Genomic DNA, 144,179 nt, shown 5'->3' on the forward strand with positions numbered 1-144,179 from the left:
ATAGGTGCCTGCAGTATAGATTAGATAAGTGCCAGCCTGCAGTATAGATTAGATAAGTGCCAGCCTGCAGTATAGGTTAGAAAGGTGCCTGCAGTATAGATTAGATAGGTGCCAGCCTGCAGTATAGATTAGATAAGTGCCAGCCTGCAGTATAGGTTAGAAAGGTGCCTGCAGTATAGGTTAGATAGGTGCCAGCCTGCAGTATAGATTAGATAGGTGCCAGCCTGCAGTATAGGTTAGATAGGTGCCAGCCTGCAGTATAGATTAGATAGGTGCCAGCCTGCAGTATAGATTAGATAGGTGCCAGCCTGCAGTATAGATTAGATAGGTGCCTGTAGTATAGATTAGATAGGCGCCAGCCTGCAGTATAGGTTAGATAGGTGCCAGCCTGCAGTATAGGTTAGATAGGTGCCTGTAGTATAGATTAGATAGGTGCCAGCCTGCAGTATAGGATAGATAGGTGTCAGCCCGCAGTATAGGTTAGATAGGTGCCAGCCTGCAGTATAGATTAGATAGGTGCCAGCCTGCAGTATAGGATAGATAGGTGCCAGCCTGCAGTATAGGTTAGATAGGTGCCTGTAGTATAGATTAGATAGGTGCCAGCCTGCAGTATAGGATAGATAGGTGTCAGCCCGCAGTATAGGTTAGATAGGTGCCAGCCTGCAGTATAGATTAGATAGGTGCCAGCCTGCAGTATAGGATAGATAGGTGTCAGCCCGCAGTATAGGTTAGATAGGTGCCAGCCTGCAGTATAGATTAGATAGGTGCCAGCCTGCAGTATAGGTTAGATAGGTGCCAGCCTGCAGTATAGGTTAGATAGGTGCCTGTAGTATAGATTAGATAGGTGCCAGCCTGCAGTATAGGATAGATAGGTGTCAGCCCGCAGTATAGGTTAGATAGGTGCCAGCCTGCAGTATAGATTAGATAGGTGCCAGCCTGCAGTATAGATTAGATAGGTGCCAGCCTGCAGTATAGGATAGATAGGTGCCAGCCTGCAGTATAGGTTAGATAGGTAGGTGCCCCGCAGTATAGATTATATAGGTAGATGCCCTGCAGTATAGGATAGATAGGTGTCAGCCCGCAGTATAGGTTAGATAGGTGCCAGCCTGCAGTATAGATTAGATAGGTGCCAGCCTGCAGTATAGATTAGATAGGTGCCTGCAGTATAGGATAGATAGGTGCCAGCCTGCAGTATAGGTTAGATAGGTGCCTGCAGTATAGATTAGATGGGTAGGTGCCTGCAGTATAGGTTAGATAGGTGCCAGCCTGCAGTATAGATTAGATAGGTGCCAGCCTGCAGTATAGGATAGATAGGTGCCAGCCTGCAGTATAGGTTAGATAGGTGCCAGCCTGCAGTATAGATTAGATAGGTGCCTGCAGTATATGTTAGATAGGTGCCAGCCTGCAGTATAGGATAGATAGGTGCCTGCAGTATAGGATAGATAGGTGCCTGCAGTATAGATTAGATAGGTGCCAGCCTGCAGTATAGGTTAGATAGGTAGGTGCCCTGCAGTATAGATTATATAGGTAGATGCCCTGCAGTATAGATTAGATAGGTAGGTGCCCTGCAGTACAGGTTAGATAATGTGGCTGCAGTGCTGGGGAGAGCGGGCATAGTTGTTAAAACTCACATGTCTTCACCGATGCTCCAGCTACCATCTAGTTCCTCTCCCAGCATCTGTGTATTGGTAACAGCGCCCCCCTGTGGTGACATGCGGTCACGTCATCATAGGGGGCGCTGTTACCAATACACAGATGCTGAGAGAGGAAATAGATGGTAGCTGGAGCATCGGTGAAGACACATGAGTTTTAACTATGCCCGCTCTCCCCAGCACTGCAGAGGGTGCGGGGCCTCCTCAGGCGCGGGGCCTGGGGCGATTGCCCCACTTGCCACCCCCAAAGGCCGGCTCTGACTACCATAACATGCTTTGTTTCAAGGACTCTGATATTAATGCCTGCATTTGAACTGGACTTTATTTCTTTCAATATCCCCACAAGGACTGCTAAGATAAGTAAACCTCACCATTATTTTCCTTTTATTTCAAGCTTTGTGTGTATATGTTAATTAGTGTATGTAAATATGTGTACTGCATTTTTGTTATTAAAACATTTAACAATCGTTTTACGGTTATGACCTGTTCCTGAACATACACAATCATACTTACTCCTCCGAAAACATTACCTTGTGTTCTATAGTATCTTGTATTTACAACCTGTATGCTTCAATCGGGCACAGATAGACAGATCTGGTGCCAATCCCTGCATACAGCTAAGGGTTAAGCTACAGTGTTCTCAGTGTGTTAATATAGTTACAGTTGTGCGCTGACTCGCACGTGGTGGCAAGCATTTGAATTGTATGTGTGTGGTGAATCCTTTGGAGTCAGAACACTCCTCTCGGCTAGTCGGTTCATAGATTGCGAATCCACCTATGGGCATCTATGCACAAAGCGACAGCGAGACCAGGTTTCTGACTCTGAGCGCTTGACCCAATAAAGGATTGGCCCTTGCGGTTTTTGACAATTGGTCTCCAAAATTCACTCAAAGACTACCGTGTTTCCCATAAAGTAAGACATCCCCTGAGAATAAGCCTTAGCATAAATTCCTAGAATGCTTGAAATATAAGAGCAGCAGTATAATGTGAGTTCTACAGTATTGTATATGTGTCAGGCAATTTGTGTTTTTGTTGGAGCCAGCCCTCCTGATCTACCGTGATAAGCATCAGCAGCACTTCCCCTCTTCACCTGTTCCCAGGACACACAGCTTATCCTTTCATAGCTCTGGGGAGCCTGAAAGAGTTCTCTGTCTGCAAGAAATAGACTCTTACCCACATGATCAGCAGAATCAATGTCTTGTAAGTGAGAGCCAATACCTGCAAACCACAGGCTCAGTGTATGCTGCCTGTGTTTCAGCATGGCATGCAGTATATACATTTTGTATAGGAAAACTACCAGTGTTTCCCCCCAAAATAAGACATCCTTTGAAAATAAGCCCTAGCACATCTTTTGGAGCAAAAATTAATATAAGACAGTGCCTTATTTTTGGGGAAACACTGTAGTACTGAAAGACTGTGTACATTTAGTATAGCAGCTCAGAAGTTTGGGGCAGGATATTGGTGATAATTAAGGCAGGCTGTAGACCAGAGGAAAGGCTGGCACTCCACACTGCACTGACAAGCCCCGATAGGAAAATGGTAGGTTTGTGTACAGGTATTGATCAGTATATGCTCAGTACCATAGATAAGAGAATCATTATACCAAAGTGAATAGCGTCGATACGGAACTGCTCTAATTCACCTCTTTAATGGCTTAATGCATTACATTCACAGCATAAAAAGTACACATACCATTACCCTGCATGCGCTAGCGTGGTATGTGTACTTTTTATGCTATGAATGTAATGCATTAAGTCATTAAAGAGGTAAATTGGAGCAGTGCTATATCGACTCTACTTACTTTGGTTATTACTGATAGTTAGAATATCAGGTATATCGCTTAAAACTTCCATCTGGTATTCTAACGCTAACCTCCCCCTTTTTGACTCTTAACCAGATAATTTCCCCTCTCCTATCCAAACACTAACTTTTCCCTTCTCCACTATTAACACGAACCACCCCCTCTCCATTACTAACACTAATCTTCCCCCTCTTCATTCCTAACACTAACCTCCCCCTCTACACGCCTAACACTAAGGGTCGGTTCACACATGCTTTAAAAAAGTATCCGTGATATACGTTTTTAAAGCTTCTTGAAAACACAGGAAGCAGACCTATGTTAAAAATAGGACTCGCTTCCACTTGTTAAAAACACAGATCCATGTTTGATTCATGTGCCACAGAACGCAAGACAGAACGTAGAGTCCGGACTTTGCACTTTTTACCAGACTGGATGAGAAAACGTGCTTAATGAAAGCCTATGAGAACGGACACTGTTCGTTCCCACTGGCTAGTCACCGCATCCGTGTCACCCATTTTGCTTCCATCCACCCGCCGCTATGACATCATACTCACGTGTCCCGCTGTCCATTGCCGCACCTCGGCTCGGTGGCCGTGGATTCTCTATTGAGCTCCTCAGCAACTGGGAATTCTCATTGGTTCATGTTGAACCAATGAAAACTCTCCCTGTTGCTAGAAAGAATTTGCAGTCTATGAAGAGCCATGCTTCGGCTGGCCTCCGGACTGCTGCTGAGAGGACCGAGCGGCGGGAAGAGAGAGATGAGCGGCGATGCGTACTGGCCGATATGAGCGATGCTGCGGACACGGAACAGTGGATGCAGAATAGAAGGAACGCATCGGCCTCGCGGATGCATGTTCCATTTCCGTTCTGCATCCGGACCAATGTGATCCGAGCCTAACCTCCCCCTCTCTATTCCTAACACTGAACTCCCTCGGCTCCACTCCTAATACTAACCTTCCCCCTTTCCACTCCAAACACTAACCAACCTCTCTCTATTCCTAACACTAACCTTCCCCCTTTCCACTCCTAACACTAACCTTCCCCCTTCCCACTCCTAACACTAACCTTCCCCCTTTCCCCTCCTAACACTAACCTTCTCCCTCTCTATTTCTAACACAAAACTCTATTGTCACCACTTCTAACACCCAACATCCCCCCCCCCCCAACTCCTAACACTAACCTTCCTAGAAGGACCGGATTTACCTCACAGGAGCCTATAGGCACAGGTGTCCTGACACCTTAGATTCCGCCCTCCAGGGACCTAAAAACCCTTTCCAAACTGCACCGCAAGTGTATTGACTGTCCCAGCTGTCACTTCTCCCTTACTTCCCTTCCCCGTCATAGGTAGCTACAGGAGCCCCTCAGTATTAGGTAGCCAGAAGAACCCTCAATATTAAATAGCTAGAGGTGCCCCTGATTGAGTAGAGATCTGGTCATGGGAATGCAGAGAGCAAGGTGAGTAATCTCTCATTTACACTCTCAGCAGAACTCTGCATAGGGAAGGAGGGAGGGAGGCACTCAAAGAGGGGAGTGAGCCGCCTTTCCATCATCAGGCCCCTGTAGGAATGTGCCTACAGTGCCTTATTGCAAACCTGCTTCTCAGAGCTGGGACAAGGTCCTCCAGCACCCAAGGCTGAGACACCAAAGAGCGCCCCTCCATCCCTCCCACCCCAGCTGTCACACACTGACTGCTAGTAGACTAAAAGGTGCCCCAGAGCCCCTCAACACCTTAATCCCACCCTCCTCCACGCCGCCTCTCACCTTGAGCACTTTCTGCTCCTCTGCCCACAGCAGCAGCCATGTGTCCATGAAGGAAATCTTTGAGCGGAAGAAGCCAATGTCTGTCAGTCACCCCCTTGCCCAGTGTCTGACAGCTGGCTTGGCAACTGTTAGCTCGCCAGCTGTTACCATACAAGCTGGTGGACTCTGAGGCCTTCCGAAAATGTGTGGCGATTGGGACACCACAGTGGAAGATACCAGGCCGCAATTACTTTTCTCAAAAGGAGATACCCAAACTGTACCGGGATGTAGAAGGGCAAGTGGTGTCATCTCTGGCACACAGCGTTGAGTCAAGGGTTCAACTGACCACGAATGCCTGGTCTGCCAAGCACGGTCAGGGCAGGTACATTACTTATTCGGCACATTGGGTCAATCAGGTGACCGCTGGCAAGCAGGGAGTACGTGGCTGTGTAGCGAACCTAGTTGTAACACCTCCACAGCTTGCAGGCAGTCCTGCTGCCACCTCCTCTCCTTCTCCTCCTGCTACATCCACTCCAACTACACACCCCCAGCTCCCCAGGGCCTATGCTGCATGCCAGGTACGACGGTGTAACGCCATCTTGGGCATGTCTTGCCTCAAAGCCCAGAGTCGCACTGGAGCAGCTCTCCTGGCTGCTCTGAACAAACAGGTCGATCAGTGGCTGACCACACACCAACTGGAGATCGGCATCGTGGTGTGCGACAACGGCAGCAATCTTATTTCGGCTTTGAGTTTGGGAAAGTTGACACATGTACCCTACATGGCACATGTGCTCAATCTCATAATACAAAGATTTGTGTGCAAGTACCCAGGCTTACAGGAGGTCCTGAAGCAGTCCAGGAAGGTGTGTGGGCATTTCAGGCGATCCTACACGGTCATGGCACGCTTGGCCGATATTCAGCGGAGAAACTACTTGCCGGTGAGGCGCTTGATTCGCGATAGCCCGACTTGCTGGAATTCAACACTCCTGATGTTTGACCGCCTGCTACAACAGGAGAAAGCCGTCAAAGAGTATCTGTACAACTACAGTGAAAGAACACGCTCTGGGGAGCTGGGGATGTTATGGCCGAAGTACTGGACACTCATGCGTAATGCCTGCAAGCTCATGCGTCCGTTTGAGGAGGGGACAAACCTGGTGAGTCACAGTGAAGGCGTCATCAGCGACTTGATCCCATATGCTTTCTTCCTGGAGCGTGCCGTGCGTAGAGTGGTGGATCAAGCTGTAGAGGAGCATAACAGGAACAGGAGGAGGAAGAGTTTTTGGAAACATCATCAACACCTGCGGCATCACAGAGGAGGGGGAAGGAGGAGTCGTCTGGGAAAGAGGAGTCAGATGAGGAAGGTTTTTTTTTGAGGAGGAGGCGGAAGAACAACTGCAGCAGGCGTCGCAGGGGGCTTGCGCTTCTCACCTTTCCCATGGTATTGTTCGTGGCTGGGGGGAGGAGGAGAACTTACTTGAGATCACTGAGGAAGAGCAAGACGAGATGGCTAGTACGGCGGCAACAGACTTTGTGCAGATGGGGTCTTTCATGCTGTCCAGCCTGTTGAGGGACCCCCGTATAAAAAATCTTAAGTGGAATGACTGGGTGGCAACACATTACTGGGTGGCAACACTACTAGAATCGGTATAAGCACAAAGTGGCGCAGATGTTTCCAAATCACCAGAAGGCAGAAAGGATGCAGCACTTGCAGAATAAGCTGGCAACTATACTTTACAGTGCGTTTAAGGGTGATGTCACAGCACAAAGGAATAAAGGTGCCATTGCCAGTAATCTTTCTCCTCCTCCCATATCCACGCAAGGCAAGAACAGGATGCTCTAGCGCCTCATGGTAATGTCGGACATGCAGACATTCTTTAGTCCAACGCCTCGCCTTAGCCCTTTCAGATCCACCCTCCACCAATGCCTCGACCGGCAGGTAGCCGACTACCTGTCCTTAAGTGTGGATGTAGAGACACTGAGCAGCGATGAACCCCTGGACTACTGGGGGCGCAGTCTTGACCTGTGGCCAGAGCTGTCACAATTTGCCATCCAACTTCTGTCTTGCCCTGCCTCAAGCGTCCTGTCAGAAAGGACCTTCAGCGCAGCTGAAGGCATTGTCAGTGAGAATTCGCCTAGGTCACAAAAGTGTTCAGTACCTCACCTTTATCAAAATGAATGAGGCATGGATCCCGGAGGGCTACTGCCTGCCCGAAGACTAAGTCAGTCCCCACACACATCATCTCTGCCTGCACGCCGTGTGACTGCCTGCCCCAAGACTAAGTCGGTCCCCACACAGCATCTCTGCCTGCAGGCAGCTTGACTGCCTTCTCCGCCCCCACCAACAGGGTCCAGGACTCCAGGTGGATTCCTGAATTTTTAAGGCCGCTGCTACCAGTGGCCGCTATAATAATTATTCTGGTGCGTGTACATGCCTGCCTAATTTTTCTGGCTGCACTGCAGCTGCAACAGCAAAACAAAAAGCATGTACATGTGTCAATTCCCCTTCGTGATTGTTACCTTGCCGCGGTGAAGCGGCTTGCGTATCACAATGAAGCAATCACCGGCTAAATGAGTGTGTTGGGGGGCACACCTGACCCAAGAAGATAGATAATAAGTTCGTGGCTTCATTGTGGACAGAGCAAATTCGATCAGCTGGACACTCAGTCACTGTTGTTCTGTCCTTGAGCTACCCTAGCCCCACCATATGGTCTTAAAAAACCGCCATCGCCTGCATTCTCGCCATGGTGCCCGCCTTCACTACACAAACAGCTGTTTGCGGTGCGTTACACAGTGAGTTTAATCTGTCAGTGTGAAGCAGTACACTAATTACACTACCTGATTAATGTATACACATGCAAGATGTTTTAAAGCACTTTAGGCCTCCAATTTAGCAATAAAATGTGATTTCTGCTTTTAAACCCTGCTGTGCGTAAAATCCGGATTGCCCCCCTACAGGTGTTAGACCCCTTGAAACATCTTTTCCATCACTTTAGTGGCCACAAATAGTGTTTGTAGTTTTGAAGGTTCGCCTGCCCATTGAAGTCTGAAGTTTTAATCAGGATGATACCATTTATTGGCTAACTACAAATGAATAAGAATAAACAAGCTTTCGGTAAACCTGATGAAGGCTGCAAGGCCGAAAGCTTGTTTATTCTTATTCATTTGTAGTTAGCCAATAAATGGTATCATCCGGATTTAAAACTTCTTGCTTTTACTGATGGCTAACACGGTACAATACCCTACTGCTACCATTGAAGTCTATGGCGGTTCGAAAAGTTTGCATGTTCGCAAACTTTTTTCGCGTGTTCAAGTTCGAGGTTCGCGAACCAAAATCTGCGGTACGCAACAACTCTACTTAGGGATAAATTGGTCCGTAGTGAACAATTCGCCAACAATAGTACCTGGCTTCAGAAAAAAGTACCTAATGGTGCGTTTAAATGTAGTAGATGTAGCCTACACTAAGGTGACCCTAATGTACTTATATAGATCTGACTGTGATCAGTACTGATCACTTACAGATACTATATAGTACCAATGCTGATTAGCGACAGTGATGACGCTACTCATCGACTAATTAGTGACTGCGGTGTGGTGGGCTGGGCGCTAACTGACGCTAAATACCTAACAAAGGGGCCTAGCTAACTAACTGGCCTAACTGTTAATACAGGAAGGGGGGATCAGGAGCCTGAGGGGGATCTAAGGGCAGGAGGTGGGTGATCAGGAGCCCACAGGGGGCTTATTAGGGCCTGATTGGATGGGTGAGATTGACAGGTGGTGACAGTGGGTGATTAGGTGTAAACAATGCACGGAAAAGGGGGGGGGGGTGATCAGAGGGAGATTGGAGGGGGGTCTGAGGGCGATAAGGGGCTCAGATATGCCTAAATATGTGTGAAATGTGTGTTGTGGTTACTTACCTGTCCTCTCTGGTGGTCTATCGACGCAGAAGAGACCACTAGAGGAGGCAGCCAGTATAATACATGTTTACTAAACAACATGTATTATACTTCTTATTGGGCAAATCGTAACCTAACAGCCTGCCGGCGCTGCTAATTGGCCGGCGGGCTGATGATGGAGGGGGGGATGCACTGCATGCTGGGTGATGCACCTGCATGCATGCACGGTTGCCCACAAAACATCACTTAAGGACCTTACGCCGATCAGCGTTAGGCAGTCCTAATACTGTACGTCAGGCCAGACTAACACTGAACTATGCACCATACAATACCCATGCCATACTTTGAAATATCATTTTCTTCTAGTAAGTTTTACAGTAGGAGTGGAGAGTCTAGGGCAGGCATGGGCAAACTTGGCCCTCCAGCTGTTAAGGAACTACAAGTCCCACAATGCATTGCAGGAGTCTGACAGCCACAGTCATGACTCATAAAGGCAAATGCATTGTGAGTTCCGTAACAGCTGGAGGGACGAGTTTGCCCATGCCTGGTCTAGGGGCAGACAGTGGATCAGGACAGATGAAGATCTGATAATGTAGCCTGGACAGGATCAGAAGTGGATGCCAGTTGCTCGAGAGTTCATATTTGTTAAAGTGGTACTGGGATGGCTTCCAGCATTATCATATTGTTTTGGAAGTGTAATATACTGTGTAAACAAGGTAGAAGAGTTCCCGCTGTATCCAGGGGGAAGCAGATAACTTTCTCTCCTTTATTTGCTCACTAATTACTTAATTAGGTGTTGATCTGATAATTTATCCTGCAGCTCACAATTATATCAGTCAACTTCTATGAGGTGTAAATATGCATTGAATTGACATCATAACAGCCTTATAGTGTTTCATATTAATTTATTTTCTGTGTCCCCCATAAGGCAACCGCTTACTCCTCTATGGTCCTCAAATGGTGGTGCCCAGAAATATCATATAAGCATTAGAGGGCAATATGAAAGCTTGGCAGATGATCTTTTTGTACAGACTACAATAGGCTTGTACAAAGGACAAGGGTATGTGGTCTACGTATGGAGGAAAATTGTTTTAGCCATCGATTTAGAAAGGAGTACTTTACAGTAAAAGTTGTTAAAATTTTGAATGTTTGACCACAGGAAGTAGTTACAGCAAATTCTATATCTGCATTTAATGAGAGCTCAGATGCTTTCCTTGCATTGAAGGACATCTATTTGATAATTACTACGTAACTCCTAGCAGAGTTGATTAAGGGGTTTTATCTGACTACTATCTGGAGTTGGGAAGGATTTTTTTCCCCTTAAAGAGTATTTGGCCCAAATCTTATAAGGTTTTTTTTTTTGCATTCCTCTGGATCAACTAGGATATGTGCAGGTGCAGGACATTTATTGTGTCTTCGGGATGAACTTAATGACGGGTGTCTGTTATTGCCACCATTTTTACATTATACTTTTAGGGTTAACGGCAACCTCTGAGCAGCACCTTCAGATTTTACAAAAGTAAAGCTTTGGTGTACTTGACAGGTACAGGGCCTATTTCCACCGCAAGCGTTTCAACCTGGTTTTCAGAATACATTTGGCAGAATGCAAGGACACTTTTTTTTCCAATGTAAATTTTGGTACTCTCTGCATGATGCATTTTAGTTTATTTTGCATTTCCAATCAATATAATAAAATGGGATCTGACATTGCATTGCAAAATTGCATAAAAAATGCACAGAAAATAGACGTGCTTGCGTTCTGTGGAAAGGGAAATTGACCCAACAGGCCTCTTTTGCTACAAACACAAACACCTTTTGTGTTTTTTTGCAAAATTAAACCTGCATTTTTTCTGTAATTTTTGTGTGTTTTGCAAGCGATTTTTTATTTTTTAAATGCTTTTGTTTGCATGTTGCAGTTTTGATTGGTTCGCCTAGGGAAAAATTAAAAATTGCAAGAAAAGCACATAAGACAGCTTGTGCTTTTGGGAAACAAATCAAATCACATTAGTGGAAAATATAAAGAAATGAGAGATAGTGAGGCTCTGCTGCTGTAAAAGCCCAGTTCACATGTACATATTTTGCATTTAATGAAGCAAAGTTCAACCTTGCAAAACAGCTGTCAGGCCTTGCACCCCCACTGCTTGTAAGCACTGTGTCTGCCCAACTGCATTAAAGAGTTATCGCTATCTCTCACTTCCTTATGTTTGCTGCTGAATGAGAGCACGGTGCAGGTGGCTCACACCAGTGGATCCATCCCTGCTGCATACTGGTGTCGGAACACAATGTACTCCTCACACAGATCTCAAAGGACATGAGTGAAATTGCATAAGTTCCGCAAATCAGATGGGCATGCAGTGGGAAAAGACCCTAAGCCATCACTTTAGCTGCTTCAGGTACAGGTATAAACAAACACCATGATACTCATCCACACAAATCCTTTGGGGTACTGTCAGCTGATCATCACTGTGAAAGCAAAATAAGAAAAACACCATTGTAAAGCCACAGAGCTAAACACAGTTTATTATTAACATCAATATACAAACAAGGCATGTGATTCCTTTTTTACTATTTTTTTCAGGCTTTGAAGAAACATGGTACATTCACACAAATGTTTTAACATCACAAATGCTTTCAGCTGAAAAAAAAAAGAAAAAAGTTCTATTTTTAATTAAAATTAAACATTCATATACATAAATATATTTTTTATCTTTCTCGTATAAAGTGCAATAACCTTCCAACCTAAAAAATCTAACACAGCAAAATGGTTTAAAAACTCTTCCTTGTCACAGTAAATGTTAACAGATACACATGTACACAAATACCAGCACAGCTAATGGCTCGAGGCTAGTTAGCGTCCGTCACTGCTTGCCACCACAACATTGTAATTCAGTTTATTGAGAAGGAAAATATGCATGGGGTAAAGGCATGAAGCGTCCGCTTTTCATTTTGCTCATACACTGATGATATTACATTTCAAAGCCTTTAGTTCTAAAATATACCGTAGTTAGCAAACACAAAAGCCAATAATAATGGTGCATAGCTGTGAAAATACTGCAGAAACCAACAAAGCATAGAAGAGAAGACAGGCCCTTTAAACTGGAAATACACTTACAACATCTTGCCCTGAATTGCAACACATTGCCGGAAATTGCATAAAGAAAGATCACCCTAGTTTTATGTGGTATTACTGTGCTGGCTGCTCCGCCTATAATTGTCTAGTACCAATCATGTGCTATCCACGTGGTGGCAAAAGTGCTGCCATAGCGACCTACATCCTTTCTGAGTCTGGGATGGTGTGGTCTTAAAGGTTATGTATACTTAATGAAGTGTATTAAATCAGCCCCAATAAGCTCTTTTAATAAAAGTGCATTTAAAATGATAAAACCATTCCCCACATAGGCCTCAGTTCACCAAACTTATCTCCTGTCTTTAATAACGTTTCTAGAGTTATCACCGCGGTGATAAGCCATGTAGTATTCAGGAAACATTTTACCTCAGGCAAACTAAAAGTTAACTCTTCTGTCTTTAAGTTTAGGTGAAATCTCTAAAGTTAACTCTTCAATCCTTAAAATAACTCCAGAATTCTAAAGTTAAAGACAGGCTGTTAATTAGCTGCATGTGAAAATAACTACAGAGGAGGTAACTTAAAATGAACCTCTGGACTAAAAATCTACTCAGCAGCACTGAAAAGGCTCGGTGTTTCTTTAATAGTTTCACAGCGTCAGAACTTTGTTTTTCTTACCAAAGCATCATTTTTAGCTGCATTTTTAGCTAAGCTCCACCCGTCAAAGAAAACTGCCTGGGCTTTTTTTCCCTGATGCTGTGCAAAGCATGATGGGATTTCCTATGTTATTCACGTTGCCTAGCAAGTGGGAGGGGTGATCGGCACACAGGACAGTTGGAACTGTGTCTCATGCTCCCTGTCACCTCCTTTCAACCAAAAAGATGGCTGCCCTCATGAAATCAAACATTTGCCTGTTTTTTTAAAACAGGGTGGGTAATATAATCCTATCTATTTTAAATAACATAACTAATGTAACTTAATGACAGTATGTTTGTTTAGGCTGAAGTTCCTCTTTAAGGACTGAAGTGATAAGATAACTATCTCACTGTGAAAACTTATCTCTACACGTTAATAAGGCAAGATTGATGTGTGGTGGTAAGTTTTCGCTTGCCTTATTATCTCCAGCATAATCTTAGTGTATTCTGGCCAAAGATCAACGGACGTCTTTGTTCCCTGTTCTGTACAAACACTTCTCTAGAGCAGCTTGTAAACCGTGTGGGTAGAGTGGTGCTCTTGCCAGTTTGGAGTGCTCCCGTATAGACTGGCCTCTACTGTTGTGTTATTACGCTGCTTTCTGGATTGGGGCTGCATACACATGGCACCAGTGCGAGCGCGAATGCAGGTGTTTGGTGCTACGTGGTTTGGCATGCGCTGAATTAATGTTGGTATCTTAAAGGGAACCAGAGGCCCCAGAAAAAAGATTCTATACATACCTGGGGCTTCCTCCAGCCCCATACGCACGGATCGCTCCCACGCCGCCGTCCTCCGCTTCCCGGATCCGCCGGTACCGGGTCCCGTCACTTCCGGCGGACGCGGCCAATTGTCCGCATGAGCAGGGGCTCCCTCCATACCCTTACTCGTGCGGCTGCGCAGTAGGCAGCTGCACGCGTAAGGGTATGCTGGGAGCCCCTGTGATGTGGACAATTGGCCGCATGCTTTCGCCGACTGGCCGAAACTACGGGACCCGGTACCGCTGGATACAGGAAGCGGAGGACGGCGGCGTGGGAGCGATCAGTGCGTATGGGGCTGGAGGAAGCCCCAGGTATGTATAGAATCTTTTTTCTGGGGCCTCTGGTTCCCTTTAAGAAGAAACTATAGAGGAGACCAACTGTAATGATATCCATGCTCAGGCCAATCAGTCATACAGAGTGTATCCTGGCATTCTATTGGTGATTCTAAATAATTGGCTGGTCACATCTATCTGAAATAGCCATATAGCATTCATTAACACACACACAACATTCTTAGGCCAGCTATAAGTGATGATGAGCTGCGGAAGAGATGGTGTGAAACAGCGCTCTCAGGTAGTGTTAGTTGATTTTAGCTGCTATATATTTATATGTTTCGACTCTATGTAGTGCAATAGCATTTATATACTTATATATCTCTGGGTGGGTGAGATCTTCCACTTTATTCACAGTTGTTAAGCGGATACCCGTTGATCCCCTTTATATATGAGTGTAGATATCTATGCGCTGAGGAGTGCCATATTGTTAAACCACCCTGGCGTTATGTATTATTTTCAGATTTATTTATTTCCATATTTTTTTCACAAGATTTGAGACCCTAAAAACAAGAAAAAAAAAAAAACATACCACAGAGAGATCTGCAGCAGCTCTTGCATAGAACTCACTCAGGCACGGGATTACCGCTCTGATTTCCATCTTGAGCCTGACTCGGGATTACCATTAAGTAGGTTCATTTGTATATTGGGCAGACTGTACAACAGCTGTAATATGTTTGTGTGCCCATGTGAAAGTTTCATCCACAAAAAGACAATCCTTTGTTTACAAGTCTTTTTGCGTCTGCTGGTGAAAAAAGGCTACTTGTAAGTGTAGGCACACCTTTGCGCACGACTTATGTCATTGATTTATTATTATGGTATTAATGTGGATTCTAAGCAGTTGTCTAACGTGGTCCCTGGGCACTACATTTGTGTACTGCTGCCATGTGCCTCTTGTTTGCAGCACGATAAAAGGTCTCCATCCATAACTGACAGCAGTAAGAGTTCCAACATTCTTTACATCCATTACATCCATGCACACCTAAAGCCAAACTGAACAATAGGTTTTAATGAAACAGAAAATATAGCCAAAGCTGTAAAAGATCACGCCGTCCAGGTGCAAGCATCCAGTGAGTATGTCTTGTTATGGTAGGTTTTTGTTATGTTCCTAATGGATATACACTGCCCCCTTCTCTGTAGGTAACAGCTAAAATATGCAAAGTTAGGACAACACTGAAGCCGTGGGCTATATGATGAATATTGTTTTTAAAATAACCGTAATGAATTAATCAGTATTTGTTTCTTTCATTCGTAAATTGTAGCACATTGTACTATATTTTTCTGCATTAGGCGTAGATTTTTTTTTGACAATTATAATTTTGCCAATATAAATCTAGCTATAGATTGGTTACATTGAGGTTAACGCAAATCACTTCCTGATGCCTAACGCTAACTTTACGTATGGTCTTTCCTAGTGCTCAACCCTAAATTCACACAAAGGATCGCAAAGCAATGGAGCGGAAAAGTTGCATTGTGTGCGACAGGTGCAATGTGACGCATACAGTTCATGAAAAGTATGCTTTATGACAACTGTACATGTGCATGTTGTCCAGTACCGCACAACATGCCTCGCATTATGCCAAAAGATTACACTGCACCACACTGCTAATGCGGCAATGTGAATTATATAATTACATTGTGTTAGCTATGGGATTAGATTATCTGATGCAATGCCCCAGCGCGACTCTAGCCTACGTGTTAAATCTAACCGACTTTATCTCCTTAAAGTGAAGCTGAACTCTTGCACAGGACAGAGAAATGCACCTTGAATGTAGAGAGTTTAGCTTGTCTAATTCCCCCTCATCTGTGTCTAATGGCAAGTTGTAACTTGAACCTCCTCTGTGTCACATGACAATAAGCAGATAAGCCAATTTTAAAGCACAGGCTGTAAACAATAGGTCTGCCTCCATGAATCAGGAAGTAGAAACTGTGCACATTTATTTTAGGATTTGTATCAGCTGAAACAAATACATGTTTTTTGTTTAAAGGTTATTATGCTGTCGTGTATCTTTTAGAGCAGTTCTGAGTTCTGTCCACTTTAAATTAACTCTCCTAAAATAGTAGCTAACCCTACCCAATATACATCTTCCCTCAACTCTTATAAAATGCCAGATTTAGGTGCCAGCAATCAGTTACAGTGGGTGCTTGGCTATACAATAGCTGAGAACTGGCACCCAAGCACCTGATAAAGAAAACAATGAAAGACAAGATAGGGCCAGGCATTATGTTAGAAGGGTCAATGAAAGAGGACAGGGTAGGGCCAGGTTAGCATTAACACTTAGGGTTGGGAGGTTAGGCATTAGGAAAGATCATACCTTGTAGGCGAGGTTAGGATTGGGGCAGGGAAGTTGGGGTAGGTATTAAAGTTGGCCTTATTAAGGAATATTGATTGGTGGGGGAACCTAATGGTTAGCAATAGAAGAAAAAGACTGGGTCTCCACCTGGATAAATGCAATTGTAGCACTATTTTATTGCACCATAGTGACAAAACAACACGACGTTTCGGCCAGCAGGCCTTTATCAAGTGTTACATAGCCGAGCTAGTGCTCACAAATAAATAATTCTTGGTAGATGGTCTTCTTGAACATGGGGATCACCATGGTGGAAGGAATATTGAGGGGGGGGGGGGGGGGGGTATCCCATAGGTTGTAGTTACTCCTCTAAAAACATACACCTAAATTGGGTGATACATTACATTTTTAGGCTTCATGCTACATTTTACTTCATGTTATATTTTAGAAATGTAACATTCAAGGTTCCTGTTAAGGTTTTTATTTTTCAATTTTATGATACACTAAAGACACTTTAAGTACAGTGTAAAGTTAAGGTTTATGCTACCCTCTTGTGGAAAAGGTGAAATGGCAGGCATCATTTATCTCCCTAAAGATCATGGGTGTTAAACCTTCTGCTGAGTAGCGCAGTGGAGCAGTTTAATATTCACCTGCTCCAGCACTGCGTCAGGTCTCCTCTGGTCTTCCTGACAGCCACCTGCTCTATGCTGCATACCTATGGCTCCTGAGGCATGTCACGTGATCTGGAATTGGAGGTATGCAGCAAAAGACTGTGTGACTTCTAGGAAGAACAAAAGCGACACAATGCACCGCTGGAGCAGGTAACTATTACACTGCTCCACTACCCTATTCTGTGATGTGCAGGAGGTAGTGCTGGGTGGAAGATGTGTATGGCTTTTACAAGCCCCATGGGGGTTGAAAGGTTTGGATCTCAGTAGGGGGCTCCATGAAGGAGAGTGGTGTCTTGTGGGTAATTGCTGCGCCCCAGCTCAAACTAACAATGTTTCAATCAGAAACACTGCCACTGTTGTGCCCCTCTGAATGGGAAGGCAGTGTGCTGATGCTCTTTTACTGCTTACAATGATGCACATCTGAAACTATTGAGGGCGGCATAAAATGGCATGGAGGTCTGCTTTCGGCCCACGGGCCTTGTATTTCACACCTGTGCTATAGATATTATTTCATCATTTCATGTGATGAAACTCTAGTGAGTATATGAAGCTTAAGGGCCCGTTTCCACTAGAAGCGGCTACATAGCTGCATCGCACCGCAGGTGTCCTGATTCTAATCCACAGCAATGTAACAGTTTCCATTGCGTGTGGAGTGGTGCGGAGCGATCCGAGTATCTGCAGCATGCTGCAGATTCTTGCACAGCCGCATCCATCTGCCCGCCATCCCCTCCATACAGTTCTTATCGGGAGATGCGGAAGTGACGCGTACACCAGCGGAAGTGCTGCAATGTGGCTAGGTAACCGCACTCGCATCCCTTGTCAGTGGAAACGGGCCATAACCCAGAAGTGGAGCACCACAGATCTCGTTTTTGCAGGTACCAGGCAGGTTTATATTGATCTTATTACCTCAATGCTGATCTGAAGGTGTTCTTTAGGTCTGCTTTAAGTGATGATATATTTTGTTTTTTGGCTGATGTGTCTGGAGTCAGATACCTCAGTGAGGCTCTGACAACAGAACCTGTTCTGGCAGTGTTCTGAACTCTCAGTTACATTAATGACAACTGAACAACAGGAAAGAGACTCCATAATAAACATAAGATTGTCATGCATAGATTCCACAAACTACTCAGGGGAACACGGGTTCCAATAAGTCAGTGGTCGGTAATGGTTAGAAATCCACGTCATCCCCTTCCCACCTCTTCTTCCTGGCACCATTGATTAATCTAGAGACTGAAGCTCCAGCCTATTTCACCTTACCATGGAGTTATAGTCTGGAGTGTCAACTTTATAATCTTGGAACTAAATAAAATCTTTAGGCAGTTACTGATTGTAACTGGTTTATAATTTTAATGTATCCAAATCATTGGGCTGGGCTTGCACCGTATTGTTCCAGAATCCATTATTTTACTTACTTTTATTAATGAAGTATGTATCTGGCTTAGCTGGACAGTAGAGAGTGTTCATCCACTCAGGCTAAACTCACTAAAATAATTGTCAATTGCCAGCCTATTTCAGTGCCTCCAAACATCAGCTAGCACTATGGACACATGGGTAAAGGCTACCTTGCAGATAGATGTGAGCAGCCATGAAGAGGTGAGGATCTCTGATCCCCACACAGCATCCTGCAAAATCTGTCTCTGCCAACCTGCAGTTCTGCCTCAGTTCTCATACTCCCAGGTGGGCAGACCACAGAGCACCAACCGCATGACAAAATACAGAAACCAATGGCCGAACAGGCTGGCTGAAAAGCATGCTCACTTTACCCACACAAGCTCTCAAGATGGCAGCAGGAGCACTTTAAGGCGGACAGAGCATGTATAGAGCGACAACAGAGCGCTCCAGTTGCTTCTAAGGACGTGGGCCCCAACACTGGTAAGGGACAGGCAGCCACTTCCCCACCACCAACAGCTAAGCAGAAGAAAAGCAAGGGAACAAAGGCAGGTATAAAAAACCTTGTGGATGCATTACCAACCATTCTTGCCTTATGAGTCATGAACGTGAACCTAATTATCCCAGGCAAGGCTGGTGCTACCATATGGGCAAAGGGCGCAATTTCCCCAGGGCCCCCCAAGTGTGCCCATTAGCCAGAGGCCCTCCTAGGTGCCCCACCCTTCCCCCCATCGCAGTGTTATTCAGGCAGTAGGGACAGGCACGCAATCACTTCCTCTGAGTTCCAGGTGAAGCAGGTCAGTCTGTCTCCTCTGTAGTGTCGTTGCTCAGCACTACCTGGGTCTCCGTGGGCGTTTTTTTTTCTTCTAGCCTCTATGAGGCTCTCTCTCCCTCCCCTTCCCTCCTCCCCTCCGTGTTCTGAATAGAACGGTGATCTGTCCTGTTCCGCCTCTCAAAGAGGATGCCGATCCCCAGCCAATCAGAGGCCGGGGATCGCCGATCTTGTACAGCGCTGCCGGGGACCGCAGCACTGTACGGATGTAAACAAAGGGAATTTCTTTCCCCTTTAATTTACAAACAGCCTGCTAGCCGCGATCAGCAGCTAGCAGGCTAATCACTGAACTCTGTTCCGTGAAGTGGCTGGGAACGATCGCACATGCGCGCGCCCGTTCCCTGGGAAACTGCAGCCCCAGGACTTGACGCCAATTGGCGTTAGGCGGTCCTGGGGCTGCCGCCGCGGCCACGCCCACTGGCGTTAGACGGTCCTCAAGTAGTTACGGGAGGCTCCCAGGTTACTTTTGCCTCAGGGCCCCATTGTAGTCCTGGCCCCCGGACATGAAGGCACAAATGATCTTCTCAGAAAATATGGACATGTGAAGCCTTTAAAGAGTATATTCTGAAGGCAAATGGATAAACAATCTTCAGTTAAAGGCCATCTTGCTGGTTTTCATCGTGTATAGTCATTTTTTTTTCTTTTGGCAAAAATAGAAGCATTTCTATTTATATCAAACATTTAATGAACTGCCATAGACATATAAAAGCTTTAAGTCTGTTTTTCTAAGGATGCATAGAAAAACGAATATTTCTTTCTAGTTATTCAGTAGCCAACTCCATCACACATCAGATGGAGCTGTGTTTGTTAAACATGGACTCAAGTTGTCAAAATTACCTGCAGGTGTGACAGCTGGTGCTTAAGAGAACTAAAAAAAAGCAATTTCTCCCCGAGAGAGTTCTATTTCACCAGCCTCATATTCATAAAATATTATCTATATGGGCAGAGAAGAAAATATTTCTACAGCGGGTTACACTAAAAATAGTGATGTGTACACACAACATGCTCATCACCCAAAGGGATCAGGACTCCTGCAGATGCACTGCTCTGCTACAGACAAGCACCGTGTCTGTTGCTATGGCGGGGGGAGGAATGAAAACATACAACAGAGAGCTTTCGAGCGGGATCGGTAAGGAGGAGAACCAGCTGCCTTGACCATGAACAGTACAGCATAAGTAAGGGGCTTAAATGACAAACTAGGCATCAAAATAAACCTATCTTTACTTACCTGGGGCTTCTTCCATCCCCTACAAGTCACGTGTCTCTTGCCGCAGCTCCGGTCTTCTAGCGCGTTCCGCTGCCAGCCTCTGAAGTATCGCTGATCTTAGATGGGTCGGTATCTTCTGCGTATGCCACGCCTGCACGTTCCATCGGGAGCATGCTGCGTCTGCACAGTAGTACTATGCTACAAGGTAAACTACACAGGCAAACTACGCTGCCGGTGATGTGAGCGTGAGATGACTTGTAAGTGAAAGAAGAAGGGAGGGGCTCAGCAGGGAACCTGAAAAGATGCAGGAATGTCAATTATAACTTAACTTAAAAGCATATATCATCTTGTACCCAAAACTATAACTCTATATATAATTTGGATTACATTTTCATATATTGGTAACTATATGCACAGTCTGTCACAGTAGGTATAAAACAGTGATAATAAGGGTATATTATTTTTAAACCAGATCATAAATCCCCTAAAATATAATTCTGTATACATACAAAAAATTATACATTTAAAAGACAAATCCGTTACTGTTTTGAAAAAAAAAAAAAAATAGCCAGCTGAAGCTGACTGCTCTAGTAAAGATTGGCTCTTGCCATACACATAGAAAAGTACATGTATGGACTAATGTGGCAATTCTACCCCGATTTAGCACGTATAGACTTTGGTTAAATTGCTATGTTTAATATTTATTTACACTATAAAGAATAATTTAAAATGATTAAGGCTTTAAAACATTTTCACAATTTTGGCACATGATTTTGAATTTCACAAGTATTCTATTAAATACCAGTACGTGTTAAGGTGGCCACACACAATACAACAAAACGATCCGATTTTACGGCAGTTCGATAAATATGATCCGATCTCCCCCAAAAAATCAAAAGCTTTTTTTTCTCATTCAACTGAAAAATCCGATCGGATTTCCCGTTTTTTTCGATTTTTATCGATCCGGAATGCTGGAAATTATTCTTCAATTTTTCTAAAGATTGTATGGTGTGTGTTAGATTGTCAGTTTATTAATATACACACCATAGCAATTTTCTCAGAGTTTCCAATCATTTTTTTTATCATAATTGGGGAAGAATTGAACATGTGTTACATTGGTCATACTTTTTAAATCAGTCAGAAAAATTAATTGCAATTCTTGAATTGAACAGATATTTAAAAAAAAATGGTATGGTGTGTGGCGACCTTTATACAAATAGAAATGGCCAACGAGATAAAGTTTATGAGATTGGACAGTAGGTGTTTAGAAGGCACAAGGCTACGGCAAAGCATCTTTATCTGGAATATTCCATCCATGGCATGGCAAAGGAGGCCAACCTCTTTGGCTAGCAGGATTACAGAAAGCTTTTGCAAATGGGTCTTTTAAATATGCACTATATACAACGGCAATCACCTTCTGATTAGAAATACACCCAGTCATTTCCCTTAGCGCACAGAAAAACAAAATCAGACCAGACTTAGCTTGGACACTTTAAATTACTCATACTTTTCAACGAGAGTCTTTGAAGTAAACTCAAGAGATTTCATTTCCAAAGACCTCCAGCACCAATGGAGTGAGTAGTGTAGTGTGTTCTGGCTGAAAGGAGAGGAAGCGGTACTGCTTGGAATGCTCCTCATTTAAGCTGCGAAGGTCAGCCAGTTTCTGGATCATCTTTGGGTACAAGAGGCGGTGCCCTGGAGGGGGATGTTTGCACAGAATGTAGGTCTGAAGAACAGAGGAGAGGCGATCTTGAATGGCTTCAACTAGTGCTTTGTCCTGCACACCCGGACGGTCTATGAAAACATTGATCACAATTACAACTACTTACTTAAGGAACCTCAGCACAATTTAAAGCAATGGTTTTAGAACTGAGTCCTGACAGAGGATCTTCTGCAAAATGCAATGCTTATTTCAAGCAAACAGGACACTTCCATCAGCAAAACAAACACATACTTGCTCTACACATAAAGGATCATGGATAAAACGGCAATGTGGGATGTGACTGCATCCTACCAGGATAGTGACTGATTGCAATATGCAGGAACCACAAGGTACCATGGTCTCCTGCACCACAGGAGCTATGCCCAGGTAAATCAGCTGCAATGACTGGTTCCGCTGAAATCAGTATGGAAGCAGTGCACATGAAAATGATTTAAGGTGACACATTGCAAATATTGTTGAGATTTAAAGCAAAGCTGTGGTGAAAAAGGAAGTTGGGTTCTTACCAAAGAAGAGGGAAGTCTCTGGACGATCCAGAGGCTTCCTATACATTCCTCATCCCCACCGCTTCTAGCTGTATGCACCTGCACAGCAGCACAAAGCCATTCATGCACAAAAGAAAAAGCCATGCACGAGTGGCTCCATGCTACTGCATAGGCATAGACCGTACTCATGCAGGCACACTGTGGGTACAAATCTAACAAGCTCTTGTTGGGATTTGCTTAGAAGGTCCCAGAGCTGGATTGGTGGAGTCAGGGACGGTGCAGGAAGCCTCAATAGTCAGACTATCCTCTTCTAAGGTAAGCAGCTAACTTTTGATCACATTTTCATTTTAGGTTCACTTTAATCTCAGAATATAGACTCCTTGCAAACAGAGGTTACAGGCTACTATCAATGGCTTTTAATTTAAGGTTACCAACAGGTATACAATTAAAATGCTGACAGTTATACGGTAATTTTTATGTCTAACCTGGTGAAAGAATACAGATAGCCATCAACAGTACGTGTTCTTCTTCATGCAAGTTTAGTTTCTTCAGCCCCACTTGGAATTTCACTAGAGGTTCCAGAAGCTCCATATTATGACCAGCTGCAAGTGACAAAACTTTGAATAAGTTAAAAGTTTACATAACTGGTGCAATATCAATGTGAAAAAAAAAAAATCACACAAAAACAAATATATACAAGGCTACTTGGGTAACATACAGTAGTGCCACTGGCGTACCAATAGGCCCTGCAGCCTCTGCGGGAAGGCCCGCCCCCCCCTGGGGCCCGCACGGGGCCATTTTGTGGAAGCTGGAGGGGTGGCAGCATGAGGGGAAAGTCTTGGCCACAGTCGGCGGGGAGAGGGGAAGTTCACCCCCTCTCCCTCACCTCGGGGCTCTCCCCTCTGCGCTCCCCTCCAGCTAAAGTTATAGTGTGGGCAGCGGCGGGCAGATACATACCTTCCTTGCGTTCCACCGCATAATCTTCGCTCTGGCGTCTGACGTCACTTCCGGAAGTGACTACACTATCTGCATGGAGTTTTTGTAAATTCAATAAGCACGGTGGCTTAGTGGATAGCATTCTTGCTTTGCAGTGCTGGGTCCCTGGTTTGAATCCCAGTCAAGTCAACATCTTCCTTTTCACTAAACCTGGTCTTGACACTTAACCTACTAACCCAAGCTAATAATACTGACCTCCCCCTACCCACTTATTGATCCCAAAACATTACTCAAATTTTATAATTTATGTTTTGGCTTTAATGACCAACACCAAATACAATAGTGCCTCAACGGACACCGCATTGCCAACAAGTGCAGTTCAGCTGAGTGCCACCACTCAAATGATGTGCACCAGATATAGAAACATAAGCATAATCTTTGAAACCAAAACCAATAATGTTTCTTACATATAGTGAAAAACACCTAAGCTGTTAACACAGGTCATACAGCATTACTAACTGTAGTCCTGAATGTGTGGTTCTCGATATCTGACAGAAAATAAAGCAGACTAGACAATGTCAGCGTGCAAATCACCGATTTGCCTCATTAGTACTTACTTATTACATCATAGATTGTATTGCACTGGAAATGTGTGTTTGGGTAATTACTGAGAACTTTGCACACATCAATAAAATAATCCAGGCAAGCCATTAGTGATAGGTAGTAGGTCACTAAGCTCCATTTATTAAGTCACCAAACAAATAGCGTCTGCAAATCTAATCAGGAACATGAAGTACCAGCTGAGTGGCAAGCATATGTTTGCACTCCTTATCACTAATGTATGTATGCTCTATATCATTTTGAAAACAATTACTGAAGTAGACTAAATTTCCCATTTAAGTTTGTAGTCATTACCACTAAGATGTTATGGTAGAAAGTTAGACTGCTTAATACCTTAGTGTTCTACCAGTAGTTCTAAGTACATCTAGGGGCTTCTTAATGAGTATTTATTATCTCGAAGCAGTTCGTGCTTTTACCTTGTAGCGCTAGAGGGCTAGGATCTAGTTAGGACACTATCTGCATGGAGTTTTTGTAAATTCAATAAGCACAATGGCTTAGTGGATAGCATTCTTGCTTTGCAGTGCTGGGTCCCTGGTTTGAATCCCAGTTAAAGAGAAACTCCAACCTAGAATTGAACTTTATCCCAATCAGTAGCTGATACCCCCTTTTACATGAGAAATATAATGATTTTCACAAACAGACCATCAGGGAGCGCTGTATGACTGATTTTGTGCTGAAACCCCACCCACAAGAAGCAAAATTCGCAAGCACGTGCAATGCGAAAATTCGCGAGAAAACGGCCGTGCTAACAGTTAGCACTCTTTTGTGAATCAAGCCCATAATCTGTAAAGCACTGCGGAGGATGTCAGTGCTATATTAATACTAAATAATAATCATCATTTTTGTAGGATTTCCTTGAGTGCTACACCCACAACACAAAAGCATACTTTTGTCTTGGGTAACAGCATTCCCCTAAATTAGTGGTCCTAAACTATATAGGGACGATAGGTTGTGAATTTCACTGAGGAGACAGTGATATGACTAAGTAAACGCACAGTAAAGGAACAATGCTGAGTTTCAGTCCTTATAGTGGCAATAACAATACCTGTTTTCAACCAAATCAAGTGGAAACACAGATACATTAATTAGTGACCTGTACAGGAAAACAGCTTTACTGATGTACCTCCATGTCTGTGACAAGAACCAATTAAAAAAAAAAAAAAAAAAAGGAATAAGGACAGATTTCTGAGGTGTGTTTGCACCAGAATCAACAAATCAAGTTTATAGTTTTGTGTCCACTGATTTGGAACGGAATCCCACAATCCATAGAGATGGACAGCAGTACTGTGGGATCAAGTCTCTACTCATCTTTGTATTGCAAAGGGAATACAAAAAAGTAAAATTGTAGCAATGAGACTGATATTCAACTAGATTTCTGTTTAAATCTAAAGCCGCATCTACACGAGTAGATGCGGCCGCGATGCTCCTTATCAATCGAGCCGCTGATGCGGCTCGATTGATAAGATCCGACAGGATGGATCTCCGCACCGCCGATTCCCTGCTCGCTCCCCGCGAGGGGACAATGGCAGGGAATCGAGCGGAAGATAAGCGGCGCCGGCGGGGACGAGCGTGGAATCGAATGCGGCGTGGCGGACGCGGCGCGGCGAGTGGCGGACGCGGCGCACGCGCGGCGAGTGGCGGACGCGCCGGGCACGCGGAAGAGGCGATCCGGCGGCTAATCGAGCCGCCGGATCGCTGCAATGTCCCATAGTGTAGATGGGGCTTTATATCTATTGTGCAGGGAAGTACAGTGATGCATAGTGATAGAACATGTAACGTGTGACAAATAAATAGTAAAATACTATTCCCCCTCTGAGTAGTCACAATTCGGAGGGAGATGTAGTTCGGGGTCTGGCGATCAGCAGAACAGCGTATTACCCTTACGCGCCCCGCACGGCATAACACAACTGCTATAGTAGCACCTAGTTTCGGTGCTCGGAAATGAGCGTCGTGTGCAGAAACAACATGCTCATTTCCGAGCACCATTACCTGAACTAGATGGAATCACATGACAATCAGCTCGTGTCTCCAGGTACCTTATGTAACCTACATACTGTAGATTGTTTTACACAAAGCTATAATTCTCAAAAACAAATCCTACCCTGAGTCACATCATCAACTTTGTACTTGAAGTCTTCACTGCCGCATGTCCATGACATATCCTCCAGGGTAAAAGACTGATTAGATCGGAGCATTATAACTTCAATAACAGATGATTTCAGCAGGGCAATCTGGTCCTCCGCACTCAGGTCACTACATTTACAAACAAAAATATCAGTGCTATCCATCTCTACATTTTTTTAATCTATCGACCAATCAAATAAAGCCTGTTATTTATTTTTTATTTGTGACACTTATTTGAATAAGGACAATGCTACATTTTCCAAATTTGTATTGGAGTATTGTTATTACAACCAGTCTTGCTGGTTTGGTTGAGCAAGCTCCATACCCAGCTTGGTAAATCTTTTTACTTTAGGCCTCTTTTACATTTTACGCTGAAAAACTGATGCCTTTTAACTTTCCCTAGCAGTGCATTGTGAAAAAGCTTTCAGTTCAAATGCATATAATGTGAACTGAGCCATAGGGAAACTTGGGCATTGCCTTGCAAATCAGTTGTCCATTCAGTTATAACTGACAGCAACTGTAAGCAAACCCCACAAAAAAATATTTAAAAGCTATATGTAAATACAAATCTACGGCATGTATGAATTTAGCCATAAGGCTACTGTTAGATTTTTAATACATTGTTTAATTTTTAATAGAGGTTTAATTTGATAAAAACCTTGAATTGAGAAATGTAATAAAACTAGGCCTCTTCCAAACAAACTGTAGATCAAATCCTTAAACAAAACTTGAATAAGAAAGTTCATTCTTTACTTTAAGAAGAGGACAAGAGAGTGCCTGGGGTAAATGGCTGGTCATTAATGACTAGATAGCTTTGGACTACATTAAGTGGTACATAGTAGTTTTGGCAGTCCAAATGATATGCAATAAGAATTCTAGAGAAAGGCTTTATCACCCTAGATTTGTGCCTCAAGACAATCCTGTCTTGGAGGTTTACAGACAATTCCTTTGACTTTACGCTTGGTTTGCTCTGACATGAACTGTCAACTGTGGGACCATATACAGACAGGTGTGTGCTTTTCCAAATCATGTCCAATCAACTGATTTTACCACAGGTAGATTTCAATTAAGCTGCAGAATAATCTCAAGAATGACCACGGGAAACAGGATGGTTAATTTTTGAGCTTCATGGCAAAGGCTGTAAATACTTATGTACAAGTTCTCAGGTTTAAAATGTTTAATAAATTTGCCAAATCCTCAAGTAAACTTTTTTTTCCCCATTGTCATTGGGGGGTGTTGTAAAAATTGAAGAAAAAAATTAATTTAACTGCACAAGAGAAACAAAGAAGGTGTGTGCTACCAAACCAGGTATTACCTGACTTATAATCTGGCTGCACAAATGTCTACCGACAAATTTAAAGGCGCAGCACATGCAAATTGCATCTGCAAGCCAGAATATGCAGGATCTAAACTGACTATTCTGCTTTCTATTTGCCCCTGCAGGAGTCAGCGCACGCAAAATATTTGCATCTCAATAGGGGTGCCTCCTGTAGGCCTCCTTACTGCCCCCATCCTAACCTCTCTTGAGCGCACCCCAAGAAAGGGGACCAGCACCAGTGCACCAAACACGCCTTCGCTGCCTGGAAGTGATTACACTTGGGGGGGCACTACACCCCACCCACCCCTAGTGTGGTCATTACTCTGTTGAGATGGAAATATTTTGCGTGCGTTGACTCCTGCAACGGCAAACAGAAAGCAGAATATTTGGATTAGACCGTGCATATTCGGACTTGCAGATGCAATTTGCATGTGCTGTGCCTTTACATTTGTCAATTGACATTTATGAAGCCAGATTATAAGTCAGGTGATAGCTGGTTTGGTAGCACACACCTTCTTTGTTTCTCTTGTGCAAAAAAATAATTTAATGAATTTGCAATAAGGCTGCAACATAAAATGTGGGAAAAGGTGATGCGCTTTGAATACTTTCTGGATGCATTGTGCATTAGATAGTGATATGAATCTTGGGTCTTTGGATCCTTCTGTATAGATTTTTGTGTTTATGAGACTCTTTTTAATTAATCCACTTACCAAAAAGTTTTTGTGACAAGGTTTAATATAAAAATGAATTTTGCATGAACGTGACATGTCAGACATTTTCCACAAAATTCACTATCTAAATGCAGAATCTTCTCCATATGTGAATAAAGAGGACCGGAGGACAGTGTGGAAAGCCTTTGAAGGATCCAGAGCCTTAACTGTGAGGGACATGGAGGTTTCCTTTTAAACAATACCAGTTGCTTGGCAGTCCTGCTGATCTCTTTGACTTCAGTAGTGGCTGAATCACACACCTAAAACAAGCATGCAGCTAATCCAGCCTGACTTCAGTCACAGCACCTGATCTGCATGCTTGTTGAGGGGCTGTGGCGAAAAGGATTAGAGACACAGGATCAGCAGGAGAGTCAGGCAACTGGCATTATTTTAAAAAGAAAAATCCATATCCTTCTCAGTTTAGGTTCCCTTTAAAGGGAACCAGAGACGCCAGAAAAGATTTTATACATACCTGGGGCTTCCTCCAGCCCCGTACGCACGGATCGCTCCCACGCCGCCGTCCTCCGCTTCCTGTATCAGCCAGTTCCGGGTCCCGTAGTTTCGGCCAGTCGGCGTCAGCACGCGGCCAATTGGCCGCATCACAGAGGCTCCCAGCATACCATTACGCGTGTGGCTGCCTACTGCTGGGAGCCCCTGTGATGAGGCCAATTGGCCGCGTCCGCCGGAAGTGACGGGACCCGGTACCGGCTGATCCAGGAAGCGGAGGATGGCGGCGTGGGAGCGATTCAGGCTTATGGGGCTGGAAGAAGCCCCAGGTATGTATGAAATCATTTTTTCATTTTGTATTTCCGGCATCTCTCGTTCCCTTTAAGTATTTAAGTTTGGACCAGAGTTTCACCTCCGGTACTCTTTAATGGCATAGTGTGAACTTATAAATAAGGAATAATAATGTGATTACGGATTGAATGTCCAACACTCGCCTACTTATAATATACTATTTTAAAATAAGTAAACTCTTACCGGAAGCCAGGAATCATCTTTGCAAACCCAATGACTTTCTGTATACTGTAGCTAACCAGGTCTGCAAGGTGAGGGAGCATGGACAGCTCACCATTATCACCAGATGGACTTCCATTGCTGAAGTCACTGAAGAATAAGCTTGGGGAGAAGCCATGTTCCGAGGGTTCTGTAAGGAAAAAGATGTACAGATTAATGTCAACATGAACAGACATAAATAAAATTGATTTGACACCTCAGAAATTGCCCATTGAACAGTCTCCCCAGTCTCAAAGGCTCCGTTCACATCTAAAAATGCAAAACCCTAGCGATTAGTGCTAGCGTTTTGCGGGAGTGATTTTTCCTTGATTAATGCGGGAAGAAAAAAATCACTGGACACTGTAGCGTTTTGGGAGCAATCACGATTAGCGGTTCTATACATGCTAATTGCGATCGCTCAGGAATCGCCGCCAAAACGCTGCATGTAACGCGTTTGCGATCAACGCTAACCGCAAAATGCCTGCGATCGTGGCAGTGAGAACACTGCCATAGGCTAACATGGGCTAGCGGCTTTTAAAAACCACTCACGGTTTGCGGTGAGCGGGAATCGCGCAATTCCCGCTCAAGTGTGAATGAGTCCTAAGGGATTTGAGCTCTATTTAGATCTAAGGCCCTTATTCAACTGACTTTTTCCTCCTAAGTGATATTTTCACACCTTATCAATAAAATGCCTTTTTAAGCCACCAGCATGAAAATAATTTTGATAGTAGTTTTTTTATCTACTTTTTGGTATTTTATTATTTTAAACAGAAGATGAAAAACAAGTGGCTCGGGTTTACTGCAATGACTCCCGGAGGCCAGTATGGCCGGGCTTGTGCATGAGAAGGAGCATGGCCCATATCTGAAATCCAACAAGGATTGTTGGAGGACCGTGTGGGACACCTGTACAGGGTTTGCCTCCAGTAGAATTTAACATGGGGAGCCCCTACCTGCTAATATTTACTGCATGTGAGCAGAAGCCGAATTACTGGGGAAGCGGACCCTGCAGTCACATAGGGCCCTGGGCTGTTTGGTGCCCCAACTTCTCATACTCCCTCTCTTTGATATGGTGATCCCTTCATGCCAGGTATTGTTGTAGACATACTTATTGTGTAGGGAGTCAAACTCTGTTAGGGGAGGCGATGACGGTACCCATGTTTGTTTTATGAGCCCCAGCAGATGGGTCTCAGGCTTTGAGAGTTACCATGGCATCAAAGTTTTGTTGGCTTTGTAGTTATGCCTCTGAACATGAGTCAAGACAAGCTTCTGTACATGTAAAGTAAAGGAGCTAATTTATCGGGACAGCTGTAAAGAAAACTGGAAAGAAAGAAGGGCAGTGTACAGTTATTAAATAAAACAATGATTCCTACTGGTTGGGCAACTGCACTGATAAATCAGCTCAAGTGAACAGAGGATGTCAAGTGTTGTGTTCTTAGGGAAAAGAAAAGAGGCTTTGCTTATTTAACCAAAAGCATATATGAGAACCTACCCCCCCCCCCCTGTCCCCCCAGAGAGTTAGTAAGGAGCCAGTGGTGTTACTGCCAAGTTGCTGGGGGGTGGCAACAGTTTCTTACCCCTTCCTTCAATACAAGGGACCCCTCTCTGACATTACCCTGGTAATCACTACCCCTCCCATTCAGAGTAAAACAGCAGTAGTTGAGTAAGGATTATACTTCCACTAGTAGGTCTGGCTCATCTTTCTCTATTGGGCACATAGCTGCCATTGCTCACCTCCATCCAGGCCTTGCTGCATGACATCACTTGACATGCAAGACCACTCAGAGGAGAATATATAGAGGTGAGTGGCGGGTGGCTGCATATAAGAGAAAAAAAGATCAGACCCTATGCTGGAGGAGGCAATACACATTTAATTCACAACTGCTGCACTACTCAGCGTTGGAGCAGGGGAGAGGCCCATGGTGGCTACACTTGTTATAGGTAGAAATGGTGGGAGGAAAGGGTCTTCAGGTGATAACGCACCATCAAGCAAGGGTGTCATGGTGGCCACACTTGTTACCGGTGAGGATTTTTATTGTAAAAAATATATACAAATTTACAATGCAATAAATAATAATAATAAGGTATAGTGACCAAAAATGATCACACAAGTCAAAGAAATTGCATACATCTGCATAAACAAAACATTTTGTACAGAAAATATGTACAAATCATAAAGTCAATTTTTGACTATAATGCGTTTCGCATATTCCTTGCAAATTACATACAAAGGGACTTTTACGCCCAACGCAAAAAGCAACAATCTGCATCCTCATACAATTGTTTCCAAAGACATTCATGAGGAAACATAAATCCTGAACAGGAGAACCATACATACTACATCCATACGACGCTAGACTGGACAACATTGTTACCGGTGAGGGTGAAAAAGCTGTGTCTGACTTCAACAGTGTCTGAATTACACACACTTGAAACAAGCATGATACTTGTCTGGTCAAACTTTGGTCAGAGCACCTGAACGATTTGTTCTGGGCAGTGCAGTTTCTAGGCTAAAATGCACCCAGGGCGAGTGTGTAAAAATTGCGCCCCCCCCCCAAGCAAGGTATGGGTGCCCGCAGTATAGGTTAGCCAGGTCTAGTTGCACTTAGTATAGGTCCCCCCAGTATAGGTAGCCTGAATAGGTATCCCAGTATAGGTAGCCAGGCATAGGTGAGCCAGTATAGTTGCCCCCGCTATAGGTTAGCCAGGTAGGTGCCTCCAGTATAGGTAGCCAGTATAGTTGCCCCCAGTATAGGTTAGATAGGCAGGCGCCCCCGGTATAAGTTAGTTAGGTAGGTGCCCCAGTACAGGTTAGCTAGGTGGGTGCCTCTAATATAGGTAGCCAGAATAGTTGCCCCCAGCATAGGTTAGATAGGTAGGTTCCCCCCAGTATAGGTTAGATGGGTAGCTGCCCCCCAGTATAGGTTAGATGGGGTAGGTGCCCCCCAGTATAGGTTAGATTAGGTAGCTGCTCCCCAGTATAGGTTAGATTAGGTAGCTGCCCCCCAGCGTAGGTTAGATTAAGTAGGTGCCCCCCAGTGTAGGTTAGATTAGGTAGGTTCCCCCCAGTATAGGTTAGATAGGTAGGTGCCCCCCAGCGTAGGTGAGATTAGGTAGCTGCCCCCCAGTATAGGTTAGATTAGGTAGCTGCCCCCCAGCATACGTTAGATTAGGTAGCTGCCCCCCAGTATAGGTTAGATTAGGTAGCTGCCCCCCAGCGTAGGTTAGATTAAGTAGGTGCCCCCCAGTGTAGGTTAGATTAGGTAGGTGCCCCCCAGTGTAGGTTAGATTAGGTAGCTGCCCCCCAGTATAGGTTAGATTAAGTAGCTGCCCCCCAGCGTAGGTTAGATTAAGTAGGTGCCCCCCAGTGTAGGTTAGATTAGGTAGGTGCCCCCCAGTGTAGGTTAGATTAGGTAGGTGCCCCCCAGTGTAGGTTAGATAGGTAGGTGCCCCCCAGCGTAGGTTAGATTAGGTAGCTGCCCCCCAGTATAGGTTAGCTTAGGTTGGTGCCCCCCAGGGTAGGTTACATTAGGTAGGTGCCCCCCAGGGTAGGTTAGATTAGGTAGGTGCCCCCCAGTATAGGATAGATAGGTAGGTGCCCCCCAGTGTAGGTTAGATTAGGTAGCTGCCCCCCCCCCTTCCAGTATAGGCTAGATTAGACAGGTGCCCCCCAGTATAGGATAGATAGGTAGGTGCCCCCCAGCGTAGGTTAGATAGGTAGCTGTCCCCCATAATGGAGGGGGGAGCCGGAGCCGCGGGGAGGGCAACCCGACCTCTCCCTCCCTCTCCCCGGGCCGCCCTCCGTGCTCCCCCCTCAGATGCAGAGCGCAGCAGCAGCAGCCAGGGAGGAAGCGCTGTAAACAACATACCTCCCTGCGTTCCAAGCGCTGCTCTCTCGCTGCCGGTCTCTTCCTCTCTGCCTATACGATGATGCACACGCTGGTTCCTGTTAGCCGGAACTAGTGTGTGCATCATCGTATAGGCGGCAGAGAGGAAGAGACCGGCGGCGAGAGAGCAGCGCTTGGAACGCAGGGAGGTATGTTGTTTACAGCGCTTCCTCCCTGGCTGCTGCTGCTGCGCTCTGCATCTGAGGGGGGAGCACGGAGGGCGGCCCAGGAGAGGGAGGGAGAGGTCGGGCTGCCCTCCCAGCGGCTCCGGCTCCCCCCTCCATTTCAGCGCCCACCTCCCAACAGCGCCCCGGGCGGCGGCACGGGCCGCACGGCGCTAAAAACGGGCCTGGTTCTGGGTCTGTATCGTAAAGGATCAGAAGCAGAGAATCAGCAGAACAGGCAGGCAGTATCCCTTTGTTTAAATGGAAATAAATATGGCAAATACGAGCATATCCCTCTCACCGATGGGTCACTTTAAGTATCAGTTGCCAGGAGATACAAAGAATGTATACGGAGGAACCTTTTATTACATTAGTGTGTTTTCCGCATCTTCTTTTCCATCAATAATTGGATAGTAATCAGTATCTGCAGGGTTTTATCAGCTCATCCAACAAACTAAATAACTAGAACAAGTAACTTGTCTATATAGCTTATCTAAAGTTTAGATAGTTTACACAGCATATCTAGCTGCAAACAGCTTTAAAAGTTTATGATTATTTATTCCTGTGATACAATGAGGGCAGCCATGTTGTTTATCACATTGTCACAGGTTGAGGGCTGGAGATGCCATCAGCTTGCCTGTGTGTAAATTCAGTCCCCTCTCCTCCTCCCCTCTGCCTCTGAAATCAATGGCTAGTAACCTCCTCCTCCTGCCCAGACTGAGCTCCCATAAGCCCTTGCTACGGTGCCAAGGCACTGGGAAAAGCTGTGGGCGAAGCTTGTTTAATTTATAGGGAATTAGAGTATTAAAACAAAACAAAAAAGTATTTGGCTTGAGGAATGCCCTATAAACTAGATGAAAGGAACCCAATTATGCAATGAGTAAACGTTTATCTTGAAGCCACTTTAAGGATTCGTTTTAGGCTTAGCGCTAGGAGTAAAGGGTTACCTTTAGGCACAACAGGGGTTAAGGTTAGGCATTGGGGGAGGGGGGGGGTTAAGGTTAGGCACGGGGTGCTTACGTTTCAGGCACTATGGGGGTGGGGAAGGTTAGGCAAGGGGGGTGGTTAAGGATAGGCACCGGTGGGTCATAGGGTTAGGCATAGGTAGGGGTAGAGTTCTGTGTGAGAATAGAGATAGGTTATAGTAAAATATCAGTAAAGATTACTGATATTTTACTATAGGAATTAACTAGTAAAATATCAGTAATTTACCCATATTCTACTAGCAGCAGTTGCAGGCGCTATTTTTACTGGACGTCATTTTTATGGGCATGCTACAAAATATGATAAAATAGCAGATATGGTAAATCATGTGTGTGTCCCAATAGGTTTCACAACAACTAGGAAATAATTCTTTCTTCTAAGGCTATATTTTTAACCATTTGTGTAGCTTTAGACCAGGGGTCCCCAAACTTTTTCAGTCAAGGGCCGGGTTAACATATTTCAGACTGCTGGGGAGGCCGAAATATACATAAAATGATGTAGAAAACATTACATTGCACCTAGGCAGGGTAAACAATTGCCTGTTAACACGTGCAGCCTTTATGTCTCCCATTTAACCAAAGCCGATAGTATGCCGCCAACACAGCATGTGCAGATAGTATGCTTCCAACACAGCATGTGCAGACAGTATGCCCCCCAACACAGCATCTGCAGATATTATACCCACTAATACAGCAAGTACAGATAGTATGCCCCCCAACACAGCATGTGCAAATATTATGTCCCCCAACACAGCATGTGCAGTTACTATGCCACTAAAAAGTTATCCCCTCCACCTGTTAACCACTTTTCTCAGCAGCCTGACAAACAGTCCCCCCCACACAAGGCAATTAATGTTCAAAATACATATTTTCAAAGGCCCCCTCCTCCAAAACTACCTCCTTTCCCCAATATTCACATGAACTGCAAATTTTCCACCTCTACACACATTCACACACACACACACACACACACACACACACACACACACACACACACACACACACACACACACACACACACACACACACACACACACACACACACACACACACACACAGGAGAACTCCCAGCAGCAGCCGTTCATTCACAGGGCACCTGGAAAAATCTCTTTGCGCCAGACATTGAAGCATACTCAGGTGACAACCTGCCATCCATTTGAACAGCAGTGTCAGCTGATGCGGAATTGGATTGGAAGCCAACGAAAGACTGCTCGCTGGCTTCCCTGTGGATTGGTGGAACCAGCACTACTAGTCTATATACGGGCCACCGATATTTAGAGATGTAGTGGGCCGTATCTATAAGTAATACATTCTGTGAGTGGGGGCCGGTAAAAAAGCCTCAGGGGGCCGCATTCGGCCTGCGGGCCCTAGTTTGAGGACCATTGCTTTAGACAATTGAAGCTATTCTTTCTTGCCATGGTACCAATTAGTCCTTCTCGCTCTCAGAAATATCAACTCTTGCTGGATCTAACCATTAAGAGTTCTTCTTTTAGATTGAATAACTTATTCACAACTATACCTGGAGAAGATTTAAAAGTATCAGAGTCCGAGGAGTAACTGTTTGTTTGAACAGATGAAGATCTTGTAATTCTTCTATCCAGATTTTCTCTTACCGGAGGCTAAGAAATAATTAAAAAAAAATCAGTATGCACTTAAATTACACACTAACATAATATCAAAATACAACTACAGAGGAGTTAAAGGACACCTGAATCGAGAGTTATATGGGGGCTGACATATTTTTTTTTCATTTTAAGCAATACCAGTTATCTGGCTGTCCTGCTGATCCTCTGCCTCTAATACTTTTAGCCACAGACCCTTAAAACAAGCATGCAGCAGATCAGGTGTTTCTGGCATTATTGTCAGATCTGACAAGATTAGCTGCATACTTGTTTCTGGTGTTATTCAGACACTACTGCAGACACATAGATCAGCAGGCCTACCAAGCAACTGGTATTAGAAGAAAATAAATATGGCAAACTCCATATTCTTCTCACTTCAGTTGTCCTTTAAATACAATGAAAGTACAAAACTAGTCAAACTAGAGCACACACATATACTGGTAAATAGAGAAGAGGAGGGAAGAGAAGGGCACCAAGAACTGAGCCTTGGGTTACTCTAACCGGGTGGAGTGAGGGAGAAGAGGGTGTGATGCTGGAAATCCTAAATGTCCTATCAGGTAGGAAGGAGGAGAGCCAAGAAAGTGCCAGGCCCTGGATAACTAAAGAGGACAGCATTTCAAGTAATAAACAAGGATAAGAAGGAATTTAGTGTTAAATCATAGGCAAAAAAAAAAATCAGGCTTAAACTATACTTGAAAGATTTCCCTGTTGGATGAACCAGGAGATGTTATTTTTTAAAACGTTACCTGTATAAGTTTTGTAAGCTGCTGTGACATTGAGGCGCTCTTACAAGATTAGTTTTCTAACAGACTGGCCCTTGCCCCATTTTCTCTTTATAACAGGCAGTTTTGTTTTTGTACACTACCACTCTTCGTTCTATCAGTAAAGCAACCATTTGCGGCCTCAGTAAAATTTCATTCCAAAAGCTGCATTTTTTTAAATTGCCAGAGGTCATACACCAGTCTCTCTGTCTTTTGTTTAATTTTTCCATGCTTTACTCTAAAGCTGCACTATAGAACTGGAATTTTAAAAGCAGTGACCTTAGAGGCAGAAGAAAGCCATTTTCCCTAACAAAAAGATTATAAAAGCATTGTTTCACTCGGCGCATACTGCTATATTATTTAGCCAACTTTATTTTTAATTTAAACCATACATAAGCAGAAAGGAAATTTTTCTTGCACTTTAATAATTTAGCTTAAAAATTCAGTCGTGATAGGGTAAATGGCTTCATGAGTCAGCCTTACAAAAGCCTAACTTGGAGCAGAGACATGAAAATGCATGTTGGAAGAAAGCCATGGGCTGGGCTAGACTAACACGGGCAATGAGTAGTTCAGTTTTCCAGTTCATCTTTCTCGAGATCTGTTGCTATACAGGGAACATGTGTGTCCATGCTCAAGAGAAGAGGACATGAAGATATGTATCAGATAGATTCTAAGGGCAACAGAAGGACAGCAAAAGACAGAAATATTTTAGTAAAACATGGGAGAAGTTTCCAAAGTAGATGAAAAATGGGCATCAGACCTCAAAATGGACCTCTTTAACCACTTCAGTCAATCTGGACAACTTTAGTCGTCCAGATAGAAGCTACTAAAATCTAACTGGACGTGTATCCACGTCTACATTGTGTATTCTGTCGTGTAGGCATGCTTTCGCGCATGCCTGCTGCTCGTTCCCGGCAGCATTTACATGGCGGCGATTGTCACGGTTTCACGAACGCATTGCGGCAAGCGCATGAAAATGCGCACAAAATATGATCTGCAGTACTCCTTTAAATTCATTAGCCTGCTTTTAGAAAATCAGTGCTCTTCCATCTCACCACCCCTGCACTGGGGGATGTGAGTGTGTGTTTGTTTGTGCTTTTTGAGAGCCCCAATAAACCCTAAATCCAGAGCCATCCACATAGCACAGATCTACTTCAAAAAGGTCTTCTGATAAGAAGCAGGATACAGGGACACATCGTAAAATCATTAGGTGACCACATTCCTGCGCGTAGCCTGACCAGAGTAGAGAAATTAATTTTTAATTCACCTTGGAATGAAAGAATAGTCAGACAAGTTACTAAATTAATCAACGTTCCATAGATGCCAAAATCATATGCCTTAAACCTGAGCTGGAGGTATCTGGTCCACAAAGCGTTAGCTGTCACCCCAAGCGAGTTTGATATGGATTGGTCCAGCGCATGATGACGGAATGGAAAATGCTGTTTTTCATATGATATGTCCGATATCTGCTGAGTTATGGCATAATTGGAGAAAATGGCAATTCGGTCCCTCAGACAATAGGGGCCGGACTTCAGCCTGAGGTCAGATTGCTAAGGGTGGGAGAACATCTTTTGTTACCATCCACACCCTCTTGCAGAAAAAGGGTTAAAAAAACCTGTTGGACACAGGCTGAGAGAGAGAGAGACTCCCAGCCATCCTTAGACCATCACGGCTTTGGCTGGTCTATCAAAGGACTTCTATCCATTCCAGAGAACTTTTCCATTATTGGACTTCATATCTTCTGTTGGACTTAATACCGCAAAAGGACATACGGTAACTTGACACATTGCTCAGACTATCAATAGCCATTTTCACAGTTAATCATTATTTCTGTATCGATTTGTTTCATTTACTATATTTAGTTCTGCATTCTTTATTTATATAAACAATTAGAAATCGTTCGTTTAAGTGCTGTTCTGGAAAATCTCTGCAAAAGGATTCACCTCTCCTTAGAGAGAGACACGTTACCATAACATTGTTGATATTAATATTGTTATTTTTCTATCTCTAGAAAGGTTGTGTATTAACCCTTTTTCCTACAGGATTTAGCTAGAGTTAGACTTCGCGCATCCGTACGCTTTATTGCGGATTGGTGGCAGCGACCTGGCCACTACATGAGATCCTAGATTGTATAGATTGTATATACAATCAAAGTTGGATTGTGTGTGGACTCACCAACCAATTCAAAAGGTTACTTTGCCTGCAGTGCTGACTGCCTTCAGGATTCCCTCAGGGTCTGAGGCTAAATGGTAAATTGCAGCAAGGGAACAGGAATTGGAGGGTAGAGTGACTTTGATGAACAGAGGCGCCAGCAGAATAAAAACAACAATTAAAAGTTTTAAAATATGCTGGGGAGGCAGTGGTGGACTTACCTCCGAAAGCAGACTAGACTACTTGTCTGACATAAATAAACACTTTATTAGTACCCCAATAGATGCAACGCGTTTCGCAGGACCAAGCCCGCTTCATCAGGCAATAAAACAGGGGACAAAACAGTAGCTCTCAGGTAGCACATATAGCGCCTCTGTGAATTGGAGGGTGACTGCGTATATGTCACATTGATTGGTGAAGGGGAACAAGTCAATGGCAGTGCCTAGACACAACCATTCATAATAACAAAATCAAAATAAAGTGTAAAACAAAATTGAACACTTCCTGGTAAGTGACGAAAAAGTCAAATTACCGCCAGCATACATTTTTAATAAAAAAATTATAAACTGATTCCCAGTTACTAAACAAACACTTAAATGACAACTATCAAAGTTAATTTTAAATGCCGCATATATTTCCAGTAATTACCGTATTTTTCGGACTATAAGACGCTCCGGACTATAAGACGCACCTAGGTTTAAAGGGCAAAAACTACGGAAAAAAAATATATACTAAACCTGGGTGCATCCATGGTCCAGGAGTGTGTTATAGACTTTTCCTTCCCCCAAGATGTCTTTGTCCCACTGCCAAGCTACATTAACCCCTGATGCCATCACAATTTATACTAAGCTACATTTCCCTAACCTCTGCTGTCCCCTCCCCCCAGCTACACTGCACTACACAACTCCCCCCCCCCCCCCCTCCCCAGCTACACTAACTAACCCATTCAATTACAGGAGATATCACCAGCCTGGGTGGCAGCTGGGTCCGGTCTGGGTGTCCATGTGGTCCATCAGCAGCACAAACGTGATCCACGGTGTTCCAAAGCAGCATAGGAGCAGCTGCTTTTATCATCCACAATGCTGTCCCAATGTGACTTTAATCTCCTGAGTCCCCAGCAGGCCGATCCACAATGTCTTTAAGCAGCATAGGAGAAGCCGCTGTTATAATCCACTTGTCCTTTGATCTCCCCAGGGTGCCCCCGCAGCGCGATCCACATTGACAAGCGGCATAGGGAAAGCCGCTGTAATCATCCGCATGTAATCCGCTGTATTCATTCTTTTTAATCTTTTAATCCAGCCCAGCGTCAGCCCAGTCTTCATCAGCAATGCTTTGTTCTTTAATCCCCTGATCCAGTCCAGCGTCAGCCCAGTAAACCCCGCAGCAGCGCGATCTCAGCTGATAAAGTATCGGAACATCTTCAGCCGCTATGGCGGCAATCCTCGGGGGCTTCCGTACTTGAATTGTTTACTTCCGCTCTTATGACCCCGGCGCACGTGCGCCGGGGTCATGTGATGACGCAACTAAACAATTCAAGTACGGAAGCCCCCGAGGATTGCCGCTATAGCGGCTGAAGATGTTCCGATACTTTATCAGCTGAGATCGCGCTGCTGCGGGGTTTACTGGGCTGACGCTGGACTGGATCAGGGGATTAAAGAACAAAGCATTGCTGATGAAGACTGGGCTGACGCTGGGCTGGATTAAAAGATTAAAAAGAATGAATACATGCGGATGATTACAGCGGCTTTCCCTATGCCGCTTCTCATTGTGGATCCTGCTGCGGGGGCACCCTGGGGAGATCAAAGGACAAGTGGATTATAACAGCGGCTTCTCCTATGCTGCTTATACATTGTGGATCGCTCTGCTGCAGCTGCCACCCACTGCGGACTACCACTGCTACTGCTGCCATGCCACCCACTAGGAAAAAAGCACCAAGGTGGGTTACATTCGGACTATAAGACGCAGTAACTTTTTTCCCCCACTTTTGGGGGAGAAAAAGTGCGTCTTATAGTCCGAAAAATACGGTACTAACAAATAGCATGTTTTATGTGAGCAGCAGCAACCACAGCTCTGGCCTACACTCCCAGACAGAGCACAGAAGGATCCACCGCTCCTACCGCTAGAGCGGATGCGATCCAGACAGACAGAACGATTTCCTGCCGACCGCCGCTGGCGACAAGACAATTGCAACAGAAAGATAGTACAAGGCAATACAGATAATACAACCTGACTACGCTAGAAGGGATGCCTAGTGCAGTCCCAAGGAATTACTCTAAGATAATAAAAGCAAACAATAGCAAAGGCTGATACTCCAGGAGAGTTAGGAGGAACAAACCATCATGACTAGCAAGGAATTCTGGGAAGAAATGGTTTTTATACTGCAAGCCATCAGAGGAAGCAGCTAAACAATTTGCATAACAAGTGGATGCAAATTCCTCCTCAGAACAGCAACTCTGCAGCTTGCAGAGTGGAGACAGGTCCCTTTTCCAAGAACCTGCAGCATTCAGACTTACAAAATGGTCAAACAGCTGTCTGCCTTACAAAATGGTCAAACAGCTGTCTGCCTGTGCAAACAGCAGAGCAGATCATTACAATGAGGGTATATTACTTTTGTTTAGTAGATAAGGGCTTGTAATTACTGGCCAGATGATAAAAAAAATAAAAATAAAAAATAATACATCTTTATTTCCAAATAATATATTGTCGTCATATATTGTACTAGGAACATAATTTAAATGTTGTGATAGCTGGGACTAACAATTGCTTATTTTAAAACTATAGGGGATGGAATGAGAGAAATAGTGTATTTTTCCTTGTTTTTCCCTATAAAATGTATAGATAATAAAGAAAAAAACAAGATTATTCAGGTCTGAGAAGTAGTGATAAAGTTATGGTCAAATTAATGGGAGGAGTGTTGGCGGTAAGGGTAAAATGGCTTGTGGGCTAAAGTGGTTAAAGGGAACTTTAACTGAACGGGGGGGTAAAGAGTTTCACTTACCTGGGGCTATTACCAGCCCCCTGCAGCAGTCCTGTGCCCTCGGAGCCGCTCTGGAATCCTCCGGTCGCCCGCTGTCACTTAGTTTCATTTTTGACGACTCACCAGTCGGCCGGCCGCCATGCGTATTATTGGACGCTTGGATTCTCTACTGCAATTAGCGCTGTGGCAATGCATACAAAAATACGCGCATTCCGCACGCGTAGATATGCAGCAATGCGTATTTTTGTATGCATTGCGGTCCGCAACAGCGCTAATTGCAGTAGTGAATGCGTCCAATAATACGCATGGCGGCCGGCCGACTGGTGAGTCGTCAAAAGCGAAACTAAGTGACAGCGGGGGACCGGAGGATTCCTGAGCGGCTCCGAGGGCACAGGACTGCTGCAGGGGGCTGGTAATAGCCCCAGGCAATTGAAACTCTTTACCCCCCGTTCAGTTAAGGTTCCCTTTAAGCAGCAGCTAAACCAGAAAAATGTGTTTCTTTGTCATTCATAGTTATTGTTGATGACTGAGATAGACAACTAGGTATATAGACATTATTTTTAAAAATATAATTACTCTAAACTGTGAGAAGTCCGAATATGTTGTGTCAAAGGTCTTTTTATGGGCTTCCAAAAGAATGTCGATAATATGTTGTTGTTCTTCTGTTATTTTAGGTCTAAGTGACTCTCTCATCGCTTCTTCTTCTTTACGTTTCATTATCATGTCCCTCTTCCTCTGAACCTCTTCATCTGTTAAGATAACTACAAAGAAGAAATATATTAAATGGCATTTCAAGTATACAAATTTTTGAGTCTTTAATGTTTTAAAACTATGTAATAAGTATATACAAGTTCTAGTAGTCATAAGTGTTTAGAATACCCTGCTCCATGACAGTTATAGAGGTTACACAAAGCACTCCATCCACGAAACCATACTGCATGATGTTTACACCTCTTTCCCCTACTGTTGGCTTACCAATCTTGTGGATGTACCCACTTTCTCCAACCTGTCCATCAACTCTTGCACAGTTCCACTGACATCGCCACCTCTAGACCATGGAGAGCTGGATAGGTGGGCTGGAGGGGTAGTCCCATCCAGCTCACCCATTTAGTTGTCTATGGTCCCTCAGTAGTGATCACCCAGTTCATCAAGAGTTGGATGGGTGGGCTAGATGGGACTGCCCGTCTGGCTACCCCATACAGCTTTCTATGGTCCCTCGCTGATGACATCAGTGCAAGTCTGGAAGAGGTGATGGATGTATGGGTTGAGGGAGTGGGGACATCCAGACTCCAGGATGGTAAAACAAGGGAATTGTAGAATGGGGGGACGAGGGGACCCAAGCCAGCAGCACAGATGTGCAATTTGTCAGGCAAACCCACGTTCTAGTTGGATTTTGTGTGTTTGTCGGCCGGTGGGAGAACCACACATACTGTAAGCAGTTCACCTCATAAGGTTTGCTATGCAAACTGAGCCACATCAAAATTGCACAAAACTAGTCCTAAAGCTCATAAATAGAGAAAAGGAAGGAAGAGAAGAGCATCAATTTATTTACATACGCCAGTAAAATACAACGTGTTTCACGGGAGAGACCCACTTCCTCAGGCAATAAAATGGACCATATACAAAACAGGTCTGGTACTATGTCAAGCGCCTCTGGATAACTAAGGAGGACAGCATCTGAAGTAATAAACAAGGATAAGCAAGGATAAGAAGAAATCCATATTAAATCATAAGCCAAAAAAAAATCAGGCTTAAATTATGCTGAAAACTTTTCCCTATTGGATGAACTAGGCAATGTTTAAAATCAAATTCCACGCCACTGTTAACATGTGCAGCATGATCTGGTTTGCAACTATTCCTGTACAGGATCTTCTCAAAAAATTAGCATATTGTGATACAGTTCATTATTTTCTGTAATGTACTGATAAACATTAGACTTTCATATATTTTAGATTCAAATACACAAAACTGAAGTAGTTCAAGCCTTTTATTGTTTTAATATTGATGATTTGGGCATACAGCTCATGAAAACTCAAATTTCCTATCTCAAAAAATTAACATATTTCATCCTACCAATAAAAGAAAAGTGTTTTTAAAACAAAAAAAAGTCAACCTTCAAATAATTATGTTCAGTTATGCACTCAATACTTGGTCGGAATCCTTTTGCAGAAATGACTGCTTCAATGCGGCGTGGCATGAAGGCAATCAGCCTGTGGCACTGCTCAGGTGTTATGAAGGCCCAGGATGCTTCGATAGCGGCCTTAAGCTCATCTAGAGTGTTGGGTCTTGCGTCTCTCAACTTTCTCTTCACAATATCCCACAGATTCTCTATGGGGTTCAGGTCAGGGGAGTTGGCAGGCCAATTGAGCGCAGTAATGCCATGGTCAGTAAACCATTTACCAGGGGTTTTGGCACTGTGAGCAGGTGCCAGGTCGTGCTGAAAAATGAAATCTTCATCTCCATAAAGCTTTTCTTTTTTTTTAAACACATTTTATTGGTTTTATCCCACATAACAATAATTCAGGATTAAAAGTCACATAGTGAACAAACAGTTACACTGCTAAGACCCGAAGCGCATTAAGCCTCATCATAATAAACATACATTTGCTCGTAATGTGTTATAACAACTTTTGTGTACATTCCTGCTTCCTCCCTCTCCCACCCCAGCCTCCCTCCCCTTCTGTCATCTCTAGGGCAATTTCTTATGTACTGTAGGCTAGTTGGATACTGATATGTTTAGACGACCCAGAGTTCCCTGGATATGATTTGTCAGATACCACTTGGTATAGGTGAAAGGCTCCATGATATCTTTGATTTCCAAGTCTGAGTATGATGCCAATATGAAAGTTTTCCATTTTTTAAAGAAGCTCGCTGTCTTTCGGTCCTTGTGTACAGTAGCTTTTAGTCTATCTTGGTTGAAAATATGGAATAGTTCTTCTTTCACATCCCATAGTGTTGGATTACTGGGATAGATCCATTTGTTAAATATGGCTTTGCATGCTGCAATCAGTATCAGATGTGTGAATTTACTTGGGATTTGATGGTTACGTGTATCAGTTTCTGGGTTTGGTGGCATGATATAATTGAAAAGGCACGCTATTGGGCAGTAGTCTAGCCGAATTTTACAAACAGATTCTATATATGTCAACACATCTTGCCAAAAGTTAATAATTGCCGGACATAACCAAAGACAATGAAATAGATCTGCATTTTGTAGTGAGCACTAATTGTAATGAGAAACGCAGCGGTAGGCCCAGAAAAAGCGCCTGGGCGCGGCGTTAAGTGTGAATGTTAAAATGAAAGTCTATGGACTTTCATTTTACCTAGGAAAACGCCAACTTCGGCCGTGGCGTTAAAACGCCGAAAAAGCCCTCTGGTGTGAAAGGGCCCTCAGGGCATCTCGGAGAATAGTGCGCAGGGGGGCGCGGTACTTTATGTTAAATGCGTACTTCGCTCAGTGTATTAATTTGAGTTGTGACTCTCTCCATATTTCCCCTGGGATAATTTTATGTACCAATCTGTAACCCTCTATTATTTTTTCCTCAAGGTTTTCAGCTGAGATGTCTTTTTGCCACTTAATTAAATTATTTCTAGCTTTCGTTTCTAGGTTTATCCCCTGGAGCCTTGAGTGTATTTCCGATAATGATAATTGATGGGTATGTGGCGAGATACATTTGTCGAAACAATTTAGGTTTACAACTGATGATATATCCCTTATTTTGCTCCGTATATATGATCTTATTTGACTATAATAGAGAAAATGGCTTCTGGGAATCCCGAATTTGGCTCTAACCTCCTAAAAGGTCATGAATCTCCCCCTGCGCAGGTCGCAAATCTGCCCCAAGTGCTCGAGCCCTTTATCATTCCAACTTAGAAATCCTCTATGTATAATGCTGGCAGGGAAGCCAGGGAGCCCCCAAAATGGCATGTATTTTGAGATCTGTTGGGGTACCCGATATATTTTTGTTAACTCTCTCCAAGCAATCACCGTATCCTTGATAACTCTGCTATTTTTAAGCTTCGGAGGCATTTTGCTTTGTGGGGTGTGTAAGAGTCCTGCTAGTGACCATGGCTCTGAGTATGCTGCCTCAAGGTCATAGGTTGAGTAAACATTGGTTTTGTTTATCCAATCTCTCACACGTCTTGCTAAACAAGCAAGGTTATACCTTCGTAAATCAGGAATCGCCAGTCCCCCCCCCCCCCCCCCCCATTCCCTTGGTAACTTTAACTTAACGAGAGCAATTCTTGCCTTTTTGTTTTTCCATAAAAATCTCGTTATTGCTCTATTTATATCTAGTATATCTGAGTGTTTCATCAGCAGAGGGATGGTTTGTAAGGGATACAGTAGTCTCCCAAATGTAACTGATTTAATCAGAGCGGCTCTACCTGCTAGGTTTATTGGTAAGTTCTCCCACCGCAGTAGCTGGTTCTTAAGATCTTTTATCAGATGGGAATAGTTCAAATTATATAGCATATTGGGGTCTTTATGAATTTTTATGCCTAAATAAGTGACTACCGTGCTCACTTTTACCGGGAGATGGGCTAGTTGATGTTTAGGTGTCAGGGGGGAGAGATATAACAATTCGCATTTGGAGACATTTACCTTAAAGCCACTATAGCTGCCAACTTGCTGAATTATGTTTAGTGCTTCTTCCAGCTGAGTTTCTGGGTTTTTTAGGAATAAAAGAATGTCATCGGCGAACATGGCTTGCGACACCATAGCGTTTCCAATGTCCATGCCTGGCAATTTTTCCTCTAACATATGGGTCAGAGGCTCTAGCGCTAGATTAAAAAGCAAAGGAGACAAGGGGCAGCCCTGTCTGGTTCCTTTCTCTAGTGCAATCTCTTCCGAAAAGGAAGCCAGGAGTATATATACGTGCTTTTGGATTTGTATGCATTGCTTTGATCAGATTCCTGATTTCTCCTTGTATGTTCATCTTATCTAAGACCCTATTCATCCATCACCAATCGACATTATCGAACGCCTTTTCAGCATCGATTAAGAGTAAGGCATAATTCTTACACGATTTTGGATATGCTCTAACGTGATCTTGGGTAATCAGGACTTTACGTATATTTGCTATGGCCGACCTTTGTCTCACAAAGCCTACCTGGTGTGGGCTGACTAATTTTGGAAGTAATTCCGCCAGCCTATCAGCTGTTATTTTAGATAAAAGTTTAAGGTCTTGATTAATCAATGAAATGGGTCTATATGACCCTGGGTCAAGGGGGTCCTTGCCCTGTTTGGGGATTAATTTGATGTAAGCCATGTTTGCCGATGAGGGGTACTTACCCTCCTTTAATATTTTATTAAATAGGGTAGCTAGATATGGAGCTAATTCTTGTTTTAACATTTTATAAAATTCTGAAGTGAGGCCGTCGGGACCCGGGGCTTTTTTGTTAGATAGTGACTTTATTGTCCCTAGAACCTCTTCTTGCGTGATAGGTGAATTAAGAAATGCAAGATCCTCATCAGATAGAGAAGGTAGATTCAAACGCTCAAACCATGATGGGAGTGCAACGTCTCCCTCCTGGTTAGTTGGGTGTTTGTACAATTTCCCATAGAATTTACTAAAGATAGTACTGATAGATTTAGGGTCATTACATATTTGGTTCGTACTAGAACGTAAGCTAGTAATAACCGTTGCAGTTTGCGGTGGTCTAGACATTCTGGACAAAAGGCTTCCCATTTTATTTCCGAACTTGTAGTAATATAAGTCTCTATATGACTTTAGGTACCTCTCCCTGATCCTCATATCAGTGTCTGCTTGTTTTTTTGTCGCTAGCCAACTTAGTCTTGTTTCGGGTGAGGGATTACCTAGGAACTCTGTATGTGCTACTCTAACTTTTCTCATAGAGGCCATATAAGTTTCGTGGGATTTCTTTCTTTTCCCTGATATATAACTAATGATTTTGCCCCGTAATGTGGGTTTGGCCGCTTCCCAGAACAGAAATATATCTTTAGTGTGTAGAGCATTGTCTTCTTTATATTCCCACCACCATTGAAGTAGCAGTTGGGCAAATCCTTCATCTTCGTACAGGTGTGAGGGGAAGCGCCAAATAATATCTGTCCCTCTGGGGACCTGAGGAGAGAAAGTCAGCTGTATTGGGGCATGGTCTGAGATGACTAGATCCAAGATTTCAGTCTGGACCACTTGTGCCATCACTGAAGGAGTGACTAACAGATAATCCAGATGTGACCATATATCATGGGGGATAGAATGGAATGTGTATTCCTCGCCATCTGGATGCAGAAGCCTCCAACTATCACATAGCATTGTAGTTTGTATAGAATCATTAAAAATGTGTGACTTATTTACTGTCAGGCTAGTAGCCGGTGTTCTTTTGGATCTATCTTCCTGTGTATGGATTACTGCATTAAAGTCACCCCCTTGTATTACTTTAACATTTCCCAACAGCTGAATTTCTCTGCTTAGCTCATCATAAAAATGTTTGTCTTCAACATTTGGCACATACAGATTAAATAGTACTAAATCTTCTCCTGCCAATTGTAGCCTGATCCATATCCAACGTCCCTCAGCGTCCTGTTTATGTGAAATTACTTGCCCTTGTAATGATTTGTGGAGCAATATCAGTGACCCCAGACTTGCGTCCTTGGGCTGGGGAGCCAAACACCTGCCCCACCCATGATTTTCGCATGTAATTGAAATTTTCCTGTGATAGATGACACTCCTGTAGCATTGCTATGTCAGTTCTAATTTTTTTCAAGTGTCTCAAAACTATTGATCTCTTTCCTGGTGAACGCAAGCCTTTGACATTCCAAGATGTTATTTTTATCGACATGGGAGTGGTGGACTATGGATCAAGCTAGCCTCCAATTTACTTAAAACCCTATTAATTAACCTAACCTTTGCCCCGAGATGACAGAACCCTTCCCTAAGTATTCCCCTTCCCTTCCCATTCTTCCCTTTAACTGGCAATTGTTTCGCAAGCAGGGCTAGTCTGCCCTTGGGTAACTTGGGCAGATGTAATGACTTTGCCTTTGCTGCAGTCAAGAATATAAAAAGAACACAAAAAGAAAAAAAAAAAGAACCGAACCAACAAAACTTATAGTTACTTGACTCCACTTCTTCCCTGGATGTCTTCCTCCTCATGATAACTCCAGAAGTAGGTCTCCCTCAACTAAGCGAATCTTAGCTGGTGACCGCATAAAGTGTTCAATTCCAACCGAGAGCCCACAAATTGTGGGTCCCTGTGTTGACTCGTAAACTGAAAAAATAAATGATCAAAAATAGAACTTTCAGTTGAACAGTAACATTTCTGATTCCTATGTCAGAACATTTGCTTTATTTTTCTGTTAGGAGCGCCCTCTGCCAACAATTCTGAGAACAGCATCTGGCTATTTGTAGATTTCAATCTGCAGGAGTGTTGTCCGCACGCAGAAAGGATAGGGCATCCGAGACTGTGTGAAACACGTGCGTTTCATCTGAGTCATCCGTAACTCTTAATATAGCCGGGTACTGTAATGCAAACTTCCATTGCTTTTGTATGCAAAGTGTGCAGGCTGGGTTAAAGGCTTGGCGCTTTTTTGACACTTCAGCCGAATAATTAAAGATTCTGAGTTGGGTCCCCTGGTATTCCAAAGGTCGATCAAGCTCTCTATAGGCTCTCAGCATCTCGTTTTTATCCGCAAAATCTAGATAACTTGCTAGCACGAGACGCGCGGGTGTTTGTCTGAGGGTGGGCGAGGGGGGCCTACTTTGTGGGCTCTTTCTACTTTAAAGCCTTTTTTAAAGCCAAGTAATTTAGGTAGTGCATATGCACAAAAATCTTTCAGGGCTTGAGACGTCATGTTTTCCGGGAGTCCCACTACTCTGAGATTATTGCGCCTGGAGCGATTTTCTAAATCTTGGAGCTTATTCTTCATCCGTTTATGCTCCAGTTTCATCTGTTTGTTCTCTTTGGCCTCCCTTGCCCTATCATCTTCTATTGCTGTGATCTTTGTCTCAGCCTGATCCAGCCTGGTGTCATGGGCTTGGAGCTTAAGCTGAGTCTCTTTCAGGGAGCGGTCTATGGCTGCCTGTATCATCATGTGAAGCTCTGGTGCAAGTCTTTCGACTACCGCTACTGCCAGCCTTTGATAGTCTATGTCCCCATGTTGTTTCTCACCTGCTGTGGCCTGTTCTATCTGCTCCGGGTCCCCTCTGGAGTCCTCTCATGTTTCTACAGCATGGGGTGAAGGGAGCGACTGCGAGGCCTGCAGTGACAGGGTGGTGGCGGCCATCTTGGGAGGAGCTTCTTCCACGGCTGGGACCTGCTTCGTTGCGGATCGCGTAATATAGCGGTTCATTAAGCGGGTATTTGGCGTGGAGAGGGTCGGGGTGGTCTCCTACGGCTTCGTATGCCAAGCGGGGGTACTTAAGTTGGGCTGTGATTCAGCCGAGGGAGCCTCTATCCGCGGAGCTCTTCCGTCAGCCTTCCTCCATCCAGGCGCCGGAACCGGAAGTCCTCCATAAAGCTTTTCAGCAGATGGAAGCAAGAAGTGCTCCAAAATCTCCTGATAGCTAGCTGCATTGACCCTGCCCTTGATAAAACACAGTGGACCAACACCAGCAGCTGACATGGCACCCCAGACCATTACTGACTGTGGGTACTTGCACTGGACTTCAGGCATTTTGGCATTTCCCTCTCCCCAGTCTTCCTCCAGACTCTGGCACCTTGATTTCCGAATGACAGGTAAAAGTTGCTTTCATCCAAAAAAAGTACTTTGGACCACTGAGCAACAGTCCAGTGCTGCTTCTCTGTAGCCCAGGTCAGCCGCTTCTGCCGCTGTTTCTGGTTCAAAAGTGGGTTCATGCTTCCATCTGCTGAAAAGCTTTATGAAGATGAAGATTTCATTTTTCAGCAGGACCTGGCACCTGTTCACTGTGCCAAAACCACTGGTAAATGGTTTACTAACCATGGCATTACTGTGCTCAATTGGCCTGCCAACTCTCCTGACCTGAACCCCATAGAGAATCTGTGGGATATTGTGAAGAGAAAGTTGAGAGACGCAAGACCCAACACTCTGGACGAGCTTAAGGCCGCTATCGAAGCATCCTGGGCCTCCATAACACCTGAGCAGTGTTGGGCGAACAGTGTTCGCCACTGTTCGGGTTCTGCAGAACATCACCCTGTTCGGGTGATGTTTGAGTTCGGCCGAACACCTGATGGTGTTCGGCCAAACTGTTCGGCCATATGGCCGAACTAAGAGCGCATGGCCGAACGGTACCCGAACGTTCGGCTAGCGCTGTGATTGGCCGAACGGGTCACGTGGTTCGGGTAAATAAATACCCGATCCACGTCATTACTCCGCCATTTGTCTGTGGGTTTAGCTTTGGGTAGGCAGGCAGGGTAGTTCTCTCTCCAGCCAGGCTAGCCAGGGTCCCCCGGTCATTGTGTCGCTGCTGGGAATAGTAGTACACCGCTCACCCACACTATATAGCATTGTGTTTACTGCCACTCTGTGTGTCTGCTGGGAACAGTAGTACACCGCTCACCCTGTATAGCATTGTGCTCTGTGTCGCTGCTGGGAATAGTAGTACACCGCTCACCCACACTATATAGCATTGTGTTTACTGCCACTCTGTGTCTCTGCTGGGAACAGTAGTACACCGCTCACCCACCACTGTATAGCATTGTGCTGTGTCGCTGCTGGGAACAGTAGTACACCGCACACCCACCCACCACTGTATAGCATTGTGCTCTGTGTCGCTGCTGGGAACAGTAGTACACCGCTCAGCCACCACTGTATAGCATTGTGTTTACTGCCACTCTGTGTCTCTGCTGGGAACAGTAGTACACCGCTTACCCACCACTGTATAGCATTGTGCTCTGTGTCGCTGCTGGGAACAGTAGTACACCGCTCACCCACACTATATAGCTTTGTGTTTACTGCCACTCTGTGTCTCTGCTGGGAACAGTAGTACACCGCTCACCCACCACTGTATAGCATTGTGCTCTGTATCGCTGCTGGGAACAGTAGTACACCACTCACCCACCACTGTATACCATTGTGCTCTGTGTCGCTGCTGGGAACAGTAGTACACCGCTCAGCCACCACTGTATAGCATTGTGCTCTGTGTCTCTGCTGGGAACAGTAGTACACCGCTCACCCACCACTGTATAGCATTGTGCTCAGTATCGCTGCTGGAAACAGTAGTACACCACTCACCCACCACTGTATACCATTGTGCTCTGTGTCGCTGCTGGGAACAGTAGTACACCGCTCAGCCACCACTGTATAGCATTGTGTTTACTGCCACTCTGTGTCTCTGCTGGGAATAGTAGTACACCGCTCACCCACCACTGTATAGCATTGTGCTCTGTGTCGCTGCTGGGAACAGTAGTACACCACTCACCCACCACTGTATAGCATTGTGCTCTGTGTCGCTGCTGGGAACAGTAGTACACCGCTCAGCCACCACTGTATAGCATTGTGTTTACTGCCACTCTGTGTCTCTGCTGGGAACAGTAGTACACCGCTCACTCACCACTGTATAGCATTGTGCTCTGTGTCGCTGCTGGGAACAGTAGTACACCGCTCAGCCACCACTGTATAGCATTGTGTTTACTGCCACTCTGTGCCACCTCTTATCTTTATTACATTTATGACTGCATGGCGGCAAAATGCATGCTATCCGCACGCTTCTTGTCCTCATGCAAGGCCTGGGTTGTTGTGTCTGAAAGCGTGGCCTTCTCCTCCTGCGCCGCCTCCTGTTCCATCACGTGTGCTGCTGCTGGCTGGGTTAGCGTTGCCGGTCCCAGTTTATGGAACCTCTTATCTTTATTACATTTATGACTGCATGGTGGCAAAATGCATGCTATCCGCACGCTTCTTGTCCTCATGCAAGGCCTGGGTTGTTGTGTCTGAAAGCGTGGCCTTCTCCTCCTGCGCCTCCTCCTGTTCCATCACGTGTGCTGCTGCTGGGTTAGCGTTACATAGTTACATAGTTATTTTGGTTGAAAAAAGACATACGTCCATCGAGTTCAACCAGTATAAAGTACAACACCAGCCTGCTCCCTCACATATCCCTGTTGATCCAGAGGAAGGCGAAAAAACCCTTACAAGGCATGGTCCAATTAGCCCCTAAAGGGAAAAATTCCTTCCCGACTCCAGATGGCAATCAGATAAAATCCCTGGATCAACATCATTAGGCATTACCTAGTAATTGTAGCCATGGATGTCTTTCAACGCAAGGAAAGCATCTAAGCCCCCTTTAAATGCAGGTATAGAGTTTGCCATAACGACTTCCTGTGGCAATGCATTCCACATCTTAATCACTCTTACTGTAAAGAACCCTTTCCTAAATAAATGGCTAAAACATTTTTCCTCCGGCGTTGCCGGTCCCTGTTTATGGAACCTCTTATCTTTATTACATTTATGACTGCATGGCGGCAAAATGCATGCTACCTGTGCAAAGAAAACAGACATTTCCCGCATTTAAAAGACAGTTTTCCCTTTGAAACTTTAAAATCGATTTTCTCAAAAACTATAAGCTCTTTTTGCTATTTTTTTTTCCTCTTGTACCCACTCCCAAGGTGCACATACCCTGTAAATTTGGGGTATGTAGCATGTAAGGAGGCTTTACAAAGCACGAAAGTTCGGGTCCCCATTGACTTCCATTATGTTCGGAGTTCGGCGCGAACACCCGAACATCGCGGCCATGTTCGGCGAACCCGAACATCCAGGTGTTCGCCCAACACTACACCTGAGCAGTGCCACAGGCTGATTGCCTCCATGCCACGCCGCATTAAAGCAGTCATCTCTGCAAAAGGATTCCCGACCAAGTATTAAGTGCATAACTGAACATAATTATTTGAAGGTTGACTTTTTTTGTTTTAAAAACACTTTTCTTTTATTGGTCGGATGAAATATGCTAATTTTTTGAGATAGGAAATTTGGGTTTTCATGAGCTGAATGCCAAAATCATCAATATTAAAACAATAAAAGGCTTGAACTACTTCAGTTGTGTGTATTCGAATCTAAAATATATAAAAGTCTAATGTTTATCAGTACATTACAGAAAATAATGAACTTTATCACAATATGCTAATTTTTTGAGAAGATCCTGTATTGTCTTATTGCTGTATGTCACCCCTAAATATTGTTTGTAACCTAAACTAATGTCCTGTGCTGTGTAATATGTTGGCGCTTTATAAATAAAATAAAAAAATAAGAACCAATTTGCAGCATTGGGTCCCTTTCTTGTCTCATTGCTTTTCTTTGTCCAATTGGATATTTTTTTGTTTTCCAAACTTGTTCACCATATTGGAAACAGATTAACATAATTATATTTTACTTCTTGTGTTTCCATTATCAACTGGAAATAAATTGGAAATATACAAGCACAGCCGTGTAATTAGCTACAATTGATTTGCTGTAGAAATGGCTTGGAACTATTGACTGAAAAACTTTTTTTTCATAATTTTGGCTAGAGTTGAATTTAATTAAAATATTTATCTGTTATTTAGTCTCAGAAACAAAAGAAAAGAACATTTATAACTTCATTTTATTATGTCTGGCTTGGAAACAGTAGTGGTGGGGGTGGGAATATTTAGCGTATGGCAGTGGAGCGCCTGTTGTAAAACACCTGATAGTGGATGAGACATGGGCTACAAAAACTTTCAGGCTAAGTTCACAGTGGGACGTTAAAGTCGCACGTTAAAACAGCATTTAACGCAGAATAACTCACTGCAATGAAAAATCAATGCCCTGTTCACAGTGCACACGTTGCGTTGGTGTCTAACGCTGCACGTTAAGTAAAAGTACTGCATGCAGTGCGTTATACACGTTATTAGCTGCGTTGGATTGTTTGCACATGCTCAGTAATGACTTGGAAGCATACTTTTCATTGCCTGTATTTTTTACTGTATCTGCTGTATGCGACGGTAACGCTGCGTTGCCACTTTTTGGGCGCGTTGCGTTGTAAGCTTGCGGTGCGACTTTAACGTGGCATCAAAACGCAACGTCCCACTGTGAATCTAGCCTCACTGCAGAGAAGGAGCTGAGGCCTCCATAGTTTTTTTCTGAGGCAATGAAAGCCATAATTGTGGCGATTATAAAGTATTGCTATGAGATACTTAATGCTCTTCAGAAAAATAAGGACACAATGTAAGTGGAAGTATGAAATATCTATGTTATTTCTTAATTCAAACATTGGCCCATATGCAATTCACTTTTTCTCCTAAATTTTCTCCTAGGTGATAGTTTCACACCTTAATATAAATGCAACCAAGAAAATACTCAAAATTATTTTGATAGTACTTTTTCGCCAGGTTTTGGGTAACTTTTGAACTGTAAAATGCTTAAAAGTTGTTTTAAAGAAAAGATGAAAATTAAAAAAAAAGTTAATTGCATAGGGGCGATTAAAGTGCTAATGGTGCAGGATGCTATTGCGGGCTGGAGCGTGGAAAAAGATACCCATACTCGGGGCACGCAGGCGCAGTTGCTGTCGACATACAAGTCGACGGTAACGAAAGTAGCTGGTGGCGGGAGAACAGAGGGTCGTGGAGGACCAGCGCGGGACAAGAATGCTGCACAGGGCTGGCAGAAGCCCCGGGTAAGTTAAAGACTTTGTTTTAGCACAACCTTCAGTTCCGCTTTATGTATTTTAATGCCTTTTATAGCCCAAGAGAACCCAAAACTGAAGCTAACATTCTGAAAGGATATATAACCTTAGGGGCATTGCAGCGAAAAACTGCAAAATTTTAAATATGTTGAAACATATACAAATAAGAAGTACATCATTTCCAGAGTAAAATGAGCCATAAATTACTTTTCTCCTATGTTGCTGTCACTTACAGTAGGTAGTAGAAATCTGACAGAAGTGACAGGTTTTGGGCTAGTCCATCTCTTCATAGGGGATTCTCAGAGATTTATTTATTTTCAAAAGCACTTAGTGAATGGCAGTTGCTCTGTCCAACTGCCAAAAAACGGTGTAGCGAGCAGGGAGGCTGGCCAGCATCATTGTTTAAATCCTTTTCAGGGAATATCTTTATAGAGAATAAAAGCCTTGCTGAGTATCCCCTATGAAGAGATAGACTAGTCCAAAACCTGTCACTTCTGTCAGATTTCTACTACCTACTGTAAGTGACAGCAACATAGGAGAAAAATAATTTATGGCTAATTTTACTCTGGAAATGATGTACTTCTTATTTGTATATGTTTCAACATATTTAAAATTTTACAGTTTTTCGCTGTAGTGCCCCTTAACCACTTAACATCTCAGTCGTTTTCAGCTTATGCATCCGAGCAATGTTCACCTCCCATTCATTAGCCTATAACTTTATCACTACTTATCACAATGAACTGATCTATATCTTGTTTTTTTCCGCCACCAATTAGGCTTTCTTTGGGGGGTACATTTTGCTAAGAGCCACTTTACTGTAAATGCATTTTAACAGGAAGAATAAGAAAAAAAATGAAAAAATTCATTATTTGTCAGTTTTCGGCCATTATAGTTTTAAAATAATACATGCCTCCATAATTAAAACCCACGTATTGTTATTGCCCATTTGTCACGGTTATTTCACCATTTAAATTATGTCCCTATCACAATGTATCGCGACAATATTTTATTTGGAAATAAAAGAGCATTTTTTCCATTTTGCATACATCACTAATTACAAGCTTATAAAAAAAAAAAAAATAAAGAGAAATATTTCATCTTTACATAGATATTTAAAAAGTTTAGACCCTTAGGTAAATATTTATGTGTTGGTTTTTTTTATAGTAATGTTTTTTTTTTTTTTATTAAACATTTTATGTGGGCATTTTTGGGAGGGTGGGATATAAAAGTGTTTTATTTGTGGAAATATTGGTGTATTGTAATGTTTTTTGGCATTTACTTGTAGTTTTACTTTTTGGCCACAAGATGGCAATCTCGAGTTTGTTTACATGACGTCACTCTAAGCGTACAATGTACGCTTAGAGGGACACAGCTTCAGAAAGAGCGAAGCTTCCTAGAGAAGCTGTCGCTTTTTCAGCGGGGGAGAGGAATCAGTGATCGGGCTCCATAGCCCGATACATTGATTCCGTGGCTACCGAATCCGCGGCCGGGAGTGCGCGTGCACGCGCGCGATCGGCCGCGGGAGCGCGCCTGTCCTCGATGTTTTTATACGTCAAGGAGGACAAAGTGGTTAAAATGCCTAAATACCTGTACACACAACTATACCTGAAGCCATACATATCATATATTACATATCATTCCAAAGATAACAAATTTGGTATCAGTTATGGATTGTCATAAAACTGCACAATGATAAGAAAAAAACGTGCTTCACTCTGGCAGCGGCGGTAAAGGTATCCCCAATGTGTACATCAGGCTTGCAGGGAGGCCCAAATGGGGAGCAGTAGGCTCTACTCAGTGGTCGCTAGCACACAGAGTGTGGATGCTGTAAAACGATAATGGGAGTGTTAGCTGCTGAATGAGAGCGCTGCACTGCCGCTAGGTTTCTGGCAACATACAGCATATGCTAAGGACAGCGCAGAATCGTAGGTAAATAGCTTTTATTCACAGATCAAAAATACTTTTATCCTGTAAATCCACTTATCCTGCAAATGTCACTTCCTGTGAATGCTCTGTAAGACCTGATGAAACGGAGGGAGGACCTCGGTAAAACGTTGTCTGTGTGCTAGCGACCACTGAGTAGAGCGTACTGCTCCCCATTGGGGCCTCCCTGCGAGCCTGGAATACACGCTGGGGATACCATCACCGCCACTGCCAGAGGGAAACACGTCCACCTCCACGGCTGAAGCCTGAGAGTCTGCTCGCTGGCTACCAAGCGTGACAAATGCTACTACAGGCTGTTATTCAAGCACAGCCACATCTTAAAGAGGTGAGACCTGTCCTGGATAGCGCCCTATGCCATATTTACACAACAGCTGAGAGCACTTTTTTTCTTTTCTGATCTTTGTACTACAGTGGATACAGAGCTGCCCAGCTTAACATCACGCCTGATTGCTGCACCTAGGCAGACTAACCAACTCCTGCCATACACTAAACCTGTACAATGTCATTGTGCAGAAGTCTCTTTGGACAGCTTCCAATCTTTCTTGCAAGCGTACAGCGGCCTAAAATTAACTAAACATCCTAGACAGAAACTGACCTCCCCCTCCCTTATGGGAACAACTGTGAAGAACAGCTGATAATTCATATATAATGTTCCCATCTGCTGAGTTCCTTAGTGACATAAGCTATGTCAGTCAATTTTCTTCATAAGGACCTAACAAACCAAAATCGGTTTTGGGTGAAGTCACTCAAAGGGCCCTTACATACTATACAAAGAAATATCTGCAGCAGAAGCTGCCGATAGTCCATTCACAAACAGATTGTGGCTGCTAGGCTAACCGACTTATCCCACTTAAAGCCCAACTTATCTTGTTTGGATGGTAACACAGCCGTATTAATGATCTGATAAATTATGCAAATTGCACATTGGTAATGAATGTCATCAAATATTCTTCTTTACCACCTGCAGCCCAGCGGCTGCTTGATACTTGCAGTTATGCAGCGATCTGTATTATCTATATCTGTGTTATCATCAAGGTGCATTCACTCCACCAGTGTCTGGGAGGCTTTCAAGAGAAGCATGGAGCGGCACAGCGTGGTTACATTCCCTGGCCGCCTGACAGGCGGATTGCGAGGATAACGGCCTTTTCCAGCTCCAAGGCTGTAACAGCGTGCTGTGCATGGAGCTCCGCCCACCAATGCATTTCACGCCCACAAGGCATTTAGTCAGGGTATGGGCCAATCAGAGGTTGTTTTTTGTTGGGCATAGCCCCTCCCCATTGCTTTCGGCAAATAAAAGTTCAAGAAGCTTCATTCAGTTTTCAACGTCTCGTGTCATCTCTCCTTCCTCCACTAGATGGCTTCTGTCAGTCAAAGCAGTTATTTTAATATACTGAGGGGCAATCTTTTTCATACATACAAAGCAGGTTCCAGCATAATAACCAGATTTTCTCTGTTGGCAATATTGTCTATTTCTGCTTAATAGGATTTAAAGGCACATTGTCTTTTAGATAATTTCATCGCCCACACAGTGTCAGTCATTCATGCCAGTGAGTTAATTTCTCAGACATAAATTGAAATAGAACCTAGAAAAATTATACATAAAACATAAACCTGAATTATTCATGAGTCATTCATGATGTACTGTGTCTCTACTGATGGAATTCCTCATCTCCCTGATGTGTGGTCAGGGAGATGAGGAATTCCATCAGTAGAGACACAGTACATCATGAATGCGCACTCATGTGCAAAAAATGCACGAAAGTCCAGCTCTTTATTGAGGCCATGTAGATACAAAGTATTTAGCCTATAGATCTACATGGCCTCCCTTACATACTATACACATTTTTATTGCAAATGTTTTTGTGCACTGATGCATCATATCTTTTTGTTTTTGTTTTTTAGTGTAGTATGCCACAAATGTAAAAAAAAATAAAAAATGTTTTGATAGTGGGCAGAAATGCAAGCACACAAACACACATGCACACAGTGCACCAAAAAACGTGCACGAATGCATTGAGAAAAATTGCTTGGGTTAATGCGCAACCAAATATTTCAAGGTGTGAAAGGGCCCTTTGAGTAGATGTAATAAGTCACTAATCACTTATTTATTATATACTGGTAGTATCAAGATCAATTAAAAGTTACATTAACATCTCTGCATATGGGTTTTTAGGTTTTGAGCTTTTTCTTTGAGTCTAACTTTTATATAATGCATTATCTTCAAATGTCAATTCATAATATTCATGAAAAAAATATATATACATATAATGGCCTCAATTCACTAAGCATAACTCCTGTATTTAATAACTCTTTTGAGCTGTTTTACAGTTATCCCCATGGTGATATAATTGTGATAACTGTAAAACAGCTCAGAAGAGTTATTAAAGACAGGAGTTAACCTTAGTGAATTGAGGCCTATTGTTGACTTGGTAAGACAAAAATAGGTTAACACAAGAACCCAATGACCTTGGCGTAGCCTGAATGCTTGTTTTCATGATGTGTGGCTCCTAAAGGAAGAAGATCCACAAATGTAATGCTATGAGGTCTTACTACGAGCACACACTTTAAATCTAGGGTGGGTAAGCATACATGTAAGGGAATTATGACAAGGCTGTCTCCTCACTAGCGACTCTAATTATATATGAATGATATCTTCACCCTGAATGGCCCCTCATAGCCACTGAATGACACATTTAATAAACCATTACCCTATGATTAAGTTATCTTTAATGTAACCCTATAATTATTATTCTTCTGGAAGGTCTTCTCCAAACCTCTAGTCAGGGTGACAAGAGACACAGTACACATGCATATAAAGTTACTACACTTTATAAGGCTTCATTGCAGAGATCTAAACACGTGTATATATATATATATATATATATATATATATATATATATATATATATATATAATATATATATATACACATATATATATATATATATATATATATATATATATACACACATATATATATATATATACACACATACACAAACACAGTGGGTTGCAAAAGTATTCGGCCCCCTTGAAGTTTTCCACATTTTGTCATATTACTGCCACAAACATGAATCAATTTTATTGGAATTCCACATGAAAGACCAACACAAAGTGGTGTACACATGAGAAGTGGAATGAAAATCATACATGATTCCAAACATTTTTTACAAATAAATAACTGCAAAGTGGTGTGTGCCTAATTATTCGGCCCCCTTTGATCTGAGTGCAGTCAGTTGCCTATAGACATTGCCTGATGAGTGCTAATGACTAAATAGAGTGCAACTGTGTGTAATCTAATGTCAGTACAAATACAGCTGCTCTGTGATGGCCTCAGAGGTTGGCTACGAGAATATCGGGAGCAACAACACCGTGAAGTCCAAAGAACACACAAGACAGGTCCAAGACAGGTCAGGGATCAAGTTATTGAGAAATTTAAAGCAGGCTTAGGCTATAAAAAGATTTCCAAAGCCTTGAACATCCCACGGAGCACTGTTCAAGCGATCATTCAGAAATGGAAGGAATATGGCACAACTTTAAACCTACCAAGACAAGGCCGTCCACCTAAACTCACAGGCCGAACAAGGACAGCGCTGATCAGAAATGCAGTCAAGAGGCCCATGGTGACTCTGGACGAGCTGCAGAGATCTACTGCTCAGGTGGGAGACTCTGTCCATAGGACAACTATTAGTCATGCACTGTACAAAGTTGGCCTTTATGGAAGAGTGGCAAGAAGAAAGGCATTGTTAACAGAAAGCATAAGAAGTCCCATTTGCAGTTTGCCACAAGCCATGTGGGGGACACAGCAACCATGTGGAAGAAGGTGCTCTGGCCAGATGAGACCAAAATGGAACTTTTTGGCCAAAATGCAAAACGCTATGTGTGGCAGAAAACTAACACTGCACATCACTCTGAACACACCATTCTCACTGGCAAATATGGTGGTGGCAGCATCATGCTCTGAGGGTGCATCGCTTCAGCAGGGACAGGGAAGCTGGTCAGAGTTGATGGGAAGATGGATGGAGCCAAATACAGGGCAAACTTGGAAGAAGACCTCTTGGAGACTGCAAAAGACTTGAGACTGGGACGGAGGTTCACCTTCCAGCAGGACAATGATCCTAAACATAAAGCCAGGGCAACAACGGAATGGTTTAAAACAAAACATATCTATGTGTTAGAATGGCCTAGTCAAAGTCCAGATCTAAATCCATTCGAGAATCTGTGGCAAGATCTGAAAACTGCTGTTCACAAACGCTGTCCATCTAATCTGACTGAGCTGGAGCTGTTTTGCAAAGAAGAATGGGCAAGGATTTCAGTCTCTAGATGTGCAAAGCTGGTAGAGACATACCCTAAAAGACTGGCAGCTGTAACTGCTGCAAAAGGTGGTTCTGCAAAGTATTGACTCAGGGGGCCGAATAATTACGCACACCCCACTTTGCAGTTATTTGTAAAAAATGTTTGGAATGATGTATGATTTTCGTTCCACTTATCACATGTACACCACTTTGTATTGGTCTTTCACGTGGAATTCCAATAAAACGGATGCATGTTTGTGGCAGTAATGTGACAAAATGTGGAAAAGGGGGCTGAATACTTTTGCAACCCACTGTGTATGTATATATATATATATATATATATATATATATATATATATATATATATATATATATATATATATATACACACACACCGTATATACTCGCAAGCAAGCCGACCCGCATATAAGCCGACCCCCCAATTTTTACCTGGAAAGCCAGGAAAAATGATTGACCCTCATATAAGCCGGGGGTAGGAAATGCTGTCCGTGTGATCCCCCCAGTGTGTCCCGGTATAGCTAGTATAGTGCCCAGTGTGGGCAGGTGGTGCCCCAGTATAGCTAGTAAAGTGCCCCAGTATAGCTAGTAAAGTGCCCAGTATAGCTAGTGAAGTGCCCAGTATGGGTAGGTAGTGCCCCAGTATAGCTAGTATACTGCCCAGTATAGCTAGTATAGTGCCCAGTATAGCTAGTATAGTGCCCAGTATAGCTAGTATAATGCCCAGTATAGCTAGTATAATGCCCAGTATAGCTAGTATAATGCCCAGTATAGCTAGTAACTTGCCCCAGTATAGTGCCCAGTATAGCTAGTAACATGCCCCAGTATAGCTAGTATAGTGCCCAGTGTAGGTAGTATAGTGCCCAGTATAGCTAGTAACGTGCCCCAGTATAGCTAGTATAGTGCCCAGTATAGCTAGTAACGTGCCCCAGTATAGCTAGTATAGTGCCCAGCATAGGTAGTATAGTGCCCAGTATAGCTAGCAACGTGCCCCAATATAGCTAGTATAGTGCCCAGTATAGCTAGTAACGTGCCCCAGTATAGCTAGTATAGTGCCCACAATAGTGCCCAGTATAGCTAGTAACGTGCCTCAGTATAGCTAGTATAGTGCCCACAATAGTGCCCAGTATAGCTAGTAACGTGCCCCAGTATAGCTAGTAACGTGCCCCAGTATAGCTAGTATAGTGCCCAGTATAGCTAGTAACGTGCCCCAGTATAGTGCCCAGTATAGCTAGTAACGTGCCCCAGTATAGTGCCCAGCGTAGGTAGTATAGTGCCCAGTATAACTAGTAACGTGCCCCAGTATAGCTAGTATAGTGCCCAGTATAGCTAGTAACATGCCCCAGTATAGCAAGTATAGTGCCCACAATAGTGCCCAGTATAGCTAGTAACGTGCCCCAGTATAGCTAGTATAGTGCCCACAATAGTGCCCAGTATAGCTAGTAACGTGCCCCAGTATAGCTAGTAACGTGCCCCAGTATAGCTAGTACAGTGCCCAGTATAGCTAGTATAGTGCGCAGTATAACTAGTAATGTGCCACAGTATAGCTAGTATAGTGCCCACAATAGTGCCCAGTATAGCTAGTAACGTGCCCCAGTATAGCTAGTAATGTGCCCCAGTATAGCTAGTATAGTGCCCAGCGTAGGTAGTATAGTGAAGTCCCCCCCCCGCGGCCGCCGCTGCTATCACCTTAGCTCGGCGCAGCTCCTATTCCCCTGTCCTGCTCGTACAATCCACAGCATCGCGCCCCACGGCGGCTGCTGTGATGAGGGAGGAAGCCGTAGAGAGAGTGGCTTCCTGTAGCGGCGATGTGTATCGCCGTTACTATGGGAACCACTCTCTCTCTACGGCTCCCTCATCACAGCAGCAGCCATGGGGCGCGCTGCTGTGGATTATACGAGCAGGACAGGGGAATAGAAGCGGCGCCGAGCTAAGGTAAAAGCAGTGGCGGCCGCGGGGGGAGCGGGTAAGCGGAGGGGGGGGGCTTCATTTTTATACATACATACTCGCAAGCAAGCCGACCCCCCAACTTTTGACCCACTTTTTGGGGGTCACAAACTCGGCTTGCTTGCGAGTATATACGGTATGTATATGTATATATATATATATATATATATATATATATATATATATATATATATATATATATATATATATATATATATATATATATATATATATATATATATATAAAAACTCCAAGGGGTTGCAGCACGCAGCTCTAATTTATTGAGCTCAAACAAAAGTTTCACAGCAAACATTTCGGTTGATCCACAACCTTTGTCAATGCTCAAAGGTTGTGGATCAACTGAAACGTTTGCTGTGAAACTTTTGTTTGAGCTCAATAAATTAGAGCTGCGTGCTGCAACCCCTTGGAGTTTTTGTTTATGCTTTCTGGGATCCGGGCACCCCTGGTTGCGTGCACCTTCTCCATCTTGGAGTAAAGTTGTGGAAGCTGCTGACCTCCCACTGGACTATGTGTATGTATATATATATATATATATATATATATATATATATATATATATATATATATATATATATATATATATATATATATATATATATATATATATATATATATATGTATGTATGTATGTATATATATGTATGTGTATATGTATATATATGTATGTGTATATATATATATATATATATATATATATATATATATATATATATATATATAACCATTGTTACCCTTAAAAGCTAAACACACCTCCAGCACTGCTGGAATGCAATGATGTGTCAGTTTGTTAATTTGTACAGAGCCATAATAATCCAACATGCATACAGACTGTTTTGGATTGTTTGATCCTCATCAGTGCATGGCATGGATTAATTTGGCTCTATGCAGTAGGGCTTGTAACACCGAGAGTTACAGACTAACCAGCAAGCTCATGGTGACCCAGAACTCAGTGGAGTGTGTAAGGGACTACAATGGTCCTAAAAGCCCCCTTACTAAGATGTTAAGAAAAACAAAAGTTTGCTTTCTTAAAACAGAAAGAATTTGCGATAATTCAGGTTGGAGTGAGCTTGAGATGTCTCCCAAGGCATCACTGCTGAATATATGCAAATTAACCATTGTGCCCTTAGCAGCTAAACACACCTGCAGTGTAACAGTGTAAGAATGGCTGCAGTTTACACTTTCCAGTGAAATTTGTATTTGTCTCCGCCCCCTTTTTGGTTATGGGAATAAAAAGTATCCTATACTTTATTCCAGGTAATGTACTATGTGTGTGCCAAATTTCAGTTTACATTCTAGCAGTGAAATTTGTATTTTTCTCCACCCACTGATGTCCTAATGTTTCCCGGGTATGTATTTGGCTGCTGTTGGCTGTGGCCACTTTTTCTAACCCTAACACACAATTGTCAATAGTCAATTACCAAGTTTGTGAGATTTGTGGTCTTTGGCATGAATAATTTTCATTGAAATGAAACACATCTGATTCGCTGTTTGTGGCCCCACCCCTTTTCTAAATATTTAACCCCAGTCACCCAATGATCAACTGTACCAGGTTTGAGGCTTGTGCCATTAACCACCCTGGCGTTCTGATAAGATCGCCAGGGAGGCTGCGGGAGGGTTTTTTTTAAATTAAAAAAAAACTATTTCATGCAGCCAACTGAAAGTTGGCTGCATGAAAGCCCACTAGAGGGCGCTCCGGAGGCGTTCTTCCGATCGCCTCCGGCGCCCAGAATAAACAAGGAAGGCCGCAATGAGCGGCCTTCCTTGTTTTGCTTACACCGTCGCCATAGCGACGAGCGGAGTGACGTCATGGACGTCAGCCGACGTCCTGACGTCAGCCGCCTCCGATCCAGCCCTTAGCGCTGGCCGGAACTTTTTGTTCCGGCTACGCTGGGCTCAGGCGGCTGGGGGGACCCTCTTTCGCCGCTGCTCGCGGCGGATCGCCGCAGAGCGGCGGCGATCGGGCAGCACACGCGGCTGGCAAAGTGCCGGCTGCGTGTGCTGCTCTTTATTTGGTGCAAATCGGCCCAGCAGGGCCTGAGCGGCAGCCTCCGGCGGTGATGGACGAGCTGAGCTCGTCCATACCGCCAGGATGGTTAACAGTGCAAAAATGGCAGCAATTAAATATTTGCCTTGAAAATCAATAGGTGAATTGTGATTGTTTTTTGTAGGCTCCACCCACTTTTCTGAATATTAATCCCAGTCACCCAGTGACCAACTGTGCAAAGTTTTAGAACCCTACAATTAATAGTGTAAGAATGGCTGCAGTTTACATTTTCCCAGTGAAATTTGTGTTTGTCTCCGCCCACTGATGACTTGGCATTGCCCGATTATGTATTTGGCTGGTGTTGGCTGCGCCCCCTTTTCCTAACCCTAACACACAATTACTCAATTACTCAATGACTAAGTTTGTGAGCTTTGCGGTCTTTGGCATCAATAACCTGCATTAAAATGAAACAAATTCAGATTAGCTGTTTGGGGCTTCACCCTCTTATATAAATTTAAACCCCAGTCACGCAATGATCAACCGTACCAGGTTTGAGTCTTGTGCCATTAACAGTGCAAGAATGGCAGCAATGAAATATTCCCCTGATAAATCAATAGGTAATTTTTGATTGTTTTTTGTAGGCTCCACCCACTTTTATGAATATTAATCCCAGTCACCCAGTAACCAACTGTGCAAAGTTTGAGAACCCTACCATTAATAGTGTAAGAATGGCTGCGGTTTACATTTTCCGAGTAAAATTTGTATTTGTCTCTGCCCACTTATGACCTTGCGTTGCCCGCTTATGTATTTGGCTGGTGTTGGCTGTGCCCACTTTCCTAACCCTAACACACAATTAATCAATTACTCAATTACCAAGTTTGTGAGCTTTGTGGTGTTTGGCAACAATAATTTGCATTGGAATGAAACAAATCTGATTGTCTATTTGTGGCTCCACCCCCTTTCTGAAATTGAACCCCAGTCACCCAATGATCAACTATACCAGGTTTGAGGCTTGTGCCATTAACAGTGCAAGAATGGCAGGTTTGAGGCTTGTGCCATTAACAGTGCAAGAATGGCAGAAATATTCCCCTTGAAAACCGACCAACTGTGCAAAGTTTGAGAACCCTACCATTAACAGCGTAAGAAAAACAAAAGTTTGCTTTCTTAACACAGAAAGAATTTGCGATAATTGAGGTTGGAGTGAGCTTGAGATGTCTCCCAGTGCATCACTGCAGAATATATGCAAATTAACCATTGTTACCCTTAGAAGCTAAACACACTTCCAGAACCGCTGGATGCAATGATGTGTCAACTTGTTAATTTGTACAGAGCCATAATATTCCAACATGCATACAGAATGTTTTGGATTGTTTTAGATCCTCATCCAAATGTTTTGGATCCTCATCAGTGCATGGCATGGATTAATTTGGCTCTATGCAGTAGGGCTTGTAACACCGAGAGGTACAGACTAACCAGCAAGCTCATGGTGACCCAGAACTCATTGGAGTGTGTAAGGGATTACAGTAGTCCTAAAAGCCCCCTTACTAAGATGTTAAGAAAAACAAAAGTTTGCTTTCTTAAAACAGAAAGAATTTGCGATAATTCAGGTTGGAGTGAGCTTGAGATGTCTCCCAGTGCATCACTGCTGAATATATGCAAATTAACCATTCTACCCTTAGAAGCTGCAATTTACATTTTCCAGTGAAATTTGTATTTGTCTCTTTTTGGTTATGGGAATAAAAAGTATCCTATACTTTATTCCAGGTAATGTACTATGTGTGTGCCAAATTTCATTCAAATCCGTTCAGCCGTTTTTGCGTGATCGAGTAACAAACATCCAAACATCCGAATTTTCCCATTTATTATATTAGTAGGATATATATATATATATATATATATATATATATATATATATATATATATATATATATATATATATATATATATATATATATGTTTGCAAAAGTATTCGACCCCCTTGAAGTTTTCCACATTTAGACATATTACTGCCACAAACAGTGCGCTCCGGCCCACGTGGCGGTGATTGACAGCGCCGATCGTGCAGGCGCAGTACAGAACGACCTCCAGGTGGTCGCTCTGACGTCACCGCTGGGGACCGGGTCGGAGCTCCGGCGAACGGCTGCGGGCAGAGCTGCGGCGAGGGAGGTCCTGGGAGCTTGGGGCTGGAGGAAGCCCCCGGTAAGTACCATTCATTTTTGGCTGACAACTCCTTTATGGAAGAGTGGCAAGAAGAAAGCCATTGCTAACAGAAAAGCATAAGAAGTCCCGTTTGCAGTTTGCCACAAGCCATGTGGGGGACGCAGCAAACATGTGGAAGAAGGTGCTCTGGTCAGATGAGACCAAAATGGAACTTTTTGGCCAAAATGCAAAACGCTATGTGTGGTAGAAAACTAACATTGCACATCACTCTGAACACGCCATCCCCACTGACAAATATGGTGGTGGCAGCATCATGCTCAGGGGGTGCTTCTCTTCAGCAGGGACAGGGAAGCTGGTCAGAGTTGATGGGAAGATGGATGGAGCCAAATACAGGGCAATCTTGGAAGAAAACCTCTTGGAGTCTACAAAGGACTTGAGACTGGGGCAGAGGTTCACCTTCCAGCAGGACAACGTCCCTAAACATAAAGCCAGGGCAACAATGGAATGGTTTTAAAACAAAACATATCCATGTGTTAGAATGGCCCAGTCAAAGTTCAGATCTAAATCCATTCGAGAATCTGTGGCAAGATCTGAAAACTGCTGTTCACAAACGCTGTCCATCTAATCTGACTGAGCTGGAGCTGTTTTGCAAAGAAGAATGGGCAAGGATTTCAGTCTCTAGATGTGCAAAGCTGGTAGAGACATACCCTAAACGACTGGCAGCTGTAATTGCAGCAAAAGGTGGTTCTACAAAGTATTGACTCAGGGGGCTGAATAGTTACGCACAACCCACTTTGCAGTTATTTTTGTTTTTTTAAATGTTTGGAATCATGTATGATTTTCATTCCACTTCTCACGTGTACACCACTTGGTACTGGTCTTTCACGTGCTGAATGCAAATAGGCATAGTGAGTTTTGTAAATTTGAGCCTGTGTATTTTGTATGTAGATATTTATTACATCTCTGGAGTTTAAGAACACTAAAAAAACAAAACCTTCTCATACATAAGGATGAGCAGGTGGAGGCGAACGCTTCAAATGAAGCAGACTTTTTTGTGGTGAAAGTAGAAAATCCACTCATACATGGAAACAGTCATCTGGATGATTTGGGACTTGTGGTTTCCTGGATGGTAACCTTGCTGGAATGTTGCACACTTTGCCAAAATATTTCAGATTGCATTTGATTTGATTTGAAAGTATAGCTATATTGATAATATATAAACCATAGAATTAAGCATAAAAAAATCCTGAACCTTCATAAAGATTACAGTATACTGATAAAGCGATAAATGAGCATTTCAGAAGCTGCAGTATCTGTACAGTATATACCAGTATATCCTCGACTATATACCCGTATATCCTCTAATATAAATCAACCTCGTGTATAAGTAGATTCCACCTCGTGTGTCGACTCCACCTCGTGTGTCGACTCCACCTCGTGTGTCGACTCCACCTCGTGTGTCGACTCCACCTCGTGTGTCGACTCCACCTCGTGTGTCGACTCCACCTCGTGTGTCGACTCCACCTCGTGTGTCGACTCCACCTCGTGTGTAGACTCCACCTCGTGTGTCGACTTTAATATTTGACTCTCTGGATTTTTTTTTATTCACTCAAGTATTAATCTACCTAGCAAAGTTAATGGCTGCACTTGGGGACCAGGAATAATTAACAGCTGCACTTGGTGACCAGGAGGGGTTAATAACTGCAGTGCATACAATATTGCAGCCAATAACACCTCCTGTCTTTTAAAGCAGTAGGATTAGCCATGCTATGTCAGAGAAAATACTTACATAACACATGTATTGTACTGTCCAAGTTTTGATTTCAGTAAATTTCATAGAGTAAATGAAGAGAATTCTGTTCTTGGTGGGAACCATGCCTTTTGCCCACAGTTTGAGGCTAAATCCTGATGTCATTTCTGCCCTTAACCTTTTTTCTTTTTTCCTCCAATCGCAGAGTCACCTCAGCCTTGCTTGTAAACACAAGTGAGTAGAGGATCATGTAGTGTTGGGCGAACAGTGTTCGCCACTGTTCGGGTTCTGCAGAACATCACCCTGTTCGGGTGATGTTCGAGTTCGGCCGAACACCTGACGGTGCTCGGCCAAACCGTTCGGCCACATGGCCGAACTAAGAGCGCATGGCCGAACGTTCCCCGAACGTTCGGCTAGCGCTGTGATTGGCCGAACGGGTCACGTGGTTCGGGCCCGAACGCGCTCTGATTGGCCGAACGGTCACGTGGTTCGGGTAAATAAATACCCGAACCACGTCATATCTCCGCCATTTGTCTGTGGGTTTAGCTTTGGGTAGGCAGGCAGGGTAGTTCGCTCTCCAGCCACGCTAGCCAGGGTCCCCCCCAGTCATTGTGTGTCGCTGCTGGGAACAGTAGTACACCGCTCGCTCAGCCACACTATATATAGCATTGTTTACTGCCACTGTGTACCTCGCTCAGCCACGCTATATATATAGCATTGTGTTTTCTGACACTCTGTGTACACGGCTTAGCCTGACTAATATAGCATTGTGTGTACTGCCACTGTGCACCTCGCTCAGCCACGCTATATATAGCATTGTGTGTACTGCCACTGTGCACCTCGCTCAGCCACGCTATATATAGCATTGTGTGTACTGCCACTGTGCACCTCGCTTAGCCACGCTATATATATAGCATTGTGTTTTCTGACACTCTGTGTACACGGCTTAGCCTGACTAATATAGCATTGTGTGTACTGCCACTGTGCACCTCGCTCAGCCACGCTATATATAGCATTGTGTGTACTGCCACTGTGCACCTCGCTCAGCCACGCTATATATAGCATTGTGTGTACTGCCACTGTGCACCTCGCTCAGCCACGCTATATATAGCATTGTGTGTACTGCCACTGTGCACCTCGCTCAGCCACGCTATATATATAGCATTGTGTTTTCTGACACTCTGTGTACACGGCTTAGCCTGACTAATATAGCATTGTGTGTACTGCCACTGTGCACCTCGCTCAGCCACGCTATATATAGCATTGTGTGTACTGCCACTGTGCACCTCGCTCAGCCACGCTATATATAGCATTGTGTGTACTGCCACTGTGCACCTCGCTCAGCCACGCTATATATATAGCATTGTGTTTTCTGACACTCTGTGTACACGGCTTAGCCTGACTAATATAGCATTGTGTGTACTGCCACTGTGCACCTCGCTCAGCCACGCTATATATAGCATTGTGTGTACTGCCACTGTGCACCTCGCTCAGCCACGCTGTATATAGCATTGTGTGTACTGCCACTGTGCACCTCGCTCAGCCACGCTATATATAGCATTGTGTTTTCTGACACTCTGTGTACACGGCTTAGCCTGACTAATATAGCATTGTGTGTACTGCCACTGTGCACCTCGCTCAGCCACGCTATATATAGCATTGTGTTTACTGCCACTCTGTGTACACCGCTCAGCCAGACTATATACCGTTGTTTACTGACACTCTGTGTACACCGCTCAGCCAGACTATATACCATTGTTTACTGACACTCTGTGTACACGGCTCAGCCTGACTATAAAGCATTGTGTGTACTGCCACTGTGCACCTCGCTCAGCCACGCTATATATAGCATTGTGTTTTCTGACACTCTGTGTACACGGCTTAGCCTGACTATATAGCATTGTGTGTACTGCCACTGTGCACCTCGCTCAGCCATGCTATATATAGCATTGTGTTTACTGCCACTCTGTGTACACCGCTCAGCCAGACTATATACCGTTGTTTACTGACACTCTGTGTACACCGCTCAGCCAGACTATATACCATTGTTTACTGACACTCTGTGTACACGGCTCAGCCTGACTATAAAGCATTGTGTGTACTGCCACTGTGCACCTCGCTCAGCCACGCTATATATAGCATTGTGTTTTCTGACACTCTGTGTACACGGCTTAGCCTGACTATATAGCATTGTGTGTACTGCCACTGTGCACCTCGCTCAGCCACGCTATATATAGCATTGTGTTTACTGCCACTCTGTGTACACCGCTCAGCCAGACTATATACCGTTGTTTACTGACACTCTGTGTACACCGCTCAGCCAGACTATATACCATTGTTTACTGACACTCTGTGTACACGGCTCAGCCTGACTATAAAGCATTGTGTGTACTGCCACTGTGCACCTCGCTCAGCCACGCTATATATAGCATTGTGTTTTCTGACACTGTGTACACGGCTTAGCCTGACTATATAGCATTGTGTGTACTGCCACTGTGCACCTCGCTCAGCCACGCTATATATAGCATTGTGCTTTCTGACACTCTGTGTACACGGCTTAGCCTGACTAATATAGCATTGTGTGTACTGCCACTGTGCACCTCGCTCAGCCACGCTATATATAGCATTGTGTTTTCTGACACTCTGTGTACACGGCTTAGCCAGACTATATAGCATTGTGTGTACTGCCACTCTGTGTACACCGCTCAGCCAGACTATATAGCATTGTGTTTACTTCCACTCTGTGTCTGCTGGGCCTGGGAACAGTAGTACACCGCTCACCCGCCACTGTATAGCATTGTGCTCTGTGTCGCTGCTGGGAATAGTGGTACTGTATAGCATTTCTGTGCTGCCACTGTACTGCTGCCAGTCAGCGTGTACTGTAAGGATAAGTGAAATGAGGAAGAAATCCGGTGAAAGAGGAAGGGGCAAGGGAAGAGGTGTTTCCCCTGACGGTTCACGTACAGGCCACAGGGGAGCACCCAAGAAAACCCACTCAATACCGCCCATGTTGTCCAGGACAACAACCCTCACAAATCCAAAAGAACAGGACCAGATAATTACTTGGATGACCTCTCAAGCGTCCAGCAGTGGGTTAAGCAGCACCAGCACATCACGCACGAGGTCCGAGTCCTCAGCCAGTTACAAGGAGCCAGTGGGCACAAAGCTGACACAACCGGCAGCGACACCACGCACACAACTGCCAGATAACCAGTCCTATGAATTACCTCAGGACACAATGGGGTATTCGCAGGAGCTATTCCCAGCCCAACAAACTTCCACCTATGAAAGGTCAATGGAGGAACAGCCAGAAATGTTGTGCCCGGATTCACAACCATTAACTGTGGGAAATGCACCGCGCACTGAAATACAAGGCGAGTCCGAGGAGGACTCGGAAACCCAAATCCCAGAGCAAGTTGGGCAGGAGGGGTTGCAATTGCAGGAGGTCGGCCGACAAGATCTGGAAGACGACGTTGGAGTGAGCTGCGCAGAGGTTGTTCTGGGGAGCTCTACTCCACGGCGGCGGCCCCCCACAATGACATATGACGAGTTTGAGGAGATGGAAGAGGAGGGTATGGACAATGTGGACAGAGACCCAGATTTTATTTGTGAACGAGAACATCGCCGTCGTAGCAGCAGCACAGATGAGTCTGTTGAAGAACCCACTGCTGCACGAGTTCGCCTTGTGCCACAAGGTAGGCGGCGCGCAATTTCAGGCACCACAAGCGTGGAAGTTAGAGTGAGAGGCAAAAGAGGAGGAAACAGAAATCGCCAGCAAGGAGGCAGGTGCTCCAAAGTCTGGGCTTTCTTTGAAGACTGCACTGAGGATGTTACCATGGCGATTTGCAAGGTGTGCAAGACTCGCCTGAGCAGGGGGAAAAGTATTAACAACCTCTCCACCACCAGCATGAGCCGCCACATGCTATCCAAACATCCCACTCTGTGGGCAAACGCGGCAGGACAGGGTACCAGCAACACTGCCTCCCTTGGGTTCACCAGACTCACCACCAGACCCGCCTCAGCAGCAGCAGTAGCCCAGCCATTGCGTGGTTCACAACATTCACAAACATCAGACGACGCTGACACTGTCACTTTCCGGAGTAGTGCTCTTGAGGTCTCCCAGTGTTCATCAAACACAACAACCAACAGCCCTTCCGTGTGCAGCGCTACGGTTCAGTTGTCTGTGTCGGAGATGTTTGAGCGCAAGAGGAAATTGCCAGCAAATGACCCCCGGGCCGTGGCAGTAACAGCCAGCATAGCCAAGCTTCTGGCCTGCGAAATGCTGCCATATCGAGTGGTGGAGACAAACAGCTTCAAGGGCATGATGTCAGTGGCCATCCCACGTTACGTGGTTCCCAGCCGCTACCACTTTGCGCGCTCTGCAGTGCCTGAGTTGCATGAGCACGTGGTCAGCAAAATAACCCGAAGCTTGAAGAATGCCGTTGCCTGCAAGGTTCACCTCACCACTGACACCTGGACGAGTGCGTTCGGCCAGGGTCGATACATCTCCCTTACCGCGCACTGGGTGAACCTTGTGGAGCCTGGCAGCGATTCCTCACCTGCTACGGCGCGGGTGTTGCCCACGCCGCAAACAGCTGCACCGCCGTCCCTCCCACTGGATAACAACAGCAGCACCTACCTCTCTGACTCCTTCTCCTCCAACGCATCTCAAAGCTGTACCTCTTTCGGAAATGCTAACCCAGCAGCAGTAGGATCGTGGAAGCAGTGCAGCACAGCTGTTGGCATGCGTCAGCAAGCGTTGCTGAAGCTGATCTGCCTTGGGGATAAGCAGCACACAGGGGAGGAAATTTGGAGGGGAATAAAGGAACAGACGGATTTGTGGCTGGCACCGCTGGACCTGAAACCGGGCATGGTTGTGTGTGATAATGGGAGTAATCTCATTCGCGCTTTAAGGTTGGCTAAGCTGACACACATCCCTTGCCTGGCGCACGTGATGAACCTAGTAGTTCAGCGGTTCCTGAGGACATACCCAGGCGTGGCCGATCTTCTGTTGAAGGTGCGTCGAGTGGCCAAACATTGTAGAAATTCCAGTACTGCTTCGGGGGCACTCGCCAAGATGCAGGAGCGCTTCAATCTCCCCCACCATCGCTTGCTGTGTGATGTCCCTACGCGCTGGAATTCTACGTTGCACATGCTAGCACGCTTTTGTGAGCAGAAGAGTGCAGTGGTCCAGTACATGACGGCGCAGTACCGAGGCGCATCCGGACAGCTGCCAAGCTTCTGTGGATCCGATTGGGCCAACATGTTGGACCTCTGCCAAGTCCTCCAAAATTTTGAGCAATCCACGTTGCTTGTGAGCAGTGACAACTCTTCAGTCAGCATTACCATACCACTGCTGTGTTTACTGAAGAGGTCGATGTTAAAAATCAAGGAAACAGCTGTCATGATGCAACTGGGGGAATCTGAAGGAGAAAACGATCAGCGTGATGGTACCAACATCAGGCCATCCGCCTCAGAGAACGCTGGCCCAAGCAGCTATGACGAAGAAGAGGAGGAGGAACAGCTGGAGTTGGAGCAGGAATTTCATGCCACCACTGACGAGGGCCAGAGCGGTGCACGTTGGACTTCCACAATTCAACGCGAATGGTCAGCAGAAGCAGACCAGGAGGAAGGTGACGACTATGATGCATCACAACAACTATCACAACGCTCACAAGAGGATGATGAGGATTCTGGTAGGACTCTGGCACACATGGCTCAATTCATGCTAGACTGCATTGAACGTGACCCACGCATTGTGCGCATTCTGGACAACACCAATTACTGGGTTTATACCCTTCTGGATCCACGGTACAAACACAATGTTCCAAAACTGCTTGAAGAAAGAGTCAGACAGGTCAAAATGGAAGAATACCAGCAGGCCCTTGTGGAGACTTTAGAGAGGAGATTGACATCCTCCCCCTCCTCTAGCCAGTTGTACGCAGACAGACTGACTTCCGCAAACCCAGGACGACCAGGAGGGCAGCAAACAACGCAAGCCGCAGCTAGTACCCAAAAGGGAACGGTATCGGCAGTGTCCTTGGAGTGGGAAAATTTTCTGACACCCATGCAGCAGCAGCCCACTGAACAGCAAGCGTGCAGATCCACCTCCAACACCGATCGCCTGGAGAAGATGGTCAAGGACTACATGTCAGATGACGTAGCTGTGTCGAACAATCCATCTGCACCCTTCAACTATTGGGTATCGAAGCTAGACACCTGGCACGAACTGGCAATGTACGCAATAGAGGTGCTGGCTTGCCCGGCAGCCAGCGTTATGTCGGAACGCTGTTTCAGTGCTGCCGGAGGCATCGTCACAGATCGGCGTATCCGCCTCTCTACAGAAAATGCAGACCGTCTGACTCAAATTAAAATGAATCAATCCTGGATTGGAAATGACTACGCAACACTCCAGGACCCCAACCAAGTAACATGACCAATGAACATCTGGGATGGTGTAGCGTTTCCGGTCCCTGTTTATTGAACCTCTCATCTGTATTACATTTATGACTGCATGGCGGCAAAAAGCATTGCTGCTATATCCGCACGCTTTTTGTCCTCATGCAAGGCCTGGGTTGTTGTGTCTCAAAAACCGTGGCCTTCTCCTCCTGCGCCTGCTCCTGTTCCATCACGTCTGCTGCTGCTGGGTTAGCGTTGCCGCGTGGTCCCTGTTTATTGAACCACTTATCTTTATTACATTTATGACTGCATGGCGGTACAAAGCATGCTATCCGCACGCTTCTTGCCCTCATGCAAGGCCTGGGTTGTTGTGTCTCACAAAGCGTGGCCTTCTCCTCCTGCGCCTCCTCCTGTTCCATCACGTCTGCTGCTGCTGGGTTAGCGTTGCCGCGTGGTCCCTGTTTATTGAACCACTTATCTTTATTACATTTATGACTGCATGGCGGTACAAAGCATGCTATCCGCACGCTTCTTGCCCTCATGCAAGGCCTGGGTTGTTGTGTCTCACAAAGCGTGGCCTTCTCCTCCTGCGCCTCCTCCTGTTCCATCACGTCTGCTGCTGCTGGGTTAGCGTTGCCGCGTGGTCCCTGTTTATTGAACCACTTATCTTTATTACATTTATGACTGCATGGCGGTACAAAGCATGCTATCCGCACGCTTCTTGCCCTCATGCAAGGCCTGGGTTGTTGTGTCTCACAAAGCGTGGCCTTCTCCTCCTGCGCCTCCTCCTGTTCCATCACGTCTGCTGCTGCTGGGTTAGCGTTGCCGCGTGGTCCCTGTTTATTGAACCACTTATCTTTATTACATTTATGACTGCATGGCGGTACAAAGCATGCTATCCGCACGCTTCTTGCCCTCATGCAAGGCCTGGGTTGTTGTGTCTCACAAAGCGTGGCCTTCTCCTCCTGCGCCTCCTCCTGTTCCATCACGTCTGCTGCTGCTGGGTTAGCGTTGCCGCGTGGTCCCTGTTTATTGAACCACTTATCTTTATTACATTTATGACTGCATGGCGGTAAAAAGCATGCTATCCGCACGCTTCTTGCCCTCATGCAAGGCCTGGGTTGTTGTGTCTCACAAAGCGTGGCCTTCTCCTCCTGCGCCTCCTCCTGTTCCATCACGTCTGCTGCTGCTGCTGGGTTAGCGTTGCCGGTCCTTGTTTATGGAACCTCTTATCTTTATTACATTTATGACTGCATGGCGGTACAAAGCATGCTATCCGCACGCTTCTTGCCCTCATGCAAGGCCGGGGTTGTTGTGTCTCACAAAGCGTGGCCTTCTCCTCCTGCGCCTCCTCCTGTTCCATCACGTGTGCTGCTGCTGGGTTAGCGTTACCGGTCCCTTTTCCTGGAACCTCTTATATGTATTACATTTATGACTGCATGCCGACAAAAAACATGTTACCTGTGCAAAGAAAACAGACATTTCCCGCATTTAAAAGACAGTTTTCCCTTTGAAACTTTAAAATCGATTTTCTCAAAAACTATAAGCTCTTTTTGCTAATTTTTTTTTTCCTCTTGTACCCACTCCCAAGGTGCACATACCCTGTAAATTTGGGGTATGTAGCATGTAAGGAGGCTTTACAAACCACAAAAGTTCGGGTCCCCATTGACTTCCATTATGTTCGGAGTTCGGGTCGAACACCCGAACATCGCGGCCATGTTCGGCCTGTTCGGCCCGAACCCGAACATCTAGATGTTCGCCCAACACTAGGATCATGTTTTAGATAGGCAGCTAGGCAGGGAAATAAAAGGAAGAGGAGGGATATATTATAGATAAAAAGAACCCCCAGTATGCAACTGTTTGGCACGGACTATTAAAGGGCCAGTGCCCCTTAAGTATGTGATAACTCCAAACCATAACAGCAGAAAAAGTTTTGAAAGCAGGATTAGCATCCTTATTACTTAATACACTCAGACCAGTTGCTGTTGAAATTTGATTTTTATGGTGACAATCCCGCTTTAAGTACAGCCAATAACTCCTCCAGACCTCCAAGTGTAGCAATTAATCAATCCCCTTCCTGCAGTCCAGTGTTTTTCCCCCTGTCCTATTCCTTTACTTGTTAATTGTTGTGGCCAGGACTTTCAGACCTGTGTTTTCTTGGCATTTCCACTTGGTAAATTGTTGCAAATAAGAAAGTCAATAATAATACACTAATCAATTAGGAGTGGTGCGCCACTAATTGTAGCAGCTGAGTCTGATAAAGGATATCCCAATTCCTCAAATAATGAAATAGTAGTAAAAAATCAGATAGCGCTAATGAATAGAACTGAATAACAACAGATATAAAATCAAGTAAGTGTTAAAACATGCCTAGTGATACACACCTTTAATATTCTTCAATAGTAGAAATCATCATGTAAAAAATAAAAATAATGAAAAAATATTGTATTAATAAAAATAATAAAAGAATAGTCCTGCTAGATATGACAGTAGCGTGGATGTCTGTGCGATTGGCACTCAAAATAGGTATTCCACTGATTGGTGTTGATTCAAACGTATGCACTTATTCCTCATAATAGAGTAGGTATGGCATCCCTTGCTGAGGGCGTAATGGATGACAGGCAGTGTAGTACAATCTTATGAGATTAGGTCTTGCTCTTCCACGTCACACAGTACGAGGAAGAGGGAAGCTGTTCACAGTGAGCACGCAGCGTGGGATTTACACATCCCATTTCCAGCACCAGCGCATCTCTTCCGGGAGCCGGGCTGTCTGCCCGACCCTGCAGCCACCAATCCTCAGCACGTCTAGTCTCTCTCATTGTGCTGCCGGCCGGGGCCAGTGAGATTGAGCGGCTCCCCTGCAAGATTCTTATAACATCAGCTGCTCAAGTTTCTTCAACCACGGGGTTCGTGAGTACCAGCCACCACCCGCAGTTGTCATCTCAATAAGCTAAGCTTAGTGAAACTTCCATAAGTGCACATGTGCTTTTAAGAGCAAGACCTAATTAAAAACACTTTTCTTTTATTGGTCGGATGAAATATGCTAATTTTTTGAGATAGGAATTTGGGGTTTTCATGAGCTGTATGCCAAAATCATCAATATTAAAACAATAAAAGGCTTGAACTACTTCAGTTGTGCGTAATGAATCTAAAATATATGAAAGTCTAATATTTATCAGTACATTACAGAAAATAATGAACTTTATCACAATATGCTAATTTTTTTAGAAGGACCTGTATATTCACACTGGCCATGAGGTTGAAAATGGTTAGTGTGAATTTGCAAAAATATGTGCATAATAGGTTATAAATTTGCTTAGAATTTTAGCATAAAATGTTTCTCCTTCACGTTCCTTGAGCAGAACATTACTTTCAGAATTTAGATGTGGAAATTCTGTATTTCGTCCTTTCCATCAAAACTGGGAAAATCGGATGCAAAAGTCGTAATTCCCAACACTGCGAAATCCATGCACTCATCCCCACACTGCAACTCTATATAGCTTACATTTACAGCTCTGTGATTTCTGGGCTTTCTCGGTGCTGAAAAAAATAACTATGCTCACAATACCTTCTCTTCAGAAGTGAAATATGGCTGCACAAAAATAGTGTCACTAAAAAGTCTGCTACTTGTCTTTGAAACATTTTGGAAACACTTTACAAATGTATTCACTGTGAAGGATGCTACGGAACGATCCTGAAGAGTCATCTGATTCTGAATTCTAAAAAAATGGTCTCTTTACTTTTCAATTAGTCTTCGTACATTCAGTTATAACTAGTATTTGTAAAAATCAACAACTGAATGCATTAGGTTTTAATTGAACACTCTGACAATTTAACGAACTCTGTAAATAGCGTCTAATGGAATTGGTAAGCTAGTGTACCAGACAATATTTTGTGAGTCAATCCTTTAGGGCCCATTTCCACTAGAGAGAATTCGCATGCATTGTCTACATGTGAATTTGCAAAAGTAATACAAGTGGATGGGTTGTTTCCACTTTCCAGGAAAGCAGAACGTTTTCATATGCAGGAAAAATCTGCAAGGCAGAGCCATCAGAATTCGCTTGCCACACACCTGCTTGCGATTCGCCGCTAATGTAACTATTTGGAAAATAGCAAGCGTTTTACTCTTGCGATTTTCCATGCGTTTTCGTTGAAAAACCTATGTCATTGCTTACCGGCATTGACATAGTTAAAATCAAATACCGCAAACTGCGTGCGTTTTCGCATGAAAAAACAGCTTGGAAATGCGAAGGAATCTGCAACCACATGCGGATTCATTCACACGTTTTCTGCACTGGGATCGCGCCGGACAAGAGGAAACGAGCCCTTAGAAGTCTAAATAATTTCATTAGTCATGGCAGTAACAACAGTCAATGGTGTTCATGCACAAAAGTGTGGTAATATTGCCGTGCACAGACAACGCACGACAATAGTACCATTACTACAGGCAGCATGTACTCAGAGTTACGCTATTAGTATAACACACTGTACTAGAGTTCGAGAATTTGTGGCAAGATCTGAAAACTGCTGTTCACAAATGCTGTCCATCTTATCTGACTGAGCTGGAGCACTTTTGCAAAGAAGAATGGGCAAATATTTCAGTCTCTAGATGTGCAAAGCTGGTAGAGACATACCCTAAAAGACTGGCAGCTGTAATTGCAGCAAAAGGTGGTTCTACAAAGTGTTGACTCAGGGGGCTGAATAATTACGCACACCCCACTTTGCAGTTATGTATTTGTAAAAAATGTTTGGAATCATGTATGATTTTTGTTCCACTTCTCACGTGTACACCACTTTGTATTGGTCTTTCACGTGGCATTCCAATAAAATTGATTCATGTTTGTGGCAGTAATATGACAAAATGTGGAAAACTTCAAGGGGGCCGAATACTTTTGCAAGCCACTGTATATTACATCTTCTGTTGTACTGCACAATGAAATTAAACCACAACACAACTATATATGTACAGCTTATATGAAAGGAACAGAAGAATATGGATATAAGAATGGCCTTCAACACAACTTGCAAAGAGAAAATACAAATAAATGTGCAAGGCATATAAAGCTATACCAAGACAAGCTGGTAGAGGGTTCTGCTCACACCCACTTAGAGTCTTAGGTTACACAGAGACAGTTCCTGTTGCCTTAAATGTTCACTAATTGATCACTTGCAATGTTCTCCCCAGAATTTTTTTCCAGCCTGGTGGCATGAAAAAGTAGCCGGGTGGGGCGAGATGAGAGAATGCAGGGCTGGTGCTTCTCTGCACAACTCTGCTTACTGCATAGGAGGAGGTGAGCCGATGACAGCCGGGTGCTCACCAAAATTAGCAAAAAGCTTGGGGAGTACACCGACTTGGGTGACAGTTTTAGGAACAAGCGCCATAGTTCATCACCCTGTTCTGTTTTTAGGAAGGTAGATAGTTGCACAAAGGACAACAAAACAATAGCACTCATTTATTGTGTATAGATCTATCATGGCAGATCATGATCTACTCATTGGACTAATGCACTGCAGATCCTGATTGGGAAGAACCCATCTACTCATCACTTTTATTATTGTGTATTTAAATTTATTTATTAATATATAGAAAAGTGTGGGTTGAAACCAGAGTCCTTTAAGTGTTATTTGTAAATAATTTTTTTAGCACTAGGGATTTAAAAAGCTCTTGCTAATTTTTATAAAATCACATTGCTCAAGTGGGATCACACACATAGCATTAAGCCCCATCTACACTCGATACGATTCTTTGTGCGATTCGATTACGATTCCATTTACGATCCAATTAAATCCGACATGTCCGGTCGGTATTCGATTCAATTCGATTTGCCATTGTTTTGCAATGGCAAAACGAATTGAATCGAATCCCGATCAGACATGTCGGATTTAATCGGATCGTAAATAGAATCGTAAACGAGTCGCACAATGAATCGTATCGTGTAGATTGGGCTTTACGTTAGCAAGAGCTTTTCAAATCACAAGCGCTTAGAAAAAGCTCTTGCAGTGTAAGCCAGCCCTAACTGTAGTTTAATATAAATCGCTAAATAACCAGAATACCGATAAAGCACTTTATAACTCTGAGAACGTGACCACTTGGTGAAAGGAAACATTCTGTAAAGAATCAGCAATCTTTAATACGCTAAAGGCTGCAGAGTTTACTAATTAACTCCATGCAAACTGACCTAATGAGGCAGGCTGTGATAGAGATGGATGTGCTTTTAGAACATTCAATAAAGATGAACCTATACACTAATTAAACAATGAAGCAACGTGTATCTGCTCCCAGGACTGACTGTACTGCAGCTGCTACATTAAAAAGAAAACAGATTAATAAAATCTCACATAATTGAATACATTAAAAAAAAGGAACGCCAGTCTTGCATAAGCATACAATGAAAATGTATTTTCCAGCACCTCCATTGTCTACATAGATATCCTACCTGCCTTTCAGCTAGAAGTAATGTCATCTTTATGACAATCACAATTCCTCTCCTGTTCACAGCAGCTATGGTGGAAACAGCTATGCTGCATAATAAAGTAATTCACAGCAATATAGCAAACCCTGCTATAAATAGGCCTGGATAGCTAACCACAGCTAAACGCAGTGACTGATAACGCTCCAAGGGCAAAATGAAGCTAATAAATGAACTATGCAGGAAATGTAAATAAGCATATAAAAAATTATAGAACTCAATGCACATAAAAATAGTGGTCGCACAATTACAAAAAAAAAATGAATAGGGAGATCTAAAGTCAAAATACTATACCTTTTTAAATGTAATATAGACTGGGCTTGGCATGTACTAAGGATCGAGAATGGGAAATTTCAAGTATCCCAAAGAAGAAGAGATCCTTTCTCTACTATAACGCTATACATGCTCCAGTGTGCAATGAAGAAGAATTATTAAGCAGCTCTTCAGTTTCCCCTCCTGTACAAGATACTAGGCATGTAACATGTAGCTAATCAGCCCCAAACAGCACCATTACATGCATACAATGCACATCCACTGGGCCTAACATTCTGCAGAGTGGGGTCAAGTCATATTTAGATCACTGGAATCTTGGGCCTTAATTTTACCCCCTCAATTTTACCCTCCTAAGCGATGCTGTAGAGTGGAGGAAGCCAGACGTACTACCAAGGTAGGAGAGGTTAAACGCATCATGTGTCAAGCAAGCCTATGTGCTCAGCTTAGCCTGGCCCCCCTTAGTGTACCTCTTTTTCTTGTGCCTCAAGGAAGCACATCCTAATGTCAGTGCAGGGGAAGCATATTCAGGTTGGTCTCCCCACTCACACCATCTTCTGGACCTTGGGAACCCTCATACTACACTAAAGAGAATCTGTATTGTTAAAATCACACAAAAGTAAACATACCAGTGTGTTAGGGGACATCTATTCCCCTCTGTCACAATTTCGCCGCTCCCCGCCGCATGAAAAGTAGTCAAAAACAGTTTTAAAAAGTTTTTTAAAAAATGGCCACCAAAACAGGAAGTAGGTTGATGTACAGTATGTCCACACATAGAAAATACATCCATACACAAGCAGGCTGTATACAGCCTTCCTTTTAAATCTCAAGAGATCATTTGTGTGTTTCTTTCCCCCTGCAGCTCACTGAAGAGTTACAAGCTGATTGTTTCTTCTTGCAGACAGCTCTGTAATTCTGCAGTATGTGACTCATCAGTATGTGAACAGAGGATTTATCCAGCTTGTAAAAGATAAGAGAGCAGAGAAAAGCTGGCTAATGTAAATAACACACACACACAGGGGAGTGTGCATAGAGGGGGCATGCATAGCAGATCACACTGAAGAGTTGGCAGCCTTCCAGACACAGGACGACAAGTCCGACAGGGGAAAGATAAGCTGATTTATTACAGAGATGGTGATAGTAGAAAGTGCTGCAGTAAGCCAGAGCACATTATAATAGGTTTAGGAACCTGTAGGATGGTAGAAAACACTAAGACATTGTTGTTACAGAGTCCCTCTAAGGGTTGAATGCCCTGAATGCCCTCCATTCACATACTGTATGTATGAAGACTCTTAACCACTTCGTCCACAGGTCAGTAGATATGCGTCCTCTGGGACTTCATCTAAGCCACAGGTCAGTAGATATACGTCTTGTAGCAGAAGCAGTGCTGTGCAGGATTGGGCTTGCTCCTGTGCACATTTCTGGCACTATCTGATGCAGCACTAATTGGTGAATGGGAATATAAGTTTCCTGAGCTAATGAGATTGATTTTTACTATGAAAAATACTTGTATTTTCTCATTTCATAGTGAAAAACACACTCTGTAGCATTATTTCAGAATCAAATATCTTCACCATAAATTGTGACAGGAACATAATCTAAGTTTTGTGATAAGCAGTAAGAATTGCCAAACAAAATGTGTGTTTTTTATCTACAGTAGCACTTTTTATTTTTAAACTGGAATTGGTAAAACTGAAAAATACATGTTTTTTTCTATTTTTTTCTTTGTTTTCCCATTAAAATTCATAGAAAACAAAATAGTTTGAGGGAAAAATATGGCATACAATGAAAGCCTAGTTTGTCTTGAAAAAAACAATATATATTTCATTTCTGTGTCATAAGTAGGGATAAAGTTATTTCTGATTAAATAGGGACATAGCTAAACTGTCAAAACTGCTCTGGTCAATAAGTACAAAGCAAGGTCTGGATGCGAAGTGGTTAAAGGGAAGGTCCAAGCAAAAAAAAAAAAATGAGTTTCACTTACCTGGGGCTTCTACCAGCCCCATGCAGCCATCCTGTGCCCTCGTAGTCACTCACTGCTGCTCCAGTCCCCCGCTGGGAGCTTTCTGACCTCGGAGGTCAGGGCCGAATTGCATACATTTTTACACATTCCCGCTAGTGCAGGAACATTAACGCATACATTTTTACGCGTTAGTGGTGCAACGCGTAAATTTTTGTTCCTGCACTAGCTGGAATGCGTAAAAATGTATGCAATGTGGCCCTGACCTCCGAGGTCAGAAAGCTGCCAGCGGGGGACTGGAGCAGCAGTGAGTGACTACGAGGGCACAGGATGGCTGCATGGGGCTGGTAGAAGCCCCAGGTAAGTAAAACTCATTTTTTTTTTTGCTTGAACCTTCCCTTTAAGAGAGTTCCATTTAAAATTGATCATAACATTATGGCTATCATTCATAAAGCATTTCCGCATGCAGAAATGCTTAAAACAGCTGACTTTACCGACCACCTAGCAAAGTCAGCATTCATAAAGGCTCTTTTCGCATGAAAAAATTACACTACCGAGCAGAGTGATAAATCACCGCCTTGTGCGGTGATTACCGGAACAAATGTAGCAAAATGTTAATTCATAAAGGTCACCGCAAGCGGTGTGAGGTCGGGAAGTACCGCTCCATCTGATGTGGCGATAACAATGTAAATGAATGGAGACACACAGACCTCCCAGGCAGCTGCAGCAGAGCGGAACATGGAGAAATGTATCAACTCGGCTGCTTCCGTTTCTCTGCAAGCCTACCGCCTGCCTACCGCCAGCTTAGTTCGGGGAATCTCCGCACTGCTACCGCAACTGGATACATTTTTATGAATCAGCAGCCAGAAGTCTAAAACACCGCCAGCGGTGTTTTCCCGCACTGATTCTCCTTACCGACAGCTCCTTTAAGAATGATAGCCTATGTGTAGCATTTTTAATGTCAATATGAAAAAGTTACATAGTTATTTGGGTTGAAAAACGACATACGTCCATCAAGTTCAACCAGAAAATAAAGTACAACACGGTTTTAAAAATCTAAATGTCCCGACCAGCAATGCATCCTTCTCTAGTCATACCTGAATTAGGCACAACCAGGTGATTCCAGAGATAGGACAATAGTCTGTACTCGACTGGCAAGCTGATTTGGGCCATAAAAAAGGTACCGTATCCACCACTTTGCTTCTGTACATGCTATGATCATGATTATCAGCCTAAGTGCTAATAGATATAGTCCTTGTTCAATCATAGGTTTAGTCCGGATTTAAAATAGGACCAAGCTTATTCTAGATAGGATACAGCAGTAGCAAAACACTGCAAGAACATTTCATTACAGAGAGTTCTGTTTACTTACACTCTTTCATCATGCCAATATCAACACAGCGCTTCAGCCGGCAGGACTGGCAATGCCTTCTGTTATCTTTGGTTATGCGACAGTCTCCATTAAAGGGGCAGGTGAAGACTGCTTTCCTTTTCATGCTTCTCCTATCAACAAGAGAATATAAAGTAAGTAATTCTATAAGGAAACAGGACACTTTTCTATTAACCACAAGTAATTAAAGGAAGGCTTAATTCATGAGAAGCAGGCAAGAGATACGTAGGATAGATCATGGCTTAATGAATGAACGTTTTCAGGATAAATGAAAGTCTTTGGGGAATACAGTCCAGTCACACTGTACACAATGACCAATACACAACTCTAGCATTATTTATTGTAACCAAAAAGCAGATCAAAAGAATATGTGTGTATATTAAAACAGTTAGATAATGTAAAGAACACAATGGGTTCCAATATACTGTATGCAGCATCCATTAAAAAGATCACCTTGGAATACAGAAATGGTAAGCATAACTTAGCCACAACATAGTGATACGCAATGCAGTTATACACTATAGTCAAGCAGTGACAGCAGTGTAGTACTATATAACCAAAGCAGGTAATTTGGGGGCCAGCAGTGCTTTGGTAACCACTTAACGACCAGCTAACTCCGATAGGCGGCGGCTGGTCGCATCTGTGTTTCCGGTCAGTTCATGGCGGGGGGCTCCGTGAACAGCCTGCAAGCCTCCGATCGCGGCTCGCAGGCTAAATGTAAACACCCGGGGACGTAATCCACGGTGTTTACATTGTACGGCGCTGCTGTCACAGCAGCGCCGAAAAGGAGATCGGCGATCCCCGACCTCTGATTAACCAGGGATTGCCGCCATCTGATAGGCTGAAGCCTATCTGAGGTGGTACAGGACGGATCGCTGTCCTGTACGCCTATATTGCGAAGGGGAGGGAAGGAGAAGGAGGGGTGAATAGCGCTGTGGAGGGGGGCTTTGAGGCCCCCCCGCTAGGCACAACATAGCGGCGGCGATCAGACTCCCCCAAAAGGACATCCCCCTAGTGGGAAAAAAAAGAGGGGGAAGTCTGATCGCCCTGTCTGCCACCTGATCTGTGCTGGGGGCTGAAGAGCCCACGCAGCACAGATCATAAAAAACTCAGCCGGTCCTTAAGTGGGTAAAATGGGCGCTGCATGGACAGCAATGGTAATTTCGGCTTTGGCAGTGCCCAGGGTGTAATATGAGCAACAACGGTGCCCCATAATTTTCATTTTTAGGAAGCATGGAAATTGGCGGATGGGTTTTTTTACATGTACGCCTATACAATAGTTTAGTTCTTATTCTCTAACACCAATCTCAGGAATGTCTCCTCTGATATCCCCTCTGTGGGGATATCAGTGATGTGCTTGAAAATTAAACTTGCCAGTTTTGTTTTACTTTACAAAGAACTAGCAAGGGCTGAGAAAAAGCATTGCAAATTAGGAATATTAAAAATACCCTTAAAGTGAACATGAGGTGACAAACTGATGAGATAAACAATTTTATTTATTCTCCTAATCCCTAAAATGTTATTTTTAGACACGCCATGGTTTTACATTATATTTAAACATTTACAAATTAGATTAAATATTTTGTTGTCACTGCTCAGTGACAGCATAGTAAGTGTCCCTGAATGAAAATACATGTACAATTGACCTTTTTCTATCTCCCTCTGCTCTCAGAAGTTGTATTCTGCCAGTAAAACTTTTATGGCTGTAATTTGCTTTTCAGTGATGTTTACTATATTTCCGACAAGGTACTGACAAGAGAGAAGCTGTCACTTGTTGAAGTTAAGTCTTTCAGGCAGCAAAATAAAAAAGCAAAACAGCCTGGTTCCTAATGTGTTTTGCACCGTACATACACATTTATCTTATGATGTCACGTATCGCCTCGGGTACACTTTAACCACTCTGCGACCACCTAACGCAAGATGGCAGCCGCAGAGTGGGTCTCTCATTCCTCAGTCAGGCCATATGGCATGATCTCGTAAGGAGCGAGATTAGACGGTAGCTCGCGCTCACACGAGTCCGAGCTCCCGTCAGTGAACAATGCTGGCCACAGTGATCAGCCTGCCAGCCCGCGATCAGAGCTGGCAGGCAGATTTTTTGATATACAGGCGAAAATATATTTATATTGCACTGTGATCTCCTGCAGTGCAGTACTGAGGACAGCCTTGACACTGATGGGCTCACAATCTAATTCCTGCCATAGACATATGTCTATGTATGTATAGTGTTGTGTATGTAATGTAGTCTAGGGCCAATTTAGGGGGGAGGGAAATAAAAAAACATTTTTTTCAATAAAAATAAGATCTTTTTTTAATAATAGAAAAAAAAAACGCAGTAGCAATCAAATACCATCAAAAGAAATCCCTATTTCTAAGAAAAGGAGGTAAAATTCATTTGGGTGCCAAGTTGTATGACCGTGCAATAAACCCTTAAAGTTGTGAAATGTGTAATTGTAAAAAAAATCACCTGGTCACTAGGGGGGTATAAATCTCTGGTCCTCAAGTGGTTAATGGTATTCCACTACACCTTCTGAAATCTTCATTGTAACCATAGGATATCAGTCTCTCATCTGACTTTGAAAGTACCATATCCAATCTTTATTGATAGAAAAGGTTTTTCAATACAAAAAAAAGTGGTTCGGTAAAAAATATGACAAATATTTAAAGGCGCTACAAGGAAAAAATTCATTTACAGTCAAAAATAGTGTGAGGAGTCAGAATCGGAGCAATTTTGAGTACCTGGAGTCGGTGGTTTCAATAAACTGAGGGGTCGGATGATTTTTTAACCAAATCCATAGCCTTTGTAAAAATTAGACTAAGGAGTCGAGGAGTCAGAGCAATTTGGGTACCTGGAGTTGGAGTTTTCATAAACTGAGGAGTTGGATGATTTTTGTACTGTCTCCACAGCCCGGGCGACAACGCTAGCTTGCTTCAAGTCGGAGACTCTTCATCAGGCCCACATGTACATCCAATTGTACAATACCAGATAATACTGAATAGTTGTATAAATAGGTGAAAACTCTTTCATAGTCCAAAAATTGTGTAAATGAATGGGGTCAATCATTCATGATATTAAACCCCCCACACAGGATAACCATCCAGGCAGCCACAGAGTGGTTCAGGACCTGTTGCACCCAGGGAAGAGTGTAACATACTTTAGTTATATTTTACAAATTAACAGCCCACATCCTTCTCGATAAGCCCAAACTGGAACAGCAATGTAAACCACAACTATGCTAATTTTAGACTGTTGAGAGGTATGATTTAAAATCCTCTTTACAATTTTCTTTGTAAATCCCTCACTTTTTTCTCCACCCCCCAGTTGCATGCTTTTGTTACTGAGATCATATGCCTTGTGTATTACACATCAAGGACTTCCTCTTCCAGCCATCCATCTGCAATGTGTCATCTCAGACGATTTACCAACAGAAGTCTATGGAAGAACTTGTGAGAGGCAGAAGACTCAAAGTAGCACGAGATACTGAGAATAATAGTTAGCAGAAACAAAATGTACATAAGCACATTGCTAAATCATCCCATTCTGTGTTCAATGTTTAAAAGGGGACAGGAGGCGAAAATTGTCTAATATAGACAGAGAGAAAAAAAAAGAATGAAAAGCCCTTAATATCAATTCTGTGCCCAATACTCCTGTGCAGTGTTAGGTATCAGCGAAGTGAAAGTTTCTCAAATGGCTTATGATTAGTTACAAGTTGTATTCTGCATAATTCTAGGCATGGCTAGACTTACACCTGCTGTTAGATATGGTTTAGAGGTTAGCATAAGGCTGGTTTCACACCATGTCCTAGTAGTACTGTATCCATGACTGATGTACTAAACCACTTCCAGTGCCACTCCAGAGAGGAAGTATACTACCGTGTTTCCCCGAAAATAAGACACTGTCTTATATTAATTTTTGCTCTAAAAGATGTGCTAGGGCTTATTTTCAGAGGATGTCTTATTTTTGGCCAAACACACTGGTATTTTTCCTATACAAAATGTACATACTGTATGCCATGTGCAACATACACAGAGCTTGTGGTTTGCAGATATTGGCTCTCAATTACAAGAAATTAATTCTGCTGATCATGTGGGTAAGAGTTTATTTCTTGCAGGCAGAGAACTGTCAGTCTCCCCAAAGCTATGATAGGATAAGCTGTGTGTGTGTCTTGGGAAGAGGTGAAGTGCTGCTGATGCTTATCACACAATAGATCAGAAGGGCTGGCTCCAACAAAAACACAAATTGCCTGACACTTCTATAGGACTGTGTAAAACTCACATTATACTGCTGCTCTCCTGTATCCAGGCTTTGTATTCAGCGTGACTTGCTGGTGTCTTGTGGGATGCTGCTAGGGCTTAAATTCGGAGAATGTTTTACATTTCAAGAATTCTTGAAATTCCTGCTAGGTTTTATTCTCAGGGGATGTCTTACTTTAGGGGAAACACGGTATTATTATTATGCATCTTTTTTACTTTAAAACCGATCTGTTCGCTGCCTTGCACTAAATGGAATGCAAAGTCCGGAGAGTGGATGTGTTTCCAATAGAAGCCTATAGTAGAAATGCACCCGCTCCGAAATCCCATTGGAGGAGAAAATTGAGTGGACACTGAACAGGCCTGCTATGATCTGACATGGCCATTTGCTCAGTTCAAAATGGTAACGGAGTCTAAAGGTAAAGGTTATCCCGCTGGGGTGAACCTGTGACGTTCTGTGAATTTATGGTTGAACCTGGAGGTTTCTGTGCCAGTCTACTTTTACACTGTCTACTTTTACAGTGTTTTACACTGCTTTTACACTTGTGCAGTGATCCTACAGAAAGGGGGCCTGCCAAGGGATCACCACACAAAACCATACTTCATATGACCCTGCGACAGTGTGTGCCAACAGTGACCTACTCCCTGCTGAACAAGCAGTAAATTCCGTCGGTCCACACATGCGTGCCACGTCGCACTATGCTCTATCGTTTGCACTTTACATTTACTGCGTCACCATAGACTTGCATTATTGCATAATCCGTGCTTTAGGCATGAATATTGCGGTAAAGCACTATGTGTTCCTGGCTGTCATCAGCTCGCCTCCTCATCCTCTTCCTATTCTGTAAGCATAGTTGCACAGAGAAGCACCACCTTTGCATTCCACCATTATGCCCCATCTGGCTACTTTTTCATGCCACCAGGCTGGAAAAAATGCCTGTGGAAAACAAAGCGCACTGTTGACTTTGTTTTCGGGATTGCGGCCAAAGGCCAGTTCTCCATTCTAATACTCCTTGACCTTTCCTCTGCCTTTGACACGGTTGATCATGCTCTGCTTCTGCAGACACTGTCATCTTTAGGAATCAAGGGACAAGCACATTCCTGGATCTCCTCTTATCTCTCTGGACGCTCTTACACTGTCTCCTTCTCTAACACCAAGTCCTCTCCACACCCACTGTCTGTTGGTGTACCTCAAGGCTCTGTTCTTGGGCCACTTCTTTTCTCAATCTACACCCGTGGCCTGGGACAACTAATTAACTCTTTTGGCTTCCAGTATCACCTCTATGCGGATGACACCCAAATCTATCTCTCAGCTCCTGACCTGTCCTCACTACTATCCAGAGTCCCCGACTGTCTACGTGCCGTTTCTGCATTCATGTCCTCCCGCTTCCTCAAACTCAACATGACTAAAACGGAAATTGTGATTTTTCCACCATTGCTATCTACACCCCCACCAATTGCAACCATAACGGTAGACAACACCCCAATAACCTCAACCACTAAGGCCCGCTGCTTGGGGGTTATACTTGACTCAGAGCTCTCCTTTAAACCTCACATTACCTCATTAACCTCCACCTGCTATTTCCAGCTCAAAAATATATTCCGTATCCGTCCCTTCCTCACACAAGAGGCCACCAAAATGCTTGTTCATGCCTTAATCATCTCCCGCCTAGACTACTGCAACACCCTGCTCTGTGGCCTACCAAAAAACAGGCTAGCTCCTCTCCAATCCCTTCTGAATGCAGCGGCCCACCTCATTCACCTTTCCACACGCTCTTCTGATGCAGCCCCACTGTGCCATTCTCTCCACTGGTTACCCATTACCCAGAGGATCCAGTTCAAACTCCTGACTCTAACATACAAAGCCCTCCACGAGTTGTCTCCTCCATACATCTCCTCACTAATCTCAAGATATTGTCCCTCCCGCAACCTTCGTTCCTCCCAAGAAATTCTCCTGGCCTCTAAGCTGATCACCTCCTCTCATGCTCGCATCCAGGACTTTACACGAGCATCAGCCCTTATCTGGAACTCTCTTCCACAGCCTGTACGTCATGCTCCAAACCTGGACATCTTCAAACGCACTCTTAAAACACACCTTTTCAGACAAGCTTATAACATTCTATAGACCTTTATTTACTTATTTGTCACAATGTAATCAGAGGCAAAGAATCACTGCCTCATCCATCCTCCACCCCCTTACCTAGTGTGTCCCCCACTACCCATTAGATTGTAAGCTCGCAAGGGCAGGGTCATCCTTCTAATGTTTACTGTTTTTGTAACAATATTTGTGCTGCTTGGAACTCTGCTGTATATTTGTTAGTTGTATCTATGTTCCCCTTGTCGTCTTATTGTGCTTTGTAAAGCGCTGCGGAATATGTTGGCGCTATATAAATAAAAAATAATAATAATAATAATAATAATTGCGGCTATTTGAGTACTTCCCTCGCACTACGTCACATTAAGTATAAAAGTCTCCATAAGCTTATGAGAAGCAGATAATTCTGACTTGCATGCAACTTTAATGCAATTGGCCTCAATTCACTAAGCAGTTTAGACTAGTCTACAAATGGTTTTTAGTCTACTGATGGTTTGGTGTAATGTTTTAGACCTGTTTTTAGACCTGGTCTAACATTCAGTAATTACACAATTCACAAAGGCAAACAAGGAGTAACCACGCCCACTTTTTCTGACAGAGATTAGACCAGCTGATTCCTGTAGGTAAATAATTCTGTGGGGTATTTTAGATGTGAGGATGGAACCTTTTGAATTAATTATGCAGGAGTTTAATTGTATGCAGAGGAGAGCTCATCAGAGGAGAAGGATGTCAGTCATAGCTACTTGTTTGTGAATTGCATCTTTTGATCATTTCCCCTGCTTTTACCCACCTAATTACCAAATGGTTTAGACAACAGGTCTAAAACATTTGGTAATAGTGAATTCCCCTTTGATGCAACTGACCAAACCATCAGTAGACTAAAAACCATCAGTAGACTAGTCTAAACTGCATAGTCCTCAATTCACTAAGCAGTTTAGACTAGTCTACTGATGGTTTTTAGTCTACTGATGGTTTGGTCAGTTGCATCAATGGGGAATTCACGATTACCAAATATTTTAGATCTGTTTTTAGACCTGGTCTAAACCATTTGGTAATTAGGTGGGTAAAGCAGGAGAAATGATCAAAAGATGCAATTCACAAACGAGTAGCTATGACTGACATCCTTCTCCCTTGATGAGCTCTCCTCTGCATATAATTAATTTAAAAGGTTCCATCCTCACATCTAAAATACCTCACAGAATTACTGTTTTTTAGACCAGGTCTAAAAACAGGTCACCAAACCATCAGTAGACTAAAAACCATCTGTAGACTAGTCTAAACTGCTTAGTGAAGTGAGGCCAATATATGAGAATTGTGACTAGCCAATTCCAAGTGGCACACAATTTACGTGTACCCGATCCAAAGCTCAGTTACAAAATTAGATACTTAACTAAAGAGAGGGAAGCCTCAGGATCTCTCTATTCTCATGTTCCCCGTCGCTGAGAGCACCCCCCCCCACCCCTCCCAAAGATTAGCGACAATGCACTATTTCTAAATAAATCGGGGCCATGCGGCTCTTCTCCCCCTATCGTGGTGGCGCGAGCCAGCCCGTGCATGCACACTAAACCGGAGCAAGCGTCCGGCTTCCTCCAGCCCCATACGCTCAGATGTGTCCCTCGCCGTCCTCCCGAGTACCTCCATTCTGCTGGTATCGATCCCGGTAATCTGGCTCAGTCGCACTAGTTGGCTCTGCTGTGCATGTGCGACCCCTCCGCACATGCGCAGAAGAGCTGACTGGCTCAACTGAGCCAGATTACTGGGACCGATAACAGGAGAACAGAAGCACTCAGGAGGACAGCGAGGGATGCATCAGAGCTCATGGGGCTGGAGGAAGCCCCTGGTAAGTATAATATCTCAGGTTTACTTTAAGGTGATAAAAAAGGAAAAAGTTTGCGCTTGTGTGGATGAATGTGTTGCTGCTAGAGGTGGGGTCGGCTCAGACCCAATGATGAAGGAGAAAATGTGTATAGTACCTCAGCGCAAAAAGGGTTGTGGAACTTGCCCCGGGCTATGCAAGCCCACTCGAGATGTAAGCAGATGACAGTACAGTACCTTAATAGAGGTTACATCTAGCTGCCCAAATACTTGCTGTAATCCCGATCTCTGTATTTCAAGTAATCCCGATATCACAGCGGCGGGGGATAAGAGCTAGCTCGCTCTACCACTTCCTGTTTCCGGTCCGTCAAGCCCTACTGCCAGTAGGGTGCGTGCTGCACTGCAATGTAGTTCCGTGCGCCAATAAAATCACACCGGACAGCCTAAAAAAGAGATAGGCAACATATAGTGCAGAGAGTAGCGAAATGAGTGGCCACCGCTTAGGAATCACTTACTAGAAGCAGAGCTTGTTTATTGCACGTAATAAAACACGTAGACTCCTCTCCCGACTCGAGTTTCGGCTGTATGCCTTCCCCCTGAGGAAGGCATACAGCCGAAACTCGAGTCGGGAGAGGAGTCTACGTGTTTTATTACGTGCAATAAACAAGCTCTGCTTCTAGTAAGTGATTCCTAAGCGGTGGCCACTCATTTCGCTACTCTCTGCACTATATGTTGCCTATCTCTTTTTTAGGCTGTCCGGTGTGATTTTATTGGCGCACGGAACTACATTGCAGTGCAGCACGCACCCTACTGGCAGTAGGGCTTGACGGACCGGAAACAGGAAGTGGTAGAGCGAGCTAGCTCTTATCCCCCGCCGCTGTGATATCGGGCTTACTTTAAGGTGAGTATCTGATTTTGATCCCAAGCTTTGGCTCGGGATCGCTTTAAGGCTTGGTTCAGACAGACACCTACATGTCGTTTACCGCTTGCAGTGATGCTGGTCCTTAAGTGCTGCCCATTTAAGTTGAATTAGCAGCACCGGTATCGTAGTCTCCCATTGTTTACCATCATTTGTGTAAATGCAATATCCCCATTCTTTCTGTCGTTTGAGCCGATACTGGAAGCAACAGGTTCATTTAAAGGGAACCACAGAGGAACGTAAAAAAAAAAGAAAAAGCTTTTATACATACCTGGGGCTTCTTCCAGCCCCATAAGCCTGGATCGCTCCCACGCCGCCATCCTCCGCTTCCTGGATCGGCGGTACCGGGTCCCGTCACTTCCGGTGGACGCGGCCAATTGTCCGCATCACAGCGGCTCCCTCCATACCCGTACGCATGCGGCTGCGCAGTAGGCAGCCTCATGCGTACTTGTATAGAGGGAGCGCTGTGTGATGCGGACAATTGGCCGCGTCTGCCGGCCGACTGGCGGCCATGACGGGACCCGGTACCGGCGGATCCAGGCAGCAAAGGACGGCGGCGTGGGAGCGATCCGTGCGTATGGGGCTGGAGGAAGCCTCAGGTATGTAAAGTATCTTTTTCCTGGGGCCTCTGGTTCCCTTTAATGCCGTGCCTCTGTGTCCCCCTGAAGAGGTGAACTACACTGATTGCCGCTAAATGCTTTTCTGCACGCTTGCATTTGGACAAGATGCCGTGGTATGCCAAGCAAGCGTCCGGGTAAATAGGGGTTAAATTTGCATGCAAGGAAGAATTATTGGCAAGTCATTGACCATCTCTCCTAGGAAACTACAAGAAACAAGATAGGGAGCACAGCAGGTCATGTCAGCTGGCGGTCTTATGTATACATTTCATGCTTTTCCTGCAGCTATTAATAGCGAATACATTAACCATCATCCTGCCTAAACACACTTGTCTTTTCTGAATTAGAGAGTTCAGCCTTATTCCTCTTATGACCAAAAAGATTACAAGCCTCCCCCTCCAACTTAAAACAAAAAATAATAAACTAATACAATTAAAGGGGGGAAAAGAAATCGTTGCCACTTCCAAAGAGAAATGTGGCAGCCTGTCTGTGTTCTATTTTTGGCCTCAGGAGATAAACGTCTGCAGTGAAATATGTCTTTAGAGCACTGAAGAGGACAAGCACTGGCCATACAAATGGCTGTAATGGTGCCACATGCATGTCTAAAAATGCTTCAGCTCTTGAAATGATGCTTTTCAAAACAACCACCAGAGTTCTTGGAGAGGAGACACACCGCAGCGGGGAGGAAAAACAGTGCTTATTTACAGCTAACGCAAAAACTTTTTCCACTCTGGCGCTGTGTAACTATTTTTTCAGCACAACCACAAAATTATAAGAAAGAACTGTGCAAATTGTACGTTAGTGTCAACACAAAGACCTACATTTCTGTAAAGAGTAATAGAAATCACTGAAGCCGTAGAATGGATTGAAGAGAATGTCTGGTATGTTATAGAAATGTATAAATGAAAGGCATAAAGATGAGCTTTGCATCAAACTGCCCTTGGGATTTATAGTCCGCATTAAAACAAACGCCAGAAACACATCTACGGGAGTCCTGTTATTGATAAAACCCCAGTACCAGGGACATGGAGGGGAGTATATTTTCCATTTGTTCACCAAAAAATTTCCCTTACCATTACTCAAAAATTTCAACATTCTGTCTGCAATTTGAATCTACTTTTATTTTTTCAGTTTAATTTGAAAACATTAGATTTTGTAAATTGATCAAGTACAATGCTCCACCACTCCGCAATCAGATAATTTACTGAAAACTGATTTAGATTCATCGGCCCATATGCAATTCACATTTTCTCCTAAGTTTTTTCCTCGGTGATAATAAATCTTCTCTTTAACCTCCTTAGCGGTAATCACGAGTACAGCTCGGGGTGGAAAAACATGCTAGGAGCGCTATCCTCGAGCTGAATAGGTGGTAGTCGCCGTCAATCTCACTAATGGGTTATAGCGCCACCTGGAGGATGGAGGGAAAACTGCAGAGCTGGATCCCAGGGAGGTGAGTGAGAGCTAAGGTGCTGAAGAACTCCTTAGCAGCATGATTTATCCCAGATTTTAGGATCTAAAAGCATGCAAAAAAATTGCACCGCTTTTTGACCCTAAAATCTGGAAAGAATCATAACGCCAATGGGGTTAAAACAACTTTTCAGCATTTTGCAATTAAAAAAAGTACCAAGAGTGGTAGAAAAAGCACTCTCAAAAATTATATTGTGTATTTTCTTGCTTGCTGGGGGTTTAAAAGGCATTTTATTGACGAGGTGTGAAAATATCAACTTAGAGGAATCGAAGGAGAAAAAGTGAATTGCATTTGGGCCATCAGTTGAAAGATGGTTCAGAAGACCTGGCAGGTGAACAGTGGAATGCAGAATTGGTAGTTGCTTACACCAGCCCACTTCCCTTTACTATTACAGTGGGATGGGAGGCACTATTAGCCTGACAGGACTGGCACAGGAGAGGTAGGGAGAAAGTTCTCAGCTGCACACTGCACAAGGGGACAGGGGCAAACCTCAGTATTATACAAGGGAGAAGAGACACATTGTACATTCCATGCAGAACTGGTGAGGAGAAGAGATGCTCCGCTGTGTACTCTGCATTAGCCTAAATACTAAACCTACAATTTGATGGAAGGCCATTTTTGGCCGAAAAATCTGTTCATATTCAAGTATGGATTAAACAAGTATGGAAACTGTCCTCGTAAAATTATTTTCTTTACAATTATATATTAAAAAAAGGAAAATTCCGCTTACTAGACAAAATCTCATTAGTCATTTTCCAGTCTATGTGAAATGCAGAACCACTTTGAAGAGGAAACATTTAAAAAAGCATTAGGGGGGCTCATTCAGACTCTGCGTAATTGAAATTTCCGTATTTCCGATTGGAAATGGGCTCACCGCAGCAGTAATCGGAAATCAGTCTCGGAAATTCGTATTCCGCAGAAATACTACATTACCACAACTCGGAAATTTTAGCCCAATCACAGAGCTCAAAAGCATTGGACCAATCAAAGGCTGCAGAATTTTTCTGTGGCAATCAGAATACCGTGGAAATTTTTGACCAATCGCAAGACTTGGTAAAACTGTAGTATCTGAATCGTGATACTCTGTAAAAAAAACTCAGAAGTATCCAAGGCTTGCGGTTGGTCTAAAATGTCAGTGGTATTCCGATTTCCACTGTAAACAACCGCATTCTCTCATTGGTCCAATACTAGAGTATTTCCGGATTTCAAGTATACCGTTTTTTTTTCTAAATTATGTAGCTTTATTAAAGTGAACCCGAGATGAAAATAAACTTATGAGATAAATATGTCTATCCTCCTACTCTTTTTTTTAATATCCCATGGAATTATTTTAAATTTAAATATTTATAACACAAAGTAGATTTAGGCAGGGGTCACACTTGTCTTTCAGTTTTCTACAGCAGCTGATGTAATTTATAGAGAAAACTGACAAATTGTGCAAGATGTCAGTTTTCTTTCTGTGCATGAAATCTACATTCAAGTGTGACCTAGCCCATTGATTAACAAGAGTTCTCAGTTGAAATCAGTTTTCCTGTGCAGAAAAGCCAACAAGTTTGACCCCTGCCTGAATGTTTTATTGCCTTTGCTCAATGGCAGTCTATTCAGTGGCCCAGAGTTAGGGCCGGTGCACACCAAGAGCGCTTCTGAGCGCTTTTTAAAAAACGCCACAGCAATGGGATGGATCACCCCAGAGCAATGTGATTTTCTCCCAAACTCGGGTCCCGCAGCATTTCTGCGCTTTTCAGAGGAGAATCAGCATAATGTTAAGTATAGGAAAATGGAAAATATCTCTTAAAACACTAGATCAGAGCGATTATCCAAGCGTTTTTTTAACAGAAGCTGCTCAGTTCCAGCTCTACTGTAACAAAAAATAAAAACCGCTACACCAAAATGCTCCAAAAATCTCTAGGCATGATTAGAAAATCGCTAGGCACATGCCTAGAATCGCTCTGAACAATAACTTCTAAAAGCACTGAGTGTTTGTGATTACGCTAGCGCTTTTTGGTGTGCACTGGCCCTTAAAATACATGAACTACTGACCTTTTTCCATCTCTCCCCTGCCCTCAGATGTTTTATTCTGCTTGGAAAACTTTTATGGCTGTAATTTGTTTATAAGTGAGGTTTACTATAAGCTCATCTCCTGTCTTTAATAACGATTCTGTGCTGTTTTTACTGTTATCACCATGGTGATAAAGAATTTCGTATTCACTAAGCAATTTACTATAGGCAAACCTCAAAATAAGGATTCTGTATTAGGTGCAGTCCCCATGGCCACCGCTCTCCACATTCTCCTTCATCCCCCTCCTTAGTGTCCTAATACCTCCAGGCAGTTTTTGTTTGTATGTATGAAAATTTGTAACTAGAGTTGTTTGTAAGTTGGGGACTACCTGTACTTTAATGGTTTGTATCCATGTTATGGCTTTCTGCATTTGTTTTTTTTTTTGATACATAATAAAATCATTGGAATTATTAGCTGATGGTGAGCTGTCACTTGCATGCCTGAAAATGGACTCTTTCAGGCAGAAAAATCAAAATATCCTGGTTATTAATATGTTTTGCACTGTACATACACTGGCCACAATTCACTAAGCTCATCTCCTGTCTTTAATAACGATTTTGTGTCCTGTTTTTACTTTTATCACTATGGTGGTAAAGTATTTCGTATTCACTAAGCAATTTAATATAGGCAAACCTTAAAATAAGGATTCTGTACTAGGTGCAGTCCCCATGCCCACCGCTCTCCTTCGTCCCCCTCCTTAGTGTCCTAATACCTCCTGGCAGCTCAGTCCAAGTTGCCGGAGTCGGACAGTAGTGCCCTGGCTCATGTGGCCAGGAGCGCTATGTGCATGCGCAGGAAGGCACTATGACGTTATTATATATATATATATATATATATATGTATATACATATATATATATATATATATATATATATATATATATATATATATATATATATATATATGTATGTATATATATATATATATATATATATATATATATATATATATATATATATATATATATATATATAGAACACTGTGAGATATAATAAAGGAGGGGTGTGACCTGACTGAATACAAACAGACAAATCGTATTCAAAAGATATACAAAACCTTTATTCAATACTGATATTAAAAACATAAAATGTGCAGTAAACCCCGCCAAGCAGCCAGCCAGCCACCCAATATATATACATACATACATACATACATACATACATACACCCACACACATACACAGTAGATCTGGAACTGAACTGGTTTGTAAGTTGACTTTGTTTGTAAGTTGAGACGTGATTTACTTTTGGTCGACTCGGATTCAAACCATGATAAATTTTGTTGGGTTGTTTTCTACCTGTTTATAAATTGTTTTAAACGATTTACAACAATTTATACAATATTATAACAGGTAACAACAAAAATAGGTAATAAAAAATAAAACAGTAATGTATATTTTGTACACAGAGACTATTTATTTTGTTTGTATGTATGAAAATGTGTAACTTGAGTTGTTTGCAAGTCAGGGACTGCCTGTATTTTGATTCAGGCTTTGTACGCTACTAATGTACAGTAAAGATGGCCCGAACCGTTCGCCGGCGAACATCTCTGGGCGTTCTACTACTTCCGGGTCGCTATGACCCGGAGTAGTACGCCTGCGCTGCCCAGCGGAGCGTGTCCTAGGTCGCGCTCCTGCTGCCGAGCACTCTCTGCGCATGAGCGTGACGTCGTTCATGACGTCACGCACATGCGCAGAAAGTGCCCGGCAACAGGAGCGCGACCTAGGATGCGCTCTCTGCCGGGCAGCGCAGGTGTACTACTCCGGGTCATAGCGACCTGGAAGTAGTAGAAGGCCCAGTGATGCAGAGATGTTCGCCGGCGAACGGTTCGGGAACCGTTCGCGACATCTCTGATGTACAGTAGGGTTTCAGTTATACAGAACTCAACTAACCAGCAGGTTCAATCAACCAACACGAATCACTGGCGGTACTCACAGTGGTAAAGGCAAACTTCTTAGGCTGTTTAGGGGCTCTACTGTGCTGAAAGGCTGGGTTCCATGGCTCCAACAAGATGAACATACTTCCAATTACTGCATTTTAACATTTATTGCAGAGTTCACGGTTTGTATATATAGATTGGGGTATAGTACTGTATTAGCCAGGTTTATTTTTACAATAGAGTCTTAAGCAACCAGAAAGCACATTTATACCGCATCAGCCAATCTCTGTCTGTGCTGGATAATTGAGATTCTACTGTACTTATCTTCCTGTTAAGTGGTGTGCTAGCACCTCCTGCTCCTCTTTCTATTATGGTTAGAGAGTTTGCATTGGCCTTCAGTGGCCCAGCATTGTACAGGATCCTCAGTGTCTTGTCTGGAACATCCTTCATTATCAGAAAATAAACATGAGCTTCAGAATAACTTCTTTGTTGCTGGTCTATTTCAGCATGTAATTGAACTCACAATTGCTGATGTTCTAAATACTCAAGTATAAACAAGGTCAGCTGTATTTCCTTTTTTTAATTAGGAAAACAGTATTTCATAAAGGCTTTCTAGTCCTATATAATTAGAGACAAGTGTCCCTGCGTACACCTGTCACTGTGTCCCTGGGTCCGTGTGTTTGCGCTACTGCGCACGGACAGACGTTGGGACTGGAGGAGGACAGGTGCATGCGGTGGACTGGTATGCGCACTAACATGTGACGGTGGGACAAAGACCTACAGCCCGTTTTTAAACGTGCTTAGGTCAACTAGTGATCAATAAAACCTTGTAAAATAATAAATTTGCATTAGCAAACGCAGTACTCCATAAGAACATCTTGCTTATGGTTGCCATTTTAGGCCCCCGAATACCTATATATGAGGGTCATCCATAAAGTAACACCTGTTTTAATTTAAGTAATTAGGGAAACATTAAGGTCAGTTGCACACCTGAGGTCTGCGATAGAAATTAGGGTTGGTTCACACGGGCTACTGCTGAGCTTAGAAGGCCAGAATTTAATAGCTAAGCTTTTAATGGCTTTTGAAGGCTTTCAGGAAAGTGTTGCGTTTTCTGGGCTGTTGGTGGCTTTTGCAGGAAGTATAGGGAAAAGCTGGGCTTTTATTGGCTCTCAGTGGCTTTTGCTGGCTTTCAAATGCCTTTTAGAAGCTGCATGTTGCTTTTGAGATGAGTCGAGATGATGGGATCAACTGCCAGGCTTTAATAAAAGCCTGCAAAAGCTTTAACACTCCCATTCATGTGCATGGGACGGCAGTAGATCCCTAAAAACGTTATTTTTAAAACGCAATGTTTAATGCCAGCAAAACATCCATGTGAACCAGCCCTTAGGCTTCATATGACCCAGCGCCACTTTGCGGCGATACGGTCATAAGCATAGGCCTGTCCCCTGGCTAGGGCTGGGCAGGAAGTAAGTCACTTAAATTCCCGTCATGCACACTTGCTCCGTCCCCATTGACTTGACTGTATTGTGCTGTCAATCACCCCTGTTATTGTCTGTATTCCTATGTATTGTACAGCGCTGCATAATATGTTGGCGCTATATAAATCCAATAAATAATAATAATAATAATGTGGTAACATGCTGCAGCCTCTGTGTCAGCATTGCGTTGGTTTGGATACTTCTGGTGCACCGCGTTACATTGCGTGAACTGCGCAAGTTTCCATAGACTTGCCTGTCCATTGTGGCAGGGAATGAAGTCAGAGGGTGCAGAGAGGCACACTTGTCCAAAATATAATTCCGGGTGCATAACCTTGGATGCTAAGAGACATCCCACTCCAATCCAAGTAGTACAAACGGTCGGTTAGCACACCAGCTTCTCAACGAGCCAAGTTTATTCTTCCAAGTCACATGTCAACATTAAGGTTAACAATTGCTTCGGGGCCGCTAAAGGTCCCCTTCCTCAAAACAGTGCGCTAAGGGTCCCCTTCCTCAGAACAGTGCACTGTTCTGAGGAAGGGGACCCTTAGTGGCCCTGAAACAATTGTTACATTAGTGTTGACATGTGACTTGAAAGAATAAACTTTGCTCGTTGAGAAGCTGGTGTGCTAACCGACCATTTGTACTACTTGCATTGTGGCAGGGGAGCGTACTGCGGAGCGATGCAGCGCGTAAGAGTGCAAAGGGCCTGAAAGTGTTTTATTTTAGACAAACGACTTTATTTAACACATTGCTTTGTATCTTCTGATTATTTCTCCACATAATCACTTCATTTTTTTAAGCATATATCATTATCTTTTTTTAATCCCTTTATTGTAGTAACATCCACCTTTAAAACAGATAAGAAAATGGTGGTATCTGCAAATAGTTTCCAGGTGTAGCTTCTCCATGCATTATATCTGCAGCCTCATCTTTGAACTTTATCCAATAGTCATATTCAGCAACAACAAAATTAAAGAACTGTAACCAAGGATTGAACTTGTGGTGAAACTCCTCCCACATTGTGATGTCAGGACCTAGGCGATCAGGCGAAGTTCATTGGAGGAGCGGAGTGAGCGGCTAGGTGTGTACCTCTGAGTAAGATCGGAAATGTAGGTTGGACAGGTTTTATGGACAGATTTATAGTTCAGACACAGTGGCCTCGATTCACAAAGCGGTGATAACCCAGTTATCACGCCTAAAAGACTTTAGGCGTGATGACCTTTTCACCACTGAGTTATCACCGATTTTTCCTGCTCTTCGCGCGAAGTTACCGCGCGTAAGCGCGCGCGCAAAGTCCCATAGAGCTTAATGGGAGCTTCGCGCGAAGCATCGGGTGTTGCGCGCGCGCGCGTACGCGCGGCAACTTCGCGCGAGTTTCTTCTTATCATGCCTAAAGTGACTTTAGGCATGATAAGGGCCTTTTCACCACGGTGCTAACACTTTGCACCGCTTGGTGAATCGAGCCCAGTATCTTGACTCTGATTCTGGACTGGATAGGAAGCCAGTGAAGGGATTCATGGAGGGGAGCCGCCGTGGTGGAGCAATGGGAGGAGTGGATCATTCTGGCTGCTGCATTCATGATGGACTGCAGCGGGCCAATTCGGGTCATAGGGAGACCAGACAGAAAGGCAATGCAGTAGTCAATGCGGGAAATTATGAGGGCATGGATGAGGAGTTTGGTGGTGGCAGAGGTCAGGAAAGGGCGGATCTTGCAGATGTCACGAAGTTGGAAGTTGCATGACTTTGTGAGGTTTTGGATGTGGGGAGTGAAGGAGAGTGCGGAGTCCAGGGTGACATCCAGACAGTGGGCTTGAGAGCTAGGGCGAATCGTAGTGTGGTTAACAGTGACATGCACATCTGGGAGGTTCAGGGATGGCCGGGGTGGGAAGATCATAAATTCCGTTTTGTCTAGATTTAGTTTCAGGAACGTAGCGGACATCCAGGAGGAATTGGCTGATAGGCAGGAGGAGACCTTGTCCATGGTAGTGGAGGATATGTCAGGGGTGTCGAGGTAGATCTGGGTGTCATCAGCATACAGATGATAGTTAAAACCCATGGAGGAGATAACCTTGCCAATGGAGGTTGTGTATAGGGAGAACAGTAGGGGGCCAAGGACCGATCCTTGGGGGACTCCTGCCGAGAGGTGTTTGGGGGTGGATGAGGATTCATTGAAGGAGGTTGTGAAGGAGCGGTTGGAGAGGTAGGATGAAAGCCAGGTCAGGGCGAGGTCGTGAATGCCCATGAACTGAAGGGACTGGAGGAGTAGGGGATGATCTACTTTGTCAAAAGCTGCTGAAAGGTCAAGGAGGAGGAGAATGGAGTATTTACCTTCAGCTTTAGCTAAGGCAAGGTCATTGACCACTTTGGTGAGAGCTGTTCCAGTTGAGTGGGCAGGCCGAAATCCAGATTGCAGTGGGTCTAGCAGCGAGTTGGCATTGAGGTACTGGGTCAGGCATTTGTGAACCAGACGCTCAAGGAGTTTTGAGGCAAAGGGGAGGAGAGAGATAGGGCGGTAGTTGGAGGGAAGTGAGGGGTCGAGGGAGGGTTTCTTGAGCAGGGGTAGTACAGTAGCCTGCTTGAAGTCTGAGGGGAAGGTGCCTGTGGATAGGGAGAGGTTAAACAGGGTAGTGAGGACTGGGGCCAATTCCGTTAAGTAAATAAGAAGGGATGGGGTCAAGGGGGGAGGTAGTGGAATGGGAAGTCTGCAGTAGGTGGTTGACTTCCTCGGTGGTAGTAGGAGTGAAGGAGGTGAGGGGAGGATAGGGTGGAGGAGGAGCTGGTTGGGAGGGGGTGGGAGGTGAAGATTTAAGATTGGATATTTCCTGACGGATAGAGACAATTTTGTTGGTGAAGTGGGTGGCTAAATCTGTGGCAGAGAGGGAGGAAATGGAGGGTGGGGGTGTAAGCAGGGAGTTGAAAGTGGCAAAAAGTTGGGGGTTTGAAGCTTGTGCTCCGATGAGCTTGATAAAGTATTCTTGCTTCGCATCAGCAAGGGCAGTGTGGAAATGCAGCACTGCAGTGTGGAACTTATATACTTTACTACCATTTGTGGCCAGGTCTTTCAGTAGAATATTAAATGCATCTGTCATTGCAGTGCATCAGAATCAAAATAATTTATTTTGCCAAGTACAACACGAGCTTGTTCCCGTGGAAACACAGAATCCATGCCGTTCGAATCGGCAGGTCGTTCGTAAGCCGGGCGCTCGTAAGTCGGGGACTACCTGTATTTGTAACATGGCCTCAATTCACCAAGATCATGCTCGTGATAATAATGCAAGAAAAAACTTGCCACCACACAACGATCTTGCTTTATTAAGGTGTAGACATAAGTTTTCACAGTGAGAGAGTTATCTTATCACTTCAGTTCTTAAGTTACCTCCTCTGTAGTTATTTTCACATGCAGTTAATTAACAGTCTGTCTTTAAATTTAGAATTCTGTAGTTATTTTAAGGATTGAAACGTTAACTTTAGAGATCTCTCCTTAACTTTAGGTTTGCCTGAGGTAAATTGTTTAGTGAATACTACACGGCTTATTGCCATGGTTATAACTCTAGAAACAGCTCAGAAATGTTATTAAAGACAGGAGATAAGCTTAGTGAAATGAGGCCTTTTTCTCCTAAGTTTTCTCCTAGGAGATCATTTTTGCATCTTCTGTTTAAAATAAGGTATTGCTTTAATTATTCTGAGTATTTTCTTGCTTGCTTGTGGCTTAAATGCATTTTATTGATAAAGTGTGAACATACCACTAAGGAGAAAGCTCAAAAGAAAAAGTGAATTGCATATGGGCCCATTTGCGATATTTGGTGAATAAAGCTGACTCTGATTTTTCATTCTGATAAGCAAGGATTTGCCAAGTGATCAACTCTCATTGGTCATATGTCTTTTTTTCAACCAAGCTAACTATGTAACTATCATGTCTATACCAACCTATGCTCTTATACTATTGTATGTTTTAGTAGTATACTCATTTGGCATGTTGAAAAGGTGTTGTTAGTTCTTACAAACATTACTCCTGCTCATCTTTTATATGTACTCAGCCTTATCTTACATAAATGTTTACAAGCTATACCTCTGTTTATCACCTTGATTGTACTGTGTTTGGAAGGTCCTTGTGTAGCAGTATACAGTGGGATGCGAACATTTGGGCAACCTTGTTAATTGTCATGATTTTAATGTATAAATCATTGGTTGTTACAATAGAAATTGTCAGTTAAATATATCATATAGGAGACACACACAGTGATATTTGAGAAGTGAAATAAAGTTTATTGGATTTACAGAAAGCGTGCAATAATTGCTTAAACAAAATTAGGCAGATGCATACATTTGGGCACCACAAAAAAGAAATGAAATCAATATTTAGTAGATCCTCCTTTTGCAGAAATTACAGCCTCTAAACGCTTCCTGTAGGTTCCAATGAGAGTCTGGATTCTAGTTGAAGGTATTTTGGACCATTCCTCTATACATAACATCTCTAGTTCATTCAGGTTTGATTACTTCCGAGCATGGACAGCTCTCTTTAAAGGTAACCTTAAGTCTGATAAAAAAATGACATTTACTCACCTGGGGCTTCTCTCAGCCCCCTCGCCGTGTCTCAGAGATCCTCCCTTCCTCGCTGGCGACCACTTCCGGTTTGGCCGTCACCAGCCAACAGGCATAGGAACGCGAGTGATTCTTCGCGTTCCCAGCCATAACATCGCCCCCTATGCTGCTATTGCGTCCTCCTGGCCGCAATAGTAGCATCGGGGGCAATATTGTGGCTGGGAACGCGAAGAATCACTTGCGTTCCCATGCCTGTCGGGTCCTGATGACCAAACCGGAAATGGCCACCGGCGAGGACGGGAGGATCTCCGAGACACGGCGAGGGCACCGATCGGCTGCAGGGGGCTGAGGGAAGCCCCAGGTGAGTAAATGTCATTTTTTTTTTTAGCAGACAAAGTTACCTTTAACTCACACCACAGCTTTCCAATTATATTCAGGTCTGGGGACTGAGATGGCCATTCCAGAACTTTGTACTTGTTCCTCTGCATGAATGCCTTAGTAGATTTTGAGCAGTGTTTGGGGTTGTTGTCTTGTTGAAAGATCCAACCCCGGCACATCTTCAGCTTTGTCACCGATTCCTGGACATTGGTCTTCAGAATCTGCTGATACTGAATGGAATCCATGCATCCCTCAACTTTGACAAGATTCCCAGTCCCTGCACTGGCCACACAACCCCACAGCATGATGGAACCACCACCATATTTTACTGTAGGTAGCAGGTGTTTTTCTCGGAATTCTGTGCTGTTTTTCCTCCATGCATAAAACCCCTTATTATGCCCAAATAACTCAATTTTAGTTTCATTAGTCCACAGCACCTTATTCCAAAATTAAGCTGGCTTGTCCAAATGTGCTTTAGCATACCTCAAGCATCTCTGTTTGTGCTGTGGGCGGAGAAAAGGCTTCCTCTGCATCACTCTCGCATACAGCATCTCCTTGTGTAAAGTGCGCCGAATGGTTGAATGATGCACATTGACTCAATCTGCAGCAAGATGATATTGTAGGTTTTTAGTGCATTGACTATGATTGTTCTCACCATTCGTCGCTTCTGTTTATCCGAGATTTTTCTTGGTCTGCCACTTCGAGCATTAACTTGAACTGAGCCTGTGGTTTTCAATTCCCTCAGTATGTTCCTAACTGCGGAAACAGACAGCTGAAATCCCTGAGACAGCTTTCTGTATTCTTCCCCTAAACCATGATGGTGAACAATCTTTGTCTTCAGGTCATTTGAGAGTTGTTTTGAGATCCCTATGTTGCTACTCTTCAGAGAAAATTAAAAGAGGAGGGAAACTTACAATTGACCCCCTTAAATACTCTTTCACAAAATTGGATTCACCTGTGTATTTAGGTCAAGGGTCACTGCGCTTACCAAGCCAATTTGAGTTCCAATAATTAGTTCTAAAGGTTTTTGAAACCATAAAATGACACCAGTGCCCAAATTTATGCACCTGTCTTATTTTATTTAAACAATTAGTGCGCACTTTCTGTAAATCCAATAAACTTCATTTCACTTCTCAAATATCACTGTGTGTGCCTCCTATAGGATATATTTAACTGGCATTTTTTATCTCAATAATAAACGATTTATACAGGAAAATCATGACAATTAACAAGGTTGCCCAAACTTTCGCATTCAACTGTATTTCACTATGTATCTGTTTGATCCCAGCTAACTTGTTGACATGTTTTGAAGAAGATATGCATGAATGAATTTTCAGCATATTTGTTGCTAAGATGCAGTATTCTTTATTCATAGAAGTGCAGTCCTACATACAAGGTTAAACCTAAGAAAATATAACAAGGATACCTGCACGTGAACAAGCGCCACACCGGCGCGAAACGGCTGTCGCGCAGTCCTCTTACCCCCTGGCCACCCTCCCGCACCCGTCCATGGCACAGGTCAGATCGATTCAATACATATGTATATGAGCAAAAGCTGTTACTGCATTTGTGCCTATCCATCCACCTGCTGATGTTAACCAATGGAGAAATAAATGTGTTTTAAGGAAGCAGTGCACGGACTGTCTTGTATGTACTGTATATGAATGATTTGAAACAACCTGTTTGCACGCTTCCTCACACAAGGAACCAAGTTTCGGCAAGGAACAGGACGGGGTTGTCTATTATATATGGTGCAGCAGACCCAATCATCCCCCCATCACTGAGTGACGGGAAACCAGCATCTTTTGTGTACTAAGAAAATATAAGCCGATTGAAATATGGATGAATATGTTGCGTATGTATTCCTTCTGCTTATGAGGTGCTTCCCATCTACCCTGCCATCTCATTGGACACTGAATGAGCATCTCCATACTGCAGTTAGAGAAAACAAACAGAATCCAACCATTAGATATTGTTATGACATGAATAGAATAAGGATGGTCATGCCTAGGAGGATGTATGGAGGGGCATGATTTGTTTAATCTGCTGCAAGATTTGCAAAGCTCTGATTTGCTATGAGCATATCCTGCTTTTAGCACATGATCATGGCTTGGAAATCAGAGAATTATATAGCTATCTATACTGAATGTAATGTTGCCTCTTAATACAGAAGGTATTTGCTATAATTTAGCTAGAGTGACCAGACGTCCCGGATTGCCAGGGACGCGTCCCGGATTCGGGGTCCGCTGTCCCAGGCTGCATGAGGTCCCGGGAAACGTCCCGCTTTCAGCAGCGGGACGTCCCGGCCTCGGGACTCTGGTCACTCTATCCTCATGAACTGGCAGCGGCGTCTATAGACGCCGTGCCAGTTCATTGCCCGCAGCCCCGCTCCAGCCTCCTTCTTCCGGTGTCTGTTCCGACACCGGCAGGCGAGCAGGGCTACGGCAAGATGGCTGCCGAAGGCCTGTACTGGAGACTATTTGTGTCTCCAGTACAGGGCTTCGGGCACCATCTTGCCGTAGCCCTGTCAGCGCGGGAGACGAGCAGGAGGAAGGTGGTCCCGGGAGCAGCGCGCGAGAGGCCGGAGACTTCTGCCAGGTGAGTAAATGCTTTCTTTTCCAGGTGAAATTTGCTCCCATTACGTTGCTTTTCTGGTGAAATGTTTGCCCGCATTGCGTTTCTTTTCTGGTGAAATGTTTGCCCGCATTGCGTGTACTTTCTAGTGAAATGTTTGCCCGCATTGCGTTTCTTTTCTGGTGAAATGTTTGCCCGCATTGCGTTTCTTTTCTGGTGAAATGTTTGCCCGCATTGCGTTCACTTTCTGGTAAAATGTTTGCCCGCATTGCGTTTCTTTTCTGGTGAAATGTTTGCCCGCATTGCGGTTCTTTTCTGGTGAAATGTTTGCCCGCATTTCGTTTCTTTTCTGGTGAAATGTTTGCCCGCATTGCGTTTCTTTTCTGGTGAAATGTTTGCCCGCTTTGCGTTTTTTTTCTGGTGAAATGTTTGTCCGCATTGCGTTTCTTTTCTGGTGCAATGTTTGCCCGCATTGCGTTTTTTTTCTGGTGAAATGTTTGCCCGCATTGCGTTTACTTTCTAGTGAAATGTTTGCCCGCATTGCGTTTCTTTTCTGGGGAAATGTTTGCCCGCATTGCGTTTCTTTTCTGGTGAAATGTTTGCCCGCATTGCGTTTCTTGTCTGGTGAAATGTTTGCCCGCATTGCGTTTACTCTCAAGTGAAATGTTTGCCCGCATTGCTTTTCTTTTCTGGCGAAATGTTTGCCCGCATTGCGTTTACTTTCTGGGGAAATGTTTGCTCGCATTGCCTTTCTTTTCTGGGGAAATGTTTACCCGCATTGCGTTTCTTTTCTGGGGAAATGTTTGTCCGCATTGCGTTTCTTTTCTGGTGAAATGTTTGCCCGCATTGCGTTTCTTTTCTGGTGAAATGTTTGCCCGCATTGCAGTAATTTTCTGGTGAAATGTTTGCCCGCATTGCATTAATTTTCTGGTGAAATGTTTGCCCGCATTGCGTTTATTTTGTACTGACATGTTGCCCGCATTGCGTTTATTTTGTTCTGACATGTTTGCCCGCATTGCGTTTATTTTGTACTGACATGTTGCCTGCATTGCATTTATTTTATACTGACATGTTGCCCGCATTGCGTTTATTTTGTGCTGACATGTTGCCCATTGCGTTTATTTTCTGGTGTCCGGGGTAACTGTTACTGCATTTATTATTTAATGGTCATAGATGGCTATGTTTGCTGCTTTGTGGTTACGGTATACTATTAGCATCACACAGTTTCTGCACACCCATGATGCAAAGTCTCGTTTGTCCACATCATGGCGTAAACACTGCTTTCTTATGCCTCGCTGTTACATCATTACGTTAGCTCCACCCATACAATGTAATGACCACGCCCATTTTTCGCCGCGGTGCGCTGCAGTCCCCCCCCCCCCCCCGGTCTTCATCGCTGCGCGCTCCTCAGTCCTCCCCACTTTTCGCCACGGCGCATCCCCCCCCCCCTCCCTGTCCCAGGTTGGACCCACAAAAATCTGGTCACTCTAATTTAGCTGTAAGTGAGAAACTGTGGTTTCCCATGATGCATCATTGCAAATCATCTCTTTATGCCCTTAAAAAACAAGGCTGAACATCCAGAACCGCTGGTGTATAGTGAGCCTGTAGCTAAAACATTTTATAGACTTACACCAATCCAACATACATACAGCCTGTTTCAGACTATTTGGTCCTCACTGGATCATGGTATTGATTGATATGGCACTTTTGGATAGGGCTTAAACAAGTACTAAATAATGCCCAGACAGCTCATGGTGGCCCAGAACCACCTGGAAAGGTATAAAGAGCAAAAAGAGACCAAAACAACCTCTATTAAAAAGCAATGCTAAATGCAATTTAGCCTTCTTAAAACTGAAGATATTTGCGACAATTCAGCTATAAGTGGGCAACGGTGGTTTCCCACAATGCATCACTCCCGAATTTGCAAATCATCTCTTTGTGTCCTTGAAAGCAAGACTGCACATCCATGTGGTTCTTGGTCACCATGAGCTGTCTGGGTATTCATGATCACACTGATCACAGTCTTCTCCATGAGTTCTCTTAGACATGATAGTCATTAGTTAATCATACTTGGTCACATGGTTCAAAATAGAGATTTTAGATTTTTTGAGACATCAACTACAAGCATTTTATATGCTTTTGGAACTCCACCAGCAAGATCTCTAAGTTACCCGTCAGTGCCATGGCAAGAGGGTCTTGTCCCCTGTTGTCTTGTTACTTTGACCTTGACACTCAGTCATCTCAACATTAAGCCTGTCATTTTTCATCAAATTATATTTTCCCACACATCAAAATACCACACAAGCATTTGTTGTCAACAAAATCTAGCTAAGGCTGGGAATTCTATTAATAACAAATGTCACTTAGAAATGAACTTCTGGATGAACTCTGAATCCGCCCAGTGTTTTCCAGGTAAATCACATCTATTATGTGGAGTGCATGGAGATAGGCAGGTGGGTGCAGCCCAAACATGTTTTTTTCCATGGCCATTAGTTTAATGTGGAAATTCATTATACCTAAAAGAGTCAGTTACCAATTAAGCAGCATAATGATAAGGTAGTGGCTGGGATTTATAGGACTTTCACTGACTCTCTCTTCATATGCCAGGTTTCCGCGGTCAGGAAGCAAGATTAAACAAGACGGCACTGACTAATGTGCGTGTGACTGTAACCAATATGCAGAATTATGCAAGACTGTGGCAGTGCCCCAGCAGCAGGCACGACATGCATACTGAAAAATGAGGCAACCACAAGCCTACCTGGAGCCCTTCCACACACGCAAAGAAGGCGCAGGTCTGCAGACAGAAGAATTGTTTGGGATGCAAAGAAAAAGCAAGAGAGAACTTTAGCTGATATCCAGGCTTCTCTACAGAAAAGAGGTGTGGATGTTCCACGATACACGATAAGTAGGCACTTGAAGAGAAATGGGCTTCATGGTTGAGTTGCCATCACAGTTTCCTGACCTCAAAGCCAAAATCGACCCATCATGGGTGGCTGGATAGTGTAATGGTTAAGGGCTCTGCCTCTGACACAGGAGACCTGGGTTCAAATCTCGGCTCTGCCTGTTCAGTAAGCCAGCACCTATTCAGTAAGGAGTTTCTTGGGCAAGTCTCCTTAACACTGCCACTGCCTACTGAGTGCGCTCTAATGGCTGCCTCGCAAGCGCTTTGAGTCCGACAGGAGAAAGGCGCTATACAAATACTGCCATTATTATTATTATTATCATTGGCTACAGCAGAAAAGGTAAAGGTTGTGGAGTGGCCATCATAGTATCCTGACCTCAATATCACTGTGCTACTTTGGGTACATTTCTAACCTGAAATTCATGCAAGACAGCCCAAGAATTTACAGAAACTGGAGGCATTTGCTAATAAGAATGGGCAGCTTTACCATCCAGCAGATACTATGGCTATTATCTGCTATGACAATGGGGTTGAAATAGGGTAGCCTCCCTGCTAACCTGGACTGACTTCATTAAAAGGATTATCCTGTTAAGTGTTAACCTCACATGAGTCATACCAGGAATTGCTGAAAGGTTAATGGATTAGGCTTCATGCATACGCTAGTCTTACCACCTGAAATTAGTGTTAATGATCATTCTGGGCAAAAATCCAGCTGGAGCACATGTCCCTGACATCTGAAGCCTTTACTTCACAGCCAATTGCTATTGCAATCCCTGGTGCAAGCTCCAGCTATACACCGCCCCCCCCCCCCCCCACCAACTGCAGAGAGGGGGTAATTTATCACCTGAAGCAATCACAAAGGACATTTATCTCATCTATATGTGGCTTTAGTGTTTGTGAAATCACATACACACCCACAGCAAGACCTTTTAATTAAGAAATTGAGCTTGGATCTGTCAAGTCATGTTCTTGTTGTGGCTGTGTGCATGTCTGCAGTAGCACAACCACTATTTTACCAACTTTTTTAGAAACCGATCTTGACTGGTGTTGCAAATCTTCTTCTAGATGCTTTATAAAGTCAGTAGATGAGATACATCATTCATTTCACTCTACCAAACATCTCGCACAATGCAGTTATGATCACTCTAGCACGGCAAAATTTGATTGGTCCATTTTCAAGCTGCATACATTTGCATACAGAAATTACATAATCCGGCATCAGCTCAGAATTATGGGCATCTCATTGACCAACCCTACAAAACATGATCTATCTACTCATCTCTGTCCCACACACCCACTGCTACATCCTATGTGTCTCCTCTTCCCATCAACAAACACTCTCAATTGCAAATTTCACCTCAATCACATCCCAAACCTGTATGACACCTCATTCTTCCCTGTCTCTACCTTCAAGTCCCCCCACACAGCTTGCTCACTGTGACATCTAAACACATACAGCCGTATTAGAAATTATGCCCATGTCCAAAACTCACTAATACTACACCTATGCCCCTGCCGTCACCCCTACAACACCTCAGTGAGAGCACAATGTCCATTCCAACAACATGCACTCTCCACAACATGCCTCTGCCCACATACAAGCCTGTGCTACAAAGTGCTGCACTCCTCTTCCCTACAAGTGATCCCCATGGATGCGGCAGCTGCCCCTTCCCTTGCCACCCTCCCCTTCAGTCCCCAGATACAAGGCCAGGAAAACTAGCATGCTGCATACTTGTGGCTGGCACCCACTTGGTCAGCATGAGTTTCCCAATTAAAAGTGTGCTATGTCTTTAATAAATAGTTTACCTAAACAAACTTCTACCTAAAAAATGTGAAATACTGTTATATTCAGCAAATTAGAAATAAAGGTTCCAAAATGTTTATACTGGTTGGAGACCCATTGTCATCAGTGAGTGTTCTGCCTGTCACAACTGGCATGCATAACTGACAGAGTTACCCTTAACTTAGCCACACCAGGTGAGAGTCAAAGGGTTCCCTTTAACCACTTAATGACCAGCCAACGCCGATAGGCGGTGGCTGGTCATTTGTGGATTTCCATGAGCGGCCGTTCCATGTCAGTTCACGGCGGGGGGCTCCGTGAACAGCCTGCGAGCCTCCGATCGCGGCTCGCAGGCTAAATGTAAACACGCGGGGAAATAATCCCGTGTTTACAGCAGCGTAAAGGAGATCGGCGATACCCGGCCTCTGATTGGCCGGGGATCGCCGGCATCTGATAGGCTAAAGCCTATCCGCCAATAGAGAGGAGGGAAGGGAGGGAAAGAGAGGGAGGCGGAATATCGATGCTGAGGGGGCCCCCCCGCAAGGCACAAGCAGGCGGCGGCGATCAGACCCCACCAGCAGGATATCCCCCTAGTAGGAAAAAAGGGGGGGGGGGGGTTTAGTCTGATCGCCCTGCCTATTACCCAATCTGTACTGTGGGCTGAAGAGCCCACGCAGCACAGATCAATCAAAACTCGCCTGGTCCTTAAGTGGTTAAAGGACAAGTGAACTGAGAGGAATATCGAGGTGAACATATTTATTTCCTTTTAAACAATGCAGATTTCTGGGATATCCTGCTGATCCTCTGCCTCCCATATTTTTAGTAATAGACTCTGAACAAGCATGCAGATCAGATGCTTCTGACAGAAGTCAGACTGGATTGGATTAGATTCAGGTATGTGATTCAGACACTACTACAGCCAAAGAGATCAGCAGGATACGAGGCAACTGGTATGGTTTAAAAGGTAAAAATAATGGCAGCCTTGATAGCCTTCTCAATTCAAGTGTTTTTAAAGAGAACCCGAGGTGTGTTTGAAGAATGATATCTGCATACAGAGGCTGGATCTGCCTATACAGCCCAGCCTCTGTTGCTATCCCAAACCCCACTAAGGTCCCCCTGCACTCTGAAATCCCTCATAAATCACAGCCGTGCTGTGAGGCTGTGTTTACATCTGTAGTGTCAGTCTAGGCTGCTCCCCCGCCTCCTGCATAGCTCCGGTCCCTGCCCCCGTCCCTTCCCTCCAATCAGCGGGGAGGGAAAGGACGCAGGCGGGGACCAGAGTTCTGCAGGAGGCGGGGAGAGCAGCAGACTGACACTATAGAGATAAACACAGCCAACTCTGACAAGCTGTGTGTCAGCAGCGTGGCTGTGATTTATGAGGGATTGCAGAGTGAAGGGGGACCTCAGGGGGGTTTGGGATAGCAACAGTGGCTGGGCTGTATAGGCAGATCCAGCCTCTGTATGCAGATAACATTCTTCAAACAGACCTCGGGTTCTCTTTAAGTGTTAATTCCAAAAGCAGACCTTACCATTCCAGCATAAACAGTATTCATTCAAACAGATCAGACTAGGCTAAAAAATCCATTAGAAACAAAAGGGAAAAAAGCCCAATAGTGTAGTATGATATTGTCAATTGACCATATAAATGACAAAGGAAAGATACTCACAAAGGTGGGTTTAGAGATTGTTGTTTATAAATGTTGTAGATTCTAAAATAGCTTTATTATTGCATAATGAGCGCATTACTGTGTAACAAACACATACTTAGCCGGTTTGTTTTTGATCCTCCTAGTTACTCCTGATATAGCCTGATGAAGTAGGCAGAGACCCGTGAAAGGTGTTGCAATAATTTTGGAGTTGTGAATAAAGAGATTTTTGTTTGCTGATAAATTGACTTGTGTGAGTCTGTTTGGGGAGGTACCACCTCCCTTTTTAAATGTTTTTTAAATAATTTAATTGATTCTGGTGCCTCTGTTAAACCACCCATAGTAAAAATCCATTTGTTTATAAATAACAGATGATTCATTGCCTCGGACATGAGACTCAAAGGGCTAGTTAACAGTGCATCAGTTGCGCTGCTAAATAATTTTGCATATTAACTCACTGCCCATACAATTCTAAGGGCCTGTTCACATCTCTGCGTTGTAATGGATCACATTATTCTAACTAGCTGCAAGCAGGCTCTAAATGAACGTCTATGTCCAGTCTTCATTGCAGTTTACACACATTTTAATGCTCGTGTTATGCAATGCATCACTGTAAATCCACCCAAACACTAGTGATGAAGACATGACCTCCTCAGAAAGGTAAATCACAAAATTCATATCTATCATAACAGAATGGTAAGGTTTCGAAAAATACAGCAAGTCCACCTGAATTCTACTTGGCTCCCTGGCTGCAAAGAGCTAAAAAAAACAGACATGAGACTAGAAGGCCATGAAACCTAAAAACATGGGAAGCGAGTCATGTTTCACATTTGTGCAAATGGTAGAACTAGTAGAGTTTAATCATCCAATTTGCATGTCCATATTCGATTTTTCTAGGAATAAATAATGAAAAATACAAGCATGAATTCAGAATGTACCTTAGACTTATACCGAACCTGGGTGTTAGGTGGTTAAAAGCTCACCTGAAAAAACCTTTGCAGCCTTCACACGTCATTGCATTGAAGTGGAAACCAGTTGCTTTGTCCCCACAGACACCACAGATCCGGGGAACGTTCTTGTCAAACTCCATGTCAGTATCAGCCATGGATGGGCCTGCTGCCATGTAATCCATTGCTGAAAAACAAGAAGACAACATTTATCATTAACATACGTAACATTATATTTCTTATGAGTCCCTAACCTACAGCCTGCTACATAACAGGAGCTGGAGAAGCCTACTTGCCTGTGACTCCCCCCCCCCCCCTGCATGTGACCCGCACTAGTGGCCAGAACCTGCTACCTTCGCCAGACTTCCACACCCACAGCGATGCGCCTGCGCACTACAGCGGCACACACACACCTGGACGCAGAAACCAGGCAAGTTATTAGGTAGGAAAAGGCTTTACGCAGTAGTGCTTCCAATGGGCTTTCTAATTGTCACTGATGTTCACTTCAAGACAGTTGTTCTTTAAGTCAAACCATGCTTAGAAAGTAGACTGGGGCTGATTCAGAGAGACAGGAGTAAAGGCTGGAGCAAAAATTCCCTTAGGTTTCAGATTGTAAATTAAATGAGAATATACATTACTATGCGCAACCGCACCCTTCATACTTTTTGGTCTCACTTTTTGTCTTGATAATCAGCTTTTCTTCTCAGTGACTCCATCTCCCTATTATTCCCAAAAAGCCACCAAACCTGCTCTCCATTATGGAAACCGATAGATACCAGGAGATTATGGACCCGCTTGTCCTCTAGCTTAGTCACTCCCAAATCCAGGACTTTTCCCGAGCAGCTCCTCTCCTTTGGAACCCTCTCCCACAGCCACTCCATTATACTCTGAGCCTTGAAATCTCCAAACATTCTCTCAAAACACACTGTTCAGACAAGCCCATAATTAGCAGTGGAGGCTCACTGCTTGCTCTAACTCCTCTGTGTCCTTCCCTAATTCCTTCAACCCATTACTCCCTAGATTGTAAGCTTGCAAGGACAGGGACCTCCTCCTAGTGTTTCTTATTCTGGTGTAATTGATCATATGAACATGCACCAATACTGGTGATGTCTCAAACCACTCATCAATATTGTCTGTATTTGTAGTGCTGGTTGTCCTGATTGTACAGAGTTTTGAACCTCTCATGTATCTATGTTCCCTACTACTTATTTTGTCCAATGTACAGCGAAGATATTGGTGCTATATAATCAAACAAGGCAAAACTAACAGCGACCAGGATGATAAGTGAATTTGAATGATGTATATAAGCAAAGTGTATAGAAGCAAAGAGGTGCACAGCATACCTTTTTTTTACAAGGAAATGTGCTTTGATTGCCACTGCAGTACAACTTGCTTCCTGCCCTACCTAGAATTAGCTGCAGGGCAGATCAACCATGAGTGAAGCTCATCTCTTACAATCATCCCATAGATTACTTGGAAGCTTAGCAGGAGGACCTCAAACAGCACATTATATGTATAAAGCATATGGCTAAAAACCTCCCACATTCAAATGCCTAGGAATATTTTTCTCTCAAGTCATGTGCTTATGAATGGATGTCTGATGTCTACAGATGGAACATTCCGCTAGAAAGGAACAAAATGTAATCACTACGTTCATCACCACATATCTCACTATGAAAACTGCTTTCAGATGCGTACCATAGAATAGAAAACACTTCACTACTCTGACCAAATAATTAATCAATTGGCAGCCAGTGCCTTTGCTTGTATGGCTGCACCACTAATCACAAAACAGATCCAATAATGTATCCAATGAGTCAAGAAGACACTCCACTGGCTGTAAAACTGCCTGAATGGGAGTCAAAACACCATCTTGACTCCCATAAACATGTTGTTTTGACTCCCTTATAAGTAGAATTCCAAACACTGTAGTAGGGTGCCTCCGTGATCACTGGATTCTCTAGATACTTACAACTGTATTTTTTGTGCAGACAACTGTGATCAGAGTGGAGATCCACAATCCTCACCCTGCACTAAATCTCTCCTTCACAAGTCTCTCATAAGAGCAGCCTCCCTTCCCCTTCATACTCCCCCAACACTTGTAAACACAGTAATGAGAAACAGTGTAAGGAGACTAAAAAACAAAACATTGTACATCTGTACATATGAGTAATGATGTCCTCGTGTTATTAATATCATTGATGTTGAAGCATAAGTTCTGGCCACCACTCAGCCTAGATGTGCATCCACTAAAACAGCGGTAGTGAACCTCGGCTCTCCAGCTGTGATAAAACTACAAATCCCCGCTGCATTTGCATTTATTAATCACAACTGAGGCTGTCAGACTCCTACAATGCATTGTGGAACTTGTAGTTCCTTAACAGCTGGGGAGCCAAGGTTCCCTACCCCTGCACTAAAAAGTATTAAAAAGTAATTGCATCTTATGGGTTCCCTCGTGAGAGGAGGAACTTAGCCAGGCTGGAGCACACATCATTTGATGTTTATCATGTGATGTTGGACAAAAGCCTGATGTCCGCCTGGGTACATACTTACTGATGAGTAGATAGGGCAGTGTTTGTACCTATATTAGCACTGGTAAGCAGCCAGATAGTTTAAGTTTATTTTGTACAGATGCCATGATGCAGTCTTCTTGTTTGTTGCCGTTGTTGTAAAAATGTTCTTGTATTAAAAATAAAGAATCTTAGGGGCGTGGCCTATGCATGGCGGAGTGAGGACACGTTTTCTGGAGCTCCCGCTGCCTCGCTGCTTAACCAGCCTTATAGCTCCAACAAAAGCACCCCAAACATCACATGGGACCCCCTAAGAAGAAGGGGAAGAAGAGATCGCCTAGACACCGCAGCTTGGCACACATCCTCCGCTTCCTGAAATCCCTGGAACGGAGACTGGAAGAGGCAGAAGGAGACAACATGGCATCTCCACGAAACTAACAAAGAGCCTCACCTACTCCTCCGAAGCACCAGAGAGGCTCTCCCGCTGAGCAAGGCGCACACAGCGTGCCTCTAACCAGGTCAGTCCCCGCCTCACCCACACTCTCTGAGGCAGACCGCACGCTTAAGCTGCGGTCACCGTCATTGTCCTCACCGCGACAGGGAGGGAATCATTCCGACCTCACCACGGGACAGCCCAGCTCCTCTTACTTCACTTCACCGTCCCTAGCAAAGTCAGGATCCGCTAACCAAACTGCACAACAGCGGACACCAGACGCGGAACACAGCACAGGAGTGGATCCTTCTAGATCACAGGCCGCAAACGCTGGGCGCCATCTTAGCTCAGGCCCTCCATCTCCTGTAGTCTCTGTAAGCTCCGATTCCTGCATTGAGGTGGACCTGCAGGAATATATTCGGTCCCTGCCAACTAAACTGGACTTTGAGAGGTTTATACTTCGTATGGAGGAGGTATATAAAAGGGAGATGACAGAGTTTCGCCAGGAGGTAGGCCAGATAGTACACCGGGTGGAAGAGGTGGAAAAGAGGCAGGATTCAGTAGAAGACAGAATGGATAAACAGGAAAGGGCCATTGCGGATAATTCTCAGAATATTAATGCCATATATTTAAAAATGGACAATATAGAAAATAGGCATAGACGTAATAATATAAAGATCAGAGGAATCCTTGAATCAACTAAACCACCTGAGATTATGCCGACAGTGGAGGGGCTCTTCAAACAGATTTTGGGTGTATCTGATGACCACAAAATAGAGATTGATAAAGCACATAGAGCGTTGGGCCCCCTCCTTACCAACCCACCTAGACAAAGAGATATAATCTGTCGAGTTCATTTTTATAAAGAGAAAGAGGCTATCATGACTGCGGCCCGGAGACAGGGAGAGATTGACTTTGATGGGGCCAAGATCCAACTTATGGCTGACATCTATACTCTCACTTACCAACTCAGAAGAGCGATCCGCCCTCTCCTGGAAGCCTTGCGGGATAAGGACATTAGCTACCACTGGGGTTACCCTTTTGCACTTCACATTTCACATGAAGGCAGATCTATGATTTTCAAAAAACCAAGTTATCTATCAAAGATTCGCTCGACCTTTGATTTTCCACCAATCAATATCTCAGATTGGCCTCTATCTCAATCTCAAGAAACCTCGGCCCTTCCCCATTTTTATATTTTATTTGTACTGTATTCAGTGGCATATTTGGCCATTAGGAAGGTTTTTGGGTACTGCCTCTTTACTTTAGCATATGAAGGGTTCTGCTTCTGTGGTATTCTTATAAGGTTGAAGAGTCGTGGATGGCCTAACTGGGTCTTCATAAATAGGTTAATAGTCGTTGTTCCCCTTTAATTGGTTGAATTTATCTCTTCTATGGCAAAATTAGTCATATTATGCACTGTAAATTTGCAACATGTTGAGAAATGTTAAGTGAGCTATTGTTCTGTTCATATAAGTTACGGTGAGGCGGGGAAGCACCTCCGCTATGTGTTCCCACATTCCCCAGATCAGAGCTCCTACCAGGAGTGCTGTTTTTAGCATTCTGGAGGGTGCACAAATTGTTTCTGATCAAAACTGGAGAACAAGGGATAATGGTACACGAGTACCAAACTTCTCTATATATGTTTTGTTTTTGTCTGTTTTTCTATGTAGGTTTTCTTTTTTCCTCTCAGATATTTGTGTTTTTTCTTTCTTCAAAGCTGCTAATGATCACCTCCCCATGTCTTACAATACACCTTACGGGTCAACTAAAAGTGGCATGATAATCCTTAAAATTCTTCCCTATTCAAGATGGCAGAATGTGTAATTGCAACATTTAATGTTAAAGGTTTCAATGTTCCCCAGAAGCGGTCCCAAGTTTTACATCATTTCCATAAACAGAAAACCTCCATCCTTGCTTTGCAGGAAACACACTTTAGAGCAGATTCCATCCCTAACATTAAATCAAAATGGTATGACAGATGGTTTCAGAGTCCTAATCCAGATGGGAAATCTAAGGGGGTATCTGTGGGCCTTCGTAAATCCTTTAAAGCTTCCTTCATAGATATGTTGTCAGATCCATAAACAAATATCTATTTGTTTATAAATATCGAAATAGATAATGTGAAATACACTATAGCCAACTTATACCTCCCCAATCAATATCAGACCCAAAAACTTTCTTCCTTTCTCAATAAGCTGATTCCCTTTGCAAAAGGCCATATTATTCTCTGTGGAGATTTTAACTTTTGCTTAAATCCTCATTGGGACTCCTCATCCCAGAAATCACCTATCCCAGCTAAAGCCCTATCCCAGTTACGTCATAAACTACACTCATACTCCCTAGTCGATTCCTGGAGGACACTACATCCCAACGAGCGTGATTACACGTTCTACTCCCATATTCATAGATCTCATAGCCATATAGTTTATATTATGGTCCCCCAATTTCTGTTGGATAGAAATATGCAGTCCTCTATAGGGAACAGGGTTTGGTCTGATCATGCCCCAGTATATTGCTCCTTCTTGGTCGGAAAACCAGGGAACTCTTTATATGCTTGGATACTTAATGATAATCTACTTAAAGACCCTACATGTGTAACTGATATTAAACGAACCATTGAACTCTTTATTCAAGATCATAGTAAAGATGAAACAGCTCCAAGCATGAAATGGGAAGCTCTTAAGTGCACTTAGCGTGGAACTCTGATCTCCCATGGTTCTAGGATCAAGAAGGAAAGAGGAGCTCAGATTAAAGCATTATTTCTTAAAGTAGCCACACTCGAGGATGATCTTAAAAGGAACCCGTCCCCACTAATAGAGCTAGAACTATTACTAGGCATAATCTATCTCGGCTTGATGAAAAATCCCTATCTGATAGAATGCGCCTTAGGGGAATGATTTATGAGCATGGGGGTAAGTGTGGTCGTTTCCTGGCCCGTTATTTACACCCGAGGACTAGCACCTCAAACATTTTGTCTATTACAAAATCAAATGGTACTAAAGTGTTCAAAACATCTGAAATTGCTGATACATTTAAGCACTACTATGAATCTCTTTATAATGCGTCCATCGGATTTTAAAAGTCGTTTAGACGCTTATCTTAAAAACAACAAGTTACCCTCTATCCCTCCTGAACTTCAGGAAGAATTAGACGAAGACATCTCCATTCAGGAATTGATGGAATGTATCAAAGCCACTAAATCAAGTAAAAGCCCTGGCCCGGACGAATTCACGGGCTCTTTTTATAAGAAATTTGGATCACTGTTATCTCCTCTGATGCTACCAGCATTTAATCACTTAAGGACCGGGCTTGTTTCTTCAGATCTGTGCTGCGTGAGCTCTCCAGCCCACAGCACAGATCGTGTGGCCGGGCGACCAGACTTCCCCCCCCCCCCCCCTTTTACCCCACTAGGGGGATGTCCTGCCAGGAGGTTCTGATCGCCGCCGGCTATTTGTGGGCTTCTCAACGCCCCCCTCCGCAGCGATTCCCAGCCTCAGTCCCTTTCCCTCCCTCTCCCTTATGCTATGGGCGGCACATAGGCCTGAACGATTTTAGGTAAAGATTGAATTGCACGACTTCTGTTAGAAATTGCAATGGATAAGCACGTTGATGGGAAGTATGAGTAGCCCCAGTATCGGTGCCCTCAGTATAGTCTAGCCAGCTTTAGGTGCCCCAGTAATGGTAGCTAACTATAGGTGCCCCAGTATAGGTAGGCCAGCTATAAGTGCACCATGTTAGTCAGTATAGGTGCTGCAGAGATAGATAGTCTCCTCCTCACCGCTGCTGGTACCTTCTCTGGCTCCCGGCCCTCTCAAGAAAGTCCCGATCCGCCTCGCCGCATTGCCGTGCTGTCCCCCATCACAACACACTTTTCTTCCAGCACAACCACCCCGTATATGACACACCTGTCTCCCAGCATGATTGCCCCCAGCACATGACACACCTGTCTCCCAGCACAAGTCCCCCCCATCACGAACACTAGCCCAACACATGACACACCTGTTCCCATACACTACTCTTCCCCCCCCCCCCACCATATGGCACACCTGTTACACAGGACAACACACTTTCCCCGACCACGACCCCCCCTTCCCCCAGCAAATGACACGCCTGTCCCCCAGCACAACTCCCCCCCTCCAAAACATGACACCTGTCCCCATACGCGACTCTTCCCCCCCCCCACCATGTGACACACCTGTCCCCCAGCATGATTCCCCCCCCCCCCCCCCAAGCACGGCACACCTGTCCCCTAGCACGACTCTTCCAAGCCCCCCTCCCAACTCCGCTCAAATGACACACCTGTACCACTGCACTGACCTCCTCCTTCAGCACAGGAACCCCAGCAGGTGGTGCGTGATTGGCAGACTCTGCTACCCTGGACGAGCCCCCAGGGTGATAGCAGCTCGGTCGGGAGTGAAGGAAATGACGGCGTTCTGCACATTTCTTCTTGCGGAATGCTCTCTCTCCTCACAGCGCTTTGAGTACGCACGGAGAGAGAGCTGCAGAGGATCCTGTGATCAGCGCATCACATGACCAGCAGCGCCCCATTATGTGGCCGGGAGCGCCGCTCTCCTCTCTCAGGCCTGGCTCTTCTCCCATCTGCTTGAGCGCGGCAATGGGGCGCCGCGGATTTTATGGCGAACGGGGCTGTGAGATGGAGCAGAGATGATATCAGCGGCACCGCGGAAAACCGCCCAGCTTGACGATCCCAAGATCGTCTTACTGCTGATCACAATTTCGGTTTCAAAACCGAAAATCGTTCAGCCCTAGCGGCTTCAGCCTATCAGATGCCGGCGATCCCCGGCCAATCAGAGGCCGGGGATCGCCGATCTGCTTTACGGCGCTGCTGCGCAGCAGCGCAGTATGATGTATACAGTGGGGATTTCTTCCCCGCATGTTTACATTTAGCCTGCGAGCCGCGATCGGAGGCTCGCAGGCTGTTCACGGAGACACCCTCGAGCCGCCGTTTCCATGGGAAACCACTTACGACCTGCCGCCGCCTATCGGCGTTAGGCGGTTGTTAAGTGGTTAATCATATCTCTAGAGAACAAACCTTCCCCCCACAAGCCCTCACTACACACATCACAGTAATACCTAAACCTGATAAAGATAGCTCTCTGTGTTCCAATTACCGCCATATCTCATTGATAAACCTAGATCTAAAATTCTATTCTAAAATGCTAGCAGAAAGATTAAAACCCCTTCTCATCGAAATTATACACAACAATCAAACAGGATTTGTGATTAAAAGAGAGGCTAGAGATAATACCCTCAAAACAATCTCTATTATCCACAGAGCTCAACGCACCAAGATACCTCTTTGTATGGTTTCAGTTGACACGGAGAAGGCATTCGACAGGGTACATTGGCAGTTTTTGAAAGGTTCACTATCCCAACTGGGACTCGGACCAAAATTTATTGAGAGAGTAATGGCATTGTATAGTAATCCTTTGGCTAGGGTCAAAATCAATGGGACCCTGTCGGATGCCTTCCGGGTGCGAAATGGAACTAGGCATGGGTGCCCCCTGTCTCCCCTTTTATACGTGATTTGTATGGAGCATTTAGCAGTGGCACTCCGGAAAAACTCATCCATCCAGGGCATCCAATGTGGGTTTTCACAAGTTAAATTGGCCCTCTTTGCTGACGATTTATTGCTCTATATTTTCAATCCTAATATAGCATTCCCACATATATTACAAGAACTGTCAGTATATGGTTCATTAAGCAACTTTAAAATAAATATATCCAAAACTGAAGACCTCAACATAACCCTCCCCGAAAAGGTGGTCCAGCATCTGTCAACTTCATTCCCCTTTAAATGGCAACACACCAAGATTAAATATTTAGGGGTGTTTATCTCTAAAAATCCCAATGATTTGTTTCAGCTTAATTTTCCGCCCCTAATATCTAAAATTTGCAACGATTTGGAACGCTGGAGAACATTACACCTCTCATGGTCCAGTAGAATTGAAGATGGACGTTTTACCAAAACTCCTTTATGTTATGCAGGCCCTGCAAGTGTGGCTACCCAGCCTTATTCTCAAAAAGATCCAGAAAAGCTTCTTGAATTTGTGTGGGACAAGAAACCACACCGTATTAACTCAAAATTACTCAGCCGCCCTAAAGAAGGAGGAGGAATGGGTTTCCCGGGTATTCTGGCATATTATCATGCAGTTCTTTTAACACAGATAGTGGACTGGTTTCAGTGTAGACAATGTAAACAATGGGTTTTGCGGGATGCGGCATTCTCGGAATGTGATCCAAGAGCTCTATTGTGGGTAAAGCCAATCTCGAGGCCTAAGAAGGATTCATTAGCCCTTGCCCCACAAGTAATCCTTAAAGGATGGGATTTGATTAGAGAAACTTATAAACTATCTACGATTCCAAGTCCTCTTATGTCCTTAATCAACAATCCTCATCTTGCAATAGGCCTCCATACTAACTCCTTTCTGGGCTGGGATCGTGAATACTGGCCTCAGGTTCGCCATATTTTAGGAGCAAATAATATTCTGCAGTGGGAAAATCTTGGCAACCCTGACAATAGACCTAATATTAACTGGTTCACCTGGAGACAATTAAGAGCTTTTTATAGCTCTCTTTCCCCTAAATCTAATATACATAGGGGCCTTGCGCCTTGCTTCCTTTGAAAACCTATGTTCATCCTCAAACACAGAACATAAAATCTCTCTCCTATATTCTGAGATTGTCTGTATATCCAGCACAGGCCATCTTCTTTGTATAACTACAAAATGGGACACTGACTTAGGGGAAAATCTTAAGGATGAGCAATGGGAAAATTTTCTGTTGACTCATAAATCCTCCATTTTCTCCTCCTTCCAGGAAAGGAACTACAAAATTCTAACAAGGTGGTATAGATTCCCCTCTCTGACCGCTAAATATGGAAGGGGTGATTCTGATACATGCTGGCGATGCCAAAGACATATAGGCACATATTTCCACATCTAGTGGGACTGTCCAATGATAAGGAAGTTTTGGAGATTGATGTTTGACTTAAACAATTCTCTGTATTCAGAAAACCTCCCATTTAAACCAACAATAGCTCTACTGAATTTATACCCAGGGAAAATATCTTAAGCTAAGAAAATCCTGACAGGAACGTTAATGATTATAGCTAAATTATGAATTGCACGTAATTGGAAAAGTTCTAACATCCCAACCATTAATCAGATTTTCTTTGAACTAAACGAGATCTGTAGACTGGATGATCTTTTTCATAGTGCTCATGACCGGAATGAAGCATTCACTAAAAAATGGGCGGTTTGGTACGAATACATAGAGTAGGATCAAGCTAAAGCGCTCCTTTCTGGGGTTTCATCTTTAGAGGCAAGTTTCAACATGGGCGTTCCTGTTTACTCTCAACACGTTACTTAAGTCCTTAAAATAAGGATGTAATTCTACATATTTTTATTGAACATGCCATTATGAGTCAATCTCATATACATTTTGACTCAATAACACTCCTAATATGAATACTATGGAGTAGGTGTGCAATACAGGCAACTTTGTCTGTCTCTGTCCTTTTCTAGAGGTCTCTTCACTAAAGACCTCTTTCCTTTACACTCGCTTTCCCCCTTCTATGTTCCCTCTTTCTTGCTTTTTCTTGTCTCTTTCTTTCTTTCCATCCACCCCTTTTTATCTAGCCGTCTTCTTAAATATCTGGAAAGCCAACAACTGTATAATAAGTGTGTAAGCGAATTTGTAACAATGTTATGACGGTTAACTATGTTCTCTCTTATATTGTTTTATAAGCAATAAGTACTATAAGACAAATAGTTAAATAAGTCAAGGATGTTGGATGTTTTCTAGACTTTGTCTATATGTTCTTTATGTCTTTATTTGTATGAAAATGTTTTCAATAAAAAGTTTTATTACAAAAAATCTGATCGGACATGCTGGAAAAATCTTTATATTCGATCTAACGGAATAATCGAACTAAATCTAATTGAAAAAAAAAATTGTACCATGTATGGGCACCTTTAGTCTGATGCACTAAGCATTCTAGTGCATATGGAGAAAAATGTATGGGAAAAAAAGTATGAAAAAAAATTATTAACAGCGCTCACACAATTAGAAACCATGCAGTTCAAATAGTCCACCATGCAAGAAATGCAGACTACATACTCTCCCCGCAAACAATAGTTATCTAGGTGGAGAGTGCATTGTAACTGTCAGTGGAGCGCTCTCAATCCTTATCACAGTTCAGGAAAAAACACAGAGTGGCGCTCAATGCTGGATAATGACTACTCAGGTGCATATATGCTGGCAATTCACAAAGCTGTGATAAATGCTATCACAGCCGTGATAAACTTATCACGCGGGTTAGCGCGCGTACAGGTTTGCAAGCATAATAGCAAAGGTTTGCGCGCATTAACTTTCCCAGTTCACGTGCTAACCCATATGTTAGCGTGTGAACGGGAAAGTTAATACGCGCAAACCTTTACTAACCCGCGTGATAAGTTTATCACGGCTGTGATAGCATTTATCACAGCTTTGTGAATCGAGCCCATTCAGTGATACCACACACACTTTAACCAAATAGTTTTTAGTAAAGGCATGGGCCCTCCCTCAACAAGAATTCCATGCACACAAAGCATGTAAAACTGGGGGTGGGCTTCAAAACTGGAAGCGATGTAGTCCTCCTATCCATGGAGAAGGGAAGTTTGGCCCCAGAAACAGAGAGGTTATGTTCTAATAGCTATTTCTCCATCACTGGTGATGTCTGGGTTCTATGGGCAAATCCCTTTGCCTGAAGGGATGCTCACACATAGTGTTTATCGTGCTATCTGATCACCTTGAATTCCGAGCTTGGCTGCTGGTGGCTTATAAGGCATTTTATGACAAGTTATTAAAATATTACCTAGGAAAAAAATTCAGGAGAAAAAGTGAATTGCAGCATATGGGCACCTATTTGTTTATCTCATGCAGTAACTCTCCTAAGGTAAAAGACAAGCTTTGTTAATCTACTAATATTGAATTAAATGGGTATAACGTGTATATCAATTTGTAAATATAATATATTTTATTGAATACAGAAAATTGATAAAAGACAAACAAAGTTAAAACCAGGGCAAGTTGCGGAGCCTAAGATCTGCATACCTGTGCGATATAAGTATTTACATGCACACATGCCACACGCACTGCACACACTCACTAAGTACAAAAAATGGTGGTACCACCTCCCAAATCAAAAAAATCCCCCTGGCCGTCCCATAGTGTCAGGGATAGGAGGCCCTACAGAACGTTTAGGCAAGTACATTGATGAACGCCTAAAACCCATTGTCAGCCAACTTCCGTCCTTTGTCCTGGACACAAGGAGTCTTTTGAAGGCCCTTACTGAGGTCGCGGTCCCCCCGGGGTCCCTCCTTGTGGGAATCGATATTGAATCATTATACACTTCGGTTCCTCATGGGGAGGGACTCCGGGCTGATATGCTAATTTACCTAATTTACCTAATTTACATGTCGTTTAACCAACTTGATAATGGACAATGGACTGGATAGAACAATGGACTAGATTTCGGCTGCTTACACACAGGGACGTTACAGGCGCACGTTAGTGCAGCCTGTAACGCTCCCCCAACGCACAGCAATGTAACACAAGTGGGCTGTTCACACTGCCCACGTTGCGTTACATGTAACGCTGCACGTTCTTCTGAAAGTGCAGCATACTATAGCGTTACAGCGGCTTAAGCCGCGTTAGACTGTTTGCACATGCTCAGTCATGTTGGGGAGGAGCGGAGAGCGGCCAGGCACATGGCTAATTAATATTCACTGCACGTTGTGACGTGCAGTGTTTACTTCCTGGTGTGGCCGCTCTGTGCGACGATTGGCCGGCGGGACCACGTGATGCCGCATGCGTCCAAGAGTACGCATCACGGCATCACGGACGCCAGGGTGAGCTGCACAACGCGGCTCACTCTGACGTCCACATCGAAGAGCACTAGGCCCTGCGTTAGGTGCACGTTATGCGACCTTAACGTAGCACCTAACGCAACGTCTTGGTGTGCAAGTAGCCTAAATGAATGATCAAACAACTTGTTGTTTGAACATCTATTAGTTAGACAAATGACTTGAAGTCGTTTGTACACATGTACAGACCTAAGGGCCAGTGCACACCAAAAACCTCTAGCAGGTCCGCAAAACGCTAGAGGTTTTTGAAGCAGATTTTCTGAGCGATTCCTAGGCATGTTTAGAGTGCATTTTTTGGAGCGTTTTTGTGTAGCTGATTTCATATATCGCTACAGTAAAGCTGTTACTGAACAGCTTCTGTAACAAAAAACGCCTGGAAAAGGCTCCGATCTAGCGTTTTTCAGAGCGTTTTTCCACTTTCCTATACTTTAACATTGAGGCAGAAACACCTCAGAAATCTCAAAAATGCTGCAGCCCCCGAGTTTGCGTTTGTGGAAAAAACAAAACGCTCTGGTGTGCACCAGCCCATTGAAATACATTACCTAAGCAGTTTTCAAACAGCTAGCGTTTTTAAAAACACTCCAGAACCGCTCTGGTGTGCACCAGCCCTAACAGTCGTTTGAACGACAGTTGGTCCAACAAATCCGCTCAGCGGATCGGGCAAACCTGCTGTTATCAGTCACTCGACAACTCGTACACACGTCTAACTTGTCGTTCAAACGACAAGTCGGACGACAAGTTGTTCGAAAAAGTTGGACATGTGTACGTACCTTAAAGAGGAATTCCAGTGAAAATAATGTAATAAAAAAGTGCTTCATTTTTACAATAATTATGTATACATGATTTAGTCAGTGTTTGCCCATTGTAAAAGCTTTCCTCTCCCTGATTTACATTCTGACATTTATCACATGGTGACATTTTTACTGCTGGCAGGTGATGTCACTGGAAGTAGCTGCTGCTTGGTTTTTTGGCAGTTGGAAACAGCTATTTCCCACAATGCAATGAGGTTCACAGACAGGAAACTGCCAGGACCATGGTCCTCACAGTTTCCTGTGGGAGGGGTTTCACCACAATATCAGCCATACAGAGCCCCCGATGACCCGTTTGTGAAAAGGAATAGATTTCTCATGTAAAAAAGGGTATCAGCTACTGATTGGGATGAAGTTCAATTCGTGGTCATGGTTTCTCTTTAAGTGAGCCTTAATTTTATTCTCTTTATACGTAGCTTGTTTAAGATAATAACAAAAGTGATAAACTGAAAAAAGTCTACCCTGAACAAAAATATTTGGGTACATCTACAGTTTTTATCCAACCATTTCTAATCAGAATGGATAACGCCAGCTCCCTTTCTGGGGGGGGGGGGGGGGGTTATCTGCACTTCCTGTGGCATTACAGTATTGCTGCTTATGAGGTTACAAAATATAGGTTGCTACATACAGTACATTGTTACAGTCTTTAGTCTGAGTGAGGATTTTATTTCAAGGAGACTTCAAAGCAGCCAATGAGGACTCAGGAGGACTCATTGTGACCATACTTTCTAAGCATTAGTTTGTTGATCTAGGCAAAGGTCTGCAGTGCTTTAGCATTCTTTCATTCCTATTATCCCTGCACGATTAATTCTGAACAGTGTGCTATTTTATAGACCTAGTGTGTACTGAATATTACAACCACTTTAACTATCAGAACACTTTCCTAACACAAAATACACCTGACCTTTACAAATCTCTTAATGGCATAACAAAGGGAGGGACAAACTAACTTCTAACACAGAAATCACATCTATGCAGTCACTGTGAGTGGTGAGATGGCACCTTTTATCAACCATTACAAACTTACAAACTCAAAGTGCAATTTAAAATGGAATGTGTTTTCTCACTGAAGCACACAGACTAACACAATGCCTTAGCTGACAATATTTCTATAGTAGCTCCATGTTAACTCTGTACTCTATCAATAAGGTGTCATTCAACAAAAAACAGCACAGCTTGCATTACCACAGCAAAAAATAGCACTTTTATTGGCACAGGATTTGTATGAATAAATATAAACAATGTCAAAGATTCACATTTAATTCATACAGGTCAGTAAACAGAACGTGCTGCTGTATTGCGCTCATGGTACTTGCGTGTACGTCAGGCTTTTTGAAGCCATTTGCAGAAACATTTGTTTTGTTTCTTCGATTTGTCTCTGTGACAAAGAGGTCCTGTCTGGCCTCAAAATATTAAATTTTGCATCCATACTCTTATACCCCTTGACCCCTTAGATTGTAAGCCTTTATGTCAGGGCGGCCTACTTCCCCATGTGCTCATCTCCACCACCATATGGATGAAGGGCCCTTTTTCTACCAATAGCATCATATTTTCAGAATGCCATAATCGCAGTGTAGCTTTTCCACCAATGTAATTTTAGACCGATTGCAAAAGCAATGCTTGCTGTATTTTCTGCACAATTTCAATTGGCCCATTTCAGGTTTTAAAATAGCCGCCACGAATTGCCAGTAAAAAATGCACTTGTATATAATGTTGAAAATTGTGATCGGCATCGGCTGGCAATTGTGATTTTGAGTGTGAAAGGCTCTCAGTAACTCATATCCTATATCCATCCCTACATTGCCATCTGCGTACCATTGTTTCACTATTTTGGAGTCAATTAACAAAACTTCTCATAAATGACTTATTTTTCACCTAATTAATAATAATAACAACCTTTCAGCACATTTACAAGCAAAACAATCATTCAAAGTGTTCCTGATTAATTTCACTTCAATTTGACTTTTCTTACCTTAACCACTTAAGGACCAGGGGATATTCCAGTGATCGGTGCTGCGTGAGCTCTACAGCCCGCAGCACCGATCAGGTATGTGCCAGGGCAATCAGACTTCCCCCCTTTTTTCCCCACTAGGGGGATGTCCTGCTGGGGGGGGTCTGATCGCCGCTGGCTATTATTGATTTGCGCGGGGGGGGGGCTCCTCAAAGCCCCCCTCCGCAGCGTTTTCTGGCCTCACCTCTGTTCCCTCCCTCTCCCTCTCGGATGTCCGTCCTGCACCTGATAGGATAGGCTTCTGCCTATCAGATGCCGGCGATCCCCGGCCAATCAGAGGCCGGGGATCGCCGATCTACGTCATGGCGCTGCTGCGCAGCAGTGCCGTATGATGTAAACAGCGGGGATTTCTTCCCCGCGTGTTTACATTATGCGTGCGAGCCGTGATCGGCGGCTCACACACTGTTCACAGAGACAGTCTCCGTGAACTGGCATGGAAAGGCCGCTCGATCGAGCGGCCGTTTCCATGCTATACCACTAACGACCCGCCGATGCCTATCGGCGTTAGGCGGTCGTTAAGTGGTTATATTATTTTTTGCTCTTTGGGAGCTTAAAAATATAACATAGAAACAGATGAAAACAGGTGAAAAAGCTTTGGGAATCAGCTCCATTCTGTACCATTGTTTAACACTATAATGTCCCTGTGTTATATTGTATTGTCTCCCATATCTATTGTACAACGCTGCAAAATATGTTAAGGCTTTATAAATAAAGTTTATTGTAGTAATATGATTTAAATAGGAATTTCTGGCAGTACTGACTCAAATTAACATACATAATGCTGGGTACACACCATGCGTTTTCTCGCTCGATCCGCGAGTCAATCGGGATCGATTCGACTATTTCCGACATGCTCTATTCGGGCTTCGATCGTTCCTGCCGTCGATTTTGCATACTTAACATGCAAATCGACGGCAGGAACGATCGAAGCCCGAATCGAGCATGCCGGAAATAGTCGAATCGATCCCGATCGACCCGCGGATCGAGCGGGAAAACGTATGGTGTGTATCCAGCATAAGGAATAGTGCACTGTTGGAAGATAACACATGACATATCCTCATTGTAGCTGAACGCAAGCTCCTAACCCTCTCCCAAAAGCCACGGTAGCTCTGGCCAACTCAGAAAGAAAGAAGTCTGCCATGAAGCAATGGTTGCTTCATAAATAAGAGGATTTAGTGGTTTTTAAGTATGTTAACGTGTTAAAAAAAAACAGGCCTAAATAGGGGCTCCAGGAATGACTGGTCTGCATGCTTGCACACATCCAATGCATGTTGAGTAGCAGGAGGGCAAAGCCCAAAGGCCAACAGCAAATCTCCAGGCTTTTAACAAAAAGAGGTATCTTGTAAGGAAAGGCAGCTGTCTTATCCCCTTTGCAAAGCACCCTTGTCCATTAACTGCCCAGGAAGGGGTATAGATAATACGATGAAGAGGGTTTGTGGTTCTATCATATTATTTCATTAACACCCATGGTTACTAAAGGGGTTAATAAAGCTTAGACGAGGGGTGATACTTTTTTTAAATTAAAATTTAAAAAATTTACATTTTGACACAGTATTAATTGAGAGTCATGCTTGGACTACAGAGAGAAAGAACTCAACAAGCGCATGATACTGTGGAATGAGATACTAGATACAAATGACTATAGACTAACAATGAACATGCACACCAGCAAAATGCCAAGTGTCCTCTTGTGGCGTTTTAGCTCACACGCAGTCTAAGCATGAAAGCAGTGGCATATTCCAAAACTCTCCATTATAGTCATCGCCAATCCTACATAATAATACCTAAGTGTCTCTGCGTCCCTGTGTGTGTGTGTGGGTCCGTGCTTTGTGCTATTGCGCATGTGCAGCACGAACAGCCACGACACAGGGAACAGGACCGCTGGGCACGAGCATGCGCGGTAACTTTGCGGTGGTCACAGGGGAGGGATGAGAGGGACGGAAGGGGAGGAGAGGGGAGTAGAGGGAGGCGGGGTTTTAACACAGACCTACAGCCCGTTTTTAAACGGGCTTAGGTCTACTAGTATAATATAATACAGTGTTCTCCCCAGAATTTTTTTCCAGCTGGGTGGCATGAAATAGTAGCCGGGTGGCATGAAAAAGTAGCCGGGTGGGGCGAAAGGAGAAAATGCAGGGCCTGTGCTTCTATGAGCAATTATGCTTACAGCATAGGAGGAGGTGAGTCGATGACAGCCGGGTGGTCACCAAAACTAGCCGGGTGGAGCACCCGGCTAAAAGAGCCTGGGGAGAACACTGTAATAGGAGTATACAACATGCATTCATCCCCCAGCTAGGAAAACTTGCTAGTGCCAAAGTGAAAATGCCTAGCAAGGCTATACAAAAGGGTTATAAGCTTTGCAAAGTAAAATGTTATATGAGAAATATGTACTTTCTTTAAAGGGAACCTTAACTGAGAGGGATATGGATGTTTCCTTTTAAACAATACCAGTTGCTTGGCAGTCCTGCTGATCTCTTTGGCTGCAGTAGTGGGTGAATCACACACCTGAAACAAGTATGCAGCTAATCCAGTCTGACTTCAGTCAGAGCACCTGATCTGCATGCTTGTTGAGGGGCTGTGGCTGAAAGTATTAGAGACACAAGATCAGCAGTAGAGCCAGGCAACCAGTATTATTTTAAAAGGAAAAAAAACATATCCTTCTCAGTTTAGGTTCCCTTTAAAGTGACCCAGAAGTAGAACTGAATTCAACTGAGCATTCAATGACCGAGTTTCAGAAAGTTGGCAGATGAGATGATTAGCACATTTAAAAAACATATCAGCAATGGCAAGTTGCACGTTCCACTAGCCACAGGAGTAAAGCATTACTGTAGTCAGTGGAAAGATGGTAAATCTGAGGGGCATTGTTGCCTATACTGTATTACACTGCTTCATTCTCAGGCTAGTTTTGTTATATCTATGGACAGTTTTGATAGATGAGATAACTGATGTTCTGGGCCTCTGGGCCACCATCTTTAATACCTGTGATGTACTGTTGCTGTCCTGGACACCGGGTCTGCCTAGCTGCAAGTTTAGAAGAGACTAAGCAAGAAATATCTCATTTAGTGATGATCGTAATGTGTTAATTACGATTTCATGACATTTTCATGTAATTTTCATAATCATGATCGTAATGGGACAATTGTAATCACTAAAAATGAAGAGCGATTACGACCATAGACAAAACTTTCGTAATTACAATCATTTTTATTATTACTATCATTTTCGTCATAATTACGAGTATTTTTCAGGACACATTTTTGTGTAAAACATGAAATAGCAATTTCCTGTTACCCATGATTTTTGTGATTCCATTATTATGGCACAAAATTATGATCTAATGCGAAATTATGACACAAAATTACGAGTTATGAAATTAAATTAGGAATTGCGATAATCCGTAATTATGAAAACGTGAAATTTTGGCTGATCACAAGTCTCATGTAGTTTCAGTCCCTCTCTTTGAGAAGTTGGAGCTCGGCAGTCAGTACCGGTATTTGAGATTCTAGAAAAAGCATCGGGAAGTATTTATATGCAAACATACAGGATGTGGAGGTATGAATCCAAACGCTGCCAAAACAAAGCAGCTCACAGCCAATTTATCTACAACAGCCATAAATGAAACATTGGATTTAGCTGACAACTCTAGTTAGGTTTATGTACACTGTCTATTCTCAGGTATTTTTGTGTTTGGTAATATTTGCTGGCAAATAAACCAAGTTAGCTTCAACGTATTCACATACAGTAGCTAGTTTGTTTCTGCAATATGTAAATAAGCAAAACTTGCTCAACAAAACACAAGCAGAGATATTTTAGCAGAAATCCTAAAATAGGCTATCAGGAAGCAGTGAATGTGGAGAACTGTCTGGACATCCAGTATCTTAAAATTCCAAGCGTCACAGTGAGCATATACTTCTCTCAGTAGTCTTTCTACTCACTGCACATGTCAAAAACTGATTTTCCCTCATAGTGTGTAAGTGGATTGGAAAATGAGGGTAAAGCTGAATCTAAGTCCCGGTTCACATTAGAGTTAAAAAACGGTCCGTTCCCAGATCGGAAGGGAATGGATCGGAATGGATGGGAACGGATTCAATGTTAACCTATGGATCCGTTCACATCTGTCCGTTCAAACAGATCTTTCCGCACGATCTGCTGAATGGAACGCAAGTTTTCTGCTGCACCAATTTTTCCAGACCGCTGAGCCCGGCGGAACGGAAACAGAAGCTGAAGTGCTGCACTGGGGGCAATGAGAAAACACAATGTATTCTCACACTAGTGAAGAAATGGACCATTCTAAATACATAAATACACTTTGGGGGTGGGAGTCTGTGGGGGATGTGGGGAAACGGAACAGAAGCAGCAAAACCGAAACGGATCGAAAACAGATCCGATCAGCCGGTGATCAGATCAGTTTTCACAGACCCGTTTGCCACTTCAACACAAGTGTGAATTGGGCCTAAATGTGGCCACACAAGATACAATAAAATGATCCAATTTTACAGCAATTCAATAAATAAAAAACTGCAGAGAAAATTTGAAACTTTTTTTTTTATATTTGTTCAACTAGGTTTGTTTTTTTATATAAATCGACTGGGAGTGATGTTTTTTTCAGATACATTTTTATGGAAATTGAATGGTGTAGTATAGATGGTCAATTTCTTGGTGTGTGGCCACCATAACTGCTTCAGGACTGGCGATAGTTAAAACTACGCTGCACTTGTGGCTGCCTGTGCCTGATGCAGCGTAGTTGTAAAGCCGGCGGCTCCCCAGCACTCCAGGATACAATAGTGAGTCCCCACCAGCACAGATCTCCACTGTCTAAAGACAGCAGAGTTTCGTGCATCGGTCATGAGGCTCCTCACCGCCTGATCACTGTCAGACAAACACAGTGAACAGAAAGTAAAAAGAAATAGGCTCTGGCCCCTAAAAAGGACCAGAGCCTTTGGTCCGCAATCAGATACAAAAGGGGGGACACAGAGAGCCCCAACTCACAAACTTGGGTTACCATTCAGGCAACCACTCAAAGGGCAGGTGAGGAGAATTAGACCTGTCCTCACTCAGGATTAAGAAGTCGCTCTCTGTAGATTGGAAAATAGGGGCCAAGTCCCCTCCACCAACGGAGGACTCAATTAGCAATGCAGTAGTACAGAGACGCCAGAAGAATAAAAACAAATGGTTAAAAAGTTTAAAATGAAGTATGCAGTGGTGGGCCTACCCCTTCAGTGCAGGCACAAAAACAAAAAATAATAATAATAATAATAATAATACAAGGACTGCCCTTTTAAACAACAAAAATTGATTTACATACTCCAGTAGGGTGCACCAATTGTTGTTTAAAACGGCAATTTTTTTTTTGTGTGTCTACACTGAAGGGGTAGGCCCACCACTGCCTACTTCATTTTAAACTTTTTAACCATTTGTTTTTATTCTTCTGGCGCCTCTGTACTACTGCATTGCTAATCTGGTTAATTGGGATGCCTGGTATCTACCATGTCTGTCAGAATCTGTAAATGACACTGGACTGACTTTGCAGTCCATTTCTATGATTCGGTGAAACAGGTCATAGTCAAGGTGTCATGTTCACTGTAAAGTGTGCGTTTATCTGAGGGGCAGTTACAATAAAAAAATACTGCTGCACTGCCTGTAAAAGGTGGAGTCTTAATATAATGTAATAGTCCTAACATTTGTATAGCGCTTTCCTCCTGTTGGACTCAAGCGCTCAAGAGCTGCAGCCACTAAGTACGTGCTCAAGAGGCCACCCTGCAGTGTTAGGGAATCTTGCCCAAGGACTTCTTACTGAATAGGTACTAACACTAGCCAGGATTCAAGCCCTGGCCTTCCATGTGAAAGGCAGAGCTCTTAACCAGTACACTATGCAGCCAACTGTACTTTCTGGGCATTATAGTATGCACTTAACTCCTCCCTCTCTGGCTGTCCATCACTGCTCTGCCCTATTACCGTCATAGACTCCTGATTCCCAATGCCCACATTAGGTATACAAGGTTACAGGCACACTGTCACTCCGTCCCTCGTTCTGTACTTAGGTAAGTTATTTGGTGGACCATCCTTTCTAATTATTTGGAGAAAACGCTTGCCTTGTTGTTTGAAGAGCATGTCACCCTCAATATGAGGAGACTTGCAGGACCCAATTATGTTATTTGTAGACCATGAAGGCAGACCATGCAGGCCTATGTATGTTGTTAATTGGAGATACCTGGTTTGTTATGTCATTTAGGGGCATGCCTGCCTCATTACCTTATTTTCGTGTATTTCCTTCCTTTGTTATGTTTATGGTGGTACTGCCTGGCTGCCTCCTTATGCTACTTATATATAATTTCCTTCTAAGTTAACATTGTGGAACTTTGGAACAACATATAACGTGGTTTTAAATAAAATAGGTACTCATACAGTTGTAAAAAAAAAAAAAAAAACACTTCTGCAATAATTCTGTCACTTATTACAGTATTTTATACTTGCAATCTATGGCAGGCAATTAATTCTTAGTTTCAGACAACATTGTTAATTGCATATATAATATTGGATCCAAGGAAAACGTCATGTATACAGTATTAAAAAGTAGAAAATACAGGTGAATTCGCTAAAGGGTGCAACATGTTGCAGAAACGTATTGTCTAGAGTTATGTCATATTACCGATAGAGAAACACAAAGTGCACTTTCCCCTCCTGCTAAGCTGCAGGCTGCAGAGTCACTAAAAACAGTCCTTGTGTTGTTTATCTTCTATGAACTGTGCTCTCTCTAGCAAATGACAGTGTCAGCAAACCCCACCCTTCATACTAGAAACAAGTTTGTTAGGTATTCAGGCAGCTGACAAAGTCCATGTATAAAGATTAGCTTTCAAGGTACAATCTAACACAATATGCACAATGCTGGGCTTGGCTACTTTGCAAGTGTCTTCATTAATGCAAGTTGGTTCCATTGGTTCCATTAACCATTTCAGCCCGCAGGTATTTTTCACCTTATGCATCCGAGCAATTTTCACCTCCCATTTATTCGCCAATAACTTTATCACTAATTATCATAATGAATTGATCTATAGCTTGTTTTTTCCCGCCACCATTTAGGCTTTCTTTGGGTGGTACATTTTGCTAAGAATTATTTTGTTCTGAATGCATTTTCACAGGAATATTAAGAAAAAAAAATGGAAACAATTCATTATTTCTCAGTTTTCGCCCATTATAGCTTTAAAATAATACATGCTAACATAATTAAAACCTATGTATTTTATTTGTCAAAAAAGGGGTGAGATAAAGAAAGGTGGGTATGACCCGATTGAGCACAAACTACACACAATTGGTTACTGTAATAACCTGTTTAACTTTATTAATCCATAATTTCTAGAACCATAAAATACAATATTAAAAATGTGCCCGCCCCGCACCCCCAAGCAAGCCTCCCACCCCGACCTCAAGAAACCCCCGCTACCAACCCACAAATCCCCTCAGATGGTTTGAGCACTAGAAAGATTTCACTAGACGTCTGGTTGACATAAGTTGAATCCAAGATTTGTATAGGTATAGGCCACAGCCAATATAAAATGGAGCGGTGGCATACAAACAGTCTCTAAATAGATATGCAGCAAATTGCTGCAGCCGGCACAAAAAATTGGTTAGTTGCATGCAACCAGTCTCTAGATAGATGACAGGCAAATTAGTGCAAGCAAGGAGATTTTCCAGTCGGAATCATGCAGGTCAATCACAGCAAATTGATTAAAGCTCCGAGCAAAGTCTCCAGATACAACAGACATCAAGTAGGTGGTCTAAAGCAAAGCAAATTGGCTGGTATAACATTGAGGCACATCAAAGCACATACAGAGTTCAGACCAAGTGATGAACTATCACAAATCCAGCTTGCCTTTGATAAGCAGTCCACATACATAAACAAAAGCCATGCCCGTGGGGCTGCTTACGTGTACATAGTAGATATTGTTGCTGATGTAATGTCCTCTGGAGAAGGCCTGTATTAGATGAATATCCAGCTAGTAGTCCAGGTGCACCAAGTTGCCATCCATGTAAGGGCTGATTCCTGCATGATCAAAACACCAGACTGGCTGTGGAGGGGGCAAAGGCTTCTATCCATGCGGCGGAGGGAGACAGCATGGAGGCCGGGACGCTGCACATGCGTCCTCGACCGGTTTCGCCGGACTTCCGGCTTCCACTGGAGGTATGTATTTTATTTGCCCATTTGTCCCGGTTATTACAACATTTAAATTATCTCCCTATCACAATGTATGGCGCCAATATTTTATTTGGAAATAAAGGTGCATTTTTTCAGTTTTCGTTCATCACTATTTACAAGCTTATAATTTAAAAAATCGTAATATACCCCCTTCACATGCATAATAAAAAATTTTAGACCCTTAGGTAACCCTTAGGTTTTGTTTTTTTTATTGTATTTTTTTTTTCATAAAAACATTTATTTGGGTAATTTTGGGTGTGGGAGGTAAACAGTTAATTTTAAATGTAATAATGTGTGTGTCAGGATCTTTCCTGTAGCATGTTCTGTCGGTTGAAGTAGAACTGCAACCGGGTAGTCCTGCCAACAAAAATTGCCCTCCGTAAAACATTCTTGGCAAATGCTTTCGACTTGGTTTGTCTTCCGCTGGCTCAAGGGTCCATCTGACCACAGATGCCTGGTCTGCAAAGCACAGTCAGGGCAGCTACAGCATGGGTCTCAGCAGGCTCCCACTTCGGGACGGAATCCAACCTTCATTCCCCGCGGTGACAATGTCAGACTTGCCCTCCATAACGGATTCCCGTTAAAGGATTTAAAGTTGATTCATTACAATTAGGGCCTCAAAGTCCTGTATTGCATGCCTGCCTGCTGCCCTCCTTGGATGTGCAGTGGTAGCCGTTGCTCAGGCTCCACACCAGATTCCATCCCTCATTCCCCGGCCAATACCCGGGGTCACAAATGGCAGACTTGCCCGCCTCCATATGATTCTCGTGAAAGGAATGTGGTGTCATCTTTGCCCGCTATAACTGGTTCTCGTTAAAGGATTTAAAGTACATTCATTTCAAATACACAGCAGGGCCTCGAAAGTCCTCCTCCTGTATTGTTATTTTTGGTCACTACCTCGGGGTGGGCGTGCATGCCTGCCTGCTGCCCTCCTTGGATGTGTAGAGTTGCTCAGGCTCCACACCAGATTCCATCCCTCATTCCCCGGCCTTTAACCGGGGTCACAATGTCAGACTTGCCCGCCTCCATAGGATTCTCATTGTAGCGGTACTGAACAAGTACACAGCAAGTAGAAAATGTAATTTAAAAAAAAACAAACGTAAGCTTTTTAACAGTGCCATGGAAAGTTGAGAAGGAAGTCATACATTACCTGACATCACTGAGTGAGGAAGAGCAATCTCGCCATGTTGCGCAGTAGTCCAGCACGGCCGTCACAACACACAACAAACAGCTATTTGCGGTGCGTTACGCAGTGAGTTTGGTGTGTCAGTGTGAAGCAGTACTCTAATTACACTTCCTGATTGATGTATACACATGCAAGATGTTTGAAAGCACATTAGGCCTGCAATTTAGCATTCAATGTGATTTCTGCCCTTAAAACGCTGCTTTGCGTCACATCCAGATTTTTCCCCGGGACTTTTGGCATGTATCCCACTCCGCCATGCCCCCCTCCAGGTGTTAGACCCCTTGTAACATCTTTTCCATCACTTTTGTGGCCAGCATAATTTTTTCTATTTTTCAAAGTTCGCCTCCCCATTGAAGTCTATTGCGGTTCGCGAACTTTTCCGCGAACCGAACCTTCCGCGGAAGTTCGCGAACCTAAAATCATAGGTTCGGCCCATCACTAATCAGCAGGAGCGAGGACATGGCAAAACAGGCGCAGTGGTTTTCAGACTTCAAAGTCGGAAATTACAGAAGTGAACCGGAGGCGGGGCCGGAGCATCGGTGAGTGGCTGCGCGGGCACAGGATGTCTGCGGGGGACCATTAGAAGCCCCAGGTAAGTTCAACTCATTTTCCCCCGACCCCCCTACAGTATCCCTTTAATGGATAAAACCCTTTCTTTCCTTACCTTCTCTTTCCCAAAAATTAACATTTTTAAGTGATTCTAAACGGCACCACTGCTTTTTCAATATAAATACAGTGAATACAACCAGTAATAATATATTGCTTTCCTGGACTCCTTTCGTAACCGTGCCCACCCAAGATGTCACAAATCCACACAGATGAGAATATGTGCTAAAATATATGAATAAGACAAAACACATTTTTCACACCGATACCAATTTTCATTAAAATATGTGGTAATAGCTGCCCTGTTTCAAATGCACTTAAGTCTATGGGCATCAGAAAACATGTTTTCAAGAAAGCTCTCACTTTAGCAAAAATGTCCCAGCTTCTGTAACTTTTTGACTTGCATGGTAACAGGTAGCCATTTTTACAGGATAGCACTGCTATATTTCTGGAAATAGGATAATCAGACGAGTCTTCAGCAGTTTATTACATCGTTTTTTGGAGCAGGCAGGGTATAGCCCGCTGGCTAATGGATGGTGGCCATGGTAACAGAAAACATCTGCTGAATGATGAGCATGTTGAACATATGCAGCATACACTAACCATCCTCGTCTGCACTATTTGCTGAAAACATTATGTGCTCCATACTCTGCTTCATGCAGGGTGTATTATCAACCCATTAATACATTGTCCGATGGGGCAGGATCTCTTCATCCTCCTGTGACACAGTTTGTAATTGTTATTTATGCTGGTTTGTCACCTGCATACCCTACTTACCATATTTTTTGGACCATAAGATGCCCTTTTTCCCCCCACAAAAGTGTGTGTGTGTGTGTGTGTGTGTGTGTGTGTGTGTGTGTGTGTGTGTGTGTGTGTGTGTGTGTGTGTGTGTGTGTGTGTGTGTGTGTGTGGTGGTGTGGGGGGTGTCAGTGTGTCTTATGGTCCGAATAATACAATACACGCCAGTGGCAGGTGTCCCCCACATCACAATCACTACTTCATACTGCTGTCACCAGATCTGCCAATCACGGCCACCCAGGGTGGATTTAGGCCAATCACCGCATTTGCTCCTACAGCAGCTTTTCACACATAGGCCTCGATTCATAAAGCATTCCCGCATGCCGACATTCCTGAGAAGAACGATAAATCACCGCCTTGCGCGGTGATTATCTTAACAAAAGTAACAAAATGTCAATTCATA

The 144,179-nt window shown here is 43.7% G+C and overlaps 1 protein-coding gene across 2 annotated transcripts; it reads right to left on the bottom strand.

Annotated features, from left to right (window-relative positions):
• Positions 1-11,576: 11,576 nt before the first annotated feature.
• VDR (vitamin D receptor) lies at positions 11,577-117,485 on the bottom strand. 2 transcript variants are annotated; one of them, XR_011026090.1, is made up of 10 exons: positions 117,337-117,485; positions 85,937-86,067; positions 42,351-42,535; positions 35,783-35,882; positions 29,218-29,383; positions 26,186-26,337; positions 23,013-23,129; positions 21,830-22,116; positions 20,344-20,616; positions 11,577-11,720 (listed from the first exon to the last, which is right to left on the bottom strand). XR_011026090.1 is itself a non-coding variant. In XM_068267319.1 (9 exons), exons 1-8 carry the CDS (start codon positions 117,483-117,485, stop codon positions 21,857-21,859), a joined length of 1,260 nt encoding a protein of 419 aa, XP_068123420.1. In that variant the 3' UTR covers positions 16,559-20,616; positions 21,830-21,856. The 2 variants fall into 2 exon arrangements, 1 of the variants encoding a protein (XP_068123420.1); XM_068267319.1 differs by lacking the exon at positions 11,577-11,720 and having other exon boundaries at positions 16,559-20,616.
• Between the last annotated feature and the right edge of the window lie 26,694 nt (positions 117,486-144,179).

The sequence above is a fragment of the Hyperolius riggenbachi genome, chromosome 2 (assembly GCF_040937935.1).
Source record: "Hyperolius riggenbachi isolate aHypRig1 chromosome 2, aHypRig1.pri, whole genome shotgun sequence".
Lineage (NCBI taxonomy): Eukaryota > Metazoa > Chordata > Amphibia > Anura > Hyperoliidae > Hyperolius > Hyperolius riggenbachi.

Bases quoted from the DNA above. Each gene is read 5' to 3' on its own strand.
- VDR (XM_068267319.1), bottom strand. From the start codon at position 117,485: ATGGATTACATGGCAGCAGGCCCATCCATGGCTGATACTGACATGGAG. The intron at 42,536-85,936 runs GTAAGTAAACAG...TCTTCTTTGTAG, and splicing joins TATTGGCATGATGAAAGAGT to TTATCTTAACAGATGAAGAG. The intron at 29,384-35,782 runs GTATAGTTGTGA...TTTTCCTTACAG, and splicing joins TACTTTTAAATCTTCTCCAG to AACCCTCGGAACATGGCTTC.